At 39.1% G+C, this 144,179-nt stretch overlaps 2 protein-coding genes across 4 annotated transcripts in view; both read left to right on the top strand.

The window, feature by feature from the left end:
- The window catches only part of NKX3-2 (NK3 homeobox 2), a 16,747-nt gene extending 10,283 nt beyond the window's left edge, over positions 1–6,464 (top strand). The window contains exon 2 of the mRNA XM_060777965.2: positions 5,544–6,464. Within this exon, the coding sequence (XP_060633948.2) occupies positions 5,544–6,181 (638 nt within the window). The 3' untranslated portion in view covers positions 6,182–6,464. The remainder of the gene's footprint in view (positions 1–5,543) is intronic.
- A 40,561-nt stretch (positions 6,465–47,025) lies between these two features.
- On the top strand, positions 47,026–112,852 carry RAB28 (RAB28, member RAS oncogene family). 3 transcript variants are annotated; one of them, XM_060777967.2, is made up of 8 exons: positions 47,026–47,514; positions 61,067–61,163; positions 70,522–70,610; positions 73,579–73,708; positions 103,964–104,067; positions 106,265–106,342; positions 110,126–110,226; positions 111,997–112,082. In XM_060777967.2, the coding sequence occupies exons 1-7, from the start codon at positions 47,437–47,439 to the stop codon at positions 110,219–110,221; spliced, it is 672 nt and encodes a 223-aa protein (XP_060633950.1). In that variant the 5' UTR covers positions 47,026–47,436; the 3' UTR covers positions 110,222–110,226; positions 111,997–112,082. The 3 variants fall into 3 exon arrangements, with proteins under 3 accessions (XP_060633950.1, XP_060633952.2, XP_060633951.1); XM_060777969.2 differs by lacking the exons at positions 110,126–110,226; positions 111,997–112,082 and adding an exon at positions 106,995–107,257 and having other exon boundaries at positions 47,027–47,514; XM_060777968.2 differs by lacking the exon at positions 110,126–110,226 and having other exon boundaries at positions 47,029–47,514; positions 111,997–112,852.
- The last annotated feature ends 31,327 nt before the right edge of the window (positions 112,853–144,179 follow it).

Genomic DNA, 144,179 nt, shown 5'->3' with positions numbered 1-144,179 from the left:
GAGAGAAGCCTCTCACAAGGATGGTAAAGGATGGTAGAACATCAAACATGTCGGAGTCCCATGGGCAACTTCCTTGCAGGCAGCCAATTCTCTCACACCAGAAGGGACTTGCAGTTTCTCAAATTGCTCCTGATGCACACACACAAAATTAAGCCAATTAGAAGTCAGTTGATGCTTGAATCAGTTGGAAGTTAGAAGTTAGTGAAGTTAGAAGATGTCAGAGCAGGAGTATAGTCAGTATGTTGCAGTGAGATGTTCAGTTAATATATATGAATCTTGTTGAAGGCTTTCATAGCTGGAATCAGTGGTTTGCTGTGAGTTTTAAGACAGTATGGCCATGTTCCATACAGCCCGGAAAGGAGAGAATACTTCTGGAACAAGGCCATACAGCCCAGGAAAACTCACAGCAATATACAAGTCTGTTTGCATCAGATGTGTAGTACAGTCTGAAGTATAATTCAGTTAACATGAAACCTATAAGCAATGTACTTACAGTTTGTAAGGAAGTTTGTAAGGAAATCACCTATGTTAAACTTTTAATGAAGACTACCTAGTTTTGTCTCTTGAGAGCATGATTTGAAAGCAATATATTTTATGGGAGAGTAGATAATATATTTTTGGGTGACTGAAACAACACTCCTGGAGAACTGCTATATATTTTATGCATTTGCATATCTTTGTTCCTAACAGTTTAAAGCAGGGGCCCGGATGCAGCCCTCCATGGTCAGCTCAGGGTCAAAGTAAGCCTGAAATGACTTGAAAGCACACCACAACAACAACAATCTTATCTCACCAGCCAAAAGCAGGCCCACATTTCCCATTGAAATACTAATAAGTTTATATTTGTTACAATTGTTCTTCATTTTAATTATTGTATTGTTTTTAAGTGGTTTTTGCACTACAAATAAGATATGTGCAATGTGCATAGGAATTCATTCTTCTTCCTTTTTCAAATTATAATCCGGCCCTCCAACACTTTGAGGGACTGTGACCTGGCCCTCTGTTTAAAAAGTTTGAGGACGCCTGATTTAAAGAGATAACCGGGTATATCAGTCAAACAACTGACAAGTGTAATTTGCCTTGCATGAATACAAGTGGATATTTACCATTAAGGAGAAGGTTGACTCAAGTGATTTTAAAACTCTTCTCAGGAAGATCATACTTTACAAAAAAAAAATTAAAAAAAAGTTCTGATTCAAAAACTTGCCATCAGGCAATAATCCCCCCCCCCCCCAATAGTATCAGAGGTGACTTTGAGAAACTGCAAGTTGTTTCTGGTGTGAGAGAATTGGCCATCTGCAGGGATGTTGCCCATGGGGACACCTGGATGTTTTACTATCCTGCAGGAGGCTTCTCTTTAAAAACACAACATTTAAAAACCTAGCATTCTATTAAATGTCCTTTGACCAGAGGCTGGCTACTTGGAATGCCTCTGGTGTTGCTATAAGGAGGTTCTCCATTGTGCATGTGGCAGGGCTCAGGTTGCATTGTATTAGGTGGTGTATGGTTTGCCTTTCCCTACACTCACATGTTGGGAATCCACTTTGTGGCCCCATTTCCTAAGGTTGGCGCTTCATCTCGTGGTGCCAGAGCACAGTCTGTTCAGCACCTTCCAAGTCACCCATCGATATCAGCCATGGCTTGAGTTTCTGGGTTTTAGCCTGCCACTTTTGAACTCTCCCTTGCTGAGGTATTGCTGCGAGTATTGAGAAGCTTCCCCGCAGGATTGCAACACATCCCTGGGTATGTCTTTGTAGAGTAGACAGCTGATTCTCTCACATCAGAAGCAACTTGCAGCATGCAACCAACAAACTAACTAACCAGGGGACCGGGTTGTTGTAGGTTTTTTGGGCTGTATGGCCTTGTCTAGAAGCATTCCCTCCTAACATTTCTCCTGCATCTGTGGCAAGCATCCTCAGAGGTTGTGTGGTTTGTTGGAAACTAGCTCTTGTCTGTTGGAGGGAGGTGTGAATGTTTCAATTGGCCACCTTGATTAGCATTTGATGGCTTAACAGTTTTTAGGTTGTGGCTTGTTACTGCCTGGGGAAATCCTTTGTTGAGAGGTGATTCGATGTCCCTGATTGTTTCTTGTCTGGAGTTCCCCTGTGTTTGAGTGTTCTTCTTTAAGAGATGCCATTTAAATCCACAAGGATGTGGACAATTTCAACAGAAAGAAAGAAACTGTTAGGGATTCCTCATCTTTGGAAGAAGAAGGGGAGCAGGGAAATGCTCAGGAATTGGAGGGAGAAGAAGAATCAGACGAAGAGGGTTTGAAAGTGCCCATATTTCTAGAGAGACTAAAAGAGGAAAAGAGACAGAGCACAGACTGTGTTCAGCTAGAATAGCTGCTAAAAATGCTGAGCTAATTGGGAGACGCCCTAGCACCTCCTGTATGAGGAATTCAGGGCTATAAATCAGAAGGAGCAGTCAGCTTTCACTGGGACTGTGATACTGATGTTTGATTCCAGTTGAGCCTGCTTTGTGTCTGCTGCTAAGGACTTAGTTCATTGCCTGATGGAAGACTGGTGTTCCTTTTGGGACTTTGTTAGCGACTTTAATTTGTGTCTGGATTAAGACTTCATTGCTTTCTTTTGCACTTTTCAATTGCATTTGCTTATCCTTTATGTTTGTTGAAGTAAAGAATTTTTCTTTTACTTTCAAAATAGTCTAAAGGCTGTTTTTGAAGGGCAACTTAGGACAGAAACCATGAAAGTGAACAAAATCTGGCTACTAGTATTTTAAAAAGCTCTAAAATTATAATAGTAAATAAAGAAGAACACTCATACACAGGGGAACTCCAGACAAGAAACAATCAGGGACAGCTAATCACCTCTCAACATAGGATTCCTCCAGGAAGTAACAAGCAACACCTAAAAACTGTCAGGCCATCAAATGCTAATCAAGGTGACCAGTTGAAACATTCACACCTAGCTCCAACAGACACAAGTTCTTTCTCCCACCCTGGACCTTCTACAGATATATAAATCCAATTTTCCTAGTTTCCAATGAACCACACAATCTCTGAGGATGATTGCCAGAGATGCAGGCGAACATGGCCATACAGCCCGAAAAACCTACAACAACCCAGTGATTCTGGCCATGAAAGCTTTTGACAATACATCAACCAAAGGACCCTTTCAGAACCAACTATGACAATAATTGGGCAAGTTGACACCATAGAAAAAGGCCTCAAGCAAAAGAGTCCCAATCTGGAGGGTTGTTTTCAAGGGGGAGGGGGTGATGTGACAGTGGGGGGGGGGGGGAGGAGAGGTGTATGTAAATCTATGTGTGCACTAGTCGCCCCCTGCCAGGCGTTGCTGTGGCCCAGTCTGGCGATCTGGAAAATAAAGTAATGAGAAAGTGTTGGTTTCTGATATATGTAATGTCTTTATGCTTGTGGGTAAACAGTATTTCTTGCTGTTTCTTTGCCAGTGTTGATGTGGAGATTTTCTTTTTTGCCTACTCTGGAACATGCAACATAGAATTGTCCTTCTTTAGGGTCCCTTTCAAATCTATGATACTATATCTGTCATATAAATATGTGTGTGTGAATCATATCTATCTCTATCTCTATCTATCTATCTATCTATCTATCTATCTATCTATCCATCCATCTATCTATCTATCTATCTATCTATATTTATGGCTGGATGGCTCTTTGCCAGGAGGGCTCTGATTATATTTTCTTGCCCCGGTGAAGGGAGTTGGACTGGATGGCCTTAAGTATTTTCTGTTGGTCATGGGGGTTCTGTGTTGGAAGTTTGCCCCAATTCTGCCATTAGTGGGGTTCAGAATGCTCTTTGATTGCAGGTGAACTATAAATCCCAGCAACTACAACTCCCAAATGTCAAGGTCTATTTCCCCCAAACTCCATCTGCGTTCACCTTTGGGCATATTGAGTATTCCTGCCAAATTTGGTCCAGATCCATCATAGTTTGAGTCCACAGTGCTCTCTGGATGTAGGTGAACTACAACTCCCAAACTCAAGATCAATGCCCACCAAACCCTTCCAGTGTTTTCTGTTGGTCATGGGAGTCCTGTGTGTCACGTTTGGTTCAATTCCATCGTTGGTGGAGTTCAGAATGCTCTTTGATTGTAGGTGAGCTATAAATCCCAGCAACTACTACTCCCAAATGACAAAATCATTTTTTGAGTGATGGTCACTTCTTGGGTTAGTAGGTGTCTTGTGTCCAAATTTGGTGGCAATTTGTCCAGCAGGTTTTGAGTTATGTTACTCCCACAAACGAACATTACATTTTTATTTATATAGACTAGCTGTATCCACCACGGATTGCTGTGGCCAACCTTCCCTCCCTCTTTCTCTCCTTCTTTCCTTCCTTCCTTCCTTCATTTTTCTTTCCCTTCTTCTTTTTTCCCTCTCTACCTGTTTTTTCTCCCTTCCTTTGCTCTTTGGTTCCATCCTTCCTTCTTTCTCTCTTTCCTTCCTTCCTCCCCTCCCTCTTTCTCTCTTTCCTTCTTTCTCTCCTTCCTTCGTTCCCTCTTTTTTCCTTCTTTCCCCCTCTTCTTTCCCTTCTTCTTTCTTCCTTCTCTACCTGTTTTTTCCTCCCTTCCTTTGCTCTTTTGTTTCATTCTTTCTTCTTTCTCTCCTTCCTTCCTTCCTTCTCTCCCTCCCTCCCTCCCTCTTTCTCCCTTTCCTTCTTTCTCTCCTTCCTTCATTCCCTCTTTTGTTTCCTTCTTTTCCCCCTCTTCTTTCCCTTTTTCTTTCTTCCTTCTCTACCTGTTTTTTCCTCCTTTCCTTTGTTCTATGGTTCCTTCCTTCCTTCCCTCACTCTTTCTCTCATTCTTTCTTTATCTCCTTCCTTCATTCCCTTTTCCGCCTTCTTTCCCCCCTCTTCCCTTCTTCTTTCTTCCTTGTCTACCTGTTTCCCCCCATCTTTGCTCTTTTGTTCCATCCTTCCTCCCTTCTTTCTCTCTTTCCTTCCTTCCTTCCCTCTCTCTCTACTTCCTTCTCTCCTTCCATCCTTTTCCTTCCTTCTGATTTCATATTTTTTCATATTATATACAATCTAACAGTAAATAAACATCAAAAACTTCTTTGATCATATTTCATCATTATTTTCCTTCCTTCTTTCACTTTTTTATTTCCGTCACCCCTTCCTTCCTTCTCAACCTTCCTTTCCTTCCTTCTTTCCCTCCCTCCTTCTTTCCCTTTGTCCTTCCTTCCTTCCTTCCTTCCTTCCTTCCTTCCTTCCTTCCTTCCTTCCTTCCTTCCTTCCGTCCGTCGCCCTTTCTCTCTCTCTGTGTGTGTATATATGTGTGTGTTTTGTGTGCATGTTTGGGTTTTTTTCTTTTTAAGTCTCTTCTGTTGTATTTTTCAGTGTTTTTATGAGTGAGGGTCACTTATTGGCCTGATAGGTGTATTGTATCCAAATGTGGTGTCAGTTCGTCCAGTGGTTTTGAGTTCTGTTAATCCCACAAACGAAAATTCCATTTTTATGTATATAGAAGAAGATTGTTTACCCCCCCCCCCCCTTCGTAATGCCTCCCTTGACTCAGTCTTTCCCTATCTGTTGCCTCCCCAGCCGACCGCAGCCGCCTGGAGGACCCCAACGAGGAAGAGGAGGAGATCTCTGCGTGTCCTCGCCACCCGCGCGGTTGCGTGGACGGACTGTGCAGCCAGGCGCTCCCAGGGAGGGAGGCAGAGGAGCCTGCGGCGGAGAGGGCCACTCCGAGAGCGCCTTCCTCCTCGTCCTCGTCTTCCTCGTCCTCGTCTTCCTCTCCCATGGCGGCGGCCCCTCCGGCGGCCCCGAAGGCGAGGAAGAAGCGCTCTCGGGCGGCCTTCTCGCACGCGCAGGTCTTCGAGCTGGAGCGGCGCTTCAACCACCAGCGCTACCTCTCGGGGCCGGAGCGGGCCGACCTCGCCGCCTCGCTCAAGCTGACCGAGACCCAGGTCAAGATCTGGTTCCAGAACCGGCGCTACAAGACCAAGCGGCGCCAGCTGGCCGCGGACCTCCTGGCCTCCGCGCCCGCCGCCAAGAAGGTGGCCGTCAAGGTCCTCGTCCGCGACGACCAGCGCCAGTACCACCCGGGGGAGGTGCTCCGGCCCCCGCCGCCCCCGCCGCTACTCCACCTCCCGCCGCCCTACTACTACCCCTACTACTGCCTGCCCGGCTGGGCCCTCTCCGCCTGCGCCGCCGCCGCCGCCGGGGCCTCCCAGTGACTGACCCCCAAAACAAAAGGAAGGGCGCCCCTCCCGCGCCTTGGGACACTTTCTCAGAGACGATCCAGGCCTCCTCCTTTCCCGCAAGACCCCGACTTGCCCCCTCCCCGGAATTCCGCCCCACATACAAGGCTTCTCCCTCCCCCCCCCTTCCCTCGGGAGCCTTGCCAGGTCCAGCACTTTGCGGTTGTATGGAAATTGTTATTGTGACGACGATAATTATTGTTATTATTATTTTTATAGTCAATGTGAATATCTTATTCAGGCCTCTATTGGGGTGGGTGGGGCGGGTAAGGGAGGGGGGAGTCTTCATCACCCTCCAAGTGCCTTTTCTCTCCTCCTTTCTCCTCCTTTGCAGGGTCTCAGGCCCCTTCCACACCGCTGAATGCAATCCCACATTTTCTGGGAGATATTTATTTATTTAGAACTTTGATAACCCCTTCCAACAGGCAACTATTCGATGCCGACACAATATAATAACATAACATAAAATACAATTAGTAAAGGTAAAGGTTTTCCCCTGACATTAAGTCCAGTCGCGTCGGACTCTGGGGTGTGGTGCTCATCTCCATTTCTAAGCCTCAGAGCCGGCATTGTCCGTAGACACCTCCAAGGTCATGTGGCCAGCATGACTGAATGGAGCGTCATTACCTTCCCTCCGGAGCAGTACTTATTGATCTACTCACATTTGCATGTTTTTGAACTGCTAGGTTGGCCGAAGCTGGGGCTAACAGCGGGAGCTCACCCCACTCCCCGGATTCGAACCTGTGACCTTTACGGTCCACAAGTTCAGCAGCTCAGTGGTTTAACACACTGTGCCATCAACAGGGTCCCCAGATACAATTAGCATACATTAAAAACAGTTATAAATATACATTAAAACAGATTGTTGATTCAATTCCTCATCCAAATCAGTCCATTGCCTGTTCAATAAAACCTTATCTTCACCAGTAAATCAGTCTATTCTACAAAGGCTTGATCCCACAGCCAGGATTTGAGTTTCTTCCGGAAGATCAGGAGGGATGGGGCAGATCTAATCTCATTAGGGAGGGAGATCCACAGCCAAGGGACCACCACAAAGAAGGTCCTGTCTCTCATCCCCACCAAAGATGGTGGTGGGACCGAGAGCAGGGTTTTGCGGGATGATCCTAAGGTCCTTGGTGGATCATCCTGCTAGGCCCTGCTCTCGGTCCCACCACCATCTTTGGTGGGTAGGCGAGACAGGGCCTTCTCTGTGGTGGCCCCTCCGCTGTGGATCTCCCTCCCTAACGAGATTAGATCTGCCCCATCCTTCCTGATCTTCCGGAAGAAACTCAAATCCTGGCTGTGGGATCAAGCCTTTGCAGAATAGACTGATTTACTGGTGAAGATAAAGTTTTAGTGGGCCACAATGGGCTGATTTGGATTAGATCTGCCTTGGTGGTTCGTAGAGGGAGATAAGTTTGGACAGCCAGTGGAGCTGGTGTAACAGGGGAGTTGTGCACTCCCTGTACCCCGTTCCCTGTTCCCATGAGCAACCTGGCCTCCTAGTTGGAATAGCTGAAGCTTCCTAGCCTCTTCAGAGGCAGGCCCACCTATATTCCTATATTCGGGATGTAACCAGAGCAACCAGAGTGTGGACCACCGTGGCAGTGTGGACTCAGATAACCCAGTTCAAAGCCCAATGCACTCTCTTTACTTTTGAGGCCCTTGGTTTCAGCCTTCTGTGCCAGGAGAGGAAGGGGAGTGAGCTGACAGCCCAGGTGCCAAGTGCACACAGCAGGCCTTAGGCCCTGTGCATTGAAGTCTCCCCACACTCCCATACTAGTGGTTGGTGGCTGGGAGTGGTGTGTGTGGAGCCCCTCAGCTGCCTTCTGGTACTCTCTGGATCCAGGTAAACAACAACTCCCATTTGAAAAAGGGCGACCCGTTCCCCAATCCCTGCCTCTATACACAGTTGGGCACATTGGCTCTATGTGCCAAGTTTGGTCCATATCCAGCATTGGCTTGGTTTCCATCCATAGGGACATCACTATCAAACCAGGAAAATGTAATTGAGAAGAAAAGAAGATTTTTGCTGTAAAGTAAAAAAAAAAAGTCAGAAAGTATTCTAAACATTTTGTTAATGAAAGTAAATAAATAACATTTATTATTTAAACGATTATGTTTATTCATATCATGATCCGATCACCATGCTCAATATATCCCATATGCATGGGGGTATTGGGATAAGGATACAAAAGGTTTGCTAGGGTAGATCCTCTCTCACTCAGACTCAAACACACACACACAAATCAAAATCCTGGCTATGGGCTTGGCTGTGTGGAAGGGCCCTTGGTCTGGATCTACTCTGCCCTCTATCCCAGGACCATATCTCGGATTATCAGCTTTGCACAGAACTATATGAGTCTACACTGCCATATAAACTGGGATAAGCAGATAATCTGGGGCCCTTTCACACAACCATATAACCCAGAATCTCAAGGCAGATAATCCACAATACAAGCTTTGAACTGTTATCCGAGTCCACTCTGCCATATAACCCAATTCAAAGCAGATAAAGTGGGATTTTACACAGCTGTGTGGAAGGGGCCTATGTTCAGATCCTGGGATATAGAGTAGTGTAGATCCAGCCTCGAGGAGGACCCAGTTCGACCTCCCACCCTTCTCTTTTGGAGGAGGTCTGCACTCTGTTCTTTCTCTCTTTCTTCTCCCCTTGAATTGTGAATATGTGTTTGTTCCTCCCTTCCTTCTGTATTGTACTTCTCTCTGTGCGTGTTTTTTTTTATTTATAAAGTTCAGTTTAACTCTTGGGCTGCAGCTGTCTCTGTTCTTCGCTTTCCAAAGCTGTGAAATCTTCAAATTATTTGTGAAATCCAGGGAATGGTTTACAGCAGGCCTGGGGAAACTTCTGAAGTCCAAAACACCTGTGCTTACGCCTGGCTTACAGAGCATAGGTCCCTTTTGTGCGTCTTTTTTACAACAAGAAGAAGGTAGTTTGAGTGACAAACTCATTGGAGGAAACTACTTTCTATATCCAAGCAATCCCCGAGTTACAAGCATCGGTTTTACAAAGGACTCACAGTTAAGAACAGGGGTGAGACAACAGGAAGTGAGTTTCCACCCCTGAAAAGGGAAATGCACTCCTGAAAGAGTTATGATGGGAGAAAGGGGTCTCCATTGAAACTTTCACACCAATCCTTGTTTCCACAACAAGCCAATTTTATCAAAATCCAATTTTCACAAGGACAGAAAGCCAGGCAAAGTCAACAAAACAGCACAGGTAGCAAAACAAACACCACAGGAGTGTTCACTCTTACCTAGGTTATCCAAAGCTATCCAAAGCTAACAGGTACAATATTTGAATGTAAGTCCAGACCATGTATGTATCTATGTCTGTATAAGTAAAGGTAAAGGTTTCCCCTTGACATTAAGTCTAGTAGTGTCCGGCTCTGGGGGAGGGGGTGGGGGTGCTCATCTCCCTTCCTTCTCAGTCATGTGACCGGCATGACTGAATAGAGTGCAGTACCTATTAATCTACTCATATTTTGAACTTCTAGGTTGGCAGAAGCTGGGGCTAACAGCCAGAGCTCATCCTACTCCCTCTGATTCGAACTCCCGACCTTTCAGTCAGCAAGTTCAGTGTGTGTGTGTGTGTGGGGGGGGGGGGGGGGTTGTCCATATCTATATAAATGAAATGTTCGTTTGTGGGATTAACATAACTCAAAAACCACTGGGTGAATTGACACCAAATTTGGACACAAAACATCTATCAGGCCAAGGAGTGACCATCACTCATAAAAACACTGAAAAACACAGCGGAAGGGACTTAAAAAGCAAAACAAACAAAAATTACACCGCATGCGCAAAACCACATATATACACATATACACAGATACACACACACACATACACATAAATATGCACACACAAAACACATACACAGACTGGGCCACGGCAACGCCTGGCAGAAGACGGCTAGTCTATATAAATAAAAATGTAATGTTCGTTTGTGGGATTAACATAATTCAAAAACCACTGGGTGAATTGACTCCAAATTTGGACACAATACACCTATCAGGCCAACAAGTAACCATCACACATAAAAACACTGAAAAACACAACGGAAGAGACTTAAAAAGCCAAAAAAATATATTACAATGCATGCACAAAACCACATATACAAATATACACATATATACACACAAAACACAAATACACAGAATGAGCCACAGCAATGCGTGGCAGGGCATGGCTAGTGTGTGTATATATATGTGTGTGTGTGTGTGTGTATACACACACACACACACATACATACATACATACATAGGCTGGACTTACACACACATATATAGGCTGGAGTAACGTTTTAAAAATATACCTGTTCCAATTTACAAACACATTCAACTTAAGAACAAACTTCCAGAATCGATCTTGGTAGTAACTTGAGGACTCTGCCTGTAAGCTTCAATGCAGCTTCGATTTCCATGGAAGACTCCCAGGCCCTTCTGCTCCAAAGGCTTGAACCCAAATGAAGACTGACTCCTACGTTCCTGCCGCCTGGATCAAACCTGACTCCAGCTCAATCCAGTTCCTAAGCCTTTCAGTTCACAGTACAAATCGTCAAAACCACTGGGAGCCTTTTGGGACGAGGCTCATAGGTAGGCATCCTCAAACTACGGCCCTCCAGCTGTTTGGGCCTCCAACTCCCAGAAGCCCTAACCTGCTTGTACAATTGTCAGGATTTCTGGGAGTTGAAGGCCCAAATAGCTGGAGGGTCACAGTTTGAGGATGCCTGTTTTTGAGGATCCTCCCTCCCCTTCCAGCTAGGAAAACTCAGTAGAGAGGTTAGTTCTTATGTCCCGGAACACCGCCTGAGCTCTGCAGCTCAGCTCTGAGCTGAGTGCAGCATTCGGAAGGAACACCGCCTGAGCTCTGCGAGTGCAGCATTCGGAAGGAACACCGCCTGAGCTCTGCGAGTGCAGCATTCGGAAGGAACACCGCCTGAGCTCTGAGAGTGCAGCATTCGGAAGGAACACTGCCTGAGCTCTGCGAGTGCAGCATTCGGAAGGAACACCGCCTGAGCTCTGCGAGTGCAGCATTGGGAAGGAACACCGTCTGAGCTCTGCAAATGCAGTATTCGGAAGGAACACCGCCTGAGCTCTGACTGCAGCATTCCGTGTTCCCGCCTGAGGTCTTCGAGTGCAGCACCTTGGTGCAGGATACCATGGTGCTTGTTTATAAAGCCATTGTCCTCCCAACCCTGCTATACGCCTTTGTGTCTTTACAGACTTGGACTGTCTGCAGACTTCATACTCAACTCCATCAGCAGCCTCCAGAAAAATCCTGCAAATCTCTTGGGGAGACAGGGGACAAATGTCAGCATTCTGGAAGAAGCAAAGACCACCAGCATTGAAGGGAAGCTCCTTGCCATCAACTCAAGGCGCCCTAATGCCAGATCACCTTCTCCCAAAGCAGTTACTCTTCTCCGAACTCAATAATGGAAAACTGAGAACTTAAGCGTTCTAACTGGAGGTCAGCTGTGACCAGCAGTGCTGCAGAATTCGAAACGGCATGAATAGAGGGCAAAAAGGAGAAACTGCCAAGAGGAAGGCATGTCAAACTGGAAAGCAATGTCCTCACTGCAGAAGAACATGCAGATCAGGATCAGGAATAGGGCTCCACAGCCACTTAGGGACAACACATCTGAAAGACAATCATCCTGGAGCTACGAGGGATCAACTAAGTAAGTAAGGAAAAATAATACGTAGGGCTGGACAAAATGAGCAGCTGGTAGATATGGTTAGAAGCACAACTTCCAGCAGCCCCTGGGGATGTTGGGAGTTGCAGTCCAACACTAGAAGCCCAGTTTTGCCCACCAAACGGAGGGAGCTGTAGAACAACAACCCCCTCTACTATATATTGTTTGCTCTTGTTGAGATAAGCAGACGTTTTCCTTGTGGTTTGATAATTTAGACGAGGGGTCCTCAAAGTATCCTCAGAAACAAGCTCCATAGGTATCAATGGAAATGATCCCGAGGAGGGGAACACGAGGCCCCCCAGGTGTGGCTGGGCCAGAGCTCTCCCCGTTCCAAATGGGAATGCCAGCAGCCAAGAAGCTCGGCAAAGCGACGCGACTTTGGGATGCGGGAACGGTGTGTTCTTTCCATTCCTTGCACTCTTCCAGCATCTCAGAAAGGCTCCTGCTACGAGGGTTTGGCTACAGACGTTTCTTTCCCATACAACTGAATGACATCCGTGAAATGGCTGATACCTCACAATCCCTCCATGACAACATGTCTTCTCTTGGTGGCTTTTCCCTTCCCTTTATACATATGTCACCTTTATTCCCTAGGTCCCCCCCCCCCCCCCCCCCCGTGTCAGGGATGCCCGGATGTTTTGATGTTTTTTACCATCCTTGTGGGAGGCTTCTCTCATGTTCCTGCATGGGGAGTTGGAGCTGACAGAGGGAGTTCATCCACGCTCTCCCCTGATTCGAACCTGCGACCTGTTGGGCTTCAGTCCTGCCGGCACAAGGATATAACCCACTGCGCCAGCCACCAGGGGCTCCTTATTCCCTATAGTGACCCTTTGTGGTGCAAATGGACATATTTACATTGACTTTTCCATGAAAGCATCAGCATAAAACTAGAGGATAAGCCCATCCCGGGATTTTTTTCTTTTCCCCGTCCAGCAACAGAGAAGCGGCTTCAAAGCCCATTGAAAGAAATCTGAGGAAGGATGTCTCCTTTCTCAGCCATACAATGCAACTTGAACTACATTACGGCCAGTGGATTATATCCATAAACTGCCTTTTTGACCAATGGGCGGACGCTATCCCTCTGATGCAGTTCAAGCAGCATTATGTGGCTGTGTGGCTCCAGCCTCAGTGAAGCCAAAGATTAAAGAAGGCCACCTGCCTATTGGGAGGCAGGTTGAAAGGCCACAATCCTCCTTTTCACAGCTAATAAGAACCCATAGGTTTCCTTTCACAGTAGAAATGTATTTCTCGATTCACAAGCCCCTTCTCTCCAAACGATTTATATTTTAATGCTTTAGATTCCTTGAGATTTATAGAATACCCTTCCATGTAGGCTAAGAATTACGTTTAAAGAGTCAGTGCAGGGGTCCTCAAACTTTTCAAGCCTTCACAATCCTCCTGGCCCTCTACACTGCCATATAATCCAGATTATCAAATCAAACAATCTACATGATCTGCTTTGAACTGGATTATATTAGTCTACACTGCCATATAATCCAGGTTATCAAATCAAATAGTTCACACGGTCTACTTTGAACTGTTTATATTAGTCTACACTGTCATATAATCCAGGTTATCAAATCAGATAATCCATATTATCATATTTGAACTGGATTATATTAGTCTACACTGCCATATAATACAGGTTATCAAATCAAATAATCCACAGGGTCTGCTTTGAACTGGATTATATGACTCTACATTGCCATGTAATCCAGTTCAAAGCAGATAATCTGGATTTTATAATGGCCGCATAGAAGGAGCCTCAGCCACCGATTTGATGGAGTTGGGCTTCTTATACCCTGCCACATAATCGAGGTTATCAAATAAAATAATCTACATTATCTGGTTTGAACTGGATTATGTGAGTCTACATTGCCATATAATCTAGGTTGTGAAATCAAATAATCCACAGTATCTGCTTTGAACTGGTTCATATTAGTCTACACTGCCAATGGCATATAATCCAGTTTCTCAAATCAAATAATCCACATTATCTGTTTTGAACTGGATATTACTCTAATTTGCCATATATTCCAGGTTGTCAAATCAAATGATCCACAGTATCTGCTTTGAACTGGTTTATATTAGTCTACACTGCACTAGTTATCACAGTATCTGCTTTGAACTGGTTTATATTAGTCTACACTACACTAGTTATCAAATCAGATAGTCCACATAATCTGTTTTGAACCGGATTATATTAGTCTACACTGCCATATAATCCATTTTATCAAATCAAATAATCCACAGGCTCTGCTTTGAACTGGATTATTTAAGTATACATTGCCATATGTCCCAGTTCAAGGCAGATAATCTGGATTGTATATAGCACCGTAGAATGGGCCTCAGACACCGATTTGATGGAACTGGCCTTCTTCGCAAGCTGGGTTAAAGGGGATGTGGTACAGAATGACATTTTTAAAGGCGAAAGCATTTCTTCTATTGCCACCAAAGCGAAACCAACAGTATTGGGGCCATCCGTACATAGAAAATGGACAGGCACAGTAATCAAGGGAACCCGAATTTAAATTTAGCAAACACGTGAAGCTTGTTCAGTTTCTCACTCTTTGCCCAGGCAGACATTTGGGGGCTGGGGAAAGAAGTCGAAGGGGGAGCAAAGTTATAGTAAGGGACCCTGGTTCTCCCCGGTGCCCTGGAGGAGGCCTTTTCTTTAGTTCTTCAGGGGTGCCCTCCCCTCCGCCCTATGTGCGGTTTTTCTTGCTGTTGGAGCGTTTCTGGAGCACAACCCGCCGCTTTTCCTTCCTTCTCGGCGCTGGAGGGAGAAGGAAAGAGAGAACCTGGAGGGAGGAGAACGCCCGGATGTCGGCTGTTCTAGGGAAACCCATTTCCAGGAAACCCACCCACCACGTTTGTCAATAAGGGACACGATCCGCTGAGGACTTCTCCTCCATCTGTGGATTTGGAAGCGGGTATGTAGGAAATCCAGCCTTGGATGATCCAGACAACTCCAACGGGAATTGAGAGGAGAAGATGCATTGGTTTTAAACCCTTAGAACCGAGTCACAGTCCATAACAAACACTTAAGACAATATTATAAATGTACACGACAACAAGCCAGATTGTTTTTCTTCTCGTTCTGGTGCATTGTGTCCAGATTGGGGGTTGGAAAGCGATTATCTAGGGGTTGTCCCATGGCTTGCAAATAGGAAAAGAGGACTCACAATGCAATCTAGACCGGCTTTCCCGGAAGCAAGGCTTATAAAGGAGAGTCACCATATCTAATTTGGAAAACCCATGTTGTTGAACCAAATGACTCAAGAAAGACCTCTATTTTTTTCCACCTGGAAAGCCCAGGGTTTCCATACTGCAGCCTCTTAAATCCAGGTAGCTAATTTGCATATTACACATTCTTGTGATAATTTGCATATTACACATTCTTATAATAATTTGCCTATTACACGTTCTTGAAATATTTTGCATATCACATATTCTGTAATAATTTGCATATTACACTTTCTTGCAATAATTTGCATGTTACACTTCTTGCAATAATTTGCATATTACAATTCTTGTAATAATTTGATATTTCACATCCTTGCAATAATTTGCATATCACATATTCTTGTAATCGCATATTACACATGTGTGTGATTTGCATGTTACACATTTTTGCAATAATTTGCATATTATACATTCTTATAATAACTTGCCTATTACACATTCTTGAAATAATTTGCATATCAGATATTCTTGTAATAATTTGCATATTACACTTCTTGAGATAATTTGCATATTATACATTCTTGTAATAATTTCCATAGGTCACATTCTTGCAATAATTTGCATATCACAAATTCTTGTAATTGCATATTACACATTCTTGTGATGATTTGCATATTACACATTTTGCAATAATTTGCATATTTGACATTCTTATAATAATTTACCTATTACACATTCTTGTAATAATAATAATATTTATTTATTTATTTATTTGATCAGTCATATGACCATTTCAAAATAGAACATGAGTAAAAAAAACAAGGCAAAAAGGTGAGGACAGCTGCTGACCTTCTATTTATAGTCAGAATCATTCTTGTAATACTTTGCATATCACATATTCTTGTAATTGCATATTACACATTTTTGCAATAAGTTGCATATTACACATTTTGTATTAATTTGCATATTTCACATTCTTGCAATAATTTGCATATCACATATTCTTGTAATTGCATATTAGACATTCCTGTGATAATTTGCATATTACACATTCTTGCAATCATTTGCATATTTGACATTTTATAATTTCATAGTGCACTTTTTTGCAATAATTTGCATATTTCTCTATTTTGTAATAATTTGCATATTGCACATTCTTGTGCATATTAATTTTTTTTGCATATTACAAATTCTTGTGATTATTCATAATATGTGTTCTGGTTGTGCAGATTATTATAATTATTCATAATTTGCATTGTAATGTATTGTAATGATGCAGATTTAGTGCTTTTTGATACCACTGTGTTTCACCCCTGAAATAATCTCTTATAGGTAATATTCTATATTATTGAACATTCTATAACAGGGTCAAATATTATTTATTTATTGCATTTATTGCAGTTACTTATACCCCGCCCTTCTCACCCCCGAGGGGGGACTCAGGGCGGCTTACAAACAAAGGCACAAATTCGATGCCTGTCAAAATATACAGCAAATATAAAACAGTATAAACATTTAACAAAATTTAAAACACATCACTACATAATATAGTAAGACAATTTCATGCACAGTGATTCAGAGTTCTGAGATGTCCATTCGTTCCAACAATTCCTGCTCATCAATGGGTCCTTATTTTAGCTGCCAGAATCTCCAAAAGCTTGGTCCCAAATCCAGGTCTTTAGTTTTTTCCTGAACAACAGAAGGGAGGTCGCTGATCTGATCTCCCCGGGGAGTGAGTTCCATAGGTGAGGGGCCACCACCGAGAAGGCCCTGCTCCTCGTCCCCGCCAGCCTCACTTGAGATAGAGGCGGTTCGAGAGCAGGGCCTCCCCAGATGATCTTAAATTCCGAGGTGGGATGTAGAGGGAGATCCCTTCAGACAAATACACTGGGCGGGAACCGTATAGGGTTTTGTAGGTTAAAACCAGCACTTTGAATTGTGCTTGGAATTGGATCGGCAGCCAGTGGAGCTGACGCAATAGGGGGGCAATAGGGGGGTCGTAAGCTCCCTCCGATGAGCAATCTGGCTGCTTCTCGCTGAACGAGCTGTAGTTTCCGAGCAGTCTTCAAAGGCAACCCCACGTAGAGTGCGTTGCAGTAATCCAACCGGGATGTAACAAGTGCGTGGACCACCGTGGCCAGATCTGACTGTAACAAAATTCGAAAAATGTTCTGTTCCTGGTTTGAAAGTGTTATTTCCTGTTTAATTCTGCTTCCTTGGAAAATAGCTGTTCTATGCCAGAAACTTCGTTTTTGTGGCTGCCACAAACTATGTTGAGTTGGTTGAGACTGGATGAGATATCCACTGACAAACTGGAGCAAAATGTGCTGCAGGATGTCCCGCAAAAGCAAACTTTTGGCAGTTTAATAAACTTTTCTTCCATGTTTTTAATGATAAACCCGATTAGGAAATGATATGTATAAACCAGGAACATAAATCACGTTACATAGTGTAATGTCTATAGTGCTGGCTTTGAAACACTGTCGAAAATTCTAATTCGGATTGAACTAGCGCTTCTATTTACGGATCCTTCTTAGCACTGAGCTTGGTAGGACTTACATTCCAGAAATAAGGCAGAGAAGCAGCCTCTCCCCCCCCCCCCCCCCCAAGGTATTGGGAATGAAATCCTAGCTCTGTGGTTCCTGCATTTTGAAGATAGAGTGGTCTGGTTTCAAGCCAACTATGCAGAACTCCACGATGCTTTCACACTACACGATTTACTACCACGGGATCGATCTTACGGAATATTTTGGCTGTCAGATGTCTATTTTCTGAGCCGAAGACTTCCTGGGATGCCCTTAACTAAACTGCAAACCCATTAACCAAGCAGCCATGACATTTGAAGGGGAGTCTTAAGCACTCTGGTGGTGTCAAATCTGTGGCCCTCCAGGTATTTCGGCTGATTACCTTCCCATTGGACAAACTGGCTAGGACTTCTGGGAGTTGGACTCCCAAACACCTGGAGGGCCACAGGTTTAACACCTCTGATCATAATGATGTGAAAAGGGATCTGGGCCTGAGAGAAATACATTGGAAGCACAGACTTCCAGCACTTATGTCTTCTTGAACCAGGTAAGGAAGGAAACTTAAGTATCAAAGCTTAAGGCTCTGCCACACAGCCCTATATCCCAGAATATCAAGGCAGGAAATCCCACAATATCTGCTTTGAACTGTATTATCTGAGGGCTCTTCCACACAGCCCTGTATCCCAGAATATCAAGGCAGGAAATCCCACAATAGCTGCTTTGAACTGGGTTATCTGAGGGCTCTTCCACACAGCCCTATATCCCAGAATATCAAGGCAGGAAATCCCACAATATCTGCTTTGAACTGGATTATCTGAGGGCTCTTCCACACAGCCCTTTATCCCAGAATATCAAGGCAGGAAATCCCACAATATCTGAGTGTGGACTCAGATAACCCAGTTCAAAGCAGATATTGTAGGATTTTCTGCCTTGATATTCTGGGATATAGGACTGTGTGGAAGGGCCCTTAGGTGCCTTCTGCACTGCCCTATTTCCCAGGATCTGATCCCAGATTCTCTGTTTATCCCAGATTATTTGGCAGTGTAGACTCATATACTCCAGTTCAAAGCAGATAATCTAAGATCAGATCATTGAATTTAGTGTAAATCCAGCCTTAGACACCCACTTTCTTCCCTTTGGTTTCTAGAATAGCTGCTTTGAACAGTGTAGACTCATAAAATTCAGTTCAAAACAGATAATCTGGGATAAAATACTGGATTATATCATAGGTCTCTTCCACACTGCATTATAAAATCCAGATTATCTGCTTTGAACTGGATTATCTGGCAGTGTAGACTCATATAATCCAGTTCAAATCAGATAATGTGGAATATCTACTTTGGTAATCTGGATTATATGGCATTGTAAAAGGGGTCTTTCCCAAACTTTGGCTACCCAGCTGTGTAGAACTTGGATTCTTGGTCACAGGGACTTCCTAATATCAGGAGGAACTAAGGCCTCTTCTACACTGCCATATAAAATCCACACTGCTTGCTTTGGACTGGATTATGTGGCAGTGTAGACTCGCATAATCCAGCTCAAAGCAGATAATGTGGATTATTTACTTTGGTAATCTGGATTTTATGGCAGTTTGGGAACCAATACTATAGAACACTGGTTCTCAACCTGTGGGTCCCAAGATGTTTTAGCTGGGATTTCTGGGAGTTGTAGGCCAAAACACCTGGGGACCCACAGATTGAGAAGCATTGCTATAAGATGAATGGCTTTGGTGACAATTCCCTCACACCAGAAACACTTGCAGTTTCTCAAGTTGCTCCTGACACAAAAAAAAACCCCACTCATGTTGTATGTACATGCCCATATCATCCAGATTAGCAAATCAGATAATCCAGATTATCTGCTCTGAACTGGATTATATGAGTCTTCACTGTCATATAATGGAATTGAAAGCAGATGATCTGGATTGTATATGGCAGTTTATCTGCCTTGATGTTCTGAGTTATATAGCTGTGTGGAAGGGCCCATAGACTCCTAGTTGGTGAGGCCAGAGACTTCATCACACTAGAGAATGAATCCACTTTAAATCCGGTTTCTGCCTCGTGCAGAATTCTGGGGTTTGTAGTTTAGTGAGGCTGTTAAAGGCTCCTCCCTAAACTACAAACCTCAGAATTCTGCACGAGGCAGAAACGGATTTAAAGTGGATTCATTCTCTAGTGTGATGAGGTAGCAAGATTCCACAACATTGAGCCATGAGAGTCAAACTGTGCAGATGCAGTGCAGTCTCCAAAGTCCCAGTGTGGAGTGAGTGGACCTCAGGTGGACTGTTTTCTGAGCGCAGTTTCCTCTTAGCCAAAAAGGCCTATAGTTTGCGAGTTTTTTTTGCAAGCGCTGCTGAGAGAGGGAAGAGTCCCTGCAAGATCTCCGTGGGCCCCTTGGTTGTTGACAGCACTCACCAGGAGAAGTCATTCCGGACAAGACCCATGGAGAAGAAGAAAGCAGGGAGGCCGACCTTCTTCCAAAGGCGGCTTTGAAGATCCACGGTCCCAAATGTTTCGGGTGCATTTAAGTATAAGGAATATGTAAAGAAAGGGGTGAGATATTTTATCTCTCAAAATGCTTATGTTACTAACAATATTTGAAAGTAGACCCTACAGGCCTTTGTTACTCCAGAGAAGAAGAAGAATGGCGTTACAATAAAAATGTAATGTTTGTGGGATTAACATAACTCAAAAACCATTGGAGGAATTCACACCAAATTTGGACACAATATACCTCTCAGGCCAACGAGTGACCATCACTCATTAAAACACTGAAAAACACAGCAAAAGAGATTTAAAGAGCCCCCCCCCCCCCAAAAAAAATTACAACGCATGCAAAAAACACACACACATACACAAACACACATACACAGACTGGGCCACAGCCACGCACGGCAGGAGACGGCTAGTCTATATAAATAAAAATGTAATGTATTGTCGAAGGCTTTCATGGCCGGAATCACTGGGTTGTTGTAAGTTTTTTCGGGCTGTATGACCATGGTCTAGAGGCATTCTCTCCTGACGTTTCGCCTGCATGTATGGCAAGCATCCTCAGAGGTAGTGAGGTTTGTTAGAACTAGGAAAAAGGGTTTATATATCTGTGGAATGACCAGGGTGAGACAAAGGACTCTTTTCTGCTGGAGCTAGGTGTGAATGTTTCAACTGACCACCTTGATTAGCATACAGTGGGCTGACTGTGCCTGGAGCAAACGTTTGTTGAGAGGTAATTAGATGTCCCTGCCTGCTTCCTCTCTGTTGTAATGTTCGGTTGTGGGATTAACGTAACTCAAAAACCACTGGGCGGACTGACAACAAATTTGGACACCTACAAACCCAAGAAATGACCATCACTCAAAAATTGATTTTGCCATTTTGGAGTTGTACTTGCTGGGATTTATAGTTCACCTACAATCAAAGAGCATTCCGAACCCCACCAATGATGGAATTGAACAAACTTGGCACACAGAACTCTCATGACCAACAGAAAACACTAGGAGGGTTTGGTGGGCATTGACTCTGAGTTTGGGAGTTGTAGTTCACCTACATCCAGAGAGCACTGTGGACTCAAATAATGATAGATCTGAACCAAACTTGACACAAGTTGGCCTGATAGTTGTATTGTGTCCCATGTGGCATCACAAAAAGTATAGGGGTGATGGGCACAAACCTTGTCCCCTTCTACACTGCCATATAATCCATATTATCAAATCTGATAATCTACATTATCTGTTGCTTTTCCTGCACCAGACCAGCATGACTAACCCCCTTGAAGTTTGTACAGCTGAGGATCCCACGCATCAAGCATCATTAGCTCTGTAAAATCAAAGCCAGAACACATTTTTACATTTACAACTCTAGACAACTTTCCCTGCATCTTCTTCCCCTTTATCCTCACACCATTCTCCCACTCCCAGAGGAAAACTGACCCACCTTCTTAAGGGCTGTTTAGTAAGGAAAAGTTTCCATTGGCAGCAGTGTGGTTACCCTTTGAGAAGTTTGGCAGGGTCACAGCATCCAGGGAGGGGTAGTGTAAGGTTTTCCCTTGGAAACCTCCCATCATTAAACTTCAGATTAATAAAGGGGGTTGCTGCACAAAAGGAGAAAAGAGATATCCACCTCCTATTGTGATCCCTTGAAAAATGAGGAATGAGTCGTCTAACCTCCTGTGATGCTCATAATCTTAATTGACCAATGGGAGGATTTGATAGGAGGGAGATTAGATAGAGGAGAGATTACCACCACAGTTGGAAATCAGATCCCAAATGGCAATTCATGCTCCTGCCTAACACAAAAAGGAGTACATGGTGTGTCTGTGTATGTGTGTGTTTGCTCGTGCCACTGAAATGAAACCAAATATTTTGACTTGTTGGCTTGTGGATGGAGCTGTCAGCCCACTGACGTCACTGGGAAGGAGGCCCCTCTCAATCCACATTGGCAGCACACTCCTCCGCCTGCCTCTGACATGACATGGGATTGACGCCCTCAAAGCTTGGCTATCATTGCAGCCTCAGCTGTCAAGTGCACCCCCACCCCCGCCCCACTGATTTCTATGAATCTTCTTTCCAACTCCTTTAGTGCCAGGATCTGTGTGTTTCAAGCAAGCCAAGAGCTTTCTGGCCTCTGAATCATGTGTGTTGAAATCCTTGGCTGTTTCCTATGTATGGGCATTGCTAGGGCTGGGACCAAGGCAGACCCAATTTCAATCTGTTTTCAAGGTCTCTGGGGCCCCTTCCACACAGCTGAATAAAACCCCACATTTTCTGCTTTGAACTGGAGTATTTGGCAGTGTGGACTCAGTTCAAAGCAGATATTGTGGGATTTTCTGCCTTTATATTCTGGGTTATACTGCTGTGTGTAAGGGCCCTGGGCCCCTTCAACACTGCCATGTAATCCAGATTATCAAAGCAGATAATCCACTTGAATTGCTTTGAACTGGATTATATGAGGTCCCTTTCACACTGTTCTTATGTCCCAGGATGTGATCCCAGATTATCCATTTATCCCAGATTATATGGCAGTGGAGACTCACATAATCCAGTCTAAAGCAGATAATGTGTATTATCTGCTTTGATCATTTGTATTATATGGCAGTCTAAGAAGGGGCCAGGGACAGTATAGAAGGGGCCTGAGGCTGGATCTACATTGCCATATAAACCATATTATTAAAGCAAATAATCCACATGATATGCTTTGAGCTGGGTTATATGAGTCTACACTGGCATATAATCCAGTTCAAAGCAAATAATATGGCTTATATAATAATATGGCTTTTATGACAGTGTAGAAGGACCCTAACGTACATACTAATGTGGGCAAATGGGTTTACTTACAAATAGTTTACTTACAATCAAAGAGCATTCTGAACTCCACCAATGATGGAATTGAACCAAACTGGCACACAGGACTCCCATGACCAACAGAAAACACTAGAAGGGTTTGGTGGGCATTGACTTTGAGTTTGGGAGTTGTAGTTCACCTACATCCAAAGAGCACTGTGGACTCAAACAAGGATGAATCTGGACCAAACTTGGCACGGATATTCCATATGTCCAAATATGAACACAGATGGAGTCTGGGGGAAATAGACCTTGACATTTGGAAGTTGTAGTTATTGGATTTATAGTTCACCTACAATCAATAAGCATTCTGAACCCCACCAAGGACAGAATTGGGCCAAACTTCCCACACAGAACCCCTATGATCAACAGAAAATACTTAAGGCCATCCAGTCCAACTCCCTTCACCAGGACAAGAAAGCATCATCAAAGCTCTCCTGACAAAGAGCCATCCAGCCATAGGTATAGATAGATAGACAGACAGATAGATAGATAGATAGATAGATAGATAGATAGATATGATGCACACACACACATATTTATATGACAGATATAGTATCATAGATTTGAAAGGGACCCCTAAAGAAGGACAATTCTATGTTGCATGTTCAAGAGTAGGCAAACCAGACAATCTCCACATCAAGAAACAGCAAGAAATACTGTTTACCCACAAGCATAAAGAAATTACTTATACTAGAAACCAACACTTTCTTGTTACTTTATTTTTCAGATCACCAGACGCATGGCAAGGGACGGCTAGTACAAAATAAAAACGAATTAAAGGGAAAACATCCGGGTTTTGTTGTTGTTGTTGACTAAATGGAGTCAGACAGCACTCTCCTCTTCTCTTTCAATCACTTCCCAGCTTAATGTGAAGTCCCTGGTTTGGCTGTTTTATTTTCGGCTGTCAGAGTACAGTGTGATGAACATACAGCGTTCTAAACCGCTCCCCCCCCCCCCCCCCCCCGCAATTAAAAGCGATAACATAGCAGTGTTTGTCTTGAGTAAAGGACTCTTGAGCAGGGGAGTCTCCTCCTATAGACAGCGATGTTCTGAATACTCAGACCTATGCACCCTCCAAAGGTTTGGGTGGAGGAGACAGAAGAGGTTACTAGATATCACCTTACAAAAACTGCCGACTCTTGGGTCGCCTTCTGCCCTCGATCCTAAGATTATTACCTCGGATGCATCTCCCTTTCGGATTTCTCGGGGCGCTTAAGAGTTCTGCCCCCTCAATAAAGTTTACCTGGTGATACTCACGTTTCTAGGATTGCAGCAATCTCATAGTTCAGCATTTGGAAAGGGGGATTATTTAAGAGACAAGCGGTGGACAATGCGGCTTTCATTTTGCAGGGAATTCTTGGGTGGTGGAAGACTCTGATTCATCCCATAAACTTAATAATAATAATAATAATCCATATAAATAAAAATGTAATGTTCGTTTGTGGGATTAACAGAACTCAAAAACCACTGGACGAATTGACACCAATTTTGGACACAAGACACCTAACATCCCAATGTATGTCCTTCACTCAAAAATTGATTTTGCATTTGGGAGTTGTAGTTGTTGGGATTTATAGTTCACCTACAATCAAATAGCATTCTGAACTCCACCAATGATGGAATTGAACCAAACTTGGCACACAGAACTCCCATGTCCAACATGGGCATTGACCTTGAGTTTGGGAGTTGTAGTTCACCTACATCCAGAGAGCACTGTGGACTCAAGCTATGATGGCTCTCTACCAAATTTGGCACAAATATTCCATGTGCTCAAATATGAACACAGATGTAGTTTGGGGGAAATAGACCTTGACACTTGGGAGTTGTAGTTACTGGGATTCACAGTTCACCTACAATCAAAGAGCATTCTGAACCCCACGAATGACAGAATTGGGGCAAACATCCCACACAGAAACCGCATGACCAACAGAAAATACTTAAGGCCATCCAGTCCAACTCCCTTCACCAGGGCAAGAAAAGTAATCAAAGCCCTCCTGACAAAGAGCCATCCAGCCATAGATATAGATAGATAGATAGATAGATAGATATGATTTACACACAACACAGATATCATAGATTTGAAAGGGACCCCTGAAGAAGGACAATGATATGTTGCATATTCCAGAGTAGGCAAACCAGACAATCTCTGAGTCGCCTGAGGGCTGAGAAGGGCGGTATACAAACATAGCAAATAAATAAATAAATAAATAAATCTCGACACCAACACTGAAACAGCAGGAATACTGTTTACTCACAAGCATAACGAAATTACATATTTTAGAAACCGACACTTCCTCATTACTTTATTTTCCAGATCACCAGACTGAGGCACAGCAACGCTTGGTAGGGGACAGCTAGTAATAATAATAATAATAATAATAATAATAATAATAATAATAAACTTTATTTATACCCGCCACCATCTCCCCAAAGGCGGCTTACATGAGGTCATGCCCATCAATACAGAAAACACAATATAACACAAAAACACAACAGAAAATCAGAAAATAAAATAACATAAAATACAAAACCAATGTTAAAATGCAGCACAACAATATAAAATCACTTCTACACAGGGGAATAAAACCCCACATTACCTGCTTTGAACTGGAAAATATGGCAGTGCGGACTCAGATAACCCAGTTCAAAGCAGATATTGTGGGATTTTCTGCCATGATATTCTGAGTTATAGGGCTGTGCTGAAGAGCCCTTAGAATCATAGAATCATAGAGTTGGAAGAGACCTCATGGGCAATCCAGTCCAACCCCTGCCAAGAAGCAGGAATATTGCATTCAAAGCACCCCTGACAGATGGCCATCCAGCCTCTGCTTAAAAGCTTCCAAAGAAGGAGCCTCCACCACACTCCGAGGCAGTGAGTTCCACTGCTGAACAGCTCTCACAGTCAGTCAGATGTAATATAAAGTTATAGCAAAAGACATAACATCTCCTAGGCTGGATCTACACTATCCTATATCACAGGAGCTATGAACTGGGTTATCCGAGTCTACACTGACATATAATCCGGTTCAATGTGGATTTTATACAGCTGTGTGAAAGGGGCCTCATATGCAGCTGAATTGCATTATGTGTGTCTGACTACAGAATGCAGCTTGAAACTGCACCATAGGACAGTGTAGATGGGGCCTGAATCTGGATTTACATTGCCATAAAATCCAGAGCATCAAAGCAGAGAATCCACATGTAGAATCATAGAATCAAAGAGCTGGAAGAGACCTCATGGGCCATCCAGTCCAACCCTCCTGCCAAGAAGCAGGAATATTGAATTTAAACCACCCCGACAGATGGCCATCCAGAGTCTGTTCAGCTTTGAACTTGGTTATATGAGTCTAGTCTACACTGCCGCATCATTCAGTTCAAAGCAGTTTATCTGAATTGTCTATAGATAGGGCTTGAGAGTATGATTTTCCCAAGTGGGTTTCTCTGGCTGAGCCTAATTCGAACTCTGGTCTCCACAGTCCTAGGGCCCTTCCACGCAGTAATATAATCCGGAATATCAAGGCAAAAAATCCCACAATATCTGCTTTGAACTGGGTGATCTGGGCCCCATCCCACACAGCTGAATAAAATCCCACATTATCTGCTTTGAGCTGGGATATATGGCAGTGTGGACTCAGATAACCCAGTACAAGATATTGTGGGATTTTCAGACTTGATATTCTGGTTATATGGTCGTGTGGCAGGACCCTGAGTCCACATTGCCATATATCCCAGTTAAAAGCAAATAATGTGGGATTTTATTCAGCTGTGTGGAAGGGGCCTTAATGGTAGGAAACTATAAACGTAACAACAAAACAACAATAATACATGTATTTATTATATTTGTTATGCTATTTTTAACATGATCAAAACAAGAGCTAAGACAGGATCAAAACAAGCCTTGGACAATCTATCTATATAAAAATGCTCTGTGCACAATGAGTACCTTAAGAACAAAAAAACCAATGAACGAAATCACACCAAATTTGGCAACAAAACGTCTCACAGCACAAGGAGTGACCATCACTCAAAAATTATGGTTTTGTCATTTGGAAGTTGTAGTTTCTGGGATTTATAGTTCACCTACAATCAAAGAGCATTCTGAACTCCATCAACAATGGAATTGAACCAAACTTGGCACACAGAACTCCCATGACTAAGAGAAAATATTGGAAGTGTTTGGTGGGCATTGACCTTGAGTTTGCGAGTTGTAGTTCACCTACATTCAGAGAGCACTGTGGACTCAATGATGGATCTGGACCAAACTTGTCACAAGCACTCAGTACACCCAAATATGAACACAGATGGAGTTTGGGAGAAATAGACCTTGACATTTGGGAGTTGTAGTCACTGGGATTCACAATTCACCTACAATCAAAGAGCATTCTGAACTCCATCAACAATGGAATTGAACCAAACTTGGCGCACAGAACTCCCATGACCAACAGAAAATATTGGAAGGGTTTGGTGGACATTGACCTTGAGTTTGCGAGTTGTAGTTCACCTACATTCAGAGAGCACTGTGTACTCAAACAATGATGGATCTGGACCAAACTTGGCACGAATATTCCATATACCCAAATATGAACACAGATGGAGTTTGGGGGAAATAGACCTTGACATTTGGGAGTTGTAGTCACTGGGATTCACAGTTCACCTACAATCAAAGAGCATTCTGAACTCCATCAACAATGGAATTGAACCAAACTTGACGCACAGAACTCCCATGACCAACAGAAAATATTGGAAGGGTTTGGTGGACATTGACCTTGAGTTTGCGAGTTGTAGTTCACCTACATTCAGAGAGCACTGTGTACTCAAACAATGATGGATCTGGACCAAACTTGGCACGAATATTCCATATACCCAAATATGAACACAGATGGAGTTTGGGGGAAATAGACCTTGACATTTGGGAGTTGTAGTCACTGGGATTCACAGTTCACCTACAATCAAAGAGCATTCTGAACTCCATCAACAATGGAATTAAACCAAACTTGACGCACAGAACTCCCATGACCAACAGAAAATATTGGAAGGGTTTGGTGGACATTGACCTTGAGTTTGCGAGTTGTAGTTCACCTACATTCAGAGAGCACTGTGGATTCAGACAATGATGGATCTGGACCAAACTTGGCACAAGCACTCAATACACCCAAATATGAACACAGATGGAATTTGGGGGAAATAGACCTTGACATTTGGGAGTTGTAGTCACTGGGATTCACAGTTCACCTACAATCAAAGAGCATTCTGAACCCCACGAAGGACAGGATTGGGGCAAACTTCCCACACAGAACCACCATGACCAACAGAAAATACTTAAGGCCATCCAGTCCAACTCCCTTCATGAGGGCAAGAAAACATAATCAAAGTCCTCCTGACAAAGCCATCCAGCCATAGATATAGATAGATAGATATGATTCACACAGAGAGAGATATAGTATCATAGATTTGAAAGGGACCCTTAAAGAAGGACAATGATATGTTGTATGTTCCAGGGTGGGCAAACCAGACAATCTCCACATCAACACTGACAAAGAAACAGCAAGAAATACCACAAGCATAGAGAAATTAGGTTCTTGTAGGTTTTTTCGGGCTATAGGGCCATGTTCTAGAGGCATTTCTCCTGACGTTTCGCCTGCATCTATGGCAAGCATCCTCAGAGGTAGTGAGGTCTGTTGGAAATAGGAAAATGGGTTTATATATCTGTGGAATGACTGGGGTGGGGCAAAGAGCTCTCTGCTAAAACTAGGTGTGAATGTTTCAGCTGACCACCTTCATTAGCATTTTAAGGCCTGGCTGAGCCTGGGAAAATCTTCTGTTGAGAGGTGTTAAGATGTGCCTGGTTGTTTCCTCTCTGCTGTTTTGCTGTTGTAATTTTAGAGTTTTTTAATACTGGTAGCCAGATTTTGTTCATTTTCATGGTTTCCTCCTTTCTGTTGAAATTGTCCACATGCTTGTGGATTTCAATGGCTTCTCAGTGTAGTCTGACATGGTGGTTGTTGGAGTGGTCCAGCATTTCTGTGTTCTCAAATAATATTATTATTATTATTATTAACTTTATTTGTACCCCGCTAGCATCTCCCGGAGGACTCGATGCGGCTTACACAGGCCGAAGCCTCAAAACACAATACAGTAAAACAAACACAACAGTAGAAAACATAGCAAATCATGCTGTGTCCAGGCTGGTTCATCAGGTTTTCTGCTATGGCTGACTTCTCTGGTTGAAGTAGTCTGCAGTGCCTTTCATGTTCCTTGATTTCCACAGATATATAAACCCATTTTCCTATTTCCAACAGACCTCACTACCTTTTGCCATAGATGCAGGCGAAACGGCAGGAGAAATGTCTCTAGAACATGGCCCTATAGCCCGAAAAAACCTACAAGAACCTAGTGATTCCAGCCATGAAAGCCTTCAACGATATAGAGAAATTACATATATTAGAAACCAACACTTTCTCATTACTTTATTTTCCAGATCAACATACTGGGCCACAGCAACGCGTGGCAGGGGACAGCTATACAGAGTGAAAATACAAGTTCATGCTCAAAGGCTGTTTGTGAGGAAGACGGGGCCTCTGAGCATGTGTAGAATGCTCTGTTTGTGTGTGTTGGGGGTGGGGTGGAGCTTCCAGGCCGGAGGAAGGCTTTGGCTCTTCATAGTCCACAGTCTTGGGCCTCCCTCCCCTCCGCCCCCCCCCCCCGCTTGGAAGGGAGGGGGAGGCCTTGGATTTCTCCCGTCAAGGCTAATTTGCGCCTCCAAGCCTCGCGGACGCGGCTTGACATCCATAATGAGCGCTAATCATTCCGAATTATTTTCCGCCGGCCGCCCAGACATGGCCCAGTTGTTGTGACAGATCGCGTTTCAGACCCGCTAATGACGGACAATTACCGGCCCCGTTGACACCCGGAGCCCCGCGCCACATGTCGGCCCCCCTCCCTCCCTCCCTCCCTCCCTCCCTCCGTCTCCCTGGTCGTTTGGAGCAAAAACAAACGGGCCCCTGAGCATCTGCAGAGTGCCTGCCTTCCCCCACTGGCGGAGGGAAAGGAACCACGTGGCCCTCCACGTCCTTCTTGGGCCCAGAATGCCTCCCCATTGGTCCAACAATCCTGGGGAAAGTGTCCTTGGGAGGAAAAGGAAGGCATTTCAAAAGGATGGACCCAGTTTCAAAGCGGTATCTTTTAATATGTATATGTTTTAATGTTTGTTATTATGGTTGTGTTTTAACTGTATTTAATATGTGTTTTCATAGATGTATTTTTGCTGTGTTGTGCCCCGCCTCCAACTGAAAGGAGAGGCGGATAATAAATACAAGCATATTATTACATTATTTATTATTATTTAATATTTAATATTATTTATTATTATTATTAATCTTTTTTTTTCAGAATGCATTTGACAATGTTGTGCCCCGCCTCCAACCGAAAGGAGAGGTGAATAATAAATATAATCATAGTATTAATAATAAATAATAAATACATTATTTATTATTAATTATTATTTAATATTATTATTTATTATCATTATGAATCATTATTTTTTCCCCAGAATGCATTTGACAATGTTGTGCCCCGCCTCCAACCGAAAGGAGGGGTGGATAATAAATAGAATCATAGTATTAATAATAAATAATAAATACATTATTTATTATTATTTATTATTATTTATCACTTATTGTTATTATTTTTTCAGAATATATTTGACAATGTTGTGCCCCGCCTCCAACCGAAAGGAGAGGTGGATAATAAATACAAACATATTATTACAGTATTTATTATTTATTATTATTATTATTAAATTAATTAATTATTAATTATTATTATTATTATTTATTGTTATGATTTTTTCAGAATGTATTTGGCAATGTTGTGCTGCGCTTCCACTCGAAAGGAGAGGTGGATAAAAATACAAACATATTATTACCTTATTAATTATTATTATTATTATTATTATTAATTATTTAGTATTATTTATTGTTATTATTTTTTCAGAATGTATTTGACAATGTTGTGCCCCGCCTCCAACCGAAAGGAGAGGCGGATAATAAATACAAACATATTATTACATTATTATTAATAATTATTAATTATTATTTTCCAGCATGTATTTGACTATGTTGTGCCTAGCCTCCAACTGAAATGAGAGGTAGATAATAAATGCAAATATATGATTACATTATTAATTATTATTAGTTAATTATTGTTATTATTTTTTCAGAATGTATTTGGCAATGTTGTGTTGCGCTTCCAATCGAAAGGAGAGGCGGATAATAAATAAAGACATATTATTAATGATTAATTATTATTATTTTCCAGCATGTATTTGACTGTTCCCCCCCCCCAACCGAAAGAGAGGCGGATAATAAATACAAACATGTTATTACATTATTATTATTATTATTATTATTATTATTATTATTATTATTATTATTTTCCAGTATATATTTGACTATGTTGTGCCTCGCCTTCAACTGAAAGGAGAGGTGGATAATAAATGCAAACATGTTATTACATTATTGTTGTTGTTGTTGTTGTTGTTTTCCAGCATGTATTTGACTATGTTGTGCCTCGCCTCCAACTGAAAGGAGAGGTGGGTAATAAATGCAATTATTATTATTATTATTAATAATAATAATAATAATAACAATAATTAATAATAATACATATTATTATTATTATTATTATTATTATTAATTATTGTTATTATTTTCCAGCACGTGAATGTATGCTCAGTCAATCTCACTGGAGCTCATTTCCAACAAAGTGCAGTTCTTCCTGCAGCTCTAACCAGGCTTTTTGAAACTCTCTCTCTCTGCATCCCTCCTTGACCTGTTTATTTATGCCTGATGTGAGTTTCAAACTGCATTACATGCCAGTGCAGACGCATACAATCTGAAGGATTTTCAATCCAGCCCATTTCCTAAGTCTTTGGTCCGTTTTAGGAACGCTTAGGGCTCCATCTACAATGCAGTATAGAATCCGGATGATCTGCTTTGAACTGGATTATATGAGTCTACATAGCCATATAATCCAGTTCAAAGCAAATCTGGATTTTATATGGCAGTGTAGAAGGGGCCTTGGACGCTCTTGGTTTTCTTTCTCTGAGAAATTGTGGGATATGATTAGCCTATATTAACAACCCTAATAATAATAATAATAATAATAATAATAATAATAATAATATAGCGCAATGATAATATTGGCCTCCCTCTTTCTCTCTTCCTTCTTCAACAGACCGTTGAACCTTCTATTTTAAACTTTTTAAAAAAACACTTAACAATCTGGGTCTTGATTTTTTTTTCCTCTTCCAAACTTCGTTTCTAAATTCTTTCCATCCCATTGTTACATTGTTTTTTAATAACGTTGCCTATGTGATGGGTTTGGAGGCAGAAAGTGAAGGAAAGACAGGAAAAATTTGGATCCCAAAAAGGTTGTTCTTGGTTAGGATGAGATGGTGGACAGGAGAGGAAAAATGCATCCACTAGACCTGTATTGCCTACTCCTGATCTAGAAATCTAGAGATGGAAGAGACCTCCAAGGACCATCCAGTCCAACCCCCTGCCATGCAAGAAGGCACAGTCAAAGCACTCCTGATAGACAGCCTCTATGGAAAAACCTCCAGAGAAGAGGCTACTTCACTTTCTGAGGCAGCCTATGCCACTCTCTTAACAACTCTCACTCTCAGGAAGCTCTTCCTAATATTTTCAGTCAAATCCCTTTCCCTGCAATTTGGAACCATTGCTCCCCTGTGCCCTAGTCTCTAGAGTAAGTCAGATTTCCCCCTCCCTCCTCCTCAATGGAACAGCCTTTGAAATCTTGAAATATGGTTCTCATGTTCCCTCTTTACCTTCTCTTCTCCCAGCTAAACATCCCCCGGGAGGAAAGGAGGAAGGAAAAAAGAAGGAAGGGAGTGGAGGGGGGGGGGGGGGGGGGAGGAAGAAAAGACAAAAGGGAAGGAAGGAGAGTAGAAAGAGAAAGTGGGAAGAAGGCGGGAGTAAAGAGGGAATGAAGGAGGAAAGGATGGAAGGAAAGGAGGGAGTGAGAAAGAGGGAGGTAAGAAAGGAAAGGAAGGAGGGAAGGAGGAAGGAAAGAGGGAAGGAAGGAGGAAAGGGTGGAAAGGAAGGAGGGAGAAAGCAAAAGGGAGGTAAGGAAGGAAAGGAAGGAGGGAAGGAAAGAGGGAAGGAAAGATGAAAGAGTGAAAGAAGGGAGAATGAAAGAGGAAGGTAAGGAAAGAAAGGACGGAGGGAAGAAGGAAGGAAAGAGGGAAGGAAGGACGAAGGGGTGGGAGGGAAGGAGGGAGAGAGAAAGGGAGAAGGAAGGAAGGGGGGAAGGAAGAAAGAAAGAGGGAAGGAAGGACGAAAGCGTGGGAGGGAAAGAGGGAGAAAGAGGGAGGTAAGGAAGGAAAGGAAGGAGGGAGGAGGAAGGAAAGAGGGAAGGAAGGACGAAAGGGTGGAAGGGAAGGAGTGAGAGAGAAAAAGGGCGGTAAGAAAGGAAAGGAAGGAGGGAAGGAGGAAGGAAAGAGGAAAGGAAGGACAAAAGGGTAAAAGGGAAGGAGTGAGAGAGAAATAGGAAGATAAGGAAGGAAAGGAAGGAGGAAGGAAAGAGGGAATGAAGGACGAACAGGTGAAAAGAAAGGAGGGAGAAAGAAAGAGGGAGGAAAGGAAGGAAAAGAAGGAGGAAGGAAAGAGGGAAGGAAGGACGAAAGGGTGGAAGGGAAGGAGGGAGAGAGAAAGAGGGGGGTAAGGAAGGAAAGGAAGGAGGGATGAAAGAGGGAAGGAAGGACCCCCAATCCTTCTTTCTACAACAAGCCAAAGAGAGTTTGCTTTCTCCTCTCTTCGCTGCCAGGCCTGCAACCCAGAGTCAGTTCCCATTACAGTTTTCCCACCATTAATCGGAGGGAGATTATGCTGATCTCTTTAAATCCGTTTCACTCGGAACTCGGATTCTTTCAAGAGGGACTCACTTGTTGCTTCCCTTTCTGTCGTCCGAAGCTGCGATTGTGAAGCCGTTTCGGGCCAGTGTTTCGAACTTCAACCCGTTTGAAAAGTGAAGAAGAGGTACGTAAATAAAAGCTTTTAGGACTCCAATCCCACCTTTTGTGATTTTCATTTTTTTCCCCAGTAGATAAGCCCTTTCTTCCGTGAAAACGGATTCACATCCTCTACTGTTTCCCACCAGGAAAGGGAGCCTCTCCCAGACAAGGGGACCTCCCTATCCACGGATTCTGCCTTCCCGAATTCCATTACCCGCAGGCAATTTATTCCAGAATAAACATTTATATTCCGCCCTTCTCACCCTGAAGGGGACTCAGGGCTGAGCACAGCATATACACGGCAACCATTCAATGCCAGGACACAAATCTACATACAATACATAAACACTAAAAAAAAAAATTATCAAAATATTAGAATCAGACAATGAGGTTTTGAAAGTGCCCACATTTCTAGAGAGCCAAAAAGAGATAGAGCACAGACCTGGTTCAGCTAGAATAGCTGCTAAAAACGCTGAGCTAATTGGGAGATTTATTTATTTATTTATTTATTTACTGCATTTGTTGACCGCCGTTCTCAGCCCTAGGGCGACTCACGGCGGTGTACAACATATAAAAACAGTTTACAATAAGGCAATAACACAGATTCCAGTGGAGATGCCCTAGTACCTCCTGCGTGGGGAATTCAGGGCTATAAATCAGTAGCAGGAGCAGTCAGCTTTCACTGGTAACAACCCTGATAGTGCCCACATTTCTAGAGAGCCAAAAGGAGATAGAGCACAGACCTCCGTTCAGCTAGAATAGCTGCTAAAAACGCTGAGCTAATTGGGAGATGCCCTAGTACCTCCTTAGTGGGGAATTCAGGGCTATAAATCAGTAGCAGGAGCAGTCAGCTTTCACTGGTAACAACCCTGATAGTGCCCACATTTCTAGAGAGCCAAAAGGAGATAGCGCACAGACCTCCATTCAGCTAGAATAGCTGCTAAAAACACTGAGCTAATTGGGAGATGGCCTAGCACCTCCTTCATGGGGAATTCAGGGCTATAAATCAGTAGCAGGAGCAGTCAGCTTTCACTGGTAACAACCCTGATACTGATGTCTTCACTCCACTGGAATCTGCTTTGTGTCTACTGCTAAGGACTTAGTTCATTGCTCATTGTCTGATGGAAGACTGGTGTTTCCTTTGGGACTTAAATGCTAACCAAGCTGGCTAGTTGCAACATTCACACTTGCCTCAAGCAGACAAGAGTTCTTCCTTCCACCCAGGACACTCCATAGATACATAAACCCCACTTGCCTAGTTTCAACAGACCTCACAACCTCTGAGGATGCCTGCCATAGATGTGGGCGAAACGTCAGGAGAGAATGCTTCTGGAACATGGCCACACAGCCCGGAAAACACACAGCAAAAGTGTTTCCAGCCATGAAACTCTTCGACAATACATAGTGCTACTCATTTTGAGCTACCATTTAGAGATGCATTGCACACAGTCGTAACAGTGGGACATCTTCTATATTGTCAAGCGACTCCTGTTGAATGTTTAAGGGGGCCCTACTTGCTATGGGTCAAGCTGAGAGCCAGGCCAAGCCAGGGCTCCCAAATAAACCAAGATCCCAACAAAACTTGGTGCCGAATGCCTCCGAAAAGGGAGAGAAAGAAGTCCACTCCCGGTAGCCCGGAGTGTGCCGGCCCCGACCTGCTGACACCCGGGATTTATGGTTTGTTTCTCCTACCCCCTCGCTCTGTTTTCTCACTCCTTCCCGTCACGTGGGGCACATTCCTGGCTTTCCAGGCGCCCAGGGTCTCTCTCTCTCTATTTTGGGTTGGATGGGGGTGGAAGGGAAGGCTCCCAAAGTGTGTGCATTGCAATTTCTAGTCAATGAGGTGCAGCTACAGGGCGGCATTGCCGCACTTTGATACCGCTTTGGCTGCCATAGCTCAATGCTACCCAATTCTGGGGTTTGGGGTGACACCAGAGCTCTCTGACAGAGGTTGGTTCAACACTGCCATGCAATGCAGTGTGGATCTGCGTTGTAATATCAGTGTAGAGCTATATAATGAAGCTGAATCCAGTTAAACTGGGTCTCAACTGATTCTACAGTGCAGATTCGGACTGCATATGGCAGTGTTGAAGGCTGAATAGCTCACCAAAGGACAGGCCCTTAATTTCTAGAGCATTGAGCCAGACCACTCCTATTTACAATGGTCTCAAACTGCTATAAAATCAGTGAATGTTAACTCTATGTATCTTGTTATATGTATTTATGTTAAGGATGTTATTCCCCTCCTTGAGCTGCAAGGAGAGGTGGGTAATACAGTTATTATTATTACTATTATTAAAATTATATTATTACTAGCCCTCCCCTGCCACGCGTTGCTGTGGCCCAGTCTATGTATAGGTTTTTGTGTGTACATATATTTGTGTATATACATATATGTGTGTGTTTGCTTATATATATGTAGTTTTGCGCATGATTTCTAATGTATTTTTTGTTTTTTGGCTTTTTAAGTCTCTTTTGTTGTGTTTATCAGTGTTTTTATGAGTGATGGTCACTCGTTGGCCTGACTGGTGTATTGTATCCAAATTTGGTGTCAATTCGTCCAGTGGTTTTTGAGTTAATCCCACAAACAAACATTACATTTTTATTTATATAGATAATAGTTATAATAATTATAATAATTATAATGTAATATAATAATTATATAATATATACATTATTATCATATAAGCTGCAAAGAGAGGTGGGAAATACATTTATTATTATTATATAACAATATTATTATTTTGTTATATATTATTTTATATAATGTTTTCTATATCATCATAATAATTAATACCCACCACTCCTTGCAGCTTATATAATCTAATAATATAATCTTATATAATCTATCATTATTATTATATAGTTTTATATCATAATAATATATTATAATATTATATAATATATAATTATGATATAAAACTATATAATAATAATAATAATAATAATAATAATAATAATAAATATATTACCCACCTCTCCTTGCAGCTGGAAGGGACACACAACATCCTTACAACAAACGCATATAACAAGATATACAGAGGCCCTTTCCACACAGTTGTATACAATCCACATTGAACCGGATTATACGGCAGTGTGGACTCAGATATCCCAGTTCAAAGCAGATACTGTGGATTATCTGCCTTGATATTCTGGGTTATATGGCTGCGTAGAAGGGCCCAGAGTTAGAATGCTCTGATTATAGCAGGTTGACATTATTATTACTTTATATTTTATTATTATTTTATAGCAATAACAATTACAATTTTATTTATTATCCGCCTCTCCTCCTGGCTTGAGAAGAGTTACAGTATAATTGAAATACATAAACATTGTAAAAAAAAATCTATAAATAAACATATTTTACAATGTGTTTTACAATACACATTGTAAAAAAAACTATAAATACACATATGTATTTCTAGAAAAGATACACATATTAAAATGTATGTCAATAAAATGCATATGAAATACACAGAACAGAGATTAAAACAAGACACATGCTACAGGGTTAGTCAAAATGCATAGGCCAATAAGCCATTCAATTGAATGCCTTATTGGCCTATGCATTTTGACTAACCCTGTATTTCTTCTCATCCTTCTTTCTCCTCTTCCTCTTCCTCTTCCTCCTCCCCCTCCCCCTTATCTGCTTTGAACTGAATATATGACAGTGTGGATTCTGATAATCCAGTTCAAAGCAGATATTGTGGGATTTTCTGCCTTGATATTCTGGGTTATATGGCTGTGTGGAAAGGCCCTGAGACAAACCTGCTTAGTGGGAATAGCTGAAAAGACACATAGTTATTAGTATTATTTTATCAAACACCTGCTATGGAATAAAAGGATTAAAGTGTTTCAGAGGATAGTGCAGGACTAATGTCCCAATTTTATTATTGGAATAGCTTGGATGTGTTTCTACTATTTATTAAAACTGCCCTGAGGACAAACAAGCCAGCCCGTATGCATCACAGACCTATACAAATCTACCCAAAAGTGGGACTAGGGGCCCTTCTACACAGTCTTATAATCCAGATTATAAAATCAGATAATCCAGATTATCTGCTTTGAACTGGATTATATGAGTTTACTCTATTATATAATCCAGTTCAAAGCTGATGATCTGGATTTTATCTGGCAGTGCAGAAGGGTCCCCAGGGCCCTTCCAGCCAGTGTCTATATGCCAGGATCTGATCCCAGGATTTCTGCTTTAAACTGGATTATATGAGTCCATACTGCCAGATAATCTGGGATAAATAGAAAACCTGGGATCAGATCCAGGGATATAAGGCCTGTCTGGAAGGGCCCTCATTCTCTGCTAAGGATAGAACTTCACCTTTAAAAAGCTATAGTTTCCAAACATTGGAATACTTGAGTTGAAGATATGACCAGGCTGTGGTGCAGCTAGTTAGTTGCCAGCTGCATGAAATCACTACTGACCGAGAGGTCATGAGTTTGAAGCCAGCCTGAGTCAGAGTGAGCTGCCGACCATTAATAGTCTAGCTTACTGTTGACCTATGCAGCCTGAAAGACAGTTGCATCTGTCAAGTAGGAAATTTAGGCACTGCTTTATGTGAGGAGGCTAATTTAACTAATTTACAACACCATAAAAAATCTTCCTGGAATGTGCGTAGGAATGGGGAAGTACTCCATTAAGGACTTGGTGTCACAAGTGGATGGTGAAGCGGCAGCTCCCCCTGTGGCTGGAATCGAGCATACCCTCATGAAGCCAGAAAGCTGGAATGTTAAATTGCCTCTGAGTCTGACTATATATGTTGTATGTCTAATTGGCATTGCATGTTTGCCATGTATATGTGCATTGTAATCCGCCCTGAGTCCCCTGCATGGTGAGAAGGGCGGAACATAAATACTGTAAATAAATAAATAAATAAATAAATAAATAAATAAATCCCATGTAGTTAATGAGTTTAGGAGGACCACATCCATTCAAAAAATTAAGTTCTAATTTTTTCTCATATTTTCTCTTAGAAGTCTATTAAATAACTTGAGCACAGTCTATCCAAAATTAACACACTTTTTTCATTTCCTTCAATGGAAGAGATGGGCTTAATTTACTGAAAGAAATGTGGCTTAAGCGTGGACATTTTGGCTGGACCATGGTCTATGTCTTTATTATTGAAATCCAACTGTGTGGATTAACGTTTTGTTTCGGAATGAACTGCAGATTCCAAAGGATATTGGCCATCTTGTAATTTTTAGGTGTGCCTTAATACCATGTCGATTTATTCCCACCTGGAGAATTCCTAAAGTTACAATCTTTGATCTTTGTTCTCAAGAAACGAGGGCCCAAGATGCATATAAAACGGGCATTAAAGTGGTTTTCTACCTTAGTTTTCTTCATTAGCCCTCTACCTTACCACCCACCTCTGCTGTGGATTTAAGGGACTCCACATAATTGAGTCTGTAAATTAACAAACACCCAGACAGCTGCAGAAACTGAGCCCTAGGTGGGACATTGGCCCTAATGTTCTCATATTAGCACGTTAAACAAGCAGAAGGGGAGCTCTTAATTATGCCTTGTTTTATAGGGGCATGATAAATTCCTTTTCCCTGGCCTCTCTGCCATGTCAATGGATGTGTTTGTGCCCGCGTTGAATTAATAGAGATAACCAAAAACAACCAAAACTCTCCTTGGATTGGAGGATTGTTCTATGCATCTGACAAACATCAGACCAAGCCAGTAATGAACCTGAAGCACACCCCAGTCTGCTATTCAGCGTTCGAAATGACCAGTTATTCAGCATTACAAACTGACAGCTTGTAAATGTAAATTTTATTAAATACACAGCAATAAAAATTTGTAGGTTTCTGTCACTTTGAATAAAAGGCTCAGAGCCTTTTAAATTACAGCTTGTGCTAGCGCAGGGCCAGACCCAGGCAGCTTTCTCAAACTGGAGCTTTTAAAAGCTTCATTATTTACACTCACTCATGTAATATCCTTTGCAGGATCCAGATACGCATGTCTCATATCACACATAGGGATGATGGCCTGGCATTTTGTGGCTCTTAAAAATATTGTAGGCAGTGCATAAAACTTGGCTGCCCTGGCCAAAAGCAGAGGGGAGGAACCACTTAATTTCCACTAGCCGCTAGGTTTTTCCAGATGTCTTTTTCCCCTCCAGTTTTTCCCAGACTCAGATTTCCATGTACTGTTGGACTATAGTCCCAAAAACTGACCAGTGATCAGTTACACTGGGAATGATCATCTAAGAACATCTGAGGCCCATGGATGGTTGCTCTTCAAGGTTTAACTTTACCTGGCTGTCCTGCTCCAGTGGAATATCAAGACCTTATAAAGCAGTGTTTCTCAGCCTTCCTAATGCCACAACTCCTTAGTACAGTTCTTCATGTTGTGCTGACCCCCAACCATAAAATAATTTTCGTTGCTACTTCATAACAAGTTTTAACTGTGCAAATGCTCCCCTGGACACCACTGAAACCTGGGGTTCCAGGCTCAGCTATAAGTCCAGGATCACATCCAAGCTGCAAACCTGCATCTTCAGGGGGAGTGTAAACCCATCCAACACAGGCTGTAACCCTATGCCCTATTCGGCCTTTCAATTGACCAGGAGTACCTCTTTCTTGTCTGGATTCAATTTCAATTTGTTCACCCTCATCCAGTCTGACACAGTGGACAAGGACCTGAACAGCCTCCTTAGTAGTAGGTGGGAAGGAGTGACAGAGTTGGACGTTATCTGCATACAGATGACACCGCACCCCGAAACTCCGGATGACCTCCCCCAGCAGCTTCATGTAGATGTTAAACAACACAGAAGACAGTATTGAACCCTGAGGAACCCCACAAGACAATGGTTGTGGGGTTGAACAGGAGTCTCCCAATAACACCATCTGGGAATGACCCTCTAGGAAGGACCGGAGCCACTGTAAAACAGTACCTCCAAGGCCCATTCCCATGAGGGGTCCCAGAAGAATACTGTGGTCAACAGTATGGAAGGCCGCTGAGAGATCCAGCAGAACCAACAGGGACACAGCTCCTGGCGTAAGATTATCCACTAAGGCGACTATGGCTGTCTCGGTACCATGTCCCGGCCTAAAGCCAGACTGTGCCGGATCCAGATAATCTGTGTCTTCCAAGAATACCTGGAGTTATGAGGCCACCACAACTCAGTTTAAACAATGAATAGTATGGTTACCATTACATTTTAGTGCTATCTCCAAATTACCATAAACCAAAAATAAAAAGTTTCTAAATAAATATATTTGGTCATCATCATCATTATCAGTGATCCCTTGTGTTGGAGTATGTTGGGATACTCATAAAAGCACTTCATTTTGTGCCATATAATTTAGTAGGACTCACAATGAGGCAGATGTTTCAATTCTCTGAACTACCCAGAGCAGTCAGCATAAAGCCTCTCTTCTCCTTGTGTCCTTTCTCCTTGTGATGTGTTTGATTATGTGCCAGTTACCTTGGAATTTGCCACAGAATCACTTCTATCTTGTGAAGTTATCCCTACTACTGATAACACTATATACGTAGCACACAGGGCCCTTCAACACAGCCCTATATCCCAGAATATCAAGGTAGAAAATCCCACAATATCTGTTTGGACTGGGTTATTCGAGTCCACACTCAGATAATGTGGGATTTTCTGCCTTAATATTCTGGGATATAGGGCTGTGTGGAAGGGCCCACAGAGAACAAATGGATCATGCAGGAGGGGATCTGACCGATACGTATTTCCATCTGTATTTTCAGGAGAAGACACATTTCTGTGTGGATCTGTCCCACATAATATTTTGAACTATATCTGCACCTTCCTACTTAGGACTAAAAGGGACCCACCTAAAATCAAAATTCTGGATTCAACTTTATTGCTGCTATGAACCCACAAGTTATTACTGATGGTGACCCTCTAACATGTTCTTCTTGGCAAGATCTCTTCCGGGGTGGGGGGGGGGGGTGGTTCCTTGTCTTCTTCTGAGGTTGAGAGCATGCCAACTTGCCTAAGTTTACCCAGTGGACTTCCATGGCCAAGGGTTTAAGTTCAATACTCAACTCAGTACACCATGAAGATCTCAACTTAGTGCTAGATTTCAAAATAAAATGGAATTTGAAAGGGAAATATCATTTGGAGGAACAGTATAGCTGCCTAAAAGGGATGATATTGCTGGACATTTTTGGACATTTGTTTGAAAATCCAACCTCAGTTGTTGGTGTTGCAATATTTGGAAAATCTGTCTTCAGATAATAAATGGAGAGATGATGGCGAGAATTTTCCATTCTTTTCATCTACACTGTGCACAGATATAATTTCCTTTCCACATAGTAAAGGCAGAGCTCATATAATCTGAAGGAGTTGTCCTCTTGGGAATTGGAATTCTTGGCAAGAATGTAGTTAAATGCAGAGCATTCTAAAAACAGTTGTGTTAATTTACTAAAATAACTCAGGTTACGATGAAAATTAAGGTTCTGGCCATGCATGTGTACTACTCCCATCCTTCCACAGTTCACTTTGTGTGTTTTGAAATGTGTCATCAGAAACAACAGTATTTTATTGGCTAAAGGCAAGAATCCAAGAGTACACAATTGTGATCTTCACAACTACTTCTCATGAAATAGAGAAAGGCCTTTCTATGTCAAGGAGAATAAAATAATGCCATTGAGATGGAAGCTGAAACCATAGAAATTGAAAAAAAGTTTGGTTATTTTAAAAATATAGAAATATTGTGAAGATAATTTGAAAAAATGAAAAAAAAAGATATGCTAAAGAAAGGGGGAGGAAAAGGAAGCGGATACTCACGGCAACCTGAATTAGCAAGATGGAAGATAGTTGCATTAGAATAAAACTTAGAGGAATTGTCGTCATGCTGGCTACATGACCTTGGGACACAACTAGACTTAATGTCAGGAGAAACCTTTCCCTTTAATGCATTAACAGAACTTTATAGCCAAGATTACTAGAAGTACGGATATCACTCAGAGCGCTGAAGATTAGGAAACATATTGGCCAGAAGAAACATATCCAAAGTAGGATAACAAAGACAGTCAGTGCCTTAGGCCCTTTTGCCACAGCTGTATTAAATCTGCATTGAACTGGGTTATATGTTGGTGTGGACTCAGATAATCCAGTTCAAAGCAGATATTGTGGATTATCTGCCTTGATATTCAGGGTTATAAGGGTGTGTGGAAGGGCTCTTAGACATCAAGTCCTATAAGGAAAGGTTGAAGGAATGGGTTATGTTTATAAATTTATCAGAAAACCTCAGTAGACACCTCAAAATATAATGATATCTTGACTTAGGAATTTAATTCGTTCCATGACCTAGCTCTTAACCCAAAACACTCTTTATCTCAAAATGAATTTTGCCACTGAAATTTATTGAAATCCTATTAATCTGTTCTGGTCCCCCAACACCCCCCTCAATTGTTTTTGTTACATTTTTTTTAAAATAAGAAATTGTACTTTATAAATAACAAATAATGTATAAATGCACATTCAAATGGAACAATAAAAAGAAAAATCAACTTTAAAATGGTAGAAGCACAAAGTTGTGGCAAGGAAGGACAAAGTGAAGAGGCAGAAGCATAATTTTCTTCATACTGGACTCATTCCAGGGCCCTTCCACACAGCCATATAACCCATAATATCAAGGCAGACAATCCCACAATATCTGTTTTGAACCAGGAACAAAAACTACACAAAAATCAACTAAACCAAAGTTCCTCAAAGTGGACAAGACCAAAGCAGACAAGAATCTCCCAAAGCGGAAAAGAGCTCAAGGCATGGAGGCTGCTCCTTGAAGCCCTAAAGTCCTGTACTCTGGCGCTAGAGCACCCTCTGGTGCAAGCTCTTAACTGAAAACACTGCTCTTATGTCAAAGCGAAACACAGGCTAAGCGACAGTTCTTAACTGTGCAAAAGCACCCCTGTTCACTGTTCACACCTGGGCCACCAAATTCAGCACTAAATCCAGGAATACTCCCAAACTGTTTTCAGGGGGAGTGTGACCCCCATCCAACACAGGCTGACTCTCTATTCCCAGATCTGCCTTCAGACTGACCAGGAACACCTCTGTCTTGTCTGGATAGTTTCAATTTATCTGCTTTCATGCATTGAGAAGAGAAAGAAAAGTATTGTGCTCCATATTTTAAGATTTCATCAAATGAGAACAACATGAGTTGTTGAGTTTTCCGGGCTGTATGACCATGTTCCAGAAGCATTCTCTCCCAACGTTTCGCCCACATCTATGGCAGGTATCCTCAGAGGTTGTGAGGTCTGTTGGAAACTAGGCAAGTGGGGTTTTTATATTTGTGGAATGTCCAGGGTGGGAGAAAGAACTCTTGTCTGTTAGAGGCAAATGCGAATGTTTCATGGCCATTGCAGCTTGGGATATGGTTAGCAAAACTGCACTGATCAACAGGTGTTGTTCAATACTTTGTTGTCGTTGTTTATTTATTCAGTCGCTTCCAACTCTTCTTGACCTCATGGACCAGCCCACGCCAGAGCTCCTTGTTGGCTGTCACCACCCCAGCTCCTTCAGAGTCAAGCCAATCACTTCAAGGATACCATCCATCCATCTTGCTTTGGTTGGCCCCTCTTCCCCTTTCCTTCCATTTCCCCAGCATCATTGTCTTTTCTAAGCTTTCCTGTCTTCTCATGATGTGGCCAAAGTACTTCATCTTTGCCTCTAATATCCTTCCCTCCAATGAGCAGTTGGGCTTTATTTCCTGAAGTATGGACTGGTTGGATCTTCTCGCGGTCCAAGGCACTCTCAGAACTTTCCTCCAATGCCACAGTTCAAAAGCATCTATCTTCCTTCGCTCAGCCTTCCGTATGGTCCAACTCTCACATCCGTAGGTTACTACGGGGAATAGCATTGCTTTGACTATACGGATCTTCGTTGCCAGTGTGATTCTCTAATCTTCACTATTTTATCAAGATTGGTCATTGTTCTCCTCCCAAGAAGTAAGGATCTTCTGATTTCCTGGCTGCAGTCTGCGTCTGCAGTAATCATATACAATGAGACACATAAACACAAACAAAGGCAGAGACTTCTCCTTTCATTCCTGCTTCTGGGGGTGATGTTCATCTCTAGCTCATGGCCTCCGTGTTTTCTCCCTCTATTTGCCAGTTATCAATCAGTCTAGTTGCCATAATCTTGGTTTTTTTATGTTTAACCGTGACCGTATCTCCCTCCATGAACCAATTTGGGCCCTCCGTTCTTCTGGGGAGGCCCTTCTTTCGCCCCTGCCAATTTCACAAGCTTGCCTAGTAACTACAAGGGGGAGAGCTTTTACCTCTGTGGCCCCCTGACTTTGGAACTCACTACCTGGAGAAATTAGGAAAGCCCCTACCTTAGAAACCTTTAAAAAGGACCTTAAAACCTGGCTCTTCCGCTGCGCTTTTGATGAATAGGTTTACATTCTCACACTATTGCTTAGCCTCAATGTTTTGGCACTGGAGTATATCCCCCCCCCCTTTGTGGGAAAGCCTGATTCCACAACCCCCACTATAACGAGTCCTCCTCTGCAAATAATCTGTCTTTCTCTTATCTCACCTGAGTTTTAATTAGTTTTAATCAGTCTCTTTAAAAAAAATCATTACATGTTGCCCACCCATTGTCATTGTGCCTATTGTAATTTTATATTGCTATGTTTTCATATGTTTTATGTAATTATGTTGTTTATTGTTTGCGTTTTCGGTTTTATTTTATTGTAATTTTTTGTTTGGGCTTGGCCTCATGTAAGCCGCTCCGAGTCCCCATTGGGGACATGGTGGCGGGGTATAAATAAAGATTATTATTATTACCCAGCTTTTGCGCTTTCTTCTTTCACCTTGATTAGAAGGCTCCTCAGCTCTTCCTCACTTTTGGCCATCAAAGTGGTATCATCTGCATATCTAAGGTTGTTAATGTTTATTCCAGCAATTTTCACCCCAGCCTTGCATTCGTCAAGCCCCGCACAAGTTGAATAGGTTGGGCGAGAGTATACAACCCTGCCGTACACCTTTCCCAATCTTGAACCAGTCTGTTGTACCATGGTCAGTTCTTACTGTAGCTACTGAGGAATCGTGATACAGATTCCTCAGGAGAGAGACAAGATATTGTGAGTTAATAATAGTGTTGAACAATACAGTTGATCAGTGCAAGGAACACTATTTACCTTGTCTTGAAGTCCTAATTAATCTTATTAAGGAGATACCTTGTTTTCTGCTCTTTTAGAAATCCCACAATAATGTTTCACCTACAATTATAGTATATACTCAAGTATAAGCCGACCTGAATATAAGCCGAGGCACCTAATTTTATCACAAAAAACTGGGAAAACGTATTGAATCGAGTATAAGCTGAGGGTGAGAAATGTAGCTGCTACCGGTGATCATCAGTAGGTTAAATGTTTTTGAGTATTTACATAAAATTGTAATTTAAGATAAGACTGCCCAACTCTGATTCAATCATTATTCTAACTTCCTTCAATGTAAATGTACTTACCTATGACCAATAATAACAGAGTCAAATAATAAATGTAATAACATGTAATAATGAGTCACCTTCGGGCTGAGAACAGCGGTATATAAGTAAGGTAAATAAATAAATAAAAACAATAATAGAATAAATAATGGAAATTTAATAATAATAGTAATAATAAAATAATACATGTAATAATAATAATAAATAAGAGTAAAATAATAAATGTAATAAAATAATAATAGAGTAAAATGATGTAAATGTAATAGTAATAATAACAACAATAATAGAGTAAAATGATAAATGCAATAAAAATAATACTAATAACAGAGTAAAATAATAAATAACTTTGACTCCAGTATAAGCCGAGGGGAACTTTTTCAGCCTAAAAAAACGGCTGAAAAACGAGGCTTATACTTGAGTATATATACAGTAATCTACCCCTTCAGAGCAAGGGACCCTCCTAACACCGCAGAACTGTCAACAAAGCAATGCGCATGCCCAGCTTTTTGAGCTCCGCCCCCTTCACCCTCCTTCCTTCCTATTGGCCGGCAGTGCTTGCGCCTCGCCCATTCTTTCAGGTGAAGGGGGCGTTCCTTTCTCTTTTCCGGTCACCTTTCACCCTTGGCGGCCCCGAGTTACATGCGGGGCTTAAGAGGCCCATCCACTGCCATTGTTCGGGCCAGAGCTTTGGACCAAACCATTTGTTAACAGAGAAAGGGGGGGGGGGGGAGAGGTCGAAGTAGCAGTAGGTCTTGGTTGCCTCTTCTTTCCAATGGCTTGATTGTGGCCGGTCTCTCTATCCTTTTCTCTCCGTGGTTGATACCTCCCGCATCTTCCCTCTGTTTGTGTCCCCCCCCCTCCTTTTCTGACTGGTGGTCTAGTCCGACGCCGGTCTCGGCGAAAGAGGCTGAGGGGAAAAAAGATGGCGGAGGCGGTTGGGGTGTCGCTGTCCCTTTGACGGAGGGCGCCGGCTAGCGGGGCCATGTCGGACTCTGAGGAGGAAGAGAGCTCTGACCGGCTGCTCAAGTTCGTGTTGCTGGGCGACGGCGCCTCCGGCAAGGTCAGTGCGCCCAGCCTTTTGCCCTGGAGGCCCCAAGCGGGCCCTGCCTTGGGGAGGAGGAGGAGGAGGAGGAGGCCTCTCCAGAGCGGGCCTCCCACTTCCCATCCGGTGCCATCATTTCCCAGGCCTGTCGTTTCTAGGACAAGGATCAGTGCCTGCTTCGCTCCTGGGAGTTGTAGTTTTATAAGATCTTTAGCCTTTTTCATTTTCATTATTTTATTTCATTTTTAACCCTAACCCTTTAAATTATTATTATTATTATTATTATTAATAATAATAAAGATCTTTAGCTTTCTCTGACAAAGAGAGGGCTGGTGCATCACCAAAACAGAAACAGAAACTCCAGGATTCCATAGCATTGAGTCATGGCAGTTAAAGTGGGGTCAGCCAGCATTAGTTCTTGAGTGTAGATGCACACAGACCCCTTCTACACTGCCATATAATCCAGATATCAAATGAGACAACCCGCATCATCTGCTTTGAACTGGCTTATATGAGTCCACACTGCCATGTAATTCAGTTCAAAGCAAATAATCTGGGGTTTATATGGCAGTGTAGAAGGGGCCACAATTGAACTGGAATATCTGCATCCACACCGACATATAATTCAGTTCAAATCAGATCATCTGGGGTTTATATGGCAGTGTAGAAGGGGCCACAGTTTTCTTTATACACTGTAGCAAGCAGTGTCTTAGGGCCCTTCCACACAGCCATATAACCCAAAATATCAAGACACATAATCCACATTATCTACGTTGAACTGGAATATCTGCATCCACACTGCCATATAATCCAGTTCAAAGCTGATAATCTGGATTGTATATGGCAGTGTAGAAGGGGCCCCAGTTTTCTTTATACACTGTAGTAAGCAGTGTCTTAGGAGCCTTCCACACAGCCGTATTACCCAGAATATCAAGGCAGATAATCCACATCATCTGCTTTGAACTGGAATATCTGCATCCACACTGCCATATAGTCCAGTTCAGAGCAGAGAATCAGGATTTTATATGGCAGTGTATAAGGGGCCCCAGCTTTCTTTATACACTGTAGCAAGCAGTGTCTTAGGGCTCTTCCACACAGCCACATAACCCAGAATATCAAGGCAGATAATCCACATAATCTGCTTTGAACTGGAATATATGCATCCACACTGCTATATAATCCAGTTCAGAGCAGATAATCTGGATTTTATATGGCAATGTAGAAGGAGGCCACAGTTTTCTTTATACACTGTAGTAAGCAGTGTCTTAGGATCCTTCCACACAGCCGTATTACCCAGAATATCAAGGCAGATTGAACTGGACTATCTGCGTCTACACTGCCATATAAACCAGTTCAAAGCAGATAATGTGGAATTTTATTCAGCTGTGTGAAAGAAGCCTAGGTTATCTGAGGGCCCTTCCAGACAGGCCCTATATCCAAGGATCTGATCCCAGGTTTTCTGTTTACTCTAGATTATTTGGTAGTGCAGACTCATATAATCCAGTTTAAAGCAGAAAACATGGGACCGGATCCTGGGATATAAGGCCTGTCTGGAAGACCCCTGAGTTGATACTGCCATATAATCCAGTTCAATGTGGATTTTATTCAGCTGTGTGGAAGGGACCTCAGGGCCCTTCCTCACAACCCTATATCCCATAATATCAAGGCAGAAAATCCCACATTATTTGTTTTGAATTTGGATATATGGCAGTGTGGACTCAGATAACCCAGGGTCCTTTCACACAGCCATATAACCCAGAATAGCAAGGCAGGAAATCCTACAATATTTGTTTTGAACGGGGTCATCTGAATCCACACTGCCATATATTCCAATTCAAAGCAGATATTGTGGGATTTCCTGCCTTGATATTCTGCGTTATTATTTATTTATTTATTTACTATGCTTATATACCGCTGTATCTCAAGCCCGAGGGCGACTCACAGCGGTTCACAAACAGTAAAGACAATAAAAACAGCAATAATTCCATACAACAATGACAATTAATTTACACATTTTCCATTAATAACTAATAAGCAATCCCAATACACAACTATTACAAAAAACCCATACCCAATCGCCTCATCATCCACGCATGATCCAAGACACATAATCATAACGTTATGTTGCTGCAGGGCTTCTAACACTTGTTCTACTTGCAATCGCTTTCTGCCTGAGAAACTTTACATGATCCTGAGTATATAGGTGTATTATATAGTTATAAATATCAAACATTTCTTCTTCTTCTTTCTAAGCTATTTTCCCAATGGAGGGGTTAGCACAGTGTTTTGTTTTGGGCATTCTCAGGTTGGCAGCACGCATGTCTTCAATGTGTCCATCCATCTTTTCTTTTGGTATCTGTGTTGTCGTCATCCTGCAATCAAACAACAACAACAACAACAACAACAACAACACCACTTTATTTATACCCCACCCCATCTCCCAAAAAGGGACTTGGAGATGGGATAAAACATATAAGATAGGATAAACACAATACATAACAGGTAATGTACAACAGATTTGTGTGAATATCTAAACCAGTCACCTGGTGACATTCCAATGACCTTTACTGTTTCCAAACTTTTGAGGACTCCAATATGGAGCTAAGAGTCTCAGAATTTTCTTCTTAAAACTGTGGTTCCCAACCCCAAATGGGCCATTTGGAATTGGGAACCACAGTTTTAAGAAGAAAACTCTGAGACTCCCCCCCCCCCTCCCCCAGTCTGAGGGTTCTTCCACACAGCCATATAACCCAGAATATCAAGGCGGATCCACAATATCTGCTTTTAACTGTGTTGTCTGGCATATAAATCAGTTTAATTTGAATTTTATACAGCTGTGTGGAAGAGGCCTGTGATTTCCTCCATATACATCATTTGAACTTACTGCAAGTTATTTTGTAAACACAGTGTCCTTTCCAGCATTGGGTTGGACTGCACATAATTAGCATGAGTTTTAGATCCTTTAAATAGACCAGTGGTACCCTACCTGTGATCCTCCAAGTGTTTAAGACTTCAACTCTCATCCGCCCCGGTCAGTTTAGCCAGTTGTCAGGCATTCTGGAGGCTGATGTCCAAAAGGCCAAAGGTTGGGAATCTTAGAAATAGACGGATGAAATGTTGCACCCACTAACATAGGAGGACCTCCTCCAAACACGGTAGAGTTACTTTTCAATACAGGCAGTCCCCAAGTTATGAACAAGATTGGTTTTGTAGGTCTGTTTGAAAGTTGAATTTGTATGTAAGTTGGAACAGGTAAATTTTTAAATGTAACTCCAGCCATATATATATATATATATAGCTTTGGATAGCATAGGAAAGAGTTAACACCCCCGTGATGTTTGTTTTTCTGTCTGTGCCCCTGTTCAGAAGATTTCACCTCACTTGCTGTCCCTGTGATATTAGATTTTTTTTAAAAAATGGCTTGTTGTGGAAACAAGGATTAGTGAGAAAGCTTCAGTAAAGACCCGTTTTCCCCATCATAACTCTTAAGAGTGAATTTCCCTTCCTGAGGGGTAGATTTCTCTCACTTCTTGTTATCTCACCCCTATTCTTAACTATGAGCCATTTCTAAGTTGAATGTTTGTAACTCGGAGACTGCCTGTAAATGGACAGAGGAGCATTCTAGAAGGCTTTTCAAAGAAATTATAATTAAGGTAAATGCAGTTGTAAATTAAAATAGCTCAACTGAAGGAGGGATTAGATTTTTAAGGTTCAGGAGGATTGCTATCTTTACAGATGTACAGAAACTCCTTATGTGTGTATTGGGAAAGGAATTCTGTTATACTTATATATGCTTATGTTACAATAGCATTTCTTTTAAGATGGAACGAAGGTCTGCGCCCACTCTTACTACCATTAAAATATATTGGATTACAAGCACACCACACTTCCTGTAGTGAATGCTGAGAAGTTCCAGAAGCAGTGTTTAATTTCTCCTCGACAACAGAGGTTTTGTGACTAATATACAAGGTTAGCATGACAGAAGCAAATAGGTACTCCTGTACCTGTCACCAAATTTGCTAATCCCTTTAAAGAAAGCAACATACACAGCTTTACTATGTGTTGTAATGTAGGCCGTCGGCAGATATAAGTGCTCACCTGTTTCTCAAGCACTTATTATGGATCTATGTTTTTTTCTTGTACCTCAGAAATATCACTTCCCAGTGGTCAGGAAAAGAAATCCCATAAGTACATTGATTTGTAAAAGTATGTTCTGGCCACTCATTTACAGTAGGCTTGGTTAACCACAGAAAAATTTGGTTCTAAACTCGTTTTGTTTTTAGGGGGGCCCTTGCGTTTCGTTTTTTTAAAGAATTCCGAAATTTTCCTTTAAAAAAGTTCGAAATATATGCAATTTCGTAAAATTACGAATCGATTCGTTAATGGCGGACGCGATTGCGCAATATGCTAAAAAACCCTCCAAATGGGACAGGGGGAACTTCTGAAGCTTCCCTCTCCCTCTGTTGTTGACTGTTGGTGTGATAATTTTTTTTTATCACTGATAAAACAAACAACTATAAAACTTGCACCAGACATACGGAAATAATTACGAAACAATAACGAAACAATTTTGAACCAATTACGAAATAATTACGAAACAATACGAAATAAATTGGAAAAATTGTTTTGATTTTTAATTACTCCTCACAGTAGTCCTGCGTGGCTCAATATTGGATCGTAAGCTAATTTAAATACGAATTAATAACGAATTACGAAATTAACGAACGAAACTGCCCAAGTCTAATTTACAGCAATCATGGTACCAAAACTCCTAGTATATTGTTAAATGTTCAAAATGTGTCTCACCAGGTGTCATGTTAAAAATGATACATTACATCATGCTCCACTATTCTTACACGGGTTTATCATCTAATATATTTGGCAGAGTTGGGCCCGAATCACTGTTAACAAAAAGATTTGTAGTTTTCAGAGGGACATTTTTGTGTAATTTCTGAAAACAGAAAGGGGAAGAGAGAGACGAAAAGAACAGTGAAATGAATTCAGAGAGACAATATTTTCAGAAAGAGTTAAGTCCACAAAATAGTTGAGGCGGTGAGATCTGTGGCATCTTTTTCTATTCCTGGCAGAAGAAGCCTCCTCCATTTTTTCTTGGAAAGTTACCATCTCCTCCAGAGAGAGCCCTTAGAACTCGCTTTCCCAGTGGCACTAGCATAGATGGCCATTGAAAGTTCCTCTCTCTGAGTCTCTCAGCCAGTAAAAATCCTGATGGTGTCCATGCTCTGATTGGCTGAGAATGGACACAACCCGTGATTACAGTTCCCAGTGCCTTATCTTGTGGTTTAAAAATACTATGTTTAAAACTTAAAATAATTATTAAAAAATCAGTAGATTGGTGAATTGTTTTGGCAGGCCTGTAGTTGTGAATAGGGTCTACAGCTGAGGTAGGTTTCATGCAGATAGGCCTTAAAATGGCTGAGGATTGAGCCTTTAAAATTTCCCATTGTAGCCAATCTCCTGAATGAAATGGAAAACACTCCTCCCCTTTCAGGTAACTGTCTGGTAAACAAAATGAGGGGTCAGAAGAAAATGGACCCGAAATAAATATAAATAATACAACTTTGATTTGAAAACGGCTGGCAAATTCGACATTTTAAAAGGATTCCATAGAATCATAGAGTTGGAAGAGACTACATAGGCCATCCAGTCCAACCCCCTGCCATGCAGGAAAAGCACAATCAAAATACCCCTGATGGATGGCCATCCTGCCTCTGTTTAAAAGCCTTGAAGGAAGGCTCCACCACACTCAGAGGGAGAAAGTTCCATTGTTGAACAGCTTTTTATGTCATTTGAGCCCATCTCCAGGACAGCAGAAAACAAGCCTGCTACCTCTTTCTTTTGAAATAATAATAATAATAATAATAATAATAATAATAATAATAATAAAAACTGCAAAAGGCCACCTTACTTGGATCTGCATGCATCATTTGAAAATACATCACATAGTCCTAAACTCTTGGGAAGTGGTCAACTTGTGATTTTGTGATACGAAATCCAGCATATATATCTTGTTTGCTGTGACATACTGTGTTATTGTGCTAGTAAAATACGACCAATAATAACAAACTTTTATTTGTATATCGCTCTATCTCCCCAAGGGGACTCAGGGCGATTTCCAACATAGGTAAAGCATTGCAATTACTGACATAAAAACGTACAGAGTAATCATTATAAAACAAAGGCATAGTACTATATAATCCTTCTTTCAAATAGTTATAGATGGCTATCATATCTCATCTCAACCTTCTCTTCTGTAGGATAAACACGTTAAACATATCCCATCACACTATGCAGTTATGACCAATGGTCAAACCCCTTGTAACAAAGTTGCTTCTTTTCTCTTTTGTTTCTTACGATAAACATATGGATATTATGAAGAAAAAATGTTAGCAGGGCAATACCACAGGCTAATAATTGAAAGGCCGAGGAGCTGCACTAGTTCAATCGCTCTTATTTTTCAAATATGGCTCTAATTTGTTGCTCCTTGGAAAAAAATGTCCTTTTTTTGAAATATGGTCCATGGTTAATAGTACTGAAAGTTGTTGAGAAGTCCATCAGAAGCATCAGAGATATACTTCCTCCTGTCTAGTTGTTAGCGTAAGTCATCCATGACTTGTAGACTGAACATTCTGGCAGTCATATTCTGCACAATTTGGTATTTGTTAAGATGGAACAACAAGGTTAATATGGATGTTAAGGGGAGGTGGATGAAGTGGGTGTTGGCTGCCAGATAATGGATCAGCAAAGAGCCTTGCTAACTTGTCATGACAAGCCTCAAATGATTAATATATCCTTTCCTGTGTCAAAGAGTAACAAACCATTAACTCTTCCCCTTCGAACAGCTCTGCCACACAGCTTGCTGCGACTACTATGGTGGCCATAAAGTACACCTCTATGCCTACAGCTACCAAGTTAATGGATATACAAAAGGCTTCCTATGTGAGAAATCACTATTAGTCTTGTTTGATAGAAAATGATGTTGACTGAGAGACAATGATGTCCAAAGAAAGGCAGAGTTCTGGGCTGAACAAGAAGTTCAACTATTTGAGATTCATACTGAGCAGTGTTTATATTCTGCTATGCTATTCTGATTTATTCATGTATGATTTTTTGATTCATGCATGCATATAACTGTTTAAAAGATAAAATGTGACTGCTTAACAAACCACAGTTTGAAAGTGGCAGACTGGAGTGCTATTTCACCTTCTCCAGTGTCTAGCTGTAGAGGAAATTTCCTGGTTTCTTAAGCCACAGTTTCTCCTGATATCTGAAACCATAACAAACGTGAGTGTCACTGGTCAGTGATTTAAAAAAAAAGTTAATTTAATAATTAAACTATTGGGATTATAGTTGACAGTAAATATGAATGTATAAATACAAATGGGTGACAACTCTATTCATGAGTTTGATTGTCCATAGCTTCTAGCTTCCTCCTTTAGGAATTAATAAACTGAAGTGAGGTTGTCGGACAAGAGATGGCCAACTAGCCGTGGGATTGGACTGGAGTAGGAAATGGGGGTTTGTAGTAAACGTTATTCTCTGAAATGTTCATTTACTGGTACATGTAAATTGGAGCAATATTGTAGTATCCACCTCTGCAGAGTGAAGGTGGAAACCAATGGCTTCACTTTGTTTTTGGTTTGTGATGGCTTCATGTATAAACCAAGTTTCAATACTTCACAGCAATTGTTCCCTTCGTGTTTGTTTTACCGGTCTTTAACAAAGCCTGGTTCACAGAACTGTACTTTTGTTCATTTTAAAAGACTTTCACTGTTTTAGTACCATATTTACTTGAGTCTTATGTCAACTTTTTTGGCTGAATTACATTGCTAAAATTGAGCTGCACATTAGATTTAATGGTGCATTAGTATTATGTAAATCAGCTGGGCGGTCTTGGGCACGTCATGCTCACGATTTTGAAGACAAGGTGTAAAGTGGTTACTACTAAGATGAGGAGATACCTTTTTTTGTGATTCTGAAGTGGTGAATTGTTGCTGCTGTTTTCCCAAGCAGCCAGAAAGTAGTGCGAGGGGGGATCTCCTTGTTTATGTGTATAAAATGTTCTTTCCTCAAATATTTCTTCTGTGATGAAACGTTTCTGTGGCAGAAATTCAGTCTAGCTCTAATGCAAATATTTGACTAGATAACAGAGCTCTGTATGTGTGTATGTTTGCCTTCACATTGCCGGTGAACCCCATGAATTTCACATGGTTTTCTTAGGCAAGGGGTACTCAGAGGTGGTTTGCCAGCTCTTTCCTCTGAAATATAGTCAACAGCACCTGAAATTTGCTGGTGGTCTTCCATCCAAGTGCTAACTAGATCTGACCCTGCTTAGCATCCAAGATCAGATAGAATCTGGTGCTCTTGTATAGATAGATCCTCAGAAAAGGGAAAGTAGTGAACAGTGCAGGATGGATTGGGGAACTCTAGAGGGCATGCATACTAACTCTTAACCAGAAAAAGCTTGTTTTGATAAGAAAGAAAATCTAGTCAAACTAGATTGGAATAATGAATCTCTTGGTCACGTGCCAATATATATCATTCACTTTTTTAGATTCCTCTTACGAGATGATGTCTTGAGAGTAGCTAGTTCTCTTCATGGGAAAAGTTATAATGGAGTGGCTGTTTAATTACATTTGGTGGAATGTGTGCAGAGATCCTTCCAGCAATGGTATCTAATACTCCTTGGACTTAAATTGCAATGGAAATATTCCCTAATAAAAGGGAATTAATAACATCTCTTTATCACTTATTGATCTAATCACATGAAATGTAACTGACAGTCTAGCAATACATGTTTATTTTAAAAGAATGTAAAAGTTGTTGATAGAACATTACCTTCATCTCTCTGTTGGGTTAGTTATATATACAGGAATACTTGACATCCTTTACGAAAATAGATATGTTCCTGACCATTGCTACTTTCTCAGAAATTTGGTACCAGAAGTAGAAATACCATAGAAAGAATAGGATTGGGTTCCCACATCACAAAACAAAAGAGCAGTTTAGCAAGTTTTAGCACATGTGAAATATGCACATGTGAAAATAAACCACCAGCCTGGAAAAACCTTGTATAAGTATTAAACAAAAAGATTTTGAATTTCCTGCAGCTACTTGAAAGCTATTTTGAAAATGAATCTAAGGTGGAATTTCTCCTTTCACTACTGCCTAGTTTTTTTTTAATGGTGGCCAGGTTTATACTTTTTAAAACATGCTGGTTGGAGCTGGTGAGGCAAACTTACCAACTTTGTCCTTTTCTCTATCTCTTGGTGTTTGTACATGTTCAGTGTGGGATTCTGAGGCAGCTTTAGTTTGTTTACTGTGTGCCAATTGCCAGCAACTTGCTGCCAACAGTCTGTGTTTCTCTTTCTTTCCTTCACCATCCTTCCAGTGCCAATGCTGGTAAAAAATGCCAAGCTAGACAGATAACAAGGAAGAAAAGGGGGAGCTGGCCAGGTATAAAATAGTTTTAAAAAATGTTTTTTTTTTTGGTCAAAGTCTTTGTTCACTTGGTCATGCCTGTTGTTTTGAGTAGTCAGTAGATCACAGCCTCAGTCGTCAGAAATAATAATAATAATAATAATAATAATAGTGATAATAATAATAATAATAATGTATTTGTAGACCACCCTATCTCCCTGAAGAGACTCTGAAACTTGAGAAAATGTTCAGATTTACTTTATTTATCATACAATTAGAAACTTATGATGCAACTGGTGATTCACATAGTTGCTTAAACAAGCTGTTACTTTTGTGGTCTGGAGTATGTGTGTGTTTGTGTGTATGGTTTGTTTGTTTTTAATCTGTTGGTCAACAGTCACTTCCTTGAAGAACAAATTTTGTTGAAGTCCAAGAGAAGGATTCTAAAGAAAACTATTTGTCTTGACTTGAAGTCATGGTGGGAGATAAATTAATAAAGGGATAAATAAATGGTAGTACAGAAGAATAATTTAGGAATTATCTACCCCCTTTTACAATTGCTACTGCAAAGAGTAAGATGTAGGATTAAAACACATATTTCTGATGAAGGGATTAAATTGTTAAAATTCATCATCTGTCTTTTTTCTCCCTCTTTGAAAAATCAATTCTTATGAACAAAATAAGGGATACAGTGGACTATATTGAGATCTGTGTTTGATAGCTATGGTAGCTGAATAATTCAGCTTTTCCTAACAAGAGTTCCTTGTACTAATGATCCGACAGCCATTAGCATTTATGGTATAATTTCGTGTGTGTGTTTTAACTTGTCAAGTAGTGTTCTGCTTGACAAGTGGTGCAGTTGGTTAAACCCTTGTGCTGGCAGGACTGAAGACTGACAGGTTGGAAGTTCGAATCTGGGGAGATCGTGGATGAGCTCCCTCTGTCAGCTCCAGCTCCCCATGCAGGAACATGAGAGAAGCCTCCCACAAGGATGATAAAACATCAAAACATCTGGGTGTCCCCTGGTCAATGTCCTTGCAGATGGCCAATTCTCTCAAACCAGAAGCGACTTGCAGTTTTTCAAGTTGCTTCTGACATGAAAAAAGTGTTTTTTACTTCATGCACGAGTTTTTTTTTTAAAGTTTGCATTGAGTGAACATGGGCATTACTTTAGCCTAAGGAACATTCCAATGTATTGAAATTGAGGTTTATAATGTGTACTACTTCTGTTGCTCCATCTTCAAATTCCAGTGTCCTCTTCTCCATAGGGAGTTTTTGATTTCCTCTGAATGGGACAAAGTTTTGACAGCCAGAGCACGTTACTTTTACTTTGCTACTGAAAAATGGAATGGGACATTTTTTTGTTCTATATTTTATATTGCCTGAATTAAGGAGTACCACAATAGTACAAAACAATACAATTGTTTTGGCTTTTTTTGAATTAAAAAAATCATGACTTTTTTTTAGAAGAACCTCTATAAACCCAGTATCTGTATATGGTAATTGGGAGAAGCATCGCACAGCTGTTCAGGTGACAATGCTGCAGGATGCATAAACTTCAGGTTTAGTTCAGATTTGGATTTTGCCATGGCCCTGCAAGTCAGTTATGGATGCCTGGTATGGCATAACATGGTACCTTGAAATGCATTTTGTTGGTCACTAGTGCAAAGAAAATGTGAAACCCTTTGTGTGATTGAAATATCTACTTATCTATAATTCTCCAGGAATCATTTCTAATCTGAGAATTATAGAGAAATCAAAGAGTTAAAAATAGAGGAATCAGGTGTAAATGTTTGTTTTTGAATTCTTCATTCTAATGGCGGCTGTTGCTTTCAGGATTGTTGAGAGATCCATGGAACTTAAGAGTCCATTTTTTAAAAATCCATAGAGATTTTTTTCCCAGTGTTATGAGGCTGTTCAACACAATTTATCATACTTAAGGCAAATAAATATTTGTTATTTAGCTAGATAACTTGTTTCAGGTTGATCTATGTCAGGCATGGGTATACTGGCCCTCCCACAATTATGGAAATTGAAGCCCAAAATACCCGGAGGGCTAAAGTTTGCCCATGCTTGAATGACATAAAATTATATTAATTAGAAACAAAATAAAAAGAAAAAGGCTCCTGGGGGTTTTTTTTGTTTTGTTTAAGGACAGGAGGTAATAATTTTTTCCAGAAAACATTTCTTTCTCTTATTGTCAGCTGTTAACCCACTCTGTGCTTTCATTAAAACCTTTAGAAACCTTTTAGGGAATACTGAATGTCACCAAATGATACAGTTAATATTTACAATCTCCTTAAATATAGGATGGAGGGTTAGGTAATATAACATTTGTGAATTTTTCAGAATTAAATATTTTATTTCTTACTAAGGATTAATAATCACTTTGGAGGGTAGGAGCAGTTTCAATTATTTCTTCTATGTACTTCCTTTTTTATCCCCCCCCCCCCAAATGCTGTATTTATTTATTTCCTATGAATCTTTTTAATGTTATGGTTTTGAAATACTAGAAAATTTTCATATTTCCCTGAATACATTATTAAATCAAAATGTCAAACAAAATGTGGCCTGTGTATCCTTTTCATTGAAATAAAATGAATATGATAAACCATTGTAAAATAGGTTATTTTTCTATTTCTATAGCCTGTAGCCTGAAGTTTTAACATTTTTACCTGTTTCTTGAATAGTTAATACTTGAGTTCACAGCAATGTAATTATTATAAAGACTATGATTTTAGTATTTTTAAAAAAAAATATTTTGGTGAGTTTATTTGTTTTTGTTTTTGTGAGTCAGATACTTAGAAATTATGATATTTGCCTAGAAATAGATGTCAACTTAATGACATCAGTATTCATTATTTTTAGGCATGCATTTATAACTTGAATTTTGTTTGAGCCACACATGCATTAAAGTTGTGAGAGTGGGCTAGTCCTCATATTGAGAGAGACAATGACAGAATTTTGTACTGACTTCTGCTTGTTTTAGGTTTATACCTAAGCTCTTCTATGGGCTTCCTTTGTGTTAAGGAGTGCTGGAGAATTTAGTTTGATCTGGATTTTTAAGCAAACTAACAGTTAGTGAAGACATTTATGAGAAAGAGTGAAATCATATAGAGGCACCGATTTATACTTCCCAGATGCTGTGGATCAGAATCCAATTATCCTTTGGAGTTTAGACGCTTTCAGTTTCGTAGTCCAATTCTTTGCTCAAAAAAGGGGAATAAATTGTAATTTCAGTCTTTATGCATTTTAGCATAATATATAATGTATGCAATTAAGCACAACAAATACAGTCCTATGACTGAGCACATAAGACTCACATCGATTTGAAATACACTGAGACATTCATCCTTGTCTGCGATCTTGGTTAAGTTACTATCTTCCTGCCTTACATCGAACCCACTGAAACACTTTCATTTGGGGGGGGGGGGTACTGCATATCTCTTACTGATACAACAAACTGCTTTTGCAACACCCCTTAGTTTCTGAAGTTATTTGAGTGTGGGGAGGGTGCTCTTGCTTAGCAAACACAAATCCAATGCCCCCTGGGCTCATTAACTCTTTGTGTGGCCCTTTAAATCTTGGCCAGTGTTATTGTGAAGGCAAACAGCCTTCTGAATTGCTCTGCTTGTTACAGTTCTAATTAATCTGGAAAAAGATCTAGAACAGGTCATTAGCTTAATGGAAGAGAAGATGCTCTGAATGCCACAGATCCAGGTCCAATTTTTAGTAGGGCTGTCTGAAATCCTGGTGAGTCACCGTCTGTCAGTTTTGATAACTATGAACTAGGCGGACCAGGGGCCTGACTTAATAGACGGTAGAAAAATTGTGTTCCTGTAATGTGAAGATATATTCTTAGGCTTTGTGTTGGAGCTTCCTAGACTTTTTGTATGAATGTATTACGTAGTATGCTAATTACATTTTATTTATTCTCAAAATGTAAGCCTTCAATGAGTCAAAAAGTTATCTTTTACTTTACTAATAAATTTTGCTATAGAAATGACCTTTCTTTTAGGAAAAGAAGTTACATAGAACTTTAAAATCATTATTCTAAAACTACTTTGTATTATCTTTTACTTCTCTGTCTCCTTTAAAATACCAAGTGAATTTGATGTGATTCTGTTTCTAGACCTCCTTAGCCACACGTTTTGCTCAAGAAGCTTTTGGGAAGCAGTACAAACAAACCATAGGACTTGACTTCTTTTTGAAAAGAATAACACTCCCAGGTAAGAGGAGAGTAACATGAACAATACTGAAAAGTGGGAAGTAATGGTAAAATGTTTGGAAAAAGTATTTGTTCTTAAGTATATAAGAAGAATTAGTGTAGCACTTGAAGAATCTAAAGAAATGCAGTGTCGAAGGGTTGTCTGTTTACATCATTTCATGTTGTGTCTGAAGAATTACATTCTGAAGCATATGCTTGTCCCAGGTTCTTGTAGCTAGGGTTTAAAGTAGATATTAACATGTACAGAATAAGAAGAAAAAACTCCAGGTATAGCGATGGAAAAAGGTTTCTTTTCAAAAGATATTTTAAAATAAGATATCCCCCACTTTTGGTTAAGTTGAAGGGATACATGTATAATGTAGGTATGGAATTGCTTGGCTGTAATATGTGAATGCTGTCTTATGCAAGGCAGCATGAAATTGCTGGCATTTAATAGACCACTAAAATTCAGGGTCCCCAGGCACTCATAAAAATACAGTTTGAGCATTCAAGATGTTTCACTTCATGATGCAAAGAAACTATTTAGATACCAGTTGTAGTACAGGGTATGGAAAACATAAAGAAGTAATTAAAAAAAAGAATGAGAAGTTCTAAAATGTTCATTTCTGAACAATTAGGGGTCAAAAAGTAGTTGTTCATTTTATCTTAATTTTCAAGCATAAAAACATTAGGTAAAATGCATTTTCCCCTGGTGTGCTTAGCAAGCCGAAGTTGGAGGGAATGTTTTCACTGAGACTACAGGGCGAATTGATAATCTTGCTGCAAGATTGAACTTTTATTATTTATGGGATGTTTCAGAAAACTAGAAATGAGGAATGTTTTTTTGAACAATATATTCGTTTGGGGCTTTTTGTTTGTTTGTTAAATACTTCTGATCATTTAAAAAATATAGTACCAGTAATTAATTCTACAAAATATTTTAGCTTCTGAAAAGCCAGTATCAAATGTATAGCGTTGCATTGACCTGAAAAATAGGTCAATATATATAGGTGCCAACATAAATTGGTCCCAGTTCTTTCCTATTTTTTGCCAGTAATAGTTAGCATGTAGATCAATTGAATGTGCTACTGAATTCCACGTTTGTATGCTTATTTCTTTGTAAATGGAGTAACCTACTTAGTCTTCTATAGGTATAGGTATGTACTATATAATATTTACAGTAGCAGCTGGAATGTGTACCCTGTAAACATGAGGATTTATGAATTGAAATGTATATTGTGCTCTAGCCCTCAGTTGATTACAGTTGCTAAGTGTATACATTGTATTAATTGGATTGGGAAAATACTCACATTTTGCTCCATCCCCAAATATGTTGTACAATTATTTCCCTTGCAACTTCTGACAAAGTTAGTAAGCAGTTTCCTCATAATATTTGCAAGTATTTTTCTTACAAGTATTTTTTTCTGTTGGTCAATATGTAGAATAATTATTTTCCCAGAGTTTTTCCAGAAATGTTTATTATTATTGACAGAAGTGTTCCCCGGCTTTGCATTTTATTGAAAAAGGGTTTTTTAAGATTGAATGTAAAGTTTAGCAATTTGTGACATAGAGATTGATACAAATCTAGTTAGAAGAACTGAATTGAATATTTAACAAGAAATAATTAATATTGTAAATGTGAGAAGAATCATTCTGCTTAGTTCTATCAGTGGGTAGTTTCTTGCAGAATTGTGAGGTCTTTGGACAACTGTTAACATACGAGTATTTTGAAAATTTGATTTGCAACCAGGTTTTTTAAAGGACAGATCCTGATTCTGCATTAATTATGAAGATCTCCTAGTTTTATCAAAACAGAATATGGACTTTACAGAGCAGAATGGAAGCCATTAAGGAGATGTAAGGAGAACTAATTTTAAAAATTGCTCCTTTCTCTTGTGTTAATGGAGATATCTGCTGGATCAGAAGCTGTTCCTCCAGTTGAGTGGCCTTCTGAAGTCTGCATAGGACAGTGGTTCTCAACCTATGGGTTCCCAGATGTTTTGGCCTTCAATCCCAGAAATCGTAACAGCTGGTAAACTGGCGGGGATTTCTGGGAGTTGTAGGCAAAAAACCTGGGGACATAGGGGAAAATAATGGATCACACTCACATCCAGTACTTGAGCCAGCCCATGTATTGCCCTTGCAGTAACCACTGCCGAGTGTGCACGCTACTCTGGTTAGCTGGTTTGATCGTTGCACTATTTTTGTAGGGTTGGTGATTTTAGATCAGTGGTTCCTACCTTTGGTCCTCCAGTTGTTTTGGACTTCAACTCCCTGAAATCTCAGCCAACTTACCAGCTGTTAGGAATTGTGAGAGCTGAAATCCAAAACACCTGGAGGATCAAAGGTTCGAAACCACAGTTCTAGATAGTTATTCCATCTATTTAGGTTATTTTTGCTGGCAAAGCAGATGGTATTAACCATTTGTTTTGTAGGATGGACCCTTCCCAAACTCACATTGTTGCATGCAGGGATTTGCAGTGAACCTCTTGTATTTAGGATTAGGGCATACATATTTCTGCACCCATTTGGATATGTTATTGGTGAGAAATATGTTTTTAAAAACTTAGAGTAATCTGAATCTCTTTGTTCATGGTAATTATGCTTTAAACAGTGGCCCAATTCATTTTGTTTCATGATCTGGCATGCTGTATAGTCTGTATGCAACTACTGTGCAGATTTCAATGCTTAAAATAGTCAGAGGTTTTGCAGATAGAGCTCCTTAAGAGCCATAGTCAAAATACTTTCAGGAGGGTTGTGGGTATAACCTAGTAAACAGATTTTCACTATGAAAAGGCTTTTAAAAGGCCTCAGTAAAAAAAGGTGAACAGACAGGTTTTTAGTTCCATCTTGACTGTGTAGAAACTTTCAGTAAGGTTAACCAAAACCCCAAGTATACTTTCATACTTATACTTTTAGAAGGTTGCTGTTGAAGCCTGCTAATGGCATTAATTCAGACCGAAAGAGTTTGTATATCTGCCTTGTCTTCCCAGTAAGATCAGCCTCACTTACAATTGAACATTGTTGCCAGTTACAAAAAAGAGAGTTCTAGCAAAATCTCTTCAAAATGTTTTTTTTTCTTTCAGCCCATATGAAAAACTTTCATTGCAAAGATAATTGTTTTGTTACGTTTTATTTTCTAATGTCAGTGACCACAACATATATTCTACAGCTCTGTAAAGCATATTAATGTGTGCCTATTACAATATATTTAGCATTTTGTAAATAGACTGCAGTTTTTCTAGTTTTTTGTTTTACCAGGGCATTTGAACCGAACTGAAGCATTTGGTCTTCCTTTGACAGATTTGTATTTGTGTGTGTGTATGTATTTCACATTACACATTTAAAATAAGTAGATAGGTAAATTCATTTATTTCAGGGGGAAGAGGAGACTAAAATTGGGCTCAGGATCAGCATTTAATATAGTGGAAACAATATAAACACACGAGGAATAAAATAAGAGAAAAGAAAATCTGTTTCCAGAAACCTCTATTTTTGAAGGTTAAAATTTCACTTGAGAACCAGCATGTAAGAAGCAGTCCCCTAGTTCCAAACAAGATAGGTACTGTAGGTTTGTTTTTAAGTTGAATTTGTTTGTAAGTCGGAACAGGTACATTTTAAAATGTAACTCCAGTTGTGTGCATATGTTTATATATATATATATATGTGTGTGTGTGTGTGTGTATGTGTGTGTGTGTGTGTGTGTGTGTGTGTATATATATATATATATATATATATATAGCTAGCTTTGGATAGCAAAGGGAAGGATTATTTTGCTCTCTGTGCTTCTATTCAGAAGAATTCATCTCACTTTCTATCCTGAAGATAATTGGATTTTGAAAAAAAGGGATTGTGGAAACAAGGATTGGGTGGTAAAGCTTCAGTAGAGACCCCTTTTCCCCATAATAACTCTTATTATTATGGAGAAAAGGATTGAGTGGATTCCCCTTCTGAGGGGTAGATTTCTCTCACTTCCTGTTGTCTCACCTTAACTATGAATTGTTCGTAAGTCAGATGTTTGTAACTTGGAGACTGCCTGTACAGTGGTTTGAGTATTGGGCTACGGCTCTAGAGATCAGGGTTTGAATCTCCACTTGGCCATGGGAATTCTTTGTGTTATTACACTCTCTGAATCTTGAAGGGAAACAAAGGCAAATACTTTCTGAACACATCTTGCGAAGAAAACTCTGTAACAGATTCAGTCCCATAAGTAAGAAATCACTTGAAAGCACACAATAGCAACAATAATAATTTCACCAAGATTTGCATACAGTTTGTTTTAACATGAATGTAGATTCATTTCCAATGTCAACAGCTTTTTTGCCTTCAGGTACAATTTACAGAGAATTATTTTCCTTAATGTATGGTTTGCAGAGGAGAAATGCTTGGAAGTCATGTTTATATAGAAGCAGAAGAAAGTTTGTCAAATTTGTTATTCATATTGATTGTAATGTTTAGAAAGATCACCTGAGCACTGCATATATATTCGTTACATGTATCTACTTAATGCAGGCATTTCTTGTGAAAACTGGATAATTTTATCACGCAGGTGAAACTGGCCTACATTTTATTTAACCATTCAATCCACCAAATCTTCACTGAAAATGAAATGGTTTAGAAGGAGAATTTTACAAGGCATTCAAACAGGAAAACCTATATTTGCATTGGTTGTTTACTGCATACATTTCCCCAGTTTGGGACTAAATAGATGTAAATGGATGTAGGATTCCATTTACATGGATGCAGATAGTATAGTTAATAACATTTTTGTTAATTTTACATCATAAATAATACCAAGCAGCATAATTAAAATATCTGTTTTTGGTAGGACACGAAACACTCTTATTACTAGTACTATAATACAATATAATAGATACAACAAGGTTGTTCACTATCAACAATGTAAATTTTGAGTTTTATATTCAACTTTAGGAGTTCTAACATTTTACTGTGTAATATTTATATATGCCATTTCCTTCCTCTTAAATTGGTACGTTTAGATGGGACTGCAGAGATATGTTTTTCTTGGATTTGTGGATTTCAGGATTTGTCACCTTTGTTTCCTGGCAGAAAGATTACTTCTGTGACAGCTGCATAACACGCAAATATTGGTTTTTGAGGGAAAACCAAACCTATTGAACCTTTACCACATTCTTAGCTGTTAAAGGTGCAAGGTTTCTGTGAACAAAAAGTCTGCAGCTCTCTGAGACTCAATATCTTGAGCTTTGGTTGCAGTTTTGTCCAGATGTAATACTACATTAGGTCCTTGGAGATTTAGAAGACAAACTAGTGATTTACATTAGTGAATTTTATTTTGTGAGCTCTTCTGAACTGCATTAAGTATGTTGCATATTGTGGCAATATGTTTTGTCTATGAAATTTCAGTTCTGACTATGAGAGCTGGCAAAAGGAATAATGGGACAATATTCTTATCTATATGTAAAATTAAGAATGAGGCATGCATTTATTTTGCTCATTCTATTTGCTGTTTAATGTTTTGTTAATTTAATCTGTTTGATCTATTGCTGTGTGTTTTAATTGCTTATATGTTTAGATGGTTTATATTTTTTATGAGATGTGTTTTATTGTTTACCTGTACGGCATTGAATTTTTGCTAGATTTGTAAGCCGTCTTGAGTAACCTCCCAGGTTGAGTAAGTTTGGGTAGAAATGAAGTAAACAAACAAATAAATAAATGTAAGTACGTTTTAATAAAATAGCTTTAAATTAAACATGCTTATGTGCAACACAGTACATGTTTACCCAGGAATAAGTCCCATTGAACCTAATGATGCTTACATTTCAGTAGATATATACTGTATATAGAATCTTGCTGTTGTTATCAAATATAGACTGCTATTCAAGAATTGGCATAACTTTCTTTGTTTATCAAACACGAATGGTTCCCTTCTGAATGCTTGACGTTCAAGCATGAACGTAATATTGTCTCTGTGATCACTGGGTTCTGAAGGGTATTTAAAATTGTTGAACCATGGAATGCATGTAAACTGTTGAATTAATGTAGTTTGGCACCTCTTTAAATGCAATGGCTCAATGCTATGGAATCAAGAGAGGTGGAATTTTCTAGGGCCTCTATCCTTCTTTACTAAAGAAAGGTGGTGCCTCACCATACTACAAATCCTAGGATTCTATAGCATTATGTCATGGTAGTTAAAGTGGTATCAAACCGCATGAAGTCTTCAGTATAGATGCACCCTTTCTCATATTATTTGAATTACAATATTTCTTCAATTGCAAGACTTCCATCGGTTTTCTTAATTTCAGTACAACCACTACCAACAAAAAAAACACCTGCGATTCTAAGATACATCCCATTTTTAGAGATGTTTATATAGGAAAAAGATACATATCAGAACTGAATAAATACAATATTATTAGAAATTACATTAAATGATTTGGAGTTCTGCTACAGTTTTAGTGCCACTTTAGAATAGAAGTATTAACACATCAGAAATGTGAAATCAAGTAAAAACAGGTTTGATTTTGTATTTGTTGTAGGAATGTAATGCTACTTCAGTAGTTACATTATATTGAGTATGTTGACCAGAGAAAGTACAGATACATTTTGGGGGGCTGAGCAACACCAAAAAACAATACATCCAAGAAATGAGTAAGCTACCTTTTAAAAACATTATTCTTGGTGAAGAGTGCATCTTTTAAATGTTTGGAAGCTTCCCCCCCCCCCCCCCCAAGCTATATCATCAGGCAAGTGCCAGGATCCAAAGAATAAATTATGCATGTGCAAGGGGAAGCCATATGCTCAGTGAAAGCTTTACTTTCATTTCTTTCTGCAGTCCTTCCAAATAGAAAAGCTGCTTTGCAGGTTTAAAAGTATCATATCTGTTCAGTGGAAGTACGGCAGAGAAAAATGAAAATGTGGATCTTTGACTCTCACCTTGCATTACTAAATAAAATTAAGTGCTTTGTCTGCAAGGAGGACATTGTAGGATGCCCAAAGGTATAGTCTTTTCTGTGTGCAAATCCATAGAAAATAGCTATTGTTGAAATACCCCTAAATGTGTGGAGCTTTGGTCTTGTGTTTTTTAAGCACCAGCTCCTTACGTCACATGTAGATCACGTCTGTAAAATGAGTTGGGTTGTTCAAAATATGGTGGTAAGTGGGGCTGAGTACTTCTCTAAATCACTACCATACATGTGCTTATCGTAGTTTGTGTCAATCGGAGCCTATTTAATATGTTATGTGGTCTTTGTCTTTGTGCACAGTAGCCTGTGATCTTTGATTTATTTTCACTTTAACAGGCTGATGATATTTTAAGATGATGGAGCTATAGTTTACTTATTTCTTAGGAACATTTATTTCTCATGTTTACCTCTTAAATTAAAGAGACACTTGGGGATGCACCTCTGCTACCATAAAACATCTGTAACAATTACTTAGTCCCCCAGTTCATTTTTAAGCTCACTTCAACAAGCCGAATGATTGCTTTTTCCTTTATATACCTGCAAGATTACTGCCTTCTGTATATATACTACTGGATTTTAAGATCACCTCCAGAGTCCCCATGTGGCATATCTCCATCAAAAGAACTGAGGGGTGTGGGTTTCTATGGTGTGGGCCTTCCTAACATAACTGTAACCTCCACACTTATCTGGTGCCAACTCAATTGTCTTTTTTGTTGAAGGGCAAAAATGGTTTAATTCATCCAAGCCTCTTCAGACAACATTGTGAACTTAAGCTGCCAGCAGCATTAACTAGCATAGCTAATGGTGGTGAATGAAGGTAGTTGAAGTTCAACAATGTCTGAAAAGTTGCAGTTGTCACCTCTGATGCAAAATGTGTTTGCTAGTCTGAGCAGTTAAGGCCACGGTACTATATGTACACTTCCCTTGAAAGTAACCCATTTTGAGTTTGGTGGACCTTCAGAACAGAGGTCCATAGGTTTGCACTTGAGATGGTTTTTATTTTTCTCCTTTAGTAGGGAAGGTTTTACACTGTGTTTTACTATTTTTAAAAAGATCACATATTTATTTAGAATTTTATTATTTTGTTTTCTATTTTGCTTTTGGATTTGCTATTTAGGGAAAATATATGGGCAGGTAGATAGGTAATGGTGGGAGACAGGGCAGTGATGATGGTGGTTAACGATGAATGATACTAGCAGTAACACCAGCAATATGTGTACATGTGTTCAAGTCACCAGGTAACTTATAGCACCCCATGAAAGTTTTTAGAATTTTGATAGGCAAGGAATACTCACTTTGTCATTTCCTTCCTCTGCAATATAGCCTACAGTACCATTAATAGTAAATAGAAAAATAAATGCAGTCTATAGCAGAGCTTTCCAAATAGTGTGTTATGATATGTTAGTGTGTTGGCTGCAAAGTATGTCTATCATGTAAACGTATCAAGAAATGACAAAGATATTGGAAATGTGTGTTACTTACAAATCATATGTTTTAAAAAAATAAATGAATGTTTTTCATGAGATATGTCGTGTTCCCATACATATTGTTGTTACAATATACCTATGTGTTTGTATCAACAATATGTATGGGAACACAACATATCTCATGAAAAACATTAATTTATATTTTAAAACATAAGGTTTGTAAGTAACATACATTTCCAACATCTTTGTCTTTTCTTGATATGTTTACTTGACAGAATGTATGAATGTGTTTGTATGGGAGCCCCTGGTGTGCAGTGGGTTAAACTGCTGAGCTGCTGAACTTACTGACTGAAAGGTCGCAGGTTTGAATCTGGGGAGCAGCGTGAGCTTCTGCTGTCAGCCCCAGCTTCTGCCAGTCTAGCAGTTCCAAAACATGTAAATGTGAGTAAATCAATAGGTACCGCTCTGACAGGAAGGTAACGGTGCTCCATGCAGTCATGCCGGCCACATGACCTTAGAGGTGTCTGAGGACAACACCGGCTCTTCAGCTTAGAAATGGGGATGAGCATCAACCCACAGAGTCAGACACGACTGGACTTAATGTCAGGGGAAAACTTTTACTTTTACCTATGTGTTGCATGTCCGAAAAGTGTGCCACCAACATGAAAAGTTTGGAAATCTGTGTTAAAATATTCTATTGCTGAAGAGTTCAGTTTTTGAAACCGGGGGTAAAAATCTGAAGGAGGATCTCCCTATACGGCACAGAGAGCTGCTGTTTGAGGAACGCAGACCTCCTTAAATGTGTCTGACAAGTTGCATGTTTTTGCCATAGGGTGTATGTGCTCTTCATCTCTTTTTACAAGACAAATATATCAACAAGAGCACATCTGGAATAGGTAGAGCATGTGGTCTGCTGTTTCAGTGTGCTTTTGTAAAGATGTATATCTAATTTCTGTGGTGCAACAGTAACTTAGACATCAACCTTTTCATTTTTTTTCCCTTCTTGCAGGGAATGTAAATGTTACTCTTCAAGTATGGGATATCGGAGGCCAAACAATAGGAGGCAAAATGTTGGATAAATATATTTATGGAACACAGGTATGACCTTTTAAAAAGCCCATAAAATGCAGTAGATTATTGAATGCTTTCCTAGAACTTTCACTGTAAAAATGATAGCTTGCAGCATAATTTGAAGAGCCTAGTTAAAATGTAAACAGCTGCTTAAGTAAAGCTTGTTTGAGCATTGGTTCTGGAGACTGAAATTTCGGAACAGTATTTTCTTTTATGAACGAAAGGTGCTAGTTTGTATATCCCCAACAGCTCTCTGAAACAGATGTTCGTAGCCCTGCATTGTGGCTTAAGTTGAAAATGGCAGTTTTGTTAAGGTTATTTAGATATCCCCATGGATATCTAAATAGACATAGTGGCTGGTTTGAGTACAGATGCTTCCTGGGGAGCAAAGGTAGAAGGAGGAAATTAAGAGCAATCTGATGTCATTAAATTCATTCAGCCAGCTGAAGTTCTAGGGGGTAAAACAAAAGAAGGCAAGCAGGTAGCTAAATATTTTTGTAGAACAGTGAAAATGAACTCTGCTTTACAAGTAGGCGCAATTTCAAGTTAACAATAGCAACACATTTATTTTCCCTTTTTCTTCTTTTTCCTTTATTTCTTTCTCTTTAAGGCAAAAAAATACACAGATGTATAGCTTTTTGAAAGCTTGAACTATGAAATGCATACTCATAAACATTCACAGTATAAATATGTCAGCGCAGACTCACATACACAACAACTGTTTTCCCAGAATAAAGAAGGAAATAGGTGGTTGAACTCCAGAGTATAATAATTTGTAAATATGGAAGTGGAGCTGTTAACTGAAGAAAGGAATAAAGTTGTATATTGGTAGGAGAAAAAAACTGAGTGACTTGATAATTTAAAGCTAGTTATTAAAAAGGTTGTTAATAGTTGGTTAACATCTTTCGTGTTGCATTTGTTAAGCCAATCATGTCTGTCTTTTTTACATAAAGTGAGAAAACACTGTAAAATGAGATTAAATTAAAACTCACAATAATATAGGGTGTATTTTGTTTATTTTGTTTCGTTTTGCACAAGCACAAAATGGAATACAGTTGTGGACATGGAGCGTTAAAAATACGCTAGAACTAAAAACATTTTGGGGAAAGATATCTGATGAATTTTGATGGGATTTGCTTTTTAGCAAAATGTTTAAATGTATTGTTACAAAAATTTTGAGTGATCCAATTTCTAATATAAATTATTTTATTACCTTTAGAACAAAACATTGTAATTATGCCCCCTTTTAAATAGGATTTTGAGGTTAAGAGACTGTCTTCTCAGTTAATGAGTTAATGAAAGGTCAAATGCTGAACCAAAGGTTTCCTGATTTAGTTTTATCCCCTATTTTACACTACCTCCATGAGGCTCTTAGTTTTGGCAGGAAGCCGTCAACCAACTGGTATTTTTTAAAACTTTTAAACATTTGTGCTATACTCTTTCATTCTTGTTGCCATCTAATAGGAGATATGCTAGAAAGACATAAATATGATTTTCAACATGATTTTGGTAATACTAAATTTACTGGTAATTAATGTTAAGTTGAAATATATTTTGTTTAATATTTGTTTTTCTTTGCTTGAGTTGAGATAGACCAATACAAAGCAGGAAGAAGAATGAGCATAAATTTCCATCTACTATATATCTTGTTTATTTTCTTTTTAAAAAAGAGTTATTATGTTGCTAGGATACATTACAGTTTTCACTTTCTTTTTTCTGGTTCCACTGTGTCACAATCTGTGGCTGATGACAATTGAGATTCACTGGAGTGTTATGATTACACCAGTGTGCTGGTAATGATGATAATATTCCATGAACTGTAAAGGGAGGTTATGTGTAAAAAAAAGAACATTACATGGCTTCTTGAACTCAGACAAAATTTTGTTGGCCGGCTGCTTTAATCAAAGTTCAGAAACCAGCAGGGTGAATTTGACTTCCACATGAGTACATTACTGTAAACATCTTTGCTGCAGTGCAATTTTAGTAAGCACAAGGAAGGTGCAATTTCTTTTCTTTTTAGAAATATAATGCTTAGTTTTTCAAGCATGGGCTATTATCCAGAGATACCTTTTTCCAAGTTCTAGTTTTGTAGTTCTACTGAAAGTTTACTTTTATACTTTGTACAAAGAAGGAATCATTTTAATGTTTGCAGCCTTAAGATAGTGCCTTTTTATTTCTAATAAATCATTGCATGCACACATCTGTTGTAGAATGTCCATGTGATCTGCTAACAAATGCATATGCTGTTGCTTTCCGACATGATAGAAAATCCAGCAGAACTCTGCTAGTTCATTTTTTAAACTTATTAATGGTTCATTGAATTTAATATGCTGCATCTTTAATCCATTGAGCTTTTGTGGATTAAGTTAGCAAAATACACATGTGGAGGCTTCTGAACTTTGACTCTGTAGAGCAGTGGTTCTCAACCTGATCTTCTCAAGGTCATGCAGTAAGTTTCCATAGCTGAACATGGATTTGAACATTGTTCTACAGCAGTGGTTCTCAACCTGTGAGTCCCCAGATATTTTGGCCTTCAACGCTCAGAAATCCTAACAGTTGGTAAACTGACAGGGCCTTCTTGAAGTTGTAGGCCAAAACACCTGGGGACCCGCAGGTTGAGAACCGCTGCTGCAGAGCAGTGTTCAAATCCATGTTCAGTCACACTCCGCTTCCAGAAGAAGGCAAGAACAAACCATCTCTGGACTGATATTTCCAAGAAAATCCTCTGATAGACTTGACTTAGGGTCTTCATAAATTGGTAATGTTTTGGAGACACACAACGACGCACAAAAAATGAATCGGAGGCACACTATAAAACACTCATTGAAGATGTAGAGGGCCTCAACTTTTTGTTCCCTGTTTCTCATGAGTAGGGCCCAGACATGGGCCTCAGTGAAACAGCAATCATACTAACAGAAGCAGCCACCTCATTTTTAACACAACAGTTCAAAGTTGTTTCTTAATATATTGTGTTTTTCTCATCTTTCCTCTGCAGGCTGTCCTTCTAGTATATGATATTACTAACCAGCAGAGCTTTGAAAATTTAGAAGATTGGTATAATGTTGTAAAGAAGGTCAACGAAGAGTCAGAAACCCAACCACATGTGGCCCTGGTAGGCAATAAAAGTAAGTTGTTAACTTGTTATTTAGTTGGAATGTCTTGGTGATCTAGCTAAAATGCTGATCAGCAGGATGTTCCTATTCACAACTCTGCAGTGCAACTATGTGAGCCCCAATCTTCCAGACACTGGTACATGTGTGGTCCCTTTCATTTTACTGGCACCATTGTGCATTGATTTTGGCAGGCTCTGGGTAACAGAATGTAATATTTCATGCATTAGACCAAATGGGGAGTGCTGTATTGTGACAGCAATCATAATGTTTAGTCTGCTGAGGCATATCACTTCATGGAAATAACCTGCTTCAGTGATTAGCAGCATGACATTGCCCATAAAATTGGGGAAATGTTGCCAGTTTGTATTCTTTATTTTTCCTCACAAAATAGCTACATTGTTAGTTATTTCCCTTTAAAAAATAATGAATGATCAACACAACACAGCCTAATTTCCCCCCTAAATTCTCATGTTTAGAAGAATAATAATCTCTTGAGAGATGTTATTCCTTGATTCATTGGACCATTTAAGTGTATAACATGTTATAATAACAGCAACAAAAAAAATTAGGTTGCTGCCCTGAGAGCCTCACAATAGAAATTTTAACAATATGTGTGTAAACAAGGCTTGAATGAAAAGCTGGTTAAAAGTGCAGATATTTGCAATATGGTTGTATGTTTTCTTAATTGCAATCACTAGCAAGCATTTAATTGCTTCTTAAATATTCTAACAAATCCTAGAAAGGGCCCACCACAGTACCACATTTCTATGGTGGTCGGAATGCATGCTCCATTGAGGCAAGAAGCTGTGCTGATGATAGTACTGCTGCCGGTTGGGTTTCCTAAGCCAGGCAGACATTTTTGAGGAGTGAGACTAAATGTGCGGAACAGATATTGAGCAGTGGTATAGTGAGGAATGACACTGGCGGAGTGCCTCTGAAAGACAGTGGAACTTAACTTAATTCTTGTTGGCACTGTGCAGGCCAATGTATTGGTTATTGAACTACTTCTGAATGTTTCTCCCATAAGAACTATGTTGGGGCAATCCAAAATAAAGCAAAAGATGGGGCTAAAAGATTTAGCAGATAAATTATCTGCTAATATTCTTTGATGTTGAGAGGGTTGGGGGAGGAAAATGGAAAGTCTAAATCTACACAGTGCACATAATGGGAACATGGAATGTGAGAAGTATGAGTTGGAGTAAGTTTTTTGTTACACACAAAAAGGGATGTATAAAGATTGCAGCACCTTCGGTGAGTAAGCCAAAGCAGACAAATGGGACATTTTCAGTATTTGACTCCGGGAATGGCAGTAGTAATGAGGTGAGATGTAGCAAAAGCAGTTAAGATATAATGCAATGTCTGACAGAGTAATAGCAATGAGATTTCATGGGAAACTTGTCAATATAAACACAATTCAGGTATATACTTCAACAGCAGAGACAGAAGAGGAGAAATGAGAAGACTCGATGCTTGCATTCAAAAGAATATTGGTCACGTAGTGAATCAGGAAATGTTCATAGACTATTGGAATCATTTGACCATTTCATTAACCTCTCATGAAAGAAAAGTGTTGCTAAAGATATTGCAATAAAGCCCTTTGCCATATCTGGAATGACAAAAGCCACATGTCGGAACTGTGCTGAGAAAAGGGAGAGGAACCAGGGCTCATATTGCAAATATATGATGGCTAATATATCGAACCAAACAATTTCAGAAAAAATATTCAACCTGCTCTTAGTAGAATATAGCAAAGCCTGTGCTCATATAGATAATTAAAATTATGGATGGCTCTAAAAGAAATGTATGTGCCATAACACTGCTGTGCATAACCTATACTTATGTAAGGAGGCCACTGTTAAGCAAACAAGGCTGTATTTTATCCTATCTGTTTACTTTATACAAAATCTGGATCAGATTCAGAGGAAAGAGATGTGAAAATTGGGGGACGGAAGAAAGTTTTAACTGGTCAGTGGTCAAGTCTGCCAACAGGACTTTGTCGGGAAGTTCAGTATGCATCGGCAGGAATGTGTGTGTGTAATTACTTCTTTACAATACAGTACTGTAAATTGACATGTATGAATTTTGTGACTAGCAGTTACCAGGTTGATCCCTCTCTTTTTTAATATCATTCTTAATATTGTCCTTCGTTATTTTAATTTACTGAGTGCAATGCAAATGTTACTGAAGGTTGGTTTTAATAAATGTTATAATTTGAAGTTTCAAGGTGTCTTTTTATTAGAGCATCTTTCTTTACTGTAGGTAGAAATATAGATACATAAAAGAATGCAGATTTGTCACTGCATCTTTCTGTTTGTTCTCCTGAAGAAGTTATATTTCAAGTAATGTCTGTCCTAGGAGAACATAACATAGCCTATACTTATCCTAAACTTCACCCTCTTAACAAAAACCAATGAATGCCTCCCTCCCTGCACCCTCTTTTTCTTCCAATTTCCATCATTTGTGGCTTCTCAAGGAACGGCTGATTTTTTCGGCCCTTGAAGGACTGAAGAGGGAGCAAGGAATTCTTGCATTTTTGGCACCTGAGAAATTACAGGGAGGGCTGACTATAAAATTAATTTTATTGTTATGTTTACAGACAGTGGCAGTTTTTCTAAAATGTACAATTCCATTTTGGGCTTTCACTTTTTAAAATCTGGATCCATGCTGTCAATATTATGTGATATGTTAAATAGAAAGCTAACAATACTACAATTATATTAGTAGTGCTAATTGCGTGGAACCTTATAGTGACTTAGTAGTTCAGACCTGCTGACACCTCTGATGTAAGACTGCCTACTTTACCCCCTTCCTGCTGTTCTTGTTCTCCTGCCACCATGACATCTCACCCACCAACCCCTGACTTTTTCCTCCTTCATTCCCGCTTCCTCCATCTGTCCCAGAAGCCTATGCATCACCTAACATTCCTACATTTCGTTCCAATCACATCCTACTATCTGAGTGAGTGACAGGACGTGTATCTGGCTGGGGCCAGGAAGCCTGGCAGTTTGATTTCCTCAGCAATCTACCTACCTATGTTGGAGCCCCCGTGGCGTAATGGGTTAAACCCTTTTGATGGCAGAACTGCTGTCCAAAAGGTCCACAATTCGAATTCAGTGAGTGGGGTAAGCTCCTATCTGTCAGTTCCAGCTTTTCATGTCAGAACATGAGGAAAACCTCCCACAGGATGGTAAAACATCTGGGCGTCCCCCGGATAACGTCCTTGCAGATGGCCAATTCTCTCACACCAGAAGCAACTTGCAGTACCTCAAGTAGCTCCTGACATGAAAAAAACCCTACCTATGTTGTAGACACAATTAAGGTGCATGGAGATATTAATACCGATCTTAAAGAGATTATATCCATTATTCAAAAAGTTATAACATATACATACACATTAACAATTTCTCTACAACCCAAATCAATTGACTCAATATCAGCCTAATAGTTTACTGACATCATGCTTTCCATAAATGAATCCTGAAAAGACAAAACCCAAATACTACAAGAACATCATGTAAACATAATATTGCCCAACTTAGCAACAAACATAGCATTGATACTGCCAACGAAAATATAAATATAATTTTTATCTGAATACTGTCAAACACTAGTCAGCTTATTCCATGAGACACTTTTAAAGCAATTCTAAGATATTATTTTATTAAAGAAAATTCTACTTATAATAACTTTAGTGATAGTTTACTAAAATTAACTTTATTAACCATGGCTTGAAATTAACTGCAGTTTGTTTCCTGTTAGAATGTAATTTTGATGTGGGTTATGGAGAATTTGGGCCCTACCAGACAGGCCCTATATCCCAGGATCTGATCCCAGGTTTTCTGCTTTAAACTGGACTATATGAGTCTGCACAGCCAGATAATCTGGGATAAACAGAAAACTTGGGATCAGATCCTGGATATAGGGCCTGTCTGGAAGAACCCCTTAGTTTGTCTGGACAATTAAGATCTGTTATGATCTGGAACTTTTCATTATCTACTTTGTGGGTCAACTGGCTGATATGTGGTTGTGAGCCATTAGTGCGGGGACATAGATGCTAGGCCTGGGCGGTTTCGTTCGTTAATTTTGTAATTTGTTAAATATTCGTTAATTTTAGCATTTACAAAACGATTACAAAACTTATTTTTAAACCCGGAAGTGTTTTTAAATATCGAAACGGCAGGCGCCAAAATTTTTTGTATTTCCGTCCATTTCGGAAATACGTAAGATGGCCGCCTGGCGATGCTTGCTGGGAGCTCTCCTCTCTCGGCGCCGGCTGAGCAAGCGAGCGAGAGGGCGAGCGAGAGGGGCGAGCGGCGAGCGAGAGGGGCGAGCGGCGAGCGAGGGGGCGAGCGGTGAGCGAGCGGCGAGCGAGAGGGCCCGCCAGAGTGAGTGCCTGCCTTGCCTCCTTAATAATACTTTTTATTTCTCCTCCCTATTCTACTAAATTAATAATTAAATTAAAAAAATATTTAAAAAATATTGAAAAAAAAAGGGCGCCATCTTTACAAAATGTTTTGTAAATATTAACGAAATTTCGTTAATACCGAACTTTTTTAAGGGAAAATTTTGTAATTATTTTAAATATCGAAACAAAAAAAAAAACCCCAATTACAAATCGATTTTAGAAACAAATTTTTGCGTTGTTACCCAGGCCTAATAGATGCTTAGGAGAGCATGGAAAGGTACTCCTAAGATTAATCTCATAAATATTTTAACTGTATCATAGTTGCAGTGTCATTTGGGAAGTGCTGTAGTAGCTACTTTGTCATTATCCAGTGATCTGTAGGAGATCTCAATAGCTTTCTTCCAGTTCTCCCTCCTACCCACATTTTCTTTTTTCATGTGTAACAAGAAAAAGACAACAATATTATCACCTAGTTCTTTTGCTCACCATTGACTACTGTGCATTAACAAAACTTTTTTTTGGTTGCCTACATTTTTGCCCTTGTTCCTGACAAGATCAACTAGTGTTTTCTTCCTTTATCACATTTATAAGTAAACCCTGTAAGTGTCAAGTCAACATTCCTGATGGATAAATTGTGACCTAAAATTAACCCGAGCTGCATAGGAGCTGCGGTTACTTGATTTACAGCTGGCTGCTTAGCCCCAGAGGGCAATTGTTATCAGCAAGTTATAGAACTGGTGGGGATTATCAGGCAGCACTGCAGGCTGAATGGATTAAGTTATCTTTTTTTCACAGATATTAACCAGATCCTTTCTTAAGTAGAGACCAATAAGTCAGGTTTTTAAACAGCCATTGTGAGGGATGAGTCCAAAAAGAGAGTGTCTCAGTACTAATTAAAAATGTTGATAGTGTTTTTGTCTGAGTGGTGATTAATTGATGCTAGATTTCTGTCACTGAACAGGAAATGTACTGTTGTGGTGTGAAGTTTAAAGTTTACATTTTAATGTTACTGGTAGAGCTAATGCGTGGAGCTGTCTGATCTGTTGGTGCAACAAAACGTCACTTAAACCTGTAGATTCTCATTGTTAATACTAAGATGTTTCTACTACTCTCCTGATGCTTCTGGAGAGAAGGAACAGCTTTGGGATAGTGTCTTCCCATGGAGCAGACAGGCAGGGATGTTGACTTCTGTTGTCTCACAAAATTCAAGTTTATAGCTAAATGCTTTTTTAGTTTTACTGACCATTTGAGGACAAAATTGCTTGAATTCAACTTAGATTGGATTGGGCATTCATTGCTCGTCTTACGGAAGTGTTCAGCACATCACTGGTTTTTGGATCAATTTCAGCCTTGTTAGGGTGAGGCTGATTGTATTTATCTTTGTGAAATCTAGTAGAGGTGGGTTGGCTCTCTGGATCCAGAGAATGGTGAGTGTCATCTTGATGTTAAACTATGGATGGGCAAAGGGAGTGAGAGCTTTTTCTATGCAATGCACCCAGCTTGTGGGTGAGATAGGCATGCAATGTCATTTCTACATGTTATATAGCCAATTTTGGACTATTTTATATATTTATTTGGTATTTGGGAAAGTTAAAGGGACTTTGGTGGGCTAGTGGAAACAAACAACTACTGTTTGGGCACATCTTTGGTGGTCTTTGGGCAAAAATTGCCAACCCCTGTATTATGGCATTATTTCTCAATTGTATAGATCATATTCTTAGATAAAGTGATTGAGAAGAGAGTATTCAACACACCACATAGGTTCATGAATGAAATAGAGCATCTACATCAATTTCAGTCTGGATTCAGACTTGGTCACAGTCTTAGTTGTACTGGTTGATGGCGTCTTTCATGAGATAGGTGTGAGGATGCTTGATTTCACTGTTGGCCTTGATAATAAAGAAAATGTTATGTTCTTGGAATGGTTGATTGGATTGAGACTTGGTGGTACTGTATTAAAGTAGTTACTGTCACAGTCACTATCAGAGTAGTGTTGGGGAAACTCTCCATCATGATTATAATATGGCGTTCCACAAGGTTCCCTCTTACCTGTAACATGTTCCCATGCATGTGAAATCATTGTGACATGTCATCTGAGGCCACCTATACGTGTGATATCACAAGCTCTACTCATCTATTTATTCTGAATCAGGAGAACTATATTACCATAAGCAGAATTAGAACCACTAAAATAAAGCTATATCAAAAGAAGATGGAAGCTATGTGACTAGGCATTTTCCAATTATAAAGGGATTAAGCAAATATCTGTGTGGTGTAACACCACTCCAACACAGCATAGTACATAATATGTGAGTACTTCTTGATTTAAAGCTATCACTGGAAGGCCAGATGACCTCAGTGCCAAACAGTGCTCCTTCCCAGCAATTGACTTACAGGACTTTAAATTTAAGATTAAATTAAATTAAATTAAAACTTTGCCGGTGGTACCACGGAACAGTGCAATTTTCTTGACTCCTGGTCAGGGTTTCTCAGTGGTGGCTATGTAGCTCCTTTTTATTAGTTGTCCCCCATTATTTTATGTTTCAGACACCAATTGAAAATATAATCTATTTATACACACCTTTTGGAACAATTGTCTCTGATTGCTACTGTCTGTTTTTATGGTATTAAATTAATAGTAAACAATATAACATGTTTGTAATTTTAGATGTGTAATTTTGTGATTTTTAGGTTTGTGATTTTCAGTATTTTAAGTATTTGTGATTTGAATTATATAAATTTATTCTAAAACTGTGTAGGTACCTTCAATTCTTATGACAAAGGGCTGGGTTTAAAATAAATAAATAGATATATTACAAATTCCCAGGATGTAATGTGACATCAGTATACTTGATAGGAGAGTTTGTGGTGTTTATTTTTATAACAGCTAACATTTCCATTATTGTCAATCATTTGGAAACGTTAATAGAGAAGACAAATTTTTGCCATTCTAAATAGCTGATAAAGTACTTTTTTATTTTTTGAAATTGACATGCTAATTGACAAAATCATGAATTATTAAAAGTCTTTATTGACAATTACTCCTCAGTGCTTTTTAAAGTCATTTACAATCTAAGGAAATTCTGATAATTAAAATAATGTGTTGAAGAAATTTCAAATCCTTTGGAATTTTTCTGTTTAAATTTGTAATTATTTTTATTATGAAAACACTACTGAAAATGTGGACATGGTGTTTAATGAACCCTCAACCCTATTGAGAGGGAAGAAAAAAATGAGAATTTAAAGTAGGAAGAAGATGCTACACATTGTGTGTAGTACTTACAGATACCACAAAAAGCTTTGGGCTAACTCATTTTCAGCAGCTTAATTGAAAGGCGTGTTAAAATATAACATTATGAATTTCTGTTCTGTATAATTGCCTGGGTGTAATAATACTCGTATATGTGTTGAATGGCCATTTGTTACCCCAGACGTAGGCCCATTGTATATGTAAATCATGTGCTGGGAAAAGGAGAGATTGAAGTCATATTTAATAATATTGAATTAATATAATGTAAAAATAGAAAAACAAGGCCCTGGAATACGCAGCCAGCTAGAAAAGTGACACCTCCAGGTGTGCTCGAGTTAGAAATGGGGTAATAAAACAACATTTTTGAAAATTAGAATGTTATTCATACCAGTAGTGGGACTGAAATCCTTAATAATACAAGACTGAGAAAAATGTAGGGGATGGGCATCATAAATCAGATTATTTCACTTGAGTTTTTACGCAATTCCCATTCATTTCAATGGGATGTACATAGCAAAATGGGCAGTGTTTAGAATCAGAGAAATAATTCTAATACACAAATTGGCTTGAATACACCATAGTTTGGAGTAGGGGTATTTCTGTGAGCAAGTAGAAATGTTTTCTGAAAGCATTGTTGAGACTCAAATGGAGTCCTTGTACTTTGCACTTGGAGTAGTGTTTAATCTTAAGTGTAGACAGGTAGTGGACATGTATAGTAAATAGTAAATAAAATTAAACTGTCAGCAAAAAAAAATTGAAAATGAAAAAAAAGTGGATGTGTTACCAGAAAGCTAGTAGTAAGTGATATTGTAGTACCCAGCCATAGGACCTTATTTTCTTTTATTTAGGGGACATTTCCAAGTTTTCTCATTTGATATGTTACTGATCATTGGCTTAAAATAATTCAATGCAACATTATCCACTGGATAAAAAGAAAATATTCCATACACGTTATTTTACAGAATTGGTCATCTACACATGCCATAGGGCATAAGTAAGAGTTATAATTACAAACAGTTGGGCTCGGGCATAAATTATATTTTTGCAAAACACATTTGGCTTGGTCATGGGTAATAGGCATTAACCCTACACAGTGCTTTGGCTTTATGGATTCAGGCATTATATGTGGTTGCACTGCTGCAGCAAAAGGTTAAGTATTAATGGAAAATGTTCACAGCTCTTTTACTCAAAGAAAACATGTTACTTGTAAGTTTTCTTTTGATTTTTACTTTTACAGTTACATTGAATGTCTTCATTCATTTAGCCATCCATAAAGCAAATATTGTTGCACATGCAGTGGATAATAAGTCTTTTTAGGACTACTTGTGTGGCATGTCACAGATCATTAACTGCAAGTAACCACCTGACTTGAGGGAAGTCTGGAAGCATCATTACAGTGAAATGAGCTTTTATTTCTGTATCACTGCAGCACATTGATTTGTAGGAATGTCTCCATTAGCTACTGTGGAAATATATCTGCACCAAAGGAAGCTGATGATAGAGGATAACGGATGTTCGATTGTGAGAGAGACATTAATACTGTGCTTTTGGACAGGGTTTGAAAAGAAGAAAATATGAGTTCAAGAATTTCTATAAATCTTGTTCTGTATGCGCCATTAATTATTTTCACAATTGTTTCTTTCATTGAAAAGTGAGTCAAATTAGCACCCCTAGTAAAAGATTTTCAGCTAATGTGCAGTGTTGCTGCTTCGGTTGCACATTCATCTGATCTGTACATTCATCAAATGCAATGTTTGTATACAGCTAACTGTGTGGCTGTAAGTGTGTTAGGCTGAGGGAGGGATGGAGGAGGGATATGTCCACTCTTTTCGGGGGGAAACAAGGCTTCTCAGTGTAGTTTCTCCTGAGCAATCAATAAATAATCAATAAATAAATAATGTCCCTTATTAGCTCTTACATTCCAGTTTAAATAAAAATGAATAGCTAGGGATCCTGCAGTTTTTTGCTCACACCTTTTGAGCAGAATGTGATTTCAATAATGTTGTTAGCTCAGACTTTGCTGAAATGATAATGCTATGAGTTCTTCCGTTTGCTGGTTTGGTTCTACCTGTAAAACAGGAATCATGAGAAAGTTGGAATGATTAATAAACAATATGAGTACTGATTGGGATTCAGTTATGTGACTATTCCCTTTGGATATGCGAGCTTGTATGTGCAGGTCTACAGCACATGCGATTCCATTTTTGCTAGCTGCATGCAAACTGGGAAATGGAGAAGTAGCAGCAAGTGATGGGAAGTACGTGGGCTTCATTTTCTGTTTTTCCTTTTCATCCTCGCTACTCCCTCTTGCTGCCCTTTCTCCCATCCAGGTTTCTAAGGTATATTTGTTATTCAAGTGGGGGAACAGTATCTGGGGAAAGGGTTGCAAAGGAACTGTGTCCAGTGGGGAATGGTTAACCACTCCCTTTTATCTCTAGTTTCTCTCCTGCATGTGCCAGCTGTCACCGATTCCTGTGCTACTGGCAAATATAGCCTTTGGAAACCTCTGTTTCCTGTTGAATGTGTAGTTCTGTCTTAGTTACCTCATTAGTGAAATTATTTTAATATTTTATATGTTTATCTATTGCATTTTTGTTGCCCGATGGTTAACAACAGAACCCAGTGCCAGTATGTAGAGACATTAATTCTCTTGATGAACAGACATTAGTTGTTTTTGAAACTTGTATATTGGCATTTAAAAAGGAGACATAGGAACACAGGGAAGTATATTTAAAATTTAAGAATTTGGTTCGTGGATCATGGCTTGCTTTAGGCTCTGTGGACTATTTTCTTTCTTCTTAGTACAGATGTTTGGCATTTTAAAATTATGTGTAGTGTAGAAATTTCACATAACTGTTTTGTAAGAAATATTATTTGTTTTTCTACAGAACTGTGTTTATTTCCAGCATTAATAATTTTTATAGAGAGTTTAGAAAGACATTTCATCACTTGAGAAATCAATGTTTGTAAGATTCTTATTTTGAATTTGTGCCTTTTCCACTGCAAAATCAAACTGATTTAAGTTACTGTTCATTTGCATTATGTGTTTAATTTATTTAATACTATTCTATATATAGGTTTTGATTTTTGAATATTACCTAAAGACCAAGGCCCATCTTGGATGGTTGCCACATGTTACTAGAGTATCAACTTAGTGTTGATTTGAATAGCCAGCATATGAGCATCAGTACTGACTTGGCTGAGCTTCCCTTCCTGTGAGGGTTGCTGACACAGACTGACTCTATGCAGAAAGTATGCTTTGGGGATACTTTCAAGGATTATGGCTTAACACTTTCAAGTGATGTTGGGAGTTCCAGGGTTCAGAAAAAGAAAATGTGTAACACATTTCAGTATTGCCATTGTGTGTAAGTGTTAGAGTGGAACTGCTTAAATTACATAATTTTAGATATTTTTGCTTGCCTCATATGACTTCAATTCTTAGTAATCTAAAAAGCCATTCTCTTTGGAAGCTGTGAAAGCACTTAAAAAAACCCCCTAAAGTTGATGTCATGAATAAATATGAGCATTAAGATGGGAAACCATAAAATATTATCTTAGGACACTTAACAAGTTCCTTTGTGCTGAATTTGGGGATGTTAGCTGTTCTGGATCAATTTGGCAATTATATTTTCTCAACTGATTTTGTACTCTTAATTGTTAGATACATTAATTGAAGAATTACAAGGTACTTCAGAGGTCACCTAGTTGTAATTTTTCACCAGTTCCATTCAAGTTTGCCAGACAGATCATCATCCAGTTATTGTTTAAACATGTGCAACAAAAGAGACCACATTACTTTTCAAGGCAGTCTTGACACAGCAAGTTAATATGGAATAACTTGCAATTTCAGGAGGTTGTTCTTTATGTCTAGTCAAAAATCTCCTTTTTTTGTAAAATGAACCTGATTGTTTGGAAAACAGTTGTTTTCCATTATCTGTGTGACAGTTCCTCTAATATTTGGAGATGTCTACCGTAGCTTTCTAATAATCTATAAACATAATCAGTTCCTTCAACCTTTCCTTATAGAACCTGGTGTCTAAGGGCGGCGGCTAAATGACAGTGGAATTTGGTTAACAGCTGAAAAGCACGTATTTTAAAGGTGTGTTTAAAATCCTATTGTGCCCCCAATAGTCCCCCTGTGTGAACTACTCCAGTGCATGTGCACATTTTAAAGCCCAAAGCAGCTGATTGGGCTTTAAAAAAAAAAAATGGAGCAATGGACACACAGGTGGCTCAATGGAAACACAGTTGGGAAGCTATTAGAACTCTCTGCAACCATTCCTTTCTTTTGATCTTTATAATATTAAACAGAGCTTGAATTTACAGTTGGGTGAAGAGAGAAAATAAGAAATCTTCTTGTGTTTACATTAGGATCTCCACATGAGTGCATATAGTAATAATAATAATAATAATGACAATAAAACAACAACAACAACAATAACTTTACTTATACCCACTACTATCTCCCAGAAGGACTCGGGGTGGCTTACAGAAGCACATACAAGTGCCATAACACATAAAAATAGAGGTAAAATTACGTCACACTTTAAACAATGACAATATGAGGTCCAGTGCTTCTCAGATTTTTCTTCTTCTGCCAGATGTCTCCCATATCTCCTCCATCCTCAAAGGAAAATGTGAGAATTGGTGGGAGACCATTTTCTGAAACTGACATGTCTGTGTGTGGACTTGCTGTCAGGTACTGGAATTTTTTGCCCCCCTTTTTAAACCTGCATTTTGACACTGCCTGTAAGCATCCTAAGCTCTGAACGTATCTCCCTCAATGAGCTGATAAAGAGATTAAGATCTTCTGGGGAGGCCCTGCTTTCGATCCTGCCTCCTTCACAGGTGTGGTTGGCAGGGACAAGAGTCTTCTCAGCAGTGGCCCCTTGACTGTGGAACTCCCTCCCGAGTGAAATTAGATCAGCCACCTCCCCCCTGACTTTTAGGAAAAGGCTAAAAACATGGATGTTCGACCAAGCGTTCAATGAGTAATTTATCAGTGGAATAAGAAAAGATGAATTGGAACAGCCGTGGACTACAGTATTGGATTGTTTGATTTTAAATAATTGGTTTTAAGGTTTTATTATATTTTAATTATTGTTTTAATACTGAGGTTTTTATTATGTGTGTTTTTGGCATCTAATTGTTGCCTTTTTATGTAAGCCGCCTTGAGTCCCCTACGGGGTTGAGAAGGACAGGGCATAAATACTGTAAATAAAGAAATAATAAGGCACTGACTGTCTTCGTTATTCTTTTCTGGATATACTTCTGTTGGCTAAACTTCAATGCTCATTGTAGAGTGGTATTAATTCTTCTTGTGATCTGGATTATATAGTTCCATTAATGCATTTGAATCTTTGTTTTAAACTGCATTGCACTGCTTATTCATCTTAGCTTAGAGTCTGATAAAACTCTTCTAGGTCCACTATTGTGATGCTATATATTGTTCATTCTGTATTTGTGTATCTGATTTTTCCTATCTAAATGCTGAATTCTTCGGACATTGTTCAATTATCTCTGTTGGAATTGGTTGCTTCTTTTCATGTAAGTGAGCAACCATTGATGTGCACTCCTTGGATATGGTCCTTTGCCAACCACATATCCACTTCACAGTAGTAATACCTAGCTCACATTTGACCAGCTTGAGAAAAAGGATACTGTGGGGAACCTTTTCCAACTGTGGAGTTTGTTTCCAAAAGGTACCAAATCCATCTGAACAAATTAGGAATCTAAAGAAATGTGCTGAGGATATGCATTCGTTTGCTATAAAAGGCAATTGTCCAAGCCTTGTACTAAAGTGATTTGATACATTTTAATAGTTTTAATTTGTCCATCATATTTCACTTCTAGCCAACAATATGCTACCACCTATAACTCAGTTTTCTTTTTTCTTTTTTGGATTTGGTACCATTTGGAAACGAACTCGACAAATATAGTCTGTAGCTCTTCCTCCTTTGGTGTGACATAAAAAAGTATCAACTTTGGGGTCTAGTGGGTATTTGAAATTGCAAGCTGTGTAGAAATTTTTAAGACTTTTATTTTAAAAAAGGAATTAAATGTGGTTTTCAAATATTCTTTGTAAACGGAACTTTTAAATGACAGGTAGTTTTCTCATTAGAAAACTAATAATTTCCTTAAGCTGTCTTCCTGGTAAAAAGCATAACTGTAAAGTCGATGGACTCCCTTTGGTGTTTATAACTTCCAGTGTGAGAACAAAGCCAAGCCAAAGATTTTTCAGAGCGTTGGAGTAGCTGTACGTTTCGAGAGCTCGATCGCTTGGGCAATAATGTCGGTTTCTGAGCACTGCCAGTACTTTTTCCAGCTGCTTTACAGTGATATCTTGAAGCTTAACATGTAATCTGCCTGGGTAAGCCACAAAAGCCACTTTATATTAAAGCAGGCTCTGACAGTAAATCACAACTGAACAGCTGGCACCACTACTAAAGCAATAAATATATTTATTAAAAATCTAAACAGAAGAATTATATTAAAAAGCAAGGTGTAATTTCTACAGAGCAGTGGATAGAGTTTAAAAGTAAAACTGGGAAGTGTTCTAGATTAAGGGCCAAATTTATTAACATATGTTCTGGCACTTTCTGCACAATGTTCATGCTCTTTATAACAAAAGTGTGAAGCATGTTTTCCCCCTTCTCCTGCCTCATATTAATTGTGCTTTTCTGCAGTTCATAAACCCCTTATTTGACCTTACGCAAGCAGGTTTTTCTCCTTTACACACTTGTTAAAATTACTCCACTGTTTCGGAAAGAGCAAGTACCATCGCAATGTTAGAGTCCCAGGGTGGTATGAAGTATTAGTGGAATGCCTATATGCATTTATTTCAATAGGTTGACATGCTGAGCTTTGCCAGACTATGAATAATTGTACTTGATGCGTCCAAAATTATATCAATACCGAAATAATGCTGCAACTTGGCCACAGACGGGATTGTGTGCGCTCTGCTTTCTTGCAGGCACTGAAAATCTCTCAAAGTGTGATATTGGCTGCAATTTTTCGTCTCAGTTTTCATTAAACGTGTACAAGTGTCTAGCCCCAAATGGGTGTGAAGGTTGGCTTGATCCTTTATGGATAATGCCTGTTGTAATCTTGGCAGGCTGAGATTGCTGAATCCAGAGGGGGGTGTTTTTAGTGTCCTGTTTACACATTACTTAAACTGATATTGGTGAATCAGTGCAAGGCACAGGCTAAGATTTGGAGAAATCTGCAGAGAACATTGCTTTTGAAATAGAAATATTTATACAGGGTTAACTTTCCATTAATTAAAACAAAGCAGCTGTTTAAAGCACCCACTTAATTTTTGTGGAACAATTTTATGTGTTTTTACCTCACTCCTTTCTCTGTACTTCGCTGGCATCGGCGCAGCTGCATCACCCGTTGCCATTCCCCTTTTAACCTCTACTTTTAATTAAGAAACATTAAATCAAATGCCTCTTAAAATGGTTGTAGCTTAGGTTTGGGAAAATAAAACTTCACATCTAGCCCAGAGGTACATGGACAGCTGTTTAAGAAGCACAAGCAAAATGTTACATATAAAAAGAGAAAGAAAGAGGGATAATTTTTTAAAAGTTACATTTCCAACTAGATTTTTCATGTCTAATGCTTTTTGACTTTGGTTTCCTATTTTCTTTAGAAAAACATTTCTTTTGCAGGAAGATAGAAACAAATATTTATGTAATAGAAATATCAGGACCCTAGCTACCACTCTATTGCATTTTTCAAGACTAATGCAACAAGAGAGTCACACCTACCGGAGAAGAAATAATTTCAAACACTTTCATAATAGGAAACCATGAAACTAATAATGCAAATTATGCAATTCAGCTCATTAAAAACTGATGTAATATAACAAAAGAATTTATGAGCCTAATGTGCCTTGTGATTATATTTTAAGGACTCAATCTATTTTATTTTCAATGTGTCATATCCATGTTCCACCTCCTGAGAAGGAGAATCATTGAAGTTAGTGGAATTTGTTGCCTCAGAGGATAATGAGATCTTCTTCTCTGGAGGTTTTTAAACAGAGGCAAGATGGCTATCTCACAGGACTGCTTTGATTGGGTGTTCCTGCATGGAAGCGTTTACACTGGATGGCACGCTTGATGACATCAAACTCTGTCATTCTATGACTTAATCTAGACCAGTGGTTCTCAACCAGTGGATCTCCAGGTATTTTGGCCTTCAACTCCCAGAAATTTTAATAGCTGGTAAACCAGCTGGGATTTCTGGGAGTTGTAGGCCAAAACACCTGAGAACTACTGATCTAGACTAAGTTGTTCTATTGATTTCAGTAGATATACTCTAAGCTTGATGAAATCAGGATTCATCTGAAAGATTTTATTTCTTTGAAGAGTTTATATGCACTCATACTATATTGAATTATTCAATCTCTCTCTCTTTCTCTCTCTCTCTCTCTCACACACACACTTTTTTTTGCATTTTATTGACTTAACCATTTCTTTACCTGTTTCTAGGGAAATCTCTTTTTGAAAATAAGCATACATGAGACTAAAAGAATCAAACAGTGCAATTGCAGATTTGATGGCAAGTCAGGTGTACAAGCTAAATGATGTGATGGTGTGCGGGAGGGATTAGAAGTAGAGGTGAGGAAATGCTTCAACTCTTCCCTCATTCATTTCTTTCCTCTTCTATCCTGTAATTTTTCTCTCTCCAATTGTTATAAGCTACTAAGTTATTTAGGCAGTAGCTTGGGTGGAAACATGCCTTACTAACCCAGTTTCAGATGATATAAATAAATGTACATTAATGAAGTTCAAGGGCTCTAAATAGGTTCTCAGTAATTAGTTTCTATTTTTCAGCATGGCATCTTATTCTTTTATACATTTTGAAAACTTATGGTATTCAAATGGTACAGCCAGTTAGAAATTTGGCATTTTGGTCAAGATTTTTGGAGATTTACAAATAAACCAGTAAAAAACTCCCACTATTCATAAAGACTATTCAGCATTTCAATTTTTTGTTAGCATTTTAGTAGTACTGCCATTGTTCTTGATATTGCCTCAACTGTTTTCTTCACATACATGTTCAAGGTTGCTTTAAAAAGCTTTGGTCTGCATTGACCTGGATCAGCTTTGTGTGATGTTTAGTCACCATGGAGCTGATTTGGCCACTTTTGGTACTAAATGATCAGTATGGATATGCCCCAAGTCCAACACTCAAATCCTTGCACCACTATACTTGTTGCATGCTTTAAAAGTTAGCATGGATTTTTTGACAGAACCATCAATCCAACATTAGTATTAGAAATGGATAAAATTTCATGATTTATCCCTACCATTTATAATAATAATAATAACCACACTTTATTTATATTCCATGGTATCTCCCCAAGGGGACGGATCACAGTACACATACACGGCAAGCGTTCAGTGCTGTTCTGGATAGATAGGACAGAGGAAGACAGAACAGAAAGGAGGTATGTTGTGTCGACATCCAGCTTTTTTGGTGCCTTGGATGTTGTGCTCAAATCCAGCCACAGGGGGGTGCTCTATCCTCTATGGCGAAGAGCCATTAGGACTTCCTCCTTCCGTTTGGTCACCGGGCATTTCTGATCTTTTTCTTTATGGTGTCATAAAATACCTCCCTCACTTGTTTTAGTGGTATCTAATTTCTCTACTTACAGCTCAAGCTGTTTTTGAACTGCTTAGGTAAACAGTAAGCTGGACTGATACCAGCCTGGGGCTTTGAACTGGCAACCTTGTGGTTGGTATATCTTATTATTACTGGTGATTTACCAGCTATGCAAAAGCCTGGTCCACATAGGCCTATATATCCTACTTGAGCCTATGGCTGAAGGAATGAAAGGTAGCGTCAAGGATAGGAGCTCCAGCTCTTAAGTTGTCAAAAAACACAGCTGTATCAAAATCCAATAACTTCATTGAATCAAGCAAAAATGCATGTAATTCATTATGGAACCATTCAGTCCTTCACTGGCAAAGATGTTAATAATTATACAAGAGGAGAAATAAAAATGATGGTGTCACTGGCCTGCATTTAATTAAGATGTTGTTTTTGTTGTTGTCAGTTAAGATGGTTTAGAGGGCTATCAGTGCCAGGAGAAATCACTCACTCTTTGACCATGTGAGCGCTGGGAGACAAAGAGTAATGAAATCTAGGCAAATAAATTCCAGCCCCATTAACAACAGAAGAATCAACTTTCCTTGAGATCTAGGGTGGTTCTTTCCTGGTTTAGGCTACCTACCTTTTTAAAGACAGAAAATGTGTATCTTTAAAAATACGATCAGAATCCTGAGGCTTATGGGAGGGGATCTCATGGAGTTCTAAGGGGTCAATTTAGATAGGCTGATATTTACAATCAAATAAGGATAATTTTCCATTGGAAATTCACATGAACTTCATTCCCACATCTAACCTTCCCTATTAGTAATTTCAGACCTGCTCTAACCGACACTCCTTCAAGCAGAACTATGTATCTAGTAAATTGAAACTACAGTGGATATAAATTTTGTTTGTATACTATTTTCTCAACCCATGTGTGCTCAAACTCTTCAGTTATGTGTACAACTTCTGCTTTGATAATATAATGTCAGGCACTCCCTTTTAAGCCAGCAAATAAGATATAAGATAAAACAAAGCATATTCAACACCTCTACAGATGACTCATCCTTAGAACTGTTATTTTTTTCTCTCGTGAGTGCTTTCTAAGCTATCTGATGTGGGAAAGTGGTGAGATTTCCCCCCAATGTTCGAGGGATTGGCATCATATTTGTGCTCATTGGTTAAAACCGTTACTCATGTTCCTGGAAATTTGCAGCGATCAAGTAGCCAACGGCTTGTGGACTGGCACTAATCCATGGAGCAGCACCAAACTTTGGTATCCATGGAGGGTCTTGGATCCAAACTCCAGCAGATACCAAGGGCCTATTATAATTTCAAAGCAACAGCACTATGGTTCAGCTTACATTTTTGTTTCATTTGCACTTGGGCCAGGAGCTTTTTCAGGTGCTGAATAGAGCAACCTACTCTTCTTGAATTCTTTGATTTTTATCCCTGCTATGCATTGATCTTTATATATTATGCATTTCCTACTTAGTGTGTGAAAAGCTGAACAGTTTTTCCTTTAAATTTGTTCTCAGAAGAGTATAAGAAACATGCTTGCAGTCAAATTAATGTTGTCTGTCTTTACCTAATAACTATCTGTCATGTTATCTCTCTGAATGTTGGTGTAAACAATTTATTTTGCATTTCAGATAACTTCCTGGAGGCTGTTAACGTGACACATAGTTTGGCCAAGATGAGTAAAAGCAGATGACTCTAGATACTTTCCTGATAATCTAAAAATATTGCTGTAAATCTGGCCGGGAACTTTAGTTTTGATTTACATTAAATTAGCAGCATATTTGCTTTCAAAACTAGGACCTTTTTTTGTTGAAAGTATGGTATTTTTGCAAGATCAGAGGTTGGCATCAGAGATTAATACCGAAAGCTGCAGCTTGCTTAGTGTGTGTGTGTGTAGATAGATAGATATTCATTCATTCATTCTGACAAACCTGGGTTGCAAATATACTAAGAGAGTGTCTGCAAGGGAATTCAGTATTTTTGCCAGATTTAGCATCTAACAAGTTACTTTAAAATGTGGGGAGAGTGGGGAACCAAGGCAAAAATAAGGCCAAAGTGAGATAAAAACTGCCTAAAAGTGTTTTGTGATGGTGGCTTTTGAGGCTATGGGGGTTTAGTAGCAGTAGTAGAAATCATCTAGTCTTTTAAGACTTTTAAAGGCCTGAAACAGTTTTTGTGTGCATTTAAAATGAAGATTATGCACCTTGAAAGAGGGATGCAGTTGGGTCAAAACTTTGAGTCTTACGAACTTCACTTGGGGGGGGGGGGGGGAGGGGAGGAAGCGATTTCAATCCATTTTACATATCTTTAGTTTTCTTTTAACGTTTTCTTGTTTTGGTTGTCATGTGCAGATGTTTCATCTTGAAATTGCGCTTTAATCGCCGATGGATTACAAAAATTAAATAAGTTTTCATATGTTTGGACTTGCTGTGATGGAAGCATTTTTCATTGAAGGTGCAAAATAAAAATAAATTAAAGACCAATTCTACACAAAGATTGACATAAGAAGATACCATGGCAGATTCACAGCAGGTGTCTACAATATATGAGATTTTTAAAACCTCTCTCTACAAACTAATGACCCTGAACATACTTGTTCAGGAACAATCTTTGTTCTTTATTTAGAAGATCATATAGTTTCCCTAGCAAGATATCACCCTGGATGTTTATAGAGACAATAATTATATGCCTAACATAGTTTTTTTTTGGTGCAGTGGCTGGTGAGAGGAGAGGTAATTGCTCCTGTAGGAGAAATTATTTTTTCTTCAGACATCAGTCACTAGTGAAGCATGTCATTTATGCTTACCTACACATTTTTTTTGCTTAAAGAAAGGAAATCCTAAACCATCAGATTCAGCTTGAAAGTTTCTGTACTTTTCTTGTCATGCAACATTTGTTTTCCTATGAAAAACCACTCTTGGTCTTTGAAATCAGTTTTCCGAATGCTTACATTAGGCCACACCTGCACAACTTGTGACCCACCACACTGAATATAATGCATTTTATATATTATGCCCTCTCAAGTGCTTGAGCCTTCCTTTCCTGTTTTTGCAGTCTAGGTTGGCAGTCCAAAAAGATTTATTGAGCAGCTGTCCTATATAGCTAGTGACCTGTGTTTGGCTTGGTGGGTCACAACTAGTGTTCTCTTGCATTTGGCAAATTAGTGGGGTTAAGATTCCTGTTGATGGCGCCATTGAAACCCAGCAGGCTTTATATTATTATTTTATTATTATGGCAGAAGTTTATTTTTTAGAGTCATATATATATACATATTGAGCACAGGTAGATCAATTTAATAAATCATGAAAGTTGTTTTACTTGTCAGATTGGTGTGGACTAATCGTAATAGCTCATTATTTAAGAATTATGTAACTTTATAACTTGTATGAACAGCTGCAAATGCTTTTCATTTTTTTTTTTACAAAAACATGCTTTGGAAAATCATATACTTTACATTTTTTCTATCTAGTTTATTATACTTATACAATAAACATTGTTTGTGATTGCACAGAAACATGAAAATGTTCACTAACCAATTCTAGTTTCAGAACTACAGTGATAATGTGACAGTTACTGGATAATATATTTTTTGTTCAAAAAGTGAAAACAGTTCTTAGCAAAACAAGAATAATCCGTTCTTGATTTTTCCGTGTTCTATACTTTTCTATAAACAATGTATTTAATTTTGCTTGTGATATTATGCATTTTTCATTTGAATAGAAATTCCATAGTTACCATACCCTTAATCTCACAATAACCTGAGGTTAAAAAACAGAAGTTGCAGTAATGTCCAGTGATACAATCTTAAATACCAGCAATTTTAAAATGTTTCATTAAAATGGCTAAGATCACTTGCTGAACATGTTAACAGTCAAGGAAATGTCTGGGTGAGATAAATAATAATTTTGAACTCCCTCTGAGCCCAGTGGGGTGTCATTTTGCATAGTTGCCAATTTGAAGAGTAGAGTGGTTAGTACAGAGAAATGTGGTCATTCCAATAATCTGACTTATGCAGGGCCTTATAAACCTTGAGTGAATTAATACATGAATTGATAAATTTGCATTACTTTTGATCACAGACCAGTTTTTGAAATGAAGCATATTTTTACCTGTCACAGGTGTGACATCTATATAATAGTAGATATATGAAAACATAAAAACATGCACCTGTTTGAATGCTATGTTGTGTCAATACTTCTAAGCAAAATTTCTAATAATAATACTGGTGTATATAATAATGATAATAATAACAATGATGCTGGATTTTATAATAATGAGCACTGTGTTTGGGGAAAAACCTTTCCTTTCCTTTTCTCCTGTCTATATCTCCCTTTCTCTCATTCAATCTTTCCTTCCTTCTGAGCCTCCAGTCTTCTTGAAAGTGTGGGTGTGAGGTGGTGCAGGGCAAGGCTGGGCAGGGCGTGAGGCTACGGGAGCCCAAGGCTTGGGCAGAGCCCTACCTCCTTGCCTACCTGCTTCATTCCCCCTCTGGGCCCAAGCCCCACCCTGTCCCTGGCCTGGATTTTCCTACCTGCCCCATCACCCTTTTCCCACTCTTCTTCTATTGGTTGTGCTCCGGAGGAAGGCAGACAGGCATGTTCGGTGGGCGATCAGGCTCTGGCCCTGATGGTGTCGTATCACAATGTGTTGCCTGGACGTCCAGCAGAGGGCACTGCTTGTAATTCCAGGCATTTTTTTACCTGTCACAGGTATGACATCTATGTAATAGTAGGTATGTGAATACATAGATAAATTCACTTGTTCGAATGCTACGTTATGTCCAAATTTCAAAGCAATCAGTGAAATATTTGGAGAGTTTTGAGGTAAGTCATAAATTGACATTTACATTTTTATTTATATAGATGTACATAAAAATTACTCATTGAATACAGGTAAAACAATTGAAATATATTGACAGTAACAGTATTCACTAAAACAATTCATTCATTGTGTCCTTAATTTGACAGTAGATGCACAAAACTTGTAAAATTAGCTGTGACTCTGTACCTCTTTTTAAAGTAGTAGTCTTCATCTACTTGAAAGTTGCAACATAGCATGAGTAATAAGTATAGAGCGAATTTTTTCTGTAATTACAATGTAATAGGATATGGATAATAGTAGTAGTAGTAGTAGTAATAATAATAATAATAATAATAATATTTTTATTTATTACCCACCTCTTCTCTCAATTCTTCATGGTTAACCATTTCTACCTTATTCAAATAACACAGATGTGCTCACTCTGCATAACATTTACTTCCAAATTTATCCTGATTTAGTGGCATTAGGAAAACATTTATTTTAGTTTAGTTGAATGATTTCCTAAATTTAGGAATGTTCACCATCACCACATACTTTGCTGGTATAAATATCTTTCCCATACCCTTAATTTTGGGGTACTTGACTATTTCAAACAGGTTGTGTTGCAGCTCCATATCCCAGCTATATTCTTTAATTATAAATTTAACATTCCTGTATGTATGTGTGTCTTCAACTCACCTATCAACCTATGGTGGCCCCATGAATTTCATAACGTTTTCTTAGGCAAAGGAATGGTTTCTCTCAAGGTTTCTCTCAAGGACAACTGCTAAGCATGAGGCGGGACTGAGCCAAGGATCTCATTAAGCACCAATCGGACTTAGCCTGCTCCCCAGCCTTTATTGTTAGTGAAGCCAGTAGATAACTCACTGCTTCCATGGCATACCTAACAAATCTGGAGGTGCCCAAACACCTAAGGGCTTTTACCCTGGCAAGATACCCTTCCATTGGTTGTATTGGAAGGGAGGTATCACACGACCCTCTTCAGTGAGAGATTATTCCCCTGTGAGTCCAGATACACAGAAACAATTAGCATGTGTTCCTTCTATTCATGCTCTACAGCGACATCAGGACTACTCTCATTAGACCATGGCTTCTTGAATACCAGGGTGCACTGGAAAATTTTATACCACGCTACTGCTCTTGGATTCTAGCACTACAATAACTTACTGTGTTGCTAGGTTCTGCACTTCAGGACTTTAAGTTCGACTGATGATGATTGACCCTGAAGGGCAGCACCCTGACGGGAGGACGGCTGGAGCAACCTGTTGGAGATGAGGTGCTGCTGGACTTGTAATGTGCCCCTCCCTCTCCCTTTAGTGCCCCCATACTCGTTTGACATATCCTATCAGACTACCCCCTTCCCGTCCCATACCTGCTATGTTAAATGTGTCTTTAAACAGCATTTTAAAAACTGTTTTCTAATCTTTTTTATGACTGCCTCTCTAGGGAACAGCATTTTCCCTTCCCAGGGCAATTGGGCCCTGCTTTGTGCTGGTCATGGACTGTAATTAAATTGTTGTTGTTGTTGTTGTTGACTCGCCCTGTCTCACTGGCCATTCCCCCTCAATTCTTCACTGTAGTCCCAATCACAAGGGTTTCAAATTACTTAGTTTTTTTAAAAAACAAAACCAAAAGTGTTCAGATTCTCTTCCTCTGCCTGGCTGGGAATATGCTTGGGAACACCATAGGGTGTCCTTCCCTTTGGTAAGAGGACCTGCAATTTATCTATATAAATAAAAACGTAATGTTCGTTTGTGGGATTAACATAACTCAAAAACCACTGGGCGAATTGACACCAAATTTGTCCACTAGACACCTACTAACCCAAGGAGTGACTATCACTCAAAAATTGATTTTGTCATTTGGGAGTTGTAGTTGCTGGGATTTATAGTTCAACTACAATCAAAGAGCATTCTGAACTCCTCCAAAGATGGAATTTGACCAACCTTGGCACACAGAACTCCCATGACCAACAGAAAATATTGGAAGGGTTTGGTGGACATTGACCTTGAGTTTTGGAATTGTAGTTCACCTACATCCAGAGATCACTGTGGACTCAAACAATGATGGATCTGGACCAAACTTGGCATGAATATTCTATATGCCCAAATATGAACACAGATGGAGTTTGGGGAAAATAGACCTTGACATTTAGGAGTTGTACTTACTGGTATTTATAGTTCACCTACAATCAAAGAGCATTCTGACCTCCAGCAATGACAGAATTGGGTCAAACTTTCCCCACAGAACCCCCATGACTAACAGAAAATACTTAAGGCCATCCAGTCCAATTCCCTTAATCAAACATAATCAAAGCCCTCCTGACAAAGAGCCATCCAGCCATAGATATAGATATATATATATGATACACACACACACACACAGAGATATAGTATCATAGATTTGAAAGGGACCCCTAAAGAAGGAAAATTATATGTTGCATGTTCCAGAGTAGGCAAACCAAACAATCTCTATATTAACACTGACAAAGAAACAGCAAGAAATACTGTTTACCCACAAGCATAAAGAGATTACATATATACTAGAACCCAACACTTTCTCATTACCTTATTTTCTAGATCACCAGACTGGGCCACAGCAATATGTGGCAGGGGACGGCTAGTAAAGAAATAAAATACTTCTGCTTTTTACAAAATCACCTTGTATATGTTGAAATGGCTGAGAAATTGGGTTTTCTCTTACTCATCATTTGCCTTCATTTCAACAAACTTGGGGGATGGGAATGTTGAAGTTCTATCACCTCTCTGTGGAGGATGGTGCTAAAAGAGACCTAGCAAGCTGAAATCATGTCTAGAATAGGGTCTGGCCATGACAGAGACAAGCCAAAGAATGACTGAAGAAGCAAGTTGTTCTCATCACAAAAGTGGAGAAGTTTGACCTTCAAAACCGTTATTTTCCTTTGTGATGAGAACCTCAAGGGATGGTTTTTGAAGTCAAACCTATCCTCCAGAAGGACCAGAGAGGAGTTATTCATTTGCCTTTCCCCCATTTGTTCAGGGGTTATGTCACATAAGAAAGCAAGTTACTTTTGCTGAATGCTGATTTGGACAGATCCCTTACAGATTTTGAATGAATAAACGATTAAAGAGGGAGGAACAATTATGTTCCTGTTAATGAGACCATGGCAGAGTAGAACATATGGTCATGCCCTCTAATGTTCTGTTACCTTCAATATTATATCTAATGGGGAGGAGGCAGAGTCTTTTGATGAAGATGGCATTTGCACAGAACCTTTTTTTGTGCAGACTGTTTGTGGTTGAGTTTTTGCCTGCCTTGCTAGCATGGATTTTGAGGAATATTCATCCTGTGTAACAGCTTATTTATTGGCAGCCATTCTACCTGACTGTAGCAGAGATATGACAGAGCAAGGAGCTGCTTTTGGCTCTTTTCTCTCGCCCCTGAATTGGTGTCTTCCAAATAAAGTTCTATTATTATTTTCCATGTAAGCATTGGTCAAATAAATGGGGAGGAAAATATTTTAGCAGACAATTTGAAGCAGGGATACCATCTAGAAATCAGATGACATAGTAAAATGACCAGTAAAACATGAATAACAGAACAGCTTAGTATAATTTTTATATGTCATTTTTGTGTTGCCTAAGACTTTTAGTATTTGAGACTCAGCATTAATATAGCTAAAATGACTAAGCCAAGGTATGTTGTCTAGATGGACTGTAGGAATCCCACCAGACTCCAAATCTTTCAGGCCAGCTCTCCTGAGCCTATAAATTAAAAGCCTCCAGTATCATTTTTAAAGAAAGCATTTTATGTGACTTTTTTTCCAGTTGATAATCAAATGACACTGTTATTCAGACTTACTAGATTTGCAAATTTACAAGTTTTCACAAGTCAGCTGGGTCCCTTCCTCAGGAAATCACTTGAAGGCTTTTTTTTCCTGTGTTGACATAAAGAACTTGGTTGTCCTTAAATCCTTGTGAATGTACTTGCCTTATAATTTGACAGCACAGAATCAACACCCTTACAGGGACCGTAATGCAATAAAAAGAGAAACTGTTCAATATAGCGTCCAGTTACTTTAGGATTAGATTTGAAGAGACTGGAATGTGCACAATAAAACCCATACAACATTAGAGCTCCATGTTGTCTGAGTTGTGTTATTTAAACATTTTCTACCCCCAGTGGATATATAATGGTACGAAATGAAAATATTGAAAATGCTCGTTGATTTCATCATATCAAAGTATGGTTATAAATATGATATTTGTATGGTTGTACTGATAGTTTTGAAATATGGGCAAGTTTCTTTTGGGGAATAATGTGCTTTTCCTGAAAGAAACCTTATTGCAAGCGGATACTTTATATGGAATAAACTGAAAATAGGCACATTTTAAATATTAAAGATATTTTAAAATTAAAAAACCAAACTTGGTCTTCTTTATTTTTCTTCTTCTTTTATAACCAGTTATAGCATTACTCATAACTTCTGTTTATTCCACTATCTTTCTTCCCCAAAAGACCCCTCTTTCTTTTTTGCCCCTTAGGTTTGTACTATTTTTCCATGTGACATAATACTAATACTACTACTAATAATACTAATAATGATAATAATAATTTAATACAAAATCCAGCTGTGTCATGCTGTGTTTTTGTGTCATTAAAATAATAATAATAATAATAATAATAATAATAAACTTTATATTCTGCTTTATCTCCCCAGAGGAACTCAGAACACATTACAGTAAATACTTATGAGGCAAACATTCAATTCCTTTTACACACAGTGAACAACGACATAAAACACAGACAAAGGTAAAGGCCTCCCCTTTTCCCATCTCCGGCATTTGGAGGTGATGTTCAACTCTCCAATCAAACTTAATAAATAAATTAGCTGACTTTAATTGCCTCCACAATTTATGCAATATTGTGTATTAGATAAGGGGGTCCCAAACTAAACTTTACTTGGCTCCCAACCCAAACTTTAGACTCAGAGCTGCCTTAAGTCTGAAAGTCACACAAGAACAATCCTGACTATCTCATCAGCCAAAGCAGGCCCACATTTCCCAATGAAAGACTGGTACATTTATGTTGGTTAAATTTGTTCTTCATTTTAAATATTGTATGGTTCATTTCATGTTTTTTTTTTGCACCACAAATAAGATATTGTAATGTGTGTAGGAATTTGTTCATGTTTTTTTTTCAAACTATAGTCCACCCTTCCCCACAACAGTCTAAGGGACTGTGTACCAGCCCTCAGCTTAAAAAGTTTGAGGACCTCTGTTATAGAACATATTTGTTTCTGAATGAGTGGGGAAGTAGAGAAGTCAGGTGTGATTGAATCAGAGGAGTGGATACAGGCTTGTTTTCAAACAAAAAATACTACAAAAACAAAGGAGAAATGTTGTGTACGCTTGGTGGAAATAGAAACACAAAATTTATACAAAATGTATAAGGGTCCATTTAGCTGTGAGAAACATATTGAGCATAAATAGAAAACTTCCTATTAAATGAAGGTTGGTTATAAGAATATTGAGAATGGACCGGCATAAACAAACTGAGAATTTTGTCAGTTCATTATTGCTGTTAAGTTTAATACTGTTAACACTTACTCAGTCTTGTTTTTGATGTTGAATTAATTTACCGTTTGAATGGTAGCAGCTACAGTCTTAACATTTTTTTCACACAAAATTCTATGCCCATCATCATCATCATCATCATCATCATCATCATTACAAGTAAAAGCCATTTACTGTTTTCATGCTTACAATCTAAAATGGAACAAGAGTAGTGGGTATTTTGGGGGTGGGAGAGTTGTATTTTCTCAATCCTAAAAAGGGCTGCTCAGTCATTGATGCAGCTATCAAACTACTTATCTGTCTTGGACTTTGAGGTAGAGCAACAGAATCCATATCCATTGTCCATGTGTCAGTCTGTGACTAGGGGCTTCCAGATTTCACAGTCCTGCTCCCATCGCCACTCGCTGATCGCCATGGGACTTCTGTTGGTTTTATTTATCTTAGAAGATGCTTGTGCATGAATTTGATTTATGAGTGGAGGTCAGTACACAACTGATCAACACAGTCTTCACAGAATGAGTGTCCCATTCCTTGGCATTAACCCGACGACTGGTGGCTTTTTATCGGTTGCAGTCTTCTTCCACCTTCACAGCTCTTTTAACATGAGCCATATTGTCCATCTGCTCCGCTGTTGAGGACTTCAAATTGTGCTTGGTCTGGTTCCTCCCCTGTGGCCCTGCCGCTCAGGGAAACCCTCCTGGGAACACATGACTCTGATGGCTTCGCCCACAGATTCACTGGAATACACAAGTCCTCACACCATGACAAGGTGACAATTGAGGGAGGATATAAATATGCACTGGCCTGATCACAGAGGCTCCAAACCTGATGTGCCAATTTGCAGAACGAGAACAAAACCCAATGCTTGTTGGGACCGTCTTCCATCTGGAAATTGATGTCATCACCATGAAAGAACATGCAGTCGCCTATGGACTCACTGCCGAGACCCTATACTTGGAAGGCAATAATTAAAAAACCATAGAAGAAAGGCATATATTGAAATACTTTTAATATCAATTGGACTAAATCATGCCTAACTTCCTATGCATTATACCTCTTAGATAAATGATAGATGAAATCATTTGACATTCTTAAGCATTTCTGTTATTCAACACATGTAATATTTGGTTGGTAGATTTATGTAATTAGGTACAGACGGTCCATTGTCCTTTTAAAATTAAAGCTCTTTTTATTTTCAAAGTGGAAAATGGCATTTATTTAGCGTTAATTTATTATAGGTGTTGAAGCTCTTCCGGCAGGTCATTCCACAATTTTAGGGCGGCTGTTGAAAAGGCCCTCTGGGTAATGGTTGCCAGCCGGGTTCTGGCTGGTTGGAGGAAGTGTCCCGCAGAGTACCTTAGTGTCCTAAAGGGTGGATATTGTAGAAGAAGGCGATTGTGTAGACAATCTGAACCCAAACCATATAGGGCTTTAAAAGTCAAAACCAATATTGTGTACTTTGCCCAGAAACTAATTGGCAAACATTGGAGTGACTTTCGTATAGGGGTGGTATGCTCATTCCTAGGTATTCCTGCAACTCGTCTGGATGCCTGTTTTGAACGAATAATAATAATTCAGAGGTAGCCCAATGTATTGCAGAAGTCCAACTGTAAGGTGACTAGTGTGTTTGCTACCATCTTTAGATCTTCCAATTCTAGGAAGGGTCACAGCTGACATATCAGTTATACACTAGTTAATGAAGTCAGTGGGTTCCTGGGTGTTATTTCTTTAACAGAAAACAGATGCAGAAATAAGAAAGAAATAATATGGATCGGTCCTACATGGTAAAAAAAAGAAGAGGAGCTTAATTTCAGAATTTTTTAAAACCCAGGACTAACAATACTTTATGCATACATGATAATTTTGAACGTTCTAGAGGCATCTTGAAGGTTTCTTCCTAAATGCATCCAAGATTGACCTTTTCTTTCACCTCCCTTCACTTGGGATTTTGATTTTGGTGGTCAAATACATTTTTGTTGAGTGGCTTCAAGTTGTTTCCAAATTATGGTAATCCTGGTGGAGATTTTCTTGGTAAGGTTTCATCAAGGTAGTTGCTATTGCCTTTTTCTGAGGCTGAGAGAATATAACTTGCCCAAGGCCACCCAATGGGTTCCTATGGCTGAGCGGGGATTTGAAATATTCCTACACATTCCTCAAAGACATTGATCTGTGCTTTTTAAACATGATGGTAGGTGTGCCTGGCTGTCCATCCTTTTTATCTCTGTTTTGCTGTTCACACCGACTCAGCAAAGAGATTTTGAATGCTGTTCATCTTGGCTGCTGTGTTTTTTTGGCATGGTCACATTGCAGTCTGAGACTGAAAAAAGTTGGATTATGCTAAATGCTACCTCCCACAAAAATGTAGAATGATCCTTCTCCATGTCCTGTGGCTGCCCTTTTCCACTGCTTTTAACTTCATTTCATGCATTTCCCCAAATTCAGTGACTTGTTTTGTCTTTCAAATAAAACAGAAAATTGTGATTGTAATTCTTCTGGTGGGCCTCACATCTGATCATGTCATGATTCACAATTGGTGACTAGTGGAAAATAATTTTACAATGCATTCAAATAAGCGTAATTGCCCTAATTTTTTTATTTTCTTTTCCTGATTTCTATAGTTGATTTGGAGCATCTACGGGCTGTAAAAATTGACAAACATCTTCGATTTTGCCAGGAAAACCACTCTAGCAGCCATTTTGTGTCAGCCAAGACAGGTGACTCTGTAAGTAACATAGATAATGTTAAGTATTTGTTATAGTCACATTTATTTTAGAGACAAGTGTGAAACACATTTTCTGTTTTTTCATAATAGTGAGCTGATTTCCGGGAGTTGTAGGCCAAAATACCATGGGACCTACAGGTTGAGAACCATTGCTCTATTACAAACATTCTAGTCTTTGTATTTATCCTTCAAACTAGATTTCATAAGCTTAGTTGTAATAATAACATCTATGATACCTCAAATGCTTTTACTGATATTTGACTCATATAGTTTCTTAAGTAAGCAGCAGCAGGTTGCCAATCGTTCTTAAGTTTCTCTGTTGTATAATCAAAATTGTCAATTTGTCCATGACTGCTAAGTCAAACATCTTCAACGGCAAGTCTTCTATTGATGGAATTGCTATGTCTTTCATTTTTTATGCATAATCTTGCAGCTGTGATCCGATATTGTAGAATTCATGCCTCTCCCCTCCAATATTTCTTTGGTTAACATATTTTGTTACATATTCCCTTCCCTGTCTTTGTAATTTTATTTTATTCTTCATTTTCAGTTGAACTAAATGCGTTGACTGTTCAGTTTATTGGTAAATTTCTGTATAATTGAAATGAGATAGCATTTAAATTATTCATTCCTCATTTACTGTTTACCTATGGATCAGTTTATTGTGTGATTAATTAAAATGATTTGGGAAAAAATATTCATTTTTGACTACATGCATCCCTCCCCATTGTTTCTATTCATCTATGGCCATCAATTAATTTAAGAGACTAGTGCTACAGTTGCTCGCATATAATTTCTGATTTATATTAGAATACGGTAGGAGGTTCCCTTTTGACAAGATAGGATTTATAGATGTAAATTTATTCCCTAAATCAGCATTGGAGGAATGGGATAACTTTCCTGAGAGGGGCTTGTGTTATTGTTAAGGTTAGTTCATATCTTCCTTCTGTTGCTTCATAATTATGAATGACAGGTGGGCAAATCCCCTATTAAGTAGATGCCTATTATTCTATCCCATTAAACCAGAGTAAATAGAATCAATACATTCATCATCTGATTTTTCTAGCTAATTAAAAAAAACTCTTCCGGGTCAATCATTGAAGTTTGAATGAAAAATATTTCACTTGGCAATTCACCATATGATTTATAGTATAGGATTAAACTTGTAAGTAAGCCTGTATCTTAAATAAAAAGAAAAGAAAAATGAAATTCTTGAGGCTCTTAAATGATATAAATACAGTAGGTTGCTGTGAGTCTTCCGGGCTGTACGGCCATGTTCCAGAAGCATTATCTCCTGACATTTCACCCACATCTATGGCAGGCATTCTCAGAGGTTCTGATTATGTATTGTGAAGCCAGATATGTTTGTTAATGCTGCCTTACTCAGGTTCCTGCCTTACTAAGATCCCAGGTTTTTTTAATGCTTGTAGTGTATTACATCCAATTTACAGCCAAAGGCTGTTGCAAAGGGATTTTCTACACTGCTTCATTCCAGAGTTTTGCCGTGTTTTCCTTTCTTGCTCCTCTACAGAAAGGTTGTCTGATAGACTCCAGTTCATTATGGAAACAACATTAAATATTTTTTCTTCTTGAATAGACACACACACACACACACACAAACCCCCGAAAACTATTTATTAGAGATTTTTCTGCTTCTTCAACTCTTTCCTTCTTTCTATATTAACTTAAGTCGCTCAGCAAGCATTTTCACTTGCCAGCAAGGTTTAAATAATATCAAATGCAAGTGCTGTGGCGTAAGTAGACACTGAACAGCCAGTTTTGTGAAACTTAGTTGTGTTATCCTGGCTTCTGAAATCAGAATTTCTTCATGTTTCATTGAAAGATTTTAAAAAGAGTACTATCAATGTGTTAAATTATTTGGGGCATCATTTTAGCGCCTACAGTGTCAACAGTATTTAGTTTTTGACAGTATTGTACTCTGAAAACTAACTAAATAAAATGTCATCTTAAAATTCAATTTAAGTTAGTTTTACAAAATACTTCCCTTTTTATATATAAAATATAATTATGTTATAATTACTGACATGAATGAAGAAAGGAGGAGTTGATAAATTTATTGTGCAAGTTGTCTTTTCACCCATATCGTACTGTTTATAGTTCAGGAATGTTTTTGATGTATTTGTAGTAACTTTAGGATGTCTGTTTCTAATCATTTAAGTCTTTCCTTTTTTAATAGGTCTTCCTGTGTTTTCAAAGAATTGCGGCCGACTTGCTTGACGTCAAATTAAACAAAGCAGAAATAGAACAATCACAGGTGATGTTTCTGAGTATAATGTTTTTGCTATCAGATTTTTTTTTTGTACATAGGCATTTTTGTATTCTTTTATTCTACATTTGCAAGTTTAACTAAATATAGTATTATTTTTCTTGGAATAATCAAAATTTCTAATGCTCCTTTCAGTTAAAAGCTTCCTGTAAGAAATTTTAAAATTTTATGACGTCTCTGTGTTTTCTGGATATAAATGAAATAGAATTTGTCTGGGATTCAGACATTGATCCTAAAATCAGATTATAGCAGAATTTGGACCATCCAGTGAAATTTATTAGCTAGGAAAAGGAGGTGCAACTTCCAATGACACCATTCATTGTCACAAAATCTGATAATAGGTAATGTGACTACTCAAGACAGCTTTCAAAGGAGTTCAGGCTTGGAGCCTGAGGATTTCACCAAGTGGGCTATTCTTCAAGTTGACTATATGGAACCACCAGCTTTAGTGGCAGATTGTCACTGATTGGCAGTTGCTGGGTGTAATAGTGGGTAACATGTAATCTGGGTAACTATTGCAGTAGATAGAATGTTGGGCTAAATGGACTTTTGGTAAAATCCAGTAAAGCTCTTACATTTTTATTAGTGGAACTTGGGGTTATTCCTGGATTAACAAACCTTTCCATACGGAATCTTACAGGAAGAATTTGAAACTCTATTTCAAAAGAGTTTTCTATGAGGACAGCTGATTGAGAAACATGGCTCCAGACGTGGCCATAAAGTGTAGAACCAAAGCTACCGAAGAGAGTAGGAATTCCTGCTCCTTCCTCTTCATTGGTGATTTAATTCAGTTTCATACTTCATAACTTATTAAAATGTTTGTTTAGTGCCCTTCATTTTGCCTGGTTTTACAGTAATGTACAACCTAAAATGAATAAATAAAACACAATACTAATGCTAAAACTGTGGTAGTGTATTTTTCCTACTAGATTTGCTGCAATTAAATAAGATAACCTGTCCTCCAGACCCTTAGTAAAATAAACATCTATTGTATATGAAAATCCTGGAATCTGAAAAGTTACAGAAACTGGAGCTTGGGGACCATCCTTGTTAATATCTTGAAACACGAATGAATGCCTAGTGTACTGAAAGGGTAATGCTCTTTCTGTTAATTGAACTGATTTTTTAACGTCCAATTGTTTTAGTCTTCTGCCATTTAGTGGCTTAACCATGAGTCACTGGTCTATCTATTGTATACAAGGTAGGATTTAAGCCAGATTTTGAGGAACAATTAATTTCTCTGGCAGTCTAAAGATTTTCTGTTAAGGCCAGCATCAAGTATGGTGCACAAAAAAATTAGTCTGTGAGGTCAGATAACATTGTTTAGGAGCACAGACTGTTCTGTGAACATCATGGAATTGAGAAGGAAAGGTCTGGAAACCAATGAATATAACTCTTCCCTCTTTGATAAGATAATGTTGATTAGTGAGAAGTCAACCACAGAACATCAACAGATCATAAATTGAGATGCCTTCCTATTTGCCCCAGTACATTTCTAGTTTAATTGAAAGAGAGGTTATCTTCAAAAAGAACTATTTATATAATAATGGAATCATCTAAGACACAAACCAGTGGGAGCTCCACATCTCTTTGGTTTCAGCACTTAATTGAAATCACTGGAAATAACGATGGTTCATTTCTCTAACATATTTTGCGTACACATATACATCATTCCATTGACTGATATATTTTAAGTCACAGAACGCAAACTGAAAGCAAGATTTAATCTTGGCCAAACATGTATGAGTTTGATAAATCAACAATATGTTTTTTCCAATGACCTAAAAAGGATACATAGTCAAATCAACCCAACAGAAAGTAACAGAAGGGCTGCAACAACCTGAAGCAAATTAACTCTCTAGTTTTTATGTTGGACCACTTGGTATACTTCCAAAAAACACCACTTTTGGAAATTGGGGGTGGGCGTTAGGCTTTTCATATCCCATAGACCAGTGGTTCTTAACCTGTGGGCCTTTAGCTGTTTTAGCTTACAACTCCCAGAATTACCAGCTGCTATGATTTCTGGGAGTTGAAGACCAAAAACACCTGGGGACCCACAGCTTGAGAACCTCTGCCATAGAGCCTCACAAAAAATGCATTACCTCTTTGAGAAGACAAATATTATGGAATGTGGAAGAAATGTGTGATTCCTCTGAAGCCTATAGTTTATACTATCCTTTTGAAAGCAGTTTTGTTTTAGTTTACAGTTCCTTAAAACAATTTATCGTAAATATGCAGAAAGTATGATTTCTGCATTGAGAAAATGAAAAAAAACCCATATAGCACAGTGCTGCATTGGTGTTTTCTTACAAAATCAGTCTGCTTTTAATCTTTTCAATGAACAAAGACTAATGTCCTGCTTTTTTGTTGCAGAATATATACATGTATCTATAGTTTGTGAAATGAAGACCAATTTCTATTAAAGTTGCAAAAGTTAAAACATTTGATGTGCAGACATAATTATGAGTTGCAGTTGAAAAGAGTTGCAAGGCACCCATGATGTAGTATAGACATTCATCACGACAGCCCTAACAATCTGTTCCCAAGAAGAGTCTCAGAATGCAGGCATCTTTTGATCCATGCAAATCAGAGTTTTCTCTCAGTTTTCATTTCCACCAGAGCAAGTCTTTTATAAAGCTAATGGGATTTATCTTGATGCTATTTAAGATCAAACCTCCGCATAAATACTTAACATTACAACAGGGACAACTGGCAAAAACATGTTGTTGGAAAAAATCCACCTGCTCCCTGCCGTGACTATTGCAGTCAAACATAGAGTAACAGGAAATGAGAGAGAAGTGGCAGAGTGTATCCATATTGTATTAGCTCTGCATCGTGATTATCAGTAACAAGAACAACATCCAGGTATTCCAGCTTTGTGCACCATGGTTCCACGATATCCTTGCTTGGCTCTTTTCACATTTTAAAATCTCATCTGTCTGGCTCTGCACCTTTTTGCGTCCTTTAATGTCCCTTCTACTTTGCATTGCTCATACCAACATTAAAATTAACTTCCGCTGGTTGCTTTGATTGGCTTGGGCTTTCTGAAATAAGTCTCTTTTTTGGTGAAAACACATCTGCATGAAAACTTTGGAGTGCCATGTCTGATCACTATGAATGAAATGCATGAATGCACATTGGCACAATATATATGTTGCGTTGTTTCCTGCGTGTGTTTTCCTAGCATTCCATGTTGAGGAAGGGTGCAAGCTGAAGATTAAGATCAGTGGTTAAGTTTATTTAACTAAGCTTTGCTAGGAATGTTGGGGATCAGGGTAATTTCAGAGACACTTCCATGCTCCAAAGCAGAATGGAGCAACCTGTTACCCTAGAGCTGTTTGGACTTAGCCTAATTTCAAAGCCCTCTGCAAATGATCAATTCATGTGCCAGCCTGAAATGGGAAAGAAAAGGAAAAAAGTGGAAAAAGAGGGAAGAGACAAAGTGCAAGAAGTGGTGGATTTATCTGCTTTTGGCTCTGGGCAAAAGTGGGTTTGTCTTTGCCTACTGTCAGATGGATTCCCTGACAGATTACTCAAGGGAGGGTGGCCATCCTCCTTGAAAAAGATTTCCCATCCTGCTTTGAAAAAATGGTAGATACATTTGCTAAGTGGGCATGCTGATCAGTGCATGATGTGTTGAATGCGATGGCTTTTGTTTGCTATTCTTATTCATTTGTGTTGATCATCTCTTTCGTAATCATTGATCATCTTTCCTCTTTCTTTTTTCCCATCCACCTCTTTCTCTGTCTACTCTTTGACACATGGCTGCAGCATGTTGTCAAGGCAGAACTAGTGAAGTATCCTGAAGAAGATAATCAACAGGACAGCACTGCCAGCTGTCAAAGTAAAATCTGTTCAGTGCAATAGTTCAGGTAGTACCATTAAAAAACTCAGTCCTTTTAGGAAAAAAATTGTTACTGAAACAGTAACAATGATATTGTGTGTACATGTGTGTTATATATTTACAAGGATAGATACATCAATTGAATATTTTGATCCTCTGGTAAATATTCATAGAAACCCTTCTCTTTGCAGCAAAGGACATTTAATCAACTACCAAGCTTGCAAACTTTGTGTTTTGTCTGTTTGTTTGTTTTGTTAAAAATGTAATACAAATGTCTGGTTGCTCCTGACACGATAAATAAATAAATAGCAACTCTTAGGTGGGATAAATAGCAAAGCCAACAAGCACAGCCCTCACAGTGTCTCTATACTAGATTGAAAGCCTTATGTGAAGCTCTCTTGAATTTCAGGAATAGTTTCCCCAGCCAGCTTGAGGAGCCATTTTTATTTACTAAAAGGAAAAGGTGAGAATGTTAGGCCTGAATGGTCAGCATTGCAGGGAAGGAGCACTACACCACTGGCATGTGACCCAACCCTCATTACTCAAACTGCTATCATGCACATTCATGTGCCTACCACATCTGACATACCGTAATTCACTGTGTAATGGTCATACTTTCCATTATCCCTTTTTTTCTTGAGGAAAAGCAGGGATGCGACCATTATGCGAAGAAAAAATGTGCAGAGATGACTGTGTCTGGAGGTTTTCCTCTCTTACTTCCATGGAGGAAGCAGGAAGAAAGCAAAAGCACTAGACACAGTCTGCTCCATTTGTATTTCATTTTAAAAACTGTCTTACCTCTTAGGAGAAGACTGGGTCTAGGCCTCTCCTGTCTTCCTCCTGCCTGCGAGGGGATAAGGCAACTTTAAAACAGAAATAAAAATGGAACCAACTGCAAATAGAGCCACCTGGATCTTCTCCCTCCTACCTCCTCAAAAATAAGAGAGGGAAAGCTCCAGATCCAGTCTCCTCCTTGGAGAGAAGACTTTTCAGAAAGAAACATAAAGGGAACTGATTGGATCTGGGGCTTTCCTTCTCTTCCTGCTGAGGAGGCAGGAGAGAGAAGATCCAGCGCCCTCTCCCCCCCCCCCCCCCATATATATTAAATTGCCTTACCTCTGAAGAGACAGGAGAAAGAAGGGAGAGCCCCAGATAAAGCCAGCTCTAATTCACACGAAGAAAGGAAAAATACCAATTTTGGGGGGAAAGGATGTGTGACTATTATGCAGTGGCGACTATTATGCGGTGAATTACGGTATGTATTCACACTCAAACTGCCCTCCACTCCTGGTGTTGCTACTAGAGGCACTAATGAGACTTTAAAAATGTCTAATTCCAAACTGCAGGAAGAAAGAGTTAGCCCCACATTCACAAGTAGTGACTCCCCTAAAAATCTCCCCACAACGAATTAGGTTTTAAAAAAGCTTCTATAGCAGTTCTTTAAAACCTGATTATAGGAGGGTCTTTGTGGATGGGAAGCCCTAGTGGGGCAGCTTAGAGAAACTGAAAAAAATACCACTTCGCCCTCATGGGTATCCCAGTCATCAGCAGTTTTTATAATAACCATGCATTATTTAGGAAAATGCTCCATGTACACTATGGTGCTATATATGAATTTTATGCCTGTTTTTTAAAAGAAGAGATTATGATATATATATTTGCACTCCTTTAAAGTGTTACGCATTTCAAAGTCTTGTCATTAACACATGAAATGTTTTATTAGCACTGTGGAACAGAGTTGCCTTTGGATTCTCTAGCTATAACCTCTTCTGTTTTTCTTCTCTCTCTCTTTTGACAGAGTGTAGTGAAGGCGGATATTGTAAACTATAGCCAGGAGCCCGTGACAAGAACAGTTAACTCTCCTAGAAGTTCAATGTGTACAATTCAGTGAATTCTTTCTTTTCTTTCTTTCTTTTTTGTATTGATCTCCCTTGGCAGCCATGCTATCTTTTGCACAGGCAGAAGGTTTGCCAGGAATGTTGTTTTAACAGTGAACATTACTGTGGTGCATTTAGAAGTTTCTAAAATGTACTATCCATTTGTGTGTTGAAAAGCAGCAGGCAGTTTCTTTGGCTAGCCTCATTTCAAAAGTAGGGACCACACACTTGGAAAATTATACTACATATACCCATATTCTCATAAATGATATTACATTAAAAGTGTGTGACAGTGTGTACAGATGTCCTTTTACATATAGTGTCAGAACACTTGAGAAAGTGAATGCAAAATGTATAAATTATACAGAATTAAAAATGATGCTTGAAATAAAGCCATGGAGAGAAAAAATATATTTGTTTTGTGTTTATTTTTTTTAGCTCTGTTTTAGTTAGAACAAGTATTGGAGATCATCAGTTTTATCCCTGTGATGTTAATTATGAGGCCAACGTATTATTTTAAAACAACTGTACTAATGTCTAAGGACACTATTGTTAGAGTTTATTTTTTCAGATTAAGCATGTTTGCAGAGATGGAAAAATGTTTCTTTGTGAAGTAAAGACGGTATACCTGATAACAAGACAGCTGAATACATCAGTATGTTCTCCCCCTGTCAAATACTTGAATTGTTCAGAGCATCTAAGCATCTGTATAACCTAAATATATTTGTATTGAATTTTTTTTGAAAAAAAAAGACAATAAATGTTATGTTTATGTGGTTTGTCTTCTGTTTTTAGGATCGTGTAGTGTGTAGCCTTTTCAACCTGCTTCATTCATTTGCAACTTTTTGGATTTATAAAGGAGAGTACTCCACTAGCTAATTGGCCTTCTCTGTGTCTCCTAGAATGGAAAGGAGTCATATGAGATGTTGAAGAAACTTGTTGATTTAAAATTCCTTGATCTCCAAGGTTCATCAGAACGCAGGCTCAAGTATGTTAAGGCCAGATAATGTTCGTTTTGTTTTTACCTTCTGGGTAGAATTTCTTATCCCGTTTTATGTACTTCTGAAAGAAACAAAGGATTACCACATTTAAAGATCAGAATTCTTGATTGAGTTTTGGCTTCACAATCTTGGCACTATATTAGCGTACAAACGTCTGAAAAGAGGCATAATTCATGTGTATCTTTGTAAAGCTGGGCTTCTGAAATCATTGGATGCCGTTGTGCTAAACTAAGTGTGTTGAAAGCAGAATACCAGATAAAGTACAGCATATGAACTCTTCATTTGTATTGTCTGACTTGACATGGAGTATAAACACGAGTGTGGTCATCTTAGTGCGATTTTGGAAGATTCTTGATCTTCCTCTAAAAAAAATGAAGTGCAATTCCTGTGTATATTGTTTTGTTTGTAAAGGATGAAGAACTGGTTTAAGCTCCTTAATCTAAACATCATAGAGTAGTGTTGATAGCCTTCTGCTCAATCCATCTGTTTCTCTTTCCCTGCACAGGCTTTTTTTTTTTTTGGGGGGGGGGGGGAGAACAAAATATAAACCAAAATGCCTAGAGATAAATTATCTGTATCATTTACCAATCACTCAATTGGTAGCTTCCGAGCTCAATTCAACTGCTGGTACTCACCTATAAAATCCTAAATGGTTCTGGCCCAGTTTACCTGTCTGAACCTATCTCCCCCTACGAACTGTCTAGGACCTTAAGATCATCCGGGGAGGCCCTGCAGTCACGTTTGGTGGGGATGAGAGACAGGGCCTTCTCCGAGGTGGCCAATTGACTGTGGAACTTCCTCCCTAATGAGGTTAGATCTGCCTCCTCCCTCCTGACCTTCCGGAAGAAGCCTAAATCCTGGTTATGGGATCAGGCATTCACATAATACGTTTCTTTATTGGGAAATACAAGATTTATTGGACTGGACTTGGACTGATTTGGATGACGATTTTAATTCTGGTGATTTAAATTGGTGAGCGGGTTCTTAATGCATATTTAGAATTATTTTGATTTTGCGGATGTATTTATTATGTGTTTTATATTATGTTTGGCATCAAATTGTTGCCTGTTTGGAAGTCCCTCCATGGAGGTTGAGAAGGATGGGGTATACATGTTTTAAATAAATAAATAAACAACATTGAGAGAGAAGACTCCTATCTGTCTTGTCTGTTAGTCCATCCATCTATGCATTCTATTGATTTTCTGCGCAAAGGCCTGCAGCACTGAATAAATTGGAAAAGCGCTAATCCTAACCATGACAAGGACCTTTCTTGATATAAAGAAGGAATTGAGCAAGCCTTTATCCCAGTTTGCTTACTTATTTTTCAAGAAAATGGATTCATTACCAAGCTCCAGTGCTATATAGCAACCCCACAATGTTGCATAATATCCTGAGACCAGAAACTTTCTGAGACTATTTAATATAATTGGTAACCCATTGGAGGAAGTTCCAAAGGAGAGACCTTTCTAAGCCATGAAGATTTGGTCCTACCACTCTATAATCAGCCCACCTAGCATGATGAATTGTAAGGGAATTCCAATGCAAAATATTTCAAGGCTGCAGTTCTTTATTTCTGCTTTAAGTATATATGTTAGACTTCCAAGCTTTGTGCGTACATGTCCATTTTCATATTTTCTTTAGTCACTCTGAAGCTTAGGAATCATGAATCACCTTTCATCTTCACTGGGCAAAAACCCCTAACCTTGTGTGTCTACTTTAAAATAATAATAATTAAAACGAATTAAAATGAAACCTATATAGAAACATACAAACAACTAAGCAACATCAACAACAAAAAAATTAAAATACTTTTTAGAATAATACTACTACATCCTAAACATAAAAACACATAATAACTACAAACCATCTACGTTATCTAATCTAAGTGTGTTACTTCTCTGGTGGTTATATTCTCTTTGTTTTCTTCATCCATTTAGTTGAAAGGAACCACTGGTACATCCTTTCCCCACAAAATAACACACTTCTAATCCAAAAAAGTTGGAGATTTGGCCCCATCTTTGCTGGAGGAAAGCAATAAATGGGCCCAGTCTTAAAGTTAGTTAGAGATTTCTCCTTAATCCATATCCATTTCCACAAGTTTGGTTATTTCCATTATTTTCATAAGCCAATCGTCTTGGGGGGAAATCAATGATTGTCTGTCCATCTTTGAGTGTAGGTAATTTTTGTTACTGTTATCATGTATAGCAATAACTTTCCACATTTTCTATTGCATTGTTCATCTAACATCCCAAGCGGATATTAACAATTTCTTATAAAACCGTATATATTTGTGCCCAGTATTTCTGGGCCTTTTTACATGACCACTACATATGAGATGTGTCATCTAGGCTTGGCCCTCCCAACATTTTTTTACGACCAAGAATTTAAATAGTTACAAAAAATATTGGTGGTTATAATTGACATGCTGCATCTGCATTTATGGGTCACATTTTGTTGTTATGCTTTGAAATTTTACAATGGAACAGACTCCGGTTTTAGAAGTGAAGCAAAGCCTCAGGAAAAAAAAAAGTAAAGGCATTGCTCGTTAACTGAAATTGAGGAGAGCGTTGTTTTATTTTCATCTTGAGAAGATTCAAGTTATGAAAAATAAGTATATTTAGATTACTACCAAAAATACAGTCTTGGCAAAAAGATGGAAAGTAATCCTCAAAGTAGCACATTTTCTAATACCAGCCAGGATCTTCCCAAGAGTTCCCTTTTCTGGTATTCAAAAAGTTGTCATATGATTGAAATGTTTTGAAATGCCACAAGTAGTCCTCACATCCTTGCATTCTTTTATTTTATTAGCCACGTGTGAGGGGCATTATCTGTTTTTCTATGGGGGAGGGATTATCCACTCAGTGAACTTCAGAGGCACCCCACTTCCATTTGAACATCTTCCAAATATGTCTAAAAGCCAATGGGATCTTGGGTTTCATCAAATGGAGTATAGTGTCTATATCAAGGGAAGTCATGGTGCCCTTCTGTTCTGCTTTGGTCAGATCTCACCTGGAATAAACTTGTGTCTAATTCTGGGTACCACAGTTCAAGAGGGATATTGACAAGTTGGAAGGTGTCCAGAGGAAAATGACTAAAATGATCAAAGATCTGGAGACCATGCCTTATGAGGAGCAACTTATAGAGCTGGATATGTATAGCCTGCAGAAGAGAAGGTTGAGAAGAGACATGATAGTCATGTTTGAATATCTGAAAGGATGTCATAAGGAAGAGGGAGCAGACTTGTTTTCTGATGCCCTGGAGACTAGGAGCAATAGGTTCAAATACAGGAAAGGAGATTCCACCTGAACATTAGGAAGGACTTCCTGACTCTAAGAACTGTTCAGCGGTGGAACTTTCTGCCTGGGAGTGTGGTGGAAGCTCCTTCCTTGAAGGCTTTTAAACAAAGGCTGGATGGCCATCTTTCAGGGATGCATTGATTCTGCTTTTCCTTCATGGCAGGGGGTTGTACAAAATAGCCAATGTGGTCTCTTTTTTAAACTCCATGATTCTATAATTCAAAATTAATCCAATTCAGTTTGGGATCCAGCTTTTATCTGCTCTATCCAGCAAAGCAAACTAGATGACTCTGGAGATTGCAACCAGTGCACAAAAGTAATAAAACATTGAATTTACTCTTTGTTCTCAACTCTTAGTTCTTGAAAAAAGGCCAAAACATGTAATATAAGACCATGAACAGGAGGAGGTGACAAAAATGTCTTAACAAATGCAGCATATTAAGTGAAATCAAAGAGAATTAAATGATACAGTCTGCTGAATTGTTTCCAGATGATTTAATAGTGTATGGTATTAGCATCAGACCAAGAAAGAAGTGTGACTATGTAATCTTTTATAATAAGTTAAATATGCTTGGGAGGATTCCATTAGAATGGTAAACTCGGGAAGTCTGACTTGGCCACGGTGGTACACGCTCTGGTCACATCCCGCCTTGACTACTGCAACGCTCTCTACGTGGGGCTGCCCTTGAAGACAGCCCGGAAGCTTCAGCTGGTTCAGCGCGCGGCAGCCATGTTACTAACTGGAGCGGGAGGCAGGGTGCACACAACGCCCTTGCTGTCCCAGCTCCACTGGTTGCCGATCTGCTACCGGACCCAATTTAAAGTGCTGGTTTTGGCCTACAAAGCCCTAAACGGTTCCGGCCCAAAATACCTTTCGGACCGCATCTTGGCCTACGAGCCCACGAGGACCTTGAGATCGTCTGGGGAGGCCCTTCTCTCGATCCCGCCTGCCTCACAGGCACGTCTGGCGGGGACGAGGGAGAGGGCCTTCTCGGTGGTGGCTCCCCGGCTGTGGAACACTCTCCCTGCAGACATCAGACAGGCACCCTCCCTTATGTCCTTCCGAAAAAGCCTTAAGACATGGCTGTTCGAGAAGGCATTTAATTAAGTGCTATAACAATGTGGTAAAGACGACTGGAAAGGAACAAGGAATATGAGATTGGATATGATTCCACTATGAGACGAAGCGGATTTTTAGTGTAATTTTCGTAACGGTTGTATGTGTTGTTGTACTGTCTCATTGTAATTGCCTTTTTATATGTGTTGTACACCGCCATGAGTCGCCCTAAAGGGCTGAGAATGGCGGTTAATAAATGCATCAAATAAATAAATAAATAAATAAACCCAAACACTGATGTTGTGTGTGATATATGCATTGGCCATATTAGTAAAGATGGCAGAATGAAAACACAGAGATGGTAGTGATTTTTAGAGCAAGCATGGTATAGTGGTTTACAGCACTGGACTACAAATTGAGAGAGCAAACCCCATTCAACTCCATTCACTGGATGATTTTTTGGCAAACCTTCTGAACAATTTTTTGCCAAGGAACACCTGTGATAGGGCCCTAGGGTCACTCTAGATTGAAAATGAATTGTGGGAGTTGAAGTCCAAAACACTTGTACATCATGCCTATTTTTGCACAATATTTTGAGTACATTTTCCCTAAAGCATCCAATAATGTTTTTTGAATCCAGATTATCTGCTTTGAACTGGATCATATGTCAGTGTAGATTCATATAATCCAGTTCAAAGCAGATAATATGAATTATCTGCTTTGATAATCTGGATTATACGGGAATGTAGATGCAACTGTGGATTTATATATTGGCTCGTGCAAGTGTCCCAGTCTTCAGGTGTGAGGTTTACCTGTTACTTCCCTTTGCTGCACAGAAATGGCCTTGTTGCAACATTCTTTAATATGTAGATAAATAATAAAAACTCCTCTCCTTTTAACACAAGAATATCTTCTTGTAATGCAGATTTAACACTTCAATATCAATATACACTATTCAGATATTTCATTGCAATGCTTGTTGGAAAAACAGTGTTTATATATCATCATGTTAATATATGATGAATGTGATCTTTCTTTTATATTTAGATTAATGCATAATACAGTACTAAACAGATATGTGTTGTACTGCCTCTATTTACTGTGATCTACCCCTAGATGATAGGAGTAAAAGTCCTCTTATTTTTAACTGTTCAGACAGATTGGACCATACTTATTTTGAAGGAAAGATCCCTAAAGAGGAGATGTGTTCATGTCTCATCCTTCCAAATGAAATTTTAACTTTTGCTGTTATGTTGACAACAAAATAACTGGCTTTTGGTTTATTTCATCTGAGCACACTAAATCCCAAGGGTTTTTGAGAACATTTACTCAGCTGGCTTGAGGGAAAAAAAACTGGTGCCAAATATATTTTTGAAGTCTCTATGCATAAGTAAAAGCCACCTAGAAATCACAAACTGTTAATGATTTTTCTAGTGCAAAAGATGAAAATTTTGGCTTTGGATTTTTTTTAAAGACTTTTTATTTCTTTACCATATTAAGCAATGGATCTTGGTTTGGAAATTTATATGGAGAATCCCACATATTGCAATCAAGAAGTTAAATATACCATTTAATATGGCTGAGGAATAGAAATATTGTTGAGTGATTGGTTTTATTGAAAAAGAACACTAGTATTTTAAATATATTCACTATTTGGGAAGTTTTGAGGTTTTATCTATTTGATATCCCACATTTTAATGTTCACAGTTACTATACTACTGAGACCCGAAGGACACAATTTACCTCGTCTTTTGAGCTTTCTGTTTCTTCCTTTTGGAATTTTTTTCAGATGTTGTTTATCTTTTTGTACATACTTCCTCTTGCCATAGGGGCTAGGTAAGTTTTAATCTCAGTCTGAGAAGCTGAGAAGGATTGCTGCTGACAGCTTCCCATCACACAAAATAATAATAATAATAATAATAATAATAATAATAATAATAACAACAACAACAACAACAACAATGAGGAGGAGGAGGAGGAGGAGAAGGAGAAGGAGAAGGAGGAGGAGAAGGAGAAGGAGAAGGAGAAGGAGAAGGAGAAGGAGAAGGAGAAGGAGAAGGAGAAGGAGAAGGAGAAGAAGTTGAAACACAACAAGATTGGTACAAGCAAACAAGATCACTATGCTGGCTGTTGTATTGGATCACACGTTGGACACTTCCCAAGTGTCTAGGACTATATGATGTATCGGCAAATAATTCATGTAGATCCTAGTAGGGTGGCCTTTTGGGGCTGACAGATGGTAATTTTGTCAGTGCTGATTTTGTTTAAGTGCAGTCCAAGGTCTTAGGCACTGCACCCAGTGTGCCGATCACCACTAGGACCACCTTAACTGGCTTGTGCCAGAGTCTTTGCAGTTGGATCTTTAAATCCTCATAACATGTCAGCTTTTCCAGTTGTTTTTCTTCAATCCTGCTGTCACCTAGGATTGCAACATTGACGATGCATACTTGGTTTTTTAAGACGATCGTGAGGTCAGGAGTATTGTGCTCGAAAACTCTGTCCGAATTTGGAAGTTCCACAATAATTGGATGTGTTCATTTTTGTAACCAATTCAGGCTTGTGATCCCACCAGTTCTTTGTCCCAAACAGATGATATTATTGTTGTTGTTGTTGTTATTATTATTATTTGTTACCCGCCTCTCCTAATGGATCAATTTGGGGTACAACACTTACTTGTAGCATTTGTGGACATTCTATAGCACTATATCCATCTAAGTGTAACTTACAACTGGGAAGTAGTCATTAATGTCTGTGTTATCACTCCAAATTAGAAAATTATCACATTAGTTATGTATGGCTCTTAGATCCATCCTGTTTTAGATGAGTTATGTTGCCCGTGCCATGGGCAATATTCTAATTCTCAAGTCTATCACTCTGTGTAATCATAAGTTTGTAAGCTTACTTGTTAAAAAAAAACAAAAAAACAAAGTCTGTAGCTACTGCTTGAGAGAATGTCACATAGAAATTTGTGCCTTCGGTCAAATGCTTTCTTTGAGTTCCATCCATCACTTGGAGTACACACATTACAGAAAGATGAATTGGCTCATAAGAGTCCCATCTTGTTAAAGAGTCTCTCCTCATTTAACCATGTCTAAATGTCAAACAGATCATAGTGCTGATTAAAGTTGTCGAAGGAAGGGACTACTAACCAGCTGAGCGATGAATACATTTATAAGGCGTAGCAATTAAAGACTCCACTTTATTTACATCTTTGTGAAGAGGTGAATTGATGAGGATGTTTGCATTCGGCCTCCAAATAGTATTCCACAGATGTTACTTAATTTTCCATTCAATTTAGACATGTTTCTGGTTTTCTATAAATTCGTGAGATTTTGCAGTTATATACAGAGCCTATACACGGCAAACATTCAATGCTGGGACACAAATTCACATACAATACATAAACATTAAATTTTTTTATCAAAATATTAAAATACACCATTTAAAACCGTCCTAGTCATCTGGGTCAAATCTAATTGGCTTGGTCATCTTTCCTATTGCCGCTTTATTGCCCTGTCCCGAAAGCTTGGTCCCATAGCCAAGTTTTTACCATTCTTCTAAAGGACAGGAGGGAGGGGGCCGACCTGATCTCACCAGGAAGGGAATTCCATAGCCAGGGAGCAATCACCGAGAAGGCCCTATCTCATCCCTACCGATTGTGCCTGTGACAATGGTGGACGGAAAGCAGGGCCTCCCCAGAGGATCTTAATCTCTGCGATGGTTTTGCTACTCAAGTTATGCATGACCCCCAGCATGCCCAGCACTTTTAATTTTAATTATTACACTTGGCCCGGCCATTGTTTTTAATTGCATCATTGGGTGTTGTTTAATGTTATTGCTTTGTTTTTTGAGTTATTGTGTTGTTGTTGTTGCTGCTGTTTTAATTGTTGCATTTGGGCTCGGCCTCTTGTAAGCTGCACCAAATCCTTTGGGAGATGGTAGCGGGTTACAAATAAAGGTTTATTATTATTATTATTATTATTATTATTATTATTATCTACATTGACCATTTAGGTCAGTTTGAAACTGGTATTCAAGAAAACAGTTTTGCTGCTTTTAGCAGATATTCATGCTTTATGTACATTGAGTATTTCTCATTCCTGTTGTAACAGCATAGGTGTTGGTGGTGAGGCGTTGGTGGTGAGTGGTAAGGCCTGTTATTCCCTGTAACAAGCAGTACACAAATTTTATAATGTTGATTAGCTTGATGTACTCAATTTGCCCTTGATTAACATTACCACTGTTGTTGTTGTATTTATTTATACCCTGCTTTATCTTTTCTGCGGGAGACTCAAAGTAGCTTAACATAAAAGCATCATCATACGTTTTAAAATATATAAATATGCAACTCTTAAAACAGGATTAAATATAAACAGTATTTAAATTCCCAGTTAAAAACAATTAAAACATATTCTGAGTAGACTGTCAAAAGGATTGGGCATGGGGATTTGCCTTCATATTAAACTAGAGACATTTAGATTTTTACAAGTAACATATTTGCATTCAAATCTCCCCCTTTTAAATGGTTCAGGTCCAGGCTATTTGTCTAATCACATCTCCCTATATAGACCATCCCAGGCACTGTGGTCTGTGTAGGGGGCTCTCCTCTCAGTCCTACCCCCATCACAAATGCGGTTGGTGGGAACAAGAGAGGAGGCCTTCTCCATGATCACTCCCTGTCTTTGGAACTCTCTTCTGAAAGAAATAAAAACGGCCACCACCTTCCTCTCCTTCAGAAAACCCTCCTACACACCTTTGCACTTTGGCATATGGGAAGGACTAAGACTAGGGCACTTTAGACCAGTGCCACTGGAATGCTGGCTGACCTATCTGTACCTTGTGGCTATTATGGTACAGTTCAAGAACAACTGCAACAGCCAATGCTCACCCAATTTTTAATTGTTCTTACTATGGAGAGAATGCTTCTAGAACATGGCCATATAGCTTGAAAAACCTACAACAACCCAGTGATTCGGGTAATGAAAACCTTTGACAATACATGTTCTTACTATGTTAGATGCTTTAATGTTGACTATGTTTTAAAATGTAATTTTATTGGTGATTAGCTGTTTTATATCTTTAATTTTGATGTTTAATTTTTATTTGATTCGCTCAATGTTGTTATTATGTTGCATTATGTTTTATTGCTTTAATATTTTTGTATTTGTCGGGCATTGAATGTTTGCCTTTTTGTATGTAAACTACCCTGAGTCCTCCTGGGGAGATAAGACGATTTATAAATGAAGTTTTTTTTTATTATTTTAAAAAGAATTTAGATTCTGTTTTTCTCCCAAATGGGACTCAAAGTAGCTTATGATATAAATTAAAGCAAACAATATAAAATACACAATAGTATGATGTTTGAAAGCTAAACTAGGATTCAATGATATATTCAATTAAATCAATCTTTTTAAAACCTTTTAAAATAAAATAATTTAAATACCCATTCTATACACAAAAATCAGCACTCAATTGAGGTTCATTCCATTTCCTTGAAGTGCCAGGAAGGGCAGGAACAGTAACCTTACCCTCTTTCTATTTTAGACCATCCTTATGTTGCAATAAGGCATTTTAAAAGTACTGTTGAATAGATTCATGAGCTGAGCAGCCTTTGGATCTTCTTGTGATTCCTACAAAGCTCAAATATTTTCACTGCTTGGATATATCATTCAGCGCCCATCATGACTGACCAAAGCTGGCTCTTCAGGTTGAGTTCCAATGCCATCATTTTCTGAAGTACATAAGAAAGGCAGTTATCCTCTGGTAATGCATATGTATTGGCATTTGAGGTTGCCAGATATACAAACCCTCACTTCACCTGTCTCCTACTTTCAAACTCCACTGAAATATAATATATGACTTCAGACATACACAAAGTTGGGCTCAGGTAGGTTCCATTGTCTTTGCTCAAACGTGGTTTGTAAGAAAGCATTTGTTTGAGGGGTGAAACTTTGTTATATTTAAATACAGTTGGAACAAGGGAGAAGATAATGTTGCCCCAAGGCATATCCGTTATTAAGATGGGCTCCAGATCAAAGTTACTTTTGTATCTGAATTGCAGCTGGAGGAATCCCTGACCTAGACCTCTCAGAGGCATAAAGTTTCAGAAACAGAAAACTCTTCACTCTTGAGATTGTTTCCCTGAAGATACAATTGAAACACTCTCAATTTGGGTTAGTATGGATTTCAAAGACAAAAATCAACAATATTTCTATCCCGGTTTATTATGTGAGGGAGGGAGCACAGCAAAGCATTTCTGTAAAAATTGGCCACAGTCTATACAAAGGTAATTTAAAGCCTCAGTGAGCTAAAGTGCAGAATGACTTCTCCATTGAAACCAGTGAGTTACCTAATTTTAGAATGTTCAATTTTTCAGAAAGCGGGCTGACTATCCCTTGTACAAAATGCTAGAAATGTTTTGGATTTTGTCATATCTTCATTTGCATATACATACAGTGATACTTGAGTTAAGAGTTTAATTCACTCAGCAACTTAGCTCTTAACTCAAATTGCTCTTAACCCACACCATTCTTATCTCAAAGCAAAATTTCACATTGAACTGCCATTGATCCACCCCCACCCCTTATTGTACCTTGTTGCCTTCCACAGTTTCTAAGACTATAGATGTCAGGGATTCTATGCAGTCATAACATTGTTCTTGCAGAAGTCAAGTGACTCTATTAGTTCCAGTTAAAGAACCAGGTATCCAAAAACACAATTGTAGTGGTCTTCTACTCTACTCATCTACAATGTTGCTCACCATGGATCTCATCACACAAGGTCTAGGCTCCATCCTAGGATCCTTCCTGTATGGAGTCAGGATGGAGTCTGCTGAAGTCCATCACATGATACGGGCTACTTCTGGCGGGGCTTTGTCCTGAATGTGTCCTAGGACAGAGCTCTGAAAACATGGGAAGCTTCCCATATTCTAAGGTAAGCTAGGGAAAGTGTGAGGGGAAGCCAAACAGTAACGGTTTCCTCTGTGGGATGGGGAAGGGGGCGATACGGGCAATGCAGGCGATGCATGGTGTGGGGCAAGAGTTTCCCTTGCTGTCTGCTGGATTTGCCCCGGTGTCCAACGAATGCCCCCTGCTTTCCCTTGCTTTGAGGACCTCAATATGATGAGGTCCTAAGTCTTCCCTTTGTCCTCCTAGTGTGTCACTGCTGTTTGGCTTTTCAGAAGGATTGCTCGCAGGGTGTGATAAAATAAGGTTTTTTTCTTTCTGTAGAAATCTTTGATGTGTTTAAGTTGTGCATAGAGGTGAGGGTGCTGTGGGAGATTTGTGTCTGTCAGTTTCCATTTTGTCAAGTGCTTGCTAGGATATGTAAAACAAGAGCAAAACCTCATGTCTCATGTATAGAAGAACATAGCTGGAATTAGCTGGAATGTGAGATAACTGTATATGTATGAATGTGCCTTCAAGTCACCTATAGACTTAAGGTAGTCCCATGAATTTTATAGGGTTTTCTTAGGCAAGGAATACTCGGAGGTGGTTTTTTAAGTTCCTTCCTTTGATATTTATTGACAGTCTTCCACCCAACTTCTAACCAGGGCTGACCCTGCTTAACTTCCAAAATAAGACAGGATTTGCTGCTTCCAAATGGCAGTTCCAAAGTGGGAGGCCTACCCATTCAAAAGACAATGACAACTCAAATATTCCCCAATTTTCTGGCATCTTTGCTCTTGTGAGGTCTTGCTAAACAAACAGGAATGCCTCATATTCACTTTTATCACTTTTCAGTTGTGGAACTCAACTGAACTTGAGTTGAGTTGAACTTTTAGTTGAGGAGCTCAACTAATTGGCCCTTGGAATTGGGTGGCCATTGCTGAGACCGATCCTTGCTGAGACCGATCCTAGTAGGGCCATTGCTGGGACAGATCCTTGACGGTAGCATTCTGCCAGCCCCACTTTTCCCTTCTCCTTGCATTAGCCTTGGTCCAGCCCGTTCCAAATAGTCCAGGCCTCTTATTGAAATCTTGTCCCCTGGCAGCTTACCTTGCATGAAGAAGAAAGCAGAACTGGTTTTAAATTGATTTTAATGTATATGTTGTTTTAACAGTTTATGCCTATGTTTTTGTTATATATTACATGTTTTTGTATTATTTTGCATATGTGGAAACCACTTTGAGTCCCCTAGGGGAGATAGGGTGGCATATAAATAAAGTTGTTATTATTATTATTATTATTATTACAACAACGGGAGATCTATGCTCTCCCTTCTTCACATATTGATTGAAACAAGGCAAGTCACGCTTCAATAACAGGACCACAGTTAAATACCATCAATTGGGCAGAAAAAATGTATCATTTCCTTGGTGATTTAATATTAAACTGTTAGTGATTTTAAATGTTTAAATGCTGCTGAATAGACTTCCTCAGCTGAAGGAAAAGACATTTCTACAGCTCAAAAGATTGCAAGAGAGGCTGGCAAGTCATTCCAAAACAACATTATTACTTGTCAATACTTCAGCCATGGTTCTTAATTCTCCAGTTGTGTGCCAGTATGCTGCACCAGCAGCTCCAGGGGTGATTCATCGGTTTCTTCAAGGTCAGAAGACGTTTCTTTTTCAGTATTTCCCACTGGAACGAAAAGCCTGGAACTATTGCTGAATGAGATGCAAACTTAATAATGCTATACTCCAAAGTGGCCAGAAGGTGTCGAAGTCTCTAGGTTTTTATTGAATATATGATACAAGAGTTTTGTAATCTATAGATGCAGGTCTCTAAACCGTACAATTTGTAGAGAGTGAGTAGCATTTTCGCGGAACAGTCATCAATGCAGAAAATGCTTTGCCATTGGCCTAAGCAGGGGATGGGTCATTTTGCTGAGCAAATGCACTGAATCCCTCCCTCTTCTGCATGCATCTGTTACATTTTTGCTGGCCCAGAGGCTTTCCCTCTCTGCATAGAACTAGTACCAGACCAAGGGGGTCTGTCATGACAGTAGCAGTACTACTAGTAACAGCAGGCATGGTCAAATCTCAACCCTCCAATGTAATGGACTTTCAACTCCCAGATATCCCAACCAACTTACCAGTTGTTAGGAATTGTGGGAGTTGGACCACCTCATCACATTGAGAGGGGAAAGCATGGGTGATCATCCTTTTAAGAGTAAAGAATCACCCCTCTTCTATTGTCAGCAGCCTCTTTCCAGTTCTGCCTCCCCATCACACTCACATTCACATGTAGAAACTTAAGAGCGGGCAATACATTCATCAATATATTCAGCACACTGTCAGTATTACTTTTTTATAATCAGGAGAAAAAACAATATCCGAAAACCAAGAGATCTCTTGTCCTGTCCAAAGCCCCTTACATTAAAGGAGACTAAAACCACCCTTAAAATCACTTTTTTCCATGGAGTCCTATGGCTCTGCATCAAAGCCCGTAGGTTACAAAAGACAGTGATCCAAATTAAAGCCATTTGTTTCCATGGGATCCTTTGGCTCTGCATCAAAGCCCATAGAATACAAGAAACAGTGATCCAGGTTAAAAGCATTGCTTTCCATGGAATCCTGTGGTTCCGCATTAAAGCTCATAGGGTACAAGAGGCAGTGATCCATGTTAAAACCATTTCTTTCCATGGGATCCTATGGTTCTGCATCAAAGCCCATTGGATACAAGAGACAGCTGATGGTTGGGCAATGAAACATGACAGGAAACTTTTGATGGTTCCCATCACACCTGTTTTTCAGTTGTAAACATGGGAGTACAGTGTGATAAGAGGTAGGAGCTCTGAACACGATTGCTGGCCTCTGTTCAGAGTTACCACCCTTCAGTTACCTCCTTTCTGCCTCTTTTCATGTGATGAGTTTCATGCCTCTCCATGCTTGAAAAGAGGCTGAAGTGTCCTACCGGGTGAAAATTTCTCAATGTGATGAGGTCGATTGCCAGAGTTCCCTCCTTTCAGGACTCTTCTGCCTCTTTCCAACCACTGAGGGCAATGCATGATAGCTGGAATTAGTTTAACTCATATGATGAGCTAAGTGCCTTTCCATGTTTGAAAAGAAGCTGATTTCTCAATGTGGTAAGGTGGTAAGTCCAAAGCACCTGGAGAGCTGAAGTTATCTTACTCTAGTTTGCCCTAGTCAAGATTTCACTGAACTGGCTGAATGGCAATGCCTTGTCTTTACTTCTGAAGGAATTACCAGATATGAGTTCTTGTGTTTTTCTTTCTCAAAACAAACAAGCAAAGAAACCTTGGAGTACATTTTAAAGGCAGAAGAATGAATGAAAAGGCAGGTAACTAAGCATGGGTGCCCCACCTAAAGCAGGACAGTAGTGGCAAATGGCCTCAATTCCGGTTTTGAAGTAATGTTTTTCCTGACTAGTCTGCTCCAATTGCGTCCTGTTGGGCACATAAGTAACAAGAACGGCTTAGAAGTAATTGCTGATGGTACCCAAAGAGGGAGTCAAATGGCCACTACTGGCTTATAGGAGAATTATCTATCCTGGATAAATAACAACCACTCACCAATCTCCCTTTTTCTGAAATAGGGTCTGAAATGGGCAGTGACAGCATAACTTCAGATCTTCTTTGATGAGGTGTATTATTTCCAGTCTGGTTCCAGGCCTTGTTTTAGACCTGAAACAACTGCTTATTTTGTTGGGAGGCCTCCACTGAGAATTGAACAAGGAAGTGACTCTACAATGGCATTTGATACTTTCTCCCAGCTGTTGGGATTTCCTCCGGCTATTTTATCTCTTTTGCTTTGCAACTTCTTTGCTTTTTCAACATGGGAGAGGTCAACTGCAGGTGTGGAAGCTAAATCATAACATGATGCGGATAATGTGCAGTTCTACTTTGCTTTTCCAATTGCGGCTACGGTAGCTTTGGAAGTTCCAAGCCACTGCTTAAATGCAGTAATAGATTTGATGTGGGTTAATAAGACAGAAATTGCTGTGATTCATCCACCAGCCAAAGAGGAGAATACTAAATAAAGACTTCCAAATAAAATTAATGATATTTAGTCCGGGATTGTGGCTCAGCTGGCTGAGTGTCAGCTGCATTAAGATCACTCTGACCAAAAGGTCATGAGTTCGAAGCCAGCCCGGGCTGGAGTGGGTGTCCAGCCATTGTGTAGCCCGTTGTCGACCTTTGCAACCCGAAAGACAGTTGCATCTGTCAAGTAGGAAAATAAGGGACCACCTTGTGTGGGAGGCTAAATTTAACTAATTTATGAGGCCATAAAGAAAGAAGACTCCGGGGAATGTGGAATGCGGAAGAACTTCATCGGTGTCGTTGATGGATGATGAAAAGCAGCAGCTCCCCTGGCGGCCAGAAAAAAAAGTTAAATAGCCTTTGTCTGTTAAATGTTGTTTGTCAAACTGGCATTGAATGTTTGCCATATATGTGTTTACTGTAATCCGCCCTGAGTCCCCTGCGGGGTGAGAAGGGCGGAATATAAGAACTGTAAATAAATAATAAATAATAAATAATAAATAGTCATATGTTACCAACTTGAGCAGACTCTTGGACTTTATTGCATGAACCTGCTATTGCACTACTGTTGTGCCATCATTGACAGCAAATGCAGTCTTTGATACTGCACCTCTCTTCAATAGTTCAATTGTGTTTTTGTGTGTGTGTGTCAGGAACGACTTGAGAAACTGCAAGTCGCTTCTGGTGTGAGAGAATTTGTCATCTGCAAGGATGTTGTCCAGGGGACACCTGGATGTTTGATGTTTTACCATCCTTGTGGGAGGTTTCTCTCATGTCCCCGCATGGGAAGCTGGAGCTGATATACGGAGCTCAACCTGTTCTCCCCGGATTCAAACCTGTCGGCCAGCAGTCCTGCCAGCAGAAAAGCTCAACCCATTGTGCCACTACAGACTCCTGTGCAGTTGTGCTGATATTTCATTTAATGGTCCTATGATCATACATCCTCATGCCCTTGTGACACGACCTTCCCTGCTACTGCTGTTCTGTAGTGTGTGTGTGTGTGTGTATGAGCAATTTTGAAATTCAAACTCTGAAAAACCAAAAAAGGGCAAATATAACTATAAGATATAAAATAAATAGAAAAGGGTAGTTTTGGAAAAGCTATGGGGAGATGGGAGAGAAGAAGAATCCTGTCCCCTGATATCACTTTATTACATGCCAGCACAAAAGCAGAATGGACCCATCACACCAAGGTAGGTGATAGGAACATTGTGGATTTGGGAATTATTGATGGGTTTTACCTTTTTACCCATCAAAAGCTAGAGATGGGGGAATCACGAGAAGGAGGTAGACCATCATTGGGATGTGAATAGTATTGTATTATAGGGACTTTCACCAAAACTGACAGTCCAGCTGCAAAATTGGCTTTCCTGCTTTGTTGGATAAAGTTACTTGGATTCCAGAGCCTCTGCAGAGTTCACTACAGAAAGGATTGTCTGAGAGTCAAAGGCCTGAACTCTAACTAGATATTATTAGGATGACCAACAAGGGTAGAGCAAAGTGTTACAAGAATCCGACGTCAAAGAGAATGCAAAGAGAATTAGACTGCAAAGAGAATGTTTATTCACAAAATCTTTGCACATAAGAAATGGGCACCTGTAGTTCAGAACTTTTCCCAAAATTTAATTTGTATGCAGGTTTTGTTTCACTTTGAAAAAGCCTCATCTGCAATTTGAAGTGGTCCAACCAAGAGACAGTGAAAGATGGGTCACTGTACCTTGGTTCCAGAAGAGCTTTGAGTACTTTGTCTGCCATGCTTTGTTTGGGCCCTTCCTCAGAACTAAAGGCTTAGTAAAACATGAGAAAACATTTTCTTACACATGGGAAATAGTACGAAATTTAAACATTAGCAAGCATGGAAACTCACAGAGGTGTTGAAAAGAAAGGTCACATTCCAGATGAGATCACTGTTAGTCACTTTAGTAGGATGTTTCTAGGGGACTTGACTGCAAAGGCTAAATATTTCAAAATTCATAGGGTTTCCCTTTAAAAATGATTTTAAAAAATCCCTGTAGATTTCATCCACAAACCAGGCATGAAGACAATTACTTTATGCAATTGCTGTTTTCCAGGAATGGATAAGAAGTATATTCCCTCTGTTTTGGTGGTTAGCATACAACCATCGTAATTAATATCTCGTTGTAATTGTATAATGTACGAATGTGTCTAATTGACTTTTTAAAGTTTTTTTCATTTGTGGACATCACAGCATTGATAGAAACAAATTCCATGTATTCTGACTCTCCTACCATTTCACTTCACTTGACAACCATGGTTGCAAATGAGAGCTAAAATGTCTCCTCTCTGTCCTTATTCTCATCTATGTGCACAGTTTTATGTGTGTAATTCTGCCATCAGGCATTTAGGGAGTGATGAAAGGCAGACTTCTGAGGATGGTGAGGGTGGGATGTTTTTAACTGCGTATTTCAATGCATGAAAAAAGATTGCTGTTTAATTTTCATTTTTATGCATTTGCCCAGTTTTCAATATATATTGTACAATGTTGCTTTTAGACACTTTGGACCTCATCAGACGTTTTTTTCCCCTTGTCCTAGCGTGTTGCCGAGATGGAGCTAGGAAATAGCCAACTGGAGCCCATCATATGATGTAGGGCTATTGTGGTGAGGCTCCGTCTCAGCTCTGTCCCAACAGTGTGCTCATAGGAAGTCCTGAGGATATGGGTGACTACCCGTATCCTCATTGAAGAAAGGATGCTGGGGACAGTCAGGAAACGGTGTGGGATGTCAGCTCAACAACCAACTCTGGTAAGGGGACGAAGCTGGCTATTGCTCCACAGTTTCCCCCACTGTCCCCCAGCTTCTGGATGTCTATCTGATGAAGTCCTTTGAATCCCTATATTAAAAATAGGTGGGATAGAAATAAAAGTGTGTGCGTATCTATATATTTGCCATGCCACCTCCCTTGAAAAGTTAATAGTTCCATGTGTAACACTTAGAATCAGTCTGGTTCCCTGACTAATTTGGGCTCCTTTCATGCACCTTTTCCAATTTCATGTTAAACATGTTTTATTAGAGTCGTATCAACTAAGGCAGACATTGCAAAATGAAATATTATATACTAGCTGTCCCCTGCCATGCGTTGCTGTGGCCCAGTCTGGTGATTTGGAAAATAAAGTAATGAGCAAGTGTTGGTTTCTAATATACGTTATTTCTTTATGCTTGTGGGTAAACAGTATTTCTTGTTGTTTCTTTGTCAGTGTTGATGTGGAGATCGTCTGGTTTGCCTGCTCTGGGATATACAACATAATTGTCCTTCTTTAGGGGTTTCTTTTAAATCTATGATACTATATCTGTGTGTGTGAATCATATATATCTATCTACATCTATGGCTGGATGGCTCTTTGTCAGGAGGGCTTTGATTACGTTTTCTTGCCCTGGTGAAGGGCAAGAGTTGGACTGGATGGCCTTAAGTATGGGGTTTCTGTGTGGGAAGTTTGTCCCAATTTTGTCATTGGTCGGGTTCAGAATGCTCTTTGATTGCAGGTGATCTATAAATTCCAGTAACTACAACTCCCAAATGTCAAGATCTATTTTCCCCAAACTCCATCTGTGTTCATATTTGGTCATATGGAATATTCTTGCCAGGTTTGGTCCAGATCAATCATTTTTTGTGTCCACAGTACTCTCTGGATGTAGGTGAATGACAACTCCCATACTCAAGGTCAATGCCCATGAAACTCTTCTAGTGTTTTCTGCTGTTAGTCATGGGAGTTCTGTGTGCCACGTTTGGTTCAATTCCATCATTGGTGGAGTTTAGAATGCTCTTTGATTGTAGGTGAACTATAAATCCCAGCAACTACAACTCCCAAATGACAAAATCAATTTTTTGAGTGATGGTCACTTCTTGGGTTGGAAGGTATCATGTGGCCAAATTTGGTGGCAATTTATCCAGTGGTTTTTGAGTTATGTTAATCCCACAAACAAACATTATATTTTTATTTATATAGATTTTAATTTTCATGTCACTTTTTGCTTCTCTAATCCAGTCACCACAATCCTTTGAAACAAAGCAATTCTTTCTTATAGGTGCTATCTTTCTTATTGGTGCCATTATGCGTTAGAGAATATCGTCAGCCTTGCAGACCCATGGCTGCTGTATTCATGGATTCAGTGACTCACAATTTGAATATTATATATTTATATATATTCCAAAAAAGCAAACTTTAATTTTGCCATGGCATTTTATTACATCACTTTATGCAATTGGACTTGTGTATGTAAGGATGTTGGTATCCATGGTGTGGCAGCATGGTGGAACCAAATCTCTATGGATATCAAGGATATCAAGGATCTCTTGTAAAATAAGATGTCCCTTATTTCATTCAGTCATCACACAAAGTCTATTTTGACCTCAACAGTTTGAAGTAGGCATTTTGCATAATTTTCACTAATTATGCAAACTTTTATATGTATCTTGCACCTATAAACTATATAGCCTGCAGCACAGAGGAGACATTAAAAGCTTTACACAAAGTAGAACAGATTCAAAGTTCTTGCAGAGAACATCCTTTTTGTCTCTGGTTCTCCTATGGACCATATATGGGAATCTTCTACCTAACAAGCTACCAATAAAAACTCCACATTTAAATGGACACTTCTACAGCAATCTAAGAACAATGCTTGTATAATTTAGGTGATAGCTCTTATTTATTATTGTGAAATTATGGTGCACTTTAAAGTACTCCTGATGTGCAGAGAGCAGAGGCGATTCTTAAGCTATTAACATTTGATCTCCTGCTATCATTAATCAGATGCAGAATGTAATCTAAATAATGTGTTTACACAGTCTTGTCAAAGGGACAGATTTGCAGTCTGTCTTTGAATTTAACCTGGACTACACCTGGGAGCCACTATTTTCATTTTGACAACATACACAATTGGGGGAGTATTGCTCTGATTATTTTAATTTTTTAGAGTGGGATGTTATGAGAGGTTTTAAAAAAGTTCTTAAACAGTCCTGCAAATATTTTCTCCATTTAATCATTTCCCCAGTTTAGTCATTTTTGGAATTGAGATATTGCAGGTTAGGAAAGGGCTTCCTGGAGTTCAAACATTGAATAAACAAGAGATAGAGCACGGGGGGAAGTAGGGGAAGAGGGAGAAAGAGACGGAAAGGGCTGAGAAGAACTTGTTTAATGTAAAATATGTCATCTTTGTTCAGAGGCTATTATTACTGTTTGACAAACATCAAGCATATGTGCTGGCAAGAGGGCTGTGCTTCTGTATATCTTGGGGTGAATGTACATTGTGTGTCTGATTTGATTCTTTGTGAAAAGACAGGCTTTGTGAAGTTTGTCTGTTTTACTGAAAACCACATCAGCACATACAGTGGTCCCTTGCTACTTTGCGGTTTGCTTTTCGCGGACTCGCTGTTTCGTGGTTTTTCAAGTATTCAGCTGACTATACAACACCAAGCACAAACAGGCACTCCCAGCAAGGTCTGGCCCATCCACCAAAGTTGCCGCTCTCAACCCAGATGGGAGAAAAGCATCCTCTCGCCTGTCCAGAGGGGAAGGGAGGTAGGGAAATGAGGCCTGGGGCCAGGTGCTGGGAGGGAAGTGGCACCGCCAGTGCTCCTGACTACCTTCAAACAGCTCCAGTGGCTTGTGAGGGTTTATTGGTATCTCCACCGAATCCGTATTCTCCTCCTGTGGCTGATTCAACTGGATTGAGTCAAGCACCGTCCCGGGGTGTGTGTATGTGTGTCATAATACCAATAAAATAAATAAATTGAGGGCACAAATAGAAAAAAAACATTTGGGAAGATGACTTTTTAAAGTCATCTTCACAGACATTCTGTGCCCAAAAAGCCTTTCTTCTTTTGTCTCTTCATTCCTTAAAATAACTTAACCACTACCCACCTCAATTTCCATTCTGAATGGATCATTCCAATCACAGTGGGAAATGTGTCCCTACTTTGTGGATTTTCACTTTTTGCAGGTGATCCTGGAACATAACACTTGCAATAAGTGAGGGAACACTGTATACAAGCATGCTTGCATACACTTTACTTGTTTATTTATATCCTGTATTTCCTCCAATAGATTCAAGGAGGCACATATGACCCTTCCACTCCTGCACTTTATCCCCACAACAATTTCCTCACAGTTCTATTTCACACTATTGTGTTACAGCATTATGATTCCACTTTAACTGCCACAAGTACATCCTATGGAATCCCATAGTTTGGTGGGACACTGGAAGAACTGTAAATACTGTATAAAACTTCATATCCTAGAATTTTTGAGATAGAGCTGTGGCAATCAAAGTGATATTAAAATGCTATAACTGTTATGTGAAGGAGACCTCAGATAGATGAACGATTGGATTAAGGTAATTCAGTATATTTCACAGAACATCATAGGCAAGAACTCTATTCTCCCAGCCCTGCCTAATTGAATGTTGCACATTCCCATAACTCTATCTAGGAATTTTGCATAAACTCAGAACCCTCTGAATTTTGCACTTTATTGCTCAGCATTGTTCTGTTTTTATGATGTTATGTTTTATTGTGATATGTTATTAGTTTGTTTTATTTTGATTGATGGTTTTAACTTTGTGTTCTTTGGCCTTGTCCCTTTGTAAGCCACCCCGAGTTCCCTTGGGGAGGTGGGGGCGGGGTATAAAAATAAAGTCATCATCATCATCATCATCATCATCATCATCATCATCCCATTCCAACACTCTAGAACATGGGTCCATAAACTTTTTAAACAGAGGGCCAGGTCACAGTCCCTCAAACTGTTGGACGGCTGGATTATAATTTGAAAAAAACAAACCATGAATGAATTCCTATGTACACTGCACATATTTTATTTGTAGTGCATAAAACACTTAAATGCAATACAATAATTAAAATGAAGAACAATTTTAACAAATATAAACTTATTAGTATTTCAATGGGAAGTGTGGGCCTGCTTTTGGCTGATGAGATAGGATTGTTGTTGTTGTTATGTGCTTTCCAGTCGTTTCGGACTTAGGTTGACTGTGGTAAATGACCTTGGAGGGCCATATCTAGCCCCTGGGCCTTAGTTTGAGGACCCCTGCTTTAGAAGCTACACCAACTTGGTTGTCTTTTACACAAATAACCTAGAACAGAAGGCACATTTCTGGCACTGATTGAATGGTTGGAAGCAGATAGGATGTAAGTGATTTCCCTTTGGAATCATTCAATTATTTTGGGACGCTTTAGGAAATTCATAGTCGACCTAACTGCATCTATGACAACTAATCTTTACTAAGAGACTATTTCAACTTCTAAGTAGAAGCTTGCTTTTCTATGGAGTTGTATGTATATTTACACCATCATGACCAGCACAATATGTGGCTCAACAAGTTTGATAGTAGGTATCTCCACTGTTTCAACTCCCACATTAATATTACGGGTAATGACATGTGCTCTTACAAACCAGTCAGAACCCCAATGGTTCTTAGTTTGAACATTCTGTGTATGGTTCAATTAATTGTAATTGATATCAAAAACATTTGATGAAAACTTATCCTTCTTAAAGACTTCTGGCTGGCATGATGTCTGCCTCTTTAGCAACAGCATTGAAAGTATAGTTGCCATTTGTGGAGTATGCCAGACTCAGATAGTGCTAACAAGAATCTGTAGCGTGTATGTCACTGAGACACATGTTATGGTGAGACACAATGGGTGAAAAATGTCACTGTCCAGTTTTTAAAAGAGATTTACAACACTGAAGAACAGTGATAGAAGATAATTCCCTAATAGGATCATGCTTTTGTGGTAAACTTTGACCTGTTTTGTGCCCCAGCTTTCAGTGGGGCTTCCGATCTGTCTTTTTTGGAGCCTTCAAAAATTGGGAGGGCAGATATCTGTTTTCTATTAGCCAATTATGGGAGGGGGGCTTCCCAGGCTCCCCTTTCTGTCATTTTAGGCATTTAAGCTGTTTTACTCTAGAGGAGAGGTGCTCTGCTGCAGGCAGGTGCATACTTTAAGGAGGCTTCTTACCTGTTTCTACTCTAGAGGAGAGGCAGGCAGGCATGCACGCTGGGCCTGAACACCACACACACACACACACACTCTCTTTAAAAGGCAAGGAGGCAAGTTCTGACTTTCTTACTCTAGAGGAGGTGCTTGGCCACAGGCAGTCCCACGTGCTGGGCCTGCACACCACACATACTCTCTCTCTTTCCAAGGCAAGGAGTCCTCAAACTAAGGAGCCCCACATGCTCATGGAAGTAGAAGGGGAGCCGGTGATTGGCTCACACTTGCTTTCGTGTTGAGCTGGTTTTCATGCTGGGGTCCCCTTCCTGTTACATGCTCCCAAAGGTGATGGAGGTGCAACAGGTACCAAAGGAAATAGGATTCGCGCACAACCCTACTTCCTAACTGATGGGCAAAAATGACTTCTACTATTAAAATCTGCAACTACTGGTAAGGTGGGAGTAAATCACCAATACAACTTGTTTTCTTTAAAGAAACACACACATTTTGAGAACTGAGTGAATTATTTGGATAAAATTTTGCAATGATAAAACCCCATAGAATGTGTGAAAAAAAATAATTGAGATATTACCTACTTAAGAAGACCTATTGCATTTAAAAACTGAAAGAGGACTGAAAGAGTTGAGAGCCTGAGAGATGAGATATAATTTATTTACTGAGAGATAGAAAGGCCATCACCTGCTGCCTAGAGAAGTAGTGAATGAAGAAGAAATGCCCTAAAAGGAAGCTTTACCAACTAAATTCTGGTATCTGACAATAGATCTTAGTATACACTGCTCTTTAAGGAAGAGAAATTGTAAAATATTGTTCATTGAGCTTTTTCTTTTGGTTTCTCCCCTTCCTTTGCCATTTGACAGCTGTCAAAACATATATTGAAGGAGGATCAACCAGCTAAATGAAGGCTATAAAACTACTAATTCTCAAGAGACTGGGGCTAATCAGATTAGAAAATAAGCAGATGACAGGTAATATTAAGAATGTACTAATCATTGATAACCAAGATGATTTGAAGATAGAAACTACTGTTAAAAGGGGTGAGATGGATGAGCTGGCAATGGTTGTGGATGAGCCAAAAGAAGGAACTGCAAGACTTGCAGGAAGAAGTAAAGGATGAATTCCTAGTAGTAATGACTGAGATGGAATGTAAAGCATTGGAATAAAAGGAGAGAGAATTAGAAAAAAAGATGAATAAAGCAATCTTCTTTAATGATATCACAGAGGAGCAAGCACAAGTAGAGATTCTTGGCTGGAAAATTGTTTTAAAAAATGATCATGGAAGAAAGAAATGATGGAAACCAAGGAAGATGCTACATGGGTTCGAAATCAAATTTTGCAAGATGTGGGGTGGTGTATTTATTTGATATTAAAATTAAAATCTGGGAGAAAACCATATGCAGGACACAAGTAATTATGATTTGTATCATGGTTATATTTATGGTAATTAAACATTTCTAATGTAAGGTTTGGGGATATGTGAAATTTTAGATTTTCGAGATTAAAAGATTAGATGTAGAAATTAAGAGTTTGTAAATTACACAAGTGATGCAATTTATGGGTAGTTTTAAAAATAATTATTGTTTGGAGTAGTTATTCAGTTTTATTACACATTATGTTGAGTAGTTCATCAGTCTCTCATTGAAGATGGAGAAAACCAAAGTGCTCTTCCAGCAGTCACCAGCCAATCTCTCTACAATGCCACAAATCCAGCTTAATGGTGTGACATTAGAAAATGTTGACCATTTCTGTTACCTTGGCAGCCACCTCTCCACAAAAGTCAACATTGACACTGAAATATAACACCGCCTGAGCTCCGCAAGTGCAGCATTTTCCGAATGAAGCAGAGAGTGTTTGAGGATTGGGAAATCTGTAAGGATACCAAGGTACTTGTTTATAAAGCTATTGTACTCCCAACCCTGCTATACGCCTGCAAGATGTGGACTATCTACAGACGTCACATGCAACTCCTAAAATGATTCCACCAGTGTTACCTCTGAAAAATATTGCAAATCTCATGGGAAGCCAAGCGGACAAATGTCAGCATGCTGGAAGAAGCCAAGACCACCAGCACTGAAGCGATGCTTCTCCACCATCAACTCTTCTGGACTGGCCACCTTGTCCAAATGCCTGATCACCATCTCCCAAAGCAGTTACTCTACTCCCAACTCAAGAACAGAAAACAGAATGCTAGTTGATAAAGATGGGCTTCAAGCTAACCTTAAAAACTGTGGCATAGACACTGAGAACTGGGAAGCCCTGGCCCTTGAGCGCTCTAACTGGAGGTCAGCTCTGACCAGCAGTGCTGTGGAATTTGAAGAGGCACAAATGGAGGCAAAAGGGAGAAATGTGCCAAGAGGAAGGTGTGTCAAGGCAGCCTTGACCGGGGCCACCTTCCATCTGGAAGCCAATGCCCTCACTGTGGAAGAACATGCAGGCCAAGACTAGGGCTCCACAGCCGCCTATGAATCCATCGCCAAGACACTACACTTGGGGGGCCATGATATTCCGACAATGAGAGATCGCCTAAGGAAGGAAAGAATGTATTATGTGGTACTCATATATTCAAGTGTTATTATTATGTTATGTCTGAAGTATGGAGGGGAATTTATTCTTGGTTTTGATGACTAGTAGATTTAAACTAGTATAGGTTCAGCTAAGAATTAAACAAAGGATGTAAGAAACTGACTTCAATTTGTGGTGATTAGCTGGCAAGTTGGACGTTATGTGTATTTCCATTTTCCTTTCATCGGGTATGTATATTTTACTTTTGTTTAATTGAGCTAAGTTAGTTTGCTTTTGTATATGTTGCCATACCTTATATGTTGTTTATATATATTCAAATTGTATGTGTGAATAAAAATAAGAAGTAATGCTTATGCAACCAATTTCTTTTTCTCAGTGTCAAAGTTGTTATAAGATCTCTTTGCATATTGATACAGACTAACACACTTATGCATTTGAATTCTACTGCTAGTAGGTGATATAAATCTTTCTTACAGTTTCCACAACTATATGCGTTTGAATTTTGAACAACATACGTGATCAAGATGTCCCTTCCTCCTCCCAAATCTCTGCTCCCCATTCGTGCACCTCCAAACAGACTCCACAGTCTGAGCAGGAACTAGCATGCCCCAGCCTACCCCAGATTGTGTATGAAGGTGTGCCTAGTGGGCCATTTCCTATGGGAATGCCCAATAGAGTGTTCTGTTGACTCTGCTGCCAAAAACTGTCTGGTTGCTTGCTTGAATAGAATTTATATTAGTAGCTGCTCCCTGGGCATCCAATGATGCAGTTTCACTGATGGATGCCTTTCCTTGAGCTATTGCAAATATCAGATTTGGCTCAGTTCCAGGGTTCTGCTAAAGTGATTCATCATGAGTTGCAAACAGCAAGAGCTCCTGCCACTTGCCATGCAGGAAATGCCCAAACTGTAAAGTTAGGAAAGAAAATGCAATTCTGTAATATAAACAATAATGTCCTCACCTTGTAAAATTTAAATGGATGGGCAGGGGCTAGTGGAGTTGCTGATAAGTGAGCCTTAAGTGTGAGTGTGTTTTAGTCATGGCTCACCTCATCACGTTGAGAATTTTCCCTATCATAGGACATTTCTGCTTATTTTCAAATGTGGAGAGGCACACAGCTCATCACATGATGTTAAACCCCTTCCAGCCATCATGTATAGCCCTCCTTGGTTGAGAAGAGGCAGAAGTGTCCTGAAAAGAGGAAACTCTGGCAATCACCCTTATCACACTGAGAAATTTCTCCCAGTAGGACACTTCAGCCTCTTACCAAGCTTGGAGAGGCACAGAGCATATCACATGACGTTAAACTACTTCCTGCCACCATGCATAGCCCTCCATGGTTGAAAAGAGGCAAAAATATCCTGAAAAGAGGGAACTCTGAACACAGGCCATCCATTGTATTCAGAGCTCCTAGCATGTTAGATCTGTAGTTCCAGCTGGAAAACATGAGGGATGGAAAGTAGTGGTTTGTTCCGATGGGCGGTCTTCTTAAGAATGGGGCTTGAGAAGAAAAGCAGCCTGTAGAAGTGGTGTTTTAAAAATTATGTGGTTGAGCTAGAGGTGGGAGGAGCCAGAACACTTTCCCTTAAAAAAATTTAGATGGAGAGGATGGAGGAAAAGGCTTTCCGTGTGATGATTCGGAACCTGGGCAACATAGGGGAAAATCTGAAGAGGTAAATAGGTGTGATGGGAAGACAGAACCTGAAACAGGATGATTGGAAATGGAAAGGAACATTATTGACCGCTTCCTGGAGCAAGTTATAGGGAGCAGTCAACCCCCCTGTTGAAACAACTCCACTGGCTATCGATAAATTTCCAGTCCCAATTCAAGGTGCCGGTTCAGGAAACGGTTCAGGACCTGCCTATCTTCATGACTGCATCTTTCCCTATGAGCCCACATGGTCCTGTGACCTGGCCCTCTGTTCAAAACGTTTGAGCACCCCTGATCTAAGATAAGGCACAAAGCTCCAGAAAATCTTAATGCTTCTTTCTTTTGGGTATCAATCTGTTTCCAAATCATCACACACATAGGAAGAAAAAGTCAAGAGAGAACATGTTCAATCAAACTTCTCTTTGGTCTGCTATTTTTCTGTATTTGGGAACGTTTTAGATTATTAAGCATTCAAACTTGTATCCTGAAGAGGGCACAGTCCTGGAAAAGCTTTACCATGTGAGCCTGCTGAATTTATAATTGACATAATCAGCCAGAAAAAAAATGGTATAGTATAACACACCCGCAGCATTTCTGTGTGTGTTCATGGTTGTCTGCTATTTATTTTGCACCAGTTTCCTTCAGAGTCCAAAAATGTAAAACCAAATACTTTCCCTGCGTCTCTTGCCACATCTGCCATACTTTTAGAAATTCTTTGGCTGAAAGTAACAACCTCCAGTTAGAGATTTCACTTCTTGATATGCCTTTAATGGCTATTATCATAAAAAGGTAGTTAAATGTGCGTTCTCCCCAAGGCTCTTAGTCTCAGTTGCATATTATTAAAACAGAAAGCAACTGTGTTAAGATTCTGAGGACTCAGAGAATAGAAAGAAACAAAAGGAAAAGTGCTTTGAGTGATGTGAAAATGTGAGTTCTTCAAAAACAATACACGAGAAACTGTTTTTAATACTCCATTGACCCAACTCCCATTGCTGCTTTGTGAACTGGGCCACAAGCCTCTGCAATCATGCACCAATCTTGGCCATCTCTGTGTCCATTAGGCTTGGGTAACCATGGAAAAATTTGGTTCTAAACTCGTTTTGTTTTTAGGGGGTCCTTGAATTTCGTTTTTTTTAAGAATTCTGAAATTTTCCTTTTAAAAATTTCGAAATATACGACATTTTGTAAAATTACGAATCGATTCGTTAATGGCGGACGCGATTGCGCAATATGCTAAAAAAACCTCCAAATGGGACAGGGGGAACTTCTGAAGCTTCCCTCTCCCTCTGTTGTTGACTGTTGGTATGATAAAACAAACAACAGCTATATTATATTATATTATTATATTATTATTATATTATATTGTTGTATATTTTGGGTTCCGGCCCAAAATACCTTGCAGACCGCATCTCGGCCTACGAGCCCACGAGGACCTTGAGATCATCTGGGGAGGCCCTTCTCTCGGTCCCGCCTGCCTCACAGGCACGGGGACAAGAGAGCGGGCCTTCTCGGTGGTGGCCCCCCGGCTATGGAACTCCCTCCCTGCTGAAATCAGACAGGCGCCCTCCCTTATGGCCTTCCGTAAGGGCCTGAAAACATGGCTCTTCGAGAAGGCCTTCAATTGAGTGCTATGTTATCGGAATGACGACCGGAATGGACTACGACTATGAGATTGATTATGACCCCAAAACAAGACGAAGCGGATTTTTAGCTTAATTAGATGTTTGTATTAGTAAGATGTTGTGTTGTGGTCCTGACTCTTTGTAAATTGTTGTTTTTTCTATGTTTTGTACACCGCCACGAGTCGCCCTAGGGCTGAGAGCGGCGGTTAACAAGTGCAAATAATAATAATAATAATAATAATATATTATTATTATTATTATTATATTATAATATTATTATATTATATTATTGTATATTATATTACTTTATATTATAATATTATTATATTATATAATATATATTATATTATATTATATTATACAATTATAATATAATATAATATATATATTATAATATTATATATATAATATAATATAATAATATTATAATATAAAGTAATATAATATACAATAATATAATATAATAATATTATAATAATATAATATAATATATATAATATATAATATATAATATAATAATAATATAATATAATATATAATAATATAATATAATATACAACAATATAATATAATAATATTATAATAATATAATATAGTTGTTGTTTGTTTTATATATTGTTTTAATACTATTATATTATATTATAATTGTATATTATATTATATTATATTATATTATATACTAGCTGTACCTGGCAATGCATTCCTGTGGCATAGAGTGAGGGTATGAAAAATAAAGTAATGAGAAATTTTGGGCAAGAAGGATGCCAGAAGAAAGAAGAGGGAGGGGGGAATGTGGGATTTGCCAGCTGGAAGGAAGGAAGGAAAGAAGGAAGGAAGGTAGCCCAGTGCAGCCCAGAGTGAGGCAAGAAGAAGCATGAGGAAAGAGGAGGGAAGCAGCAGAGCAAAGGGACCGGAAGTGGGGCAAATGTGAGATTGTAAAACTTGCACCAGACATACGAAAATAATTATGAAATAATTACGAAATAATTACGAAAATTGGAAAAATTGTTTCGATTCTTAATTACTTCTCACACTATTCCTGCATGGCTCAATATTGGATTGTAAGCTAATTTAAATACGAATTAATAACGAATAACAAAATTAACGAACTGGATCGCCCAAGCCTAGTGTCCATACAGAAAGGAAAATCTTGTGGGATGTTCTCTGTGCCTATTAGGTTACGGCAGGACATATTCAAAATAAGGAAAATTGCTATAAATATTATAATGCTTTTTCTTTGCATACACTTTCATGGACCAAAGTACAGGGTTAGTCAAAATGCATAGGCCAATAAGCCATTCAATTGAATGGCTTATTGGCCTATGCATTTTGACTAACCCTGTATTCTTGAATTGATAATAGATACATGTTATCTGCACTTGCACAACTATAGGAGAAACATCTTTGTTGACCTTATTTAGGGTTAGATCTTTAACTTCTTGCAAAATAGCTAGCAATTGATGAAAGACAGAGCTAAAGCGCTTCTGGTTTGAGACCAGATGTCATCCCTCTGGTTGCTGATCTTGTGCTTATCTCCTGCTAATTTCCCATAACCACCATAACCACCTAGCAGGTGAAAGCAAGCAAAAGATCAGGTTATGGCTGTTTGATTCTGTCCCTGTTGTCAGGCTTGGTAAAAGATGGTGAACTAACAACAGCAGTGAGATAGGAACAGAAAGCTATGACAAACATCAGTGGGGATTCCAAAGCACATGCTTTGGAAGCTATGAGAAGAATTACTGATCAACATGGACTTCGCCCTAAGGCAGTCATTTAGCTAAGCTTCAGCACTTTCATTCTTTGCAATTTAATCCTAACTATGTATAAATGCAGAAAATGAAAGGATCTCTGAAGGAAGAATAGAAATCTACTTTTCCCATCTTGGTCAGAAAAGGCATGCATCATGGCATTTAGTCTCCATTTTACTGGTACAGAATGGCCCCTGTATCTGTGGAAGTTATGTTTCTGGACTTTGTGTGGATATCTAGGATCTAGGTGCGCAGAACCTGACACAGTATTTCA

The sequence above is a fragment of the Anolis sagrei genome, chromosome 5 (assembly GCF_037176765.1).
Source record: "Anolis sagrei isolate rAnoSag1 chromosome 5, rAnoSag1.mat, whole genome shotgun sequence".
Taxonomy (NCBI): Eukaryota; Metazoa; Chordata; class Lepidosauria; order Squamata; family Dactyloidae; genus Anolis; species Anolis sagrei.
This window is presented reverse-complemented; position numbering and strand designations above follow the sequence as displayed.

Coding starts and splice junctions, on each gene's coding strand:
- RAB28 (XM_060777967.2), top strand. CDS start 47,437: ATGTCGGACTCTGAGGAGGAAGAGAGCTCTGACCGGCTGCTCAAGTTC. Junction 61,164..70,521: donor GAAAAGAATAACACTCCCAG/GTAAGAGGAGAG, acceptor CCCTTCTTGCAG/GGAATGTAAATGTTACTCTT. Junction 104,068..106,264: donor CAGCCAAGACAGGTGACTCT/GTAAGTAACATA, acceptor CTTTTTTAATAG/GTCTTCCTGTGTTTTCAAAG.